The 143013-nt window shown below is 40.5% G+C and overlaps 10 protein-coding genes across 17 annotated transcripts in view; 5 read left to right on the top strand and 5 right to left on the bottom strand.

Annotated features, from left to right (window-relative positions):
* Window positions 1-15426, top strand: part of lamb1b (laminin, beta 1b) — a 25031-nt gene extending 9605 nt beyond the window's left edge. The window contains exons 14-33 of the mRNA XM_079653400.1: window positions 46-204; window positions 861-994; window positions 1074-1194; window positions 1356-1542; window positions 1698-1841; window positions 1922-2153; window positions 2292-2455; window positions 2707-2931; window positions 3468-3685; window positions 4347-4443; window positions 7479-7848; window positions 8681-8865; window positions 9464-9705; window positions 10530-10733; window positions 10808-10952; window positions 11607-11814; window positions 11908-12049; window positions 12242-12418; window positions 14397-14556; window positions 14811-15426. Coding sequence (XP_079509526.1) covers window positions 46-204; window positions 861-994; window positions 1074-1194; window positions 1356-1542; window positions 1698-1841; window positions 1922-2153; window positions 2292-2455; window positions 2707-2931; window positions 3468-3685; window positions 4347-4443; window positions 7479-7848; window positions 8681-8865; window positions 9464-9705; window positions 10530-10733; window positions 10808-10952; window positions 11607-11814; window positions 11908-12049; window positions 12242-12418; window positions 14397-14556; window positions 14811-14947 — 3651 coding nt within the window. The 3' untranslated portion in view covers window positions 14948-15426. The remainder of the gene's footprint in view (window positions 1-45; window positions 205-860; window positions 995-1073; window positions 1195-1355; window positions 1543-1697; window positions 1842-1921; window positions 2154-2291; window positions 2456-2706; window positions 2932-3467; window positions 3686-4346; window positions 4444-7478; window positions 7849-8680; window positions 8866-9463; window positions 9706-10529; window positions 10734-10807; window positions 10953-11606; window positions 11815-11907; window positions 12050-12241; window positions 12419-14396; window positions 14557-14810) is intronic.
* A 544-nt stretch (window positions 15427-15970) lies between these two features.
* eri1 (exoribonuclease 1) lies at window positions 15971-21840 on the bottom strand. The gene is made up of 7 exons (XM_079653401.1): window positions 21437-21840; window positions 20539-20720; window positions 19532-19748; window positions 19266-19349; window positions 19079-19188; window positions 18879-18993; window positions 15971-17315 (listed from the first exon to the last, which is right to left on the bottom strand). The coding sequence occupies exons 1-7, from the start codon at window positions 21509-21511 to the stop codon at window positions 17073-17075; spliced, it is 1026 nt and encodes a 341-aa protein (XP_079509527.1). The 5' UTR covers window positions 21512-21840; the 3' UTR covers window positions 15971-17072.
* A 2680-nt stretch (window positions 21841-24520) lies between these two features.
* LOC307021087 (transmembrane and coiled-coil domain protein 3-like) lies at window positions 24521-67633 on the bottom strand. 4 transcript variants are annotated; one of them, XM_079652882.1, is made up of 6 exons: window positions 49077-49350; window positions 48716-48828; window positions 30557-30727; window positions 29119-29900; window positions 28008-28143; window positions 24521-27112 (listed from the first exon to the last, which is right to left on the bottom strand). In XM_079652882.1, the coding sequence occupies exons 1-6, from the start codon at window positions 49150-49152 to the stop codon at window positions 26810-26812; spliced, it is 1581 nt and encodes a 526-aa protein (XP_079509008.1). In that variant the 5' UTR covers window positions 49153-49350; the 3' UTR covers window positions 24521-26809. The 4 variants fall into 4 exon arrangements, with proteins under 4 accessions (XP_079509008.1, XP_079509009.1, XP_079509010.1 ...); XM_079652883.1 differs by lacking the exons at window positions 48716-48828; window positions 49077-49350 and adding an exon at window positions 67288-67633; XM_079652884.1 differs by lacking the exons at window positions 48716-48828; window positions 49077-49350 and adding an exon at window positions 64683-64887.
* A 965-nt stretch (window positions 67634-68598) lies between these two features.
* On the bottom strand, window positions 68599-70844 carry ndufa12 (NADH:ubiquinone oxidoreductase subunit A12). The gene is made up of 4 exons (XM_079652886.1): window positions 70687-70844; window positions 69726-69811; window positions 69434-69521; window positions 68599-68833 (listed from the first exon to the last, which is right to left on the bottom strand). Exons 1-4 carry the CDS (start codon window positions 70773-70775, stop codon window positions 68659-68661), a joined length of 438 nt encoding a protein of 145 aa, XP_079509012.1. The 5' UTR covers window positions 70776-70844; the 3' UTR covers window positions 68599-68658.
* A 253-nt stretch (window positions 70845-71097) lies between these two features.
* On the top strand, window positions 71098-72972 carry LOC307020985 (uncharacterized protein). The gene is made up of 3 exons (XM_079652678.1): window positions 71098-71764; window positions 71892-72024; window positions 72202-72972. Exons 1-3 carry the CDS (start codon window positions 71175-71177, stop codon window positions 72919-72921), a joined length of 1443 nt encoding a protein of 480 aa, XP_079508804.1. The 5' UTR covers window positions 71098-71174; the 3' UTR covers window positions 72922-72972.
* Window positions 72973-76779: 3807 nt separating this feature from the next.
* Window positions 76780-97407, bottom strand: fgd6 (FYVE, RhoGEF and PH domain containing 6). Of its 2 annotated transcripts, none has more exons than XM_079653664.1 (21): window positions 97179-97407; window positions 93475-95515; window positions 89688-89802; window positions 88376-88443; window positions 88108-88138; window positions 85560-85711; window positions 84479-84635; window positions 83886-83973; window positions 83306-83356; window positions 83148-83206; window positions 82992-83063; window positions 82623-82691; window positions 82417-82500; window positions 81872-81951; window positions 81651-81753; window positions 80771-80914; window positions 80579-80681; window positions 80081-80175; window positions 79835-79963; window positions 79603-79751; window positions 76780-78958 (listed from the first exon to the last, which is right to left on the bottom strand). In XM_079653664.1, the coding sequence occupies exons 1-21, from the start codon at window positions 97186-97188 to the stop codon at window positions 78916-78918; spliced, it is 3843 nt and encodes a 1280-aa protein (XP_079509790.1). In that variant the 5' UTR covers window positions 97189-97407; the 3' UTR covers window positions 76780-78915. The 2 variants fall into 2 exon arrangements, with proteins under 2 accessions (XP_079509790.1, XP_079509791.1); XM_079653665.1 differs by having other exon boundaries at window positions 89688-89799.
* A 326-nt stretch (window positions 97408-97733) lies between these two features.
* On the top strand, window positions 97734-109527 carry vezt (vezatin, adherens junctions transmembrane protein). 4 transcript variants are annotated; one of them, XM_079653395.1, is made up of 12 exons: window positions 97734-97931; window positions 98996-99124; window positions 101670-101756; window positions 101867-102051; window positions 102611-102895; window positions 103788-103946; window positions 104063-104210; window positions 104826-105205; window positions 105913-106106; window positions 106756-106862; window positions 107000-107207; window positions 107453-109527. In XM_079653395.1, exons 1-12 carry the CDS (start codon window positions 97896-97898, stop codon window positions 108016-108018), a joined length of 2484 nt encoding a protein of 827 aa, XP_079509521.1. In that variant the 5' UTR covers window positions 97734-97895; the 3' UTR covers window positions 108019-109527. The 4 variants fall into 4 exon arrangements, with proteins under 4 accessions (XP_079509521.1, XP_079509522.1, XP_079509523.1 ...); XM_079653396.1 differs by having other exon boundaries at window positions 97735-97931; window positions 103800-103946; XM_079653397.1 differs by lacking the exon at window positions 97734-97931 and adding an exon at window positions 98034-98375.
* Window positions 109528-110640: 1113 nt separating this feature from the next.
* LOC307021361 (methionine aminopeptidase 2-like) lies at window positions 110641-119650 on the top strand. The gene is made up of 11 exons (XM_079653399.1): window positions 110641-110820; window positions 113421-113516; window positions 113637-113699; window positions 113848-113950; window positions 114927-115088; window positions 115359-115540; window positions 117268-117362; window positions 117445-117541; window positions 117936-118039; window positions 118218-118333; window positions 118649-119650. The coding sequence occupies exons 1-11, from the start codon at window positions 110664-110666 to the stop codon at window positions 118899-118901; spliced, it is 1428 nt and encodes a 475-aa protein (XP_079509525.1). The 5' UTR covers window positions 110641-110663; the 3' UTR covers window positions 118902-119650.
* Window positions 119651-121436: 1786 nt separating this feature from the next.
* Window positions 121437-125250, top strand: LOC307022612 (uncharacterized protein). Its single transcript, XM_079655457.1, has 2 exons — window positions 121437-122005; window positions 123800-125250. Exons 1-2 carry the CDS (start codon window positions 121597-121599, stop codon window positions 124819-124821), a joined length of 1431 nt encoding a protein of 476 aa, XP_079511583.1. The 5' UTR covers window positions 121437-121596; the 3' UTR covers window positions 124822-125250.
* A 2409-nt stretch (window positions 125251-127659) lies between these two features.
* On the bottom strand, window positions 127660-137234 carry usp44 (ubiquitin specific peptidase 44). The gene is made up of 6 exons (XM_079655622.1): window positions 137130-137234; window positions 133116-134816; window positions 132218-132413; window positions 131337-131445; window positions 130904-131172; window positions 127660-130171 (listed from the first exon to the last, which is right to left on the bottom strand). Exons 2-6 carry the CDS (start codon window positions 134655-134657, stop codon window positions 130047-130049), a joined length of 2241 nt encoding a protein of 746 aa, XP_079511748.1. The 5' UTR covers window positions 134658-134816; window positions 137130-137234; the 3' UTR covers window positions 127660-130046.
* Between the last annotated feature and the right edge of the window lie 5779 nt (window positions 137235-143013).

Below are 143013 nucleotides of genomic sequence, written 5' to 3'. Positions count from 1 at the left end.
TAGCATACATGTATGTAAATTAACATCCGTGTTGTGGTGTCACAGGGTGTGACGGTGGTACCGAGGCCGTACCCTCTGGACCGCAGTCCCACCTGGACCGGTATGGGCTTTGTTAATGTTCCAGAAGGAGCTTACCTGGAGTTCACCATCAACAACGTCCCAGAGTCCATGGACTATGACATCCTTATTCGCTATGAGCCGCAGGTAACACACACACACACACACACACACACACACACACACACACACACACACACACACACACACACACACACACACACACACACACACACACACACACACACACACACACACACACACACACACACACACACACACACACACGCATACACACACACACACACACACACACACACACACACACACACACACACACACACACACACACACACACATAGATAGATTGTTTGCTCTAATGTGTTTTTAACTTAAGCTTCACTATGTTGGTCTTATGTTGGGCTCCTAATTTTTTTTATGGGAAATGATCCTGACAAAACATTCTTTACCGCCCTTTTCAGAGATAATTTTCTTATATTTTCTAAAAGGCATTTGCCAGTTTTGGACTTTAAAACTACAAATTATAACAAACATATATTTCACCTGGAGAAAAAAAATTCACAGAAGAAAATCATTTTTTTTTCAATTGTTGTTAAGTCATAGGAGAGAAACAATGTAAATCAGACCTAACATGGATCCCCATATTTTTGGTTCTCACTTATCTCTCAGGCTTCCATAATAACCCTACATACACAGAATATTTGTGGTTCTAATTTAAGCCAGGTAATGGTTGTTATCTTGTCGTAGACTTTAAAAGGACACATGTGTCTGTATGTTTGAAGCTGCCAGAGCAGTGGGAGCAGGGGAAAATCCGAGTGCAGCGTCCCGTCTTCAACCCTCCGAACTACGACGCTCACTGCAGTAACTCCATCCAGAGTGGAGACGAGCAGACCATCTCTCTACCACCTGGATCCAGGTAACAAACATTACTCATATTCTGGGTTTCTTTGTAGCAACACCTTCACCACACACACTGACTCTCCGCTGTGTTTCAGGCACGTGCTGCTGGTGAGGCCGGTGTGCTTCGAGAGAGGACTGAACTACACCATCCGCCTCACGCTGCCTCTTTACTCGTCAGTCGCTGACATCCAGAGCCCGTACACACTCATCGACTCCGTACGTTTAGTTTCATACAATACATACTTAAAGGATTCCTTTTTATATAACTTGCTCACCCTGTCTTACCTTAGAGAAAACGTTGCTTTTATGCCTCAGCAAAGTGTTTTAGGGTTGTCTTAAACCATTTATCATGGTTCCCATCCCCCCTCTCTTTGAAGCTGGTGTTGATTCCCCGGGTCCGAGAGATGGATATGTTCGTTGGGGTTGACGGTGATGGAGCGTGGGATACGTTCCAGCGCTACCGGTGTCTGGAGGGCAGCCAGAGCGTGGTGAAGAGCCCGCTGACCGACATCTGCAACGACTACATCTTCAGCGTCTCTGCCCTGCTGCACAAAGGAGCCATGGGTACGTGGTTTAATGTGTGTGTCTATAATGTGTGTTTGTACCAAAGCAGTAAATAGCAGGAAAATAATATGAAATGTAATCTAATTGAAACAGGCTACATATAAAACAACAGTCTCATGAATTCCCACTTTCCTCTCCCTTGTCTTATCTCCCAGCATGCCAGTGTGACCCTCAGGGTTCCCTCAGCGCTGTGTGTGAGCCCAGTGGTGGCCAGTGTCGTTGTCGACACAACGTGGTTGGCAGGAACTGCGACCACTGCGCCCCGGCAACGTTTCAGTTCAGCCCCGCCGGCTGCAGACGTAAGTGACAGGCATGGGTATACATTTCAATGTTTATTAGACGGATAATACAAGATAATAAAAAATAAATCTCCCCTCAGCTTGTGATTGTGACCCTCGGGGTTCGATCACTGCATTCTGCCACGAGGCCACGGGCCAGTGCGATTGTGTCCCCGGGGCCACGGGGCGCCAGTGCTCCCACTGCCTGCCGGGCTTCTGGGGCTTCCCTCAGTGCAGACCCTGCCACTGTAATGGCCACAGCGAGTTCTGCCACCCTCAGACCGGAGAGTGCCAGGGCTGCAGAGACTTCACCAGCGGACACCACTGTGAGAGGTACAGCCATGGGACCCATTAATGAAGTCATACATTTTACACTGGAAGCTTAAAGTATGAAGACAAAAGACATTTGGGAACCATCTGGCGAAATGAGCATTCACTTTCTTTTTGCTTCACCTTTACCTGTATTTTCAGGTGTCTGGAGGGTTACCATGGAGACCCAGAGCTGGGTTCAGGGGGTCACTGTCGAGCCTGCATGTGTCCCGATGGTCCTCGCAGCGGACGCCAGTTTTCTGACAGCTGTTACCTTCTGGCTCATACTAACCAACTGGTGTGTGTGTGCAGCCCTGGCTACAAAGGTATATAAACACACACACACACACACACACACACACACACACACACACACACACACACACACACACACACACACATTATTAATAACTAATAGCAGTTTTGTTTTTATGTAAGCTGTTTGAAGTGCTCAAAGCCTCACATATCAACTTGTCTTCACATGTAACAAACCTAAACAACACTTGAGCTGCCCTCTAATTATTCCACTCGACTTAAAAAGGAGCCACTTCACTTCCTGTTTCCTGTCCTCCGCCAGGTGCCAGGTGTGATGAGTGTTCTCCGGGTTATTTCGGGAACCCTCTGGTTCCCGGTGGCCGCTGCCTGCCCTGCCAGTGTAACAGCAACATCGACATGCACGACCCGGCTTCCTGCGACGCTCGCACCGGGGCCTGTCTGAAGTGCCGGCACCACAGCGAGGGCTACAGCTGCCAGCACTGTAAACTGGGTTACTACGGCAACGCTGCCTCCCAGAGCTGCAGGAGTGAGTACTGCTGTTACTGTGACAACAACACTAGCTTACTGTATGTACGGGTATGTCAAAGAGTTTTATTGTCATATGTAAAAGGCAAAGTGTTGCCAATGAAAATCTTAAATACCATGTCCTCCAACAATGCCACATCCCATATACTGAAAAGAACAAACACAAAGCTAAAATGTGCAAATGACATGCATAAAATATACATGTGCGAAGTTAACCATGTGTCAATCTAATCGAAGGTACCGAATGGAACCCATGAAAAATAAATGTCTTGTCCTTTTAAATGTTAAAAGATAACAAACTATGCTTATTTCCCATTTAAAGAAACAAAGGACAGACGAACACTCGCTAAAATCAGTATCAGTAGCACTTAATAATAATAATAATAATAATAATAGATTACATTCTTATCTTACAGTGGACATGGGGGCCTTTTAAATTCAATGAATACTCACTCAACCACAGCAACTTTAACCCGTGCACATGAGTATAACATTTCAAAATCCAACACTGGGTCCCCCTCTCTCCTCTCTGTGCAGAGTGCATGTGTTTCTCTGTGGGGACCTCACCCCGGTCCTGCTCCTCCCCCGGCGAGTGTCAGTGCGATCAGGTCAGCGGTCACTGCGCCTGCAAGCCCAACGTGGTCGGGCAGAACTGCGACCGCTGCGCCGCCGATACCTGGGACATCGCCAGCGGGACGGGGTGCAAACGCTGTGACTGCGACCCCGAACACTCCTCCGGATCCTCCTGCAATGAGGTGAGTCACACACTGCCATGGAAACACCAACATCTGTTTGCAGCTGCTCTAATCTCCTCTCCCATGTTATGATGTATATCACAATCTGATGATTTCATTATCTTGGCGGAAAATAGGGTTTCCTTACAGTTGCTACATAGTTTTCCGTACACAATGTGAAAACTGCTTAGAATGTTTTCCCAACAATTCCCATTGAGGGTAAAGCTGCAGAGCGGCTGAAAGCAAGACTGTGACTAACCCATCTAATCACTGAGGCTGTGTTTGTGTAATTCTTTGATATATGGACTCCAGCTGTTTGGGAACTGCCTCCCTCTGCGGCTCCCCTTTACTCAAACTCACAAATCTGTATGTGTGTATACACAGAAAGATACCCTCAAAGAACAGAATACTGTGCACACACTCACACACAAACATTTGTGTTTATTGGCTGCTCTCCATCAGAGGAAGGAAGTCTCAGAATCCACTGAGGAATAACTGAGGACACATTTCTGTTAGAAGAGCAAGTTGGATGAAACTACAAACCTCCATTGTTTCTGCATGTCAAAGAAAGACTTAAAACAAACTGCATTAGTTCATAAGTTCAATTAAAATAAACACAAACATATTTTTTACAAATTATTGTCTGATGATATTTTGTATTTGTGTGTTTTTGTTCCCGCAGGTCACAGGACAGTGCTCGTGTAAACCAGGTTTTGGTGGCAATACGTGTCGGGAGTGCAGAGAGCTCTTCTGGGGGGATCCAGAGGACGAATGTCACGGTAGGTCACACACTTTTATGACCACACGTTAAAAAATATATAGAGCGGCTCCACCATGGGACCTTATTAGGGAACAAATATGTTCTGTAGTCGACAGCGAGAGATAAATCACTTGATCCCTTTTGAATTGTGCCTTGAATTACATACATGTCAATTTAATAGATCATTTCACTAAAGTTGTAGATTGTCGTGGAACCATTTTAGTTTCTGGCACAATAAACGCCCCCAACACTAGCATGCTTAAATATGTTCAGTGCTCAAATGTAACTTTTTGATTTGTTTTATTCAGCAACTCCTGGTTTTTATTTCTGCCAGAAAGCCATATTACTCAGTCATGTGATCCCCAATCGAAACACACCGTTTCTTTCTAATCATGTATGCTAACTGTCTTAAACCTTAATAGTTTTACTACAAACGTCAACTTTCCAAAAACTTGTTTTAAATGTTATATTTAGTTACCCATTCTGTTTATGTTCCTAAGTAATGCTCTGCTAGGCCTGGACGGCAGCCACATTCACTTCCTGTTTTAAAAAAAAATACTCCTCTCGTCCTTAGCATGTGAAACACATTAACAGTTTAACTGAGGTCAAGTTAAGACTTGACAAACCAAGAACAAGCAATAAAACAACTCTGCAGTTTGTAGTTTTGAGTCATACTACGTTCACCATATAAGGATGTGAGCACTGTCAAACAGCCTTAAATCTCATCGTCGCTGTTTCATTTCAAATCCAAAGTACTGGAGCCAAAACAATGGGAAACATAACTGTCCCAAAATATCCTGACTGAACCGTACTCTTCTGTTTATATTGCCTTCTACATTACACATTGTTTTTCTTCCTGCAAGTACTTTTCATAACATATCTTTCTCCTGAGTCACCGTTTTGGTGGCCTTATTGTTTTTCCATGTTCTGCTCTTATTTTGTGTGTTTTCCTCAGAGTGTGTGCGCTGCTCATTATGTACGAGGAAACCTAGTTTTGTTGTGGTTGACAAAAGCACACATTTAAACAATTACAGCAGATCTAAGTGATGGCTAATACATTTTTAGAGGAGCATTGTCTAGACCTTTCTTGATGAGTTTTCTATGTAGACAGCAGGGAATAAGCAGGCTGGTGCTCAGTTAATGGACTCTTATTCATAAACATGTTTTATTGTCTGCTGAACAAACTGCTGGAGAGTCTATCTAGCGCCTCACGGTAGCTGGCTCACCCTCGGAGAAAGAGAGAGGGAGTGGGAAAGAGAAAGAGGAGAGGGAGGGGATCTGGGAATGACCTCTTGTTCTCCTGCTCACGAGAACCAGATGTTTTCCAGAACTCCCAGGCAACCCATTTTCGTCATGCACCAACGCCCTGAATCCTGAATTATTCCCGCTGTATTCCCTGTAGTCTCTGAAGCTGTTACACCAGCTGGACCTCGCTGCCCATCTGCAACCATGATACACTCATGTGCCAAATCATGGGAAGTCTCTCTGGCCACCTCTCTGAGAAATGTGTGGGAGTAATGTGAAGTTATGTGAGGAAGTGTTGATAAAAAAGTATGATTCAGCCACAGCTGGGAGGATGTTTCGTAGTCTGGATTTAGATGTCAGGGGTTCAAATGTTTGTCAGTGTGGGGTGATCTAAGGCGACTGTTAAAGCAGTGGTGGAACAAGTACCAAGGTCCTTTACTTAAATACTAGAGTCTTCAAATACAACACTACAAGTAAAAGTTCAGAATTCAAATGTTACTTAAAGTATCAAACATAAAAGTACTTTTCTTCTCACAGTATTATAAAATATTATCCGATCACTAACAAATACATGTAAGGCATTTTAACGTTAACGTTTTTCAATGTGGAGCCAATTTTAGATACTTTGGAAAATACTGGGTTGTTCAGTAGCTAGTAACTATGAGTGTTCAATACGTATAGTAGTAAAGAAAGTATGATTTTGAATGCTGAAATGTAGTGAAGTAGAAATACTACTTGAGTCAATGTACTTTGTGACATTCCATCCCTGGTTACAGGTATGTGGCCTTTGTTTGACATGTAATGTTTTAACCCTAAATGGGCTTTTAACAACAGGATTAAAATTTCATTTTGACACAAACAAAACTTCCGCCCCAACCCTCACCTTCATGCTCCATAAATCATGAAAATAATGCAGCAACACTGCTGTTGGGAACCTTCAAATGCTGCATTCCTGCTTTCTGGATTTTCTCTTCTCCCTCCTTTTATTTTCTGAGGAGGGAGGGCAGCCCTCAACAGTCGGGGGGTCAGTACGACCTTCAAGGTCACGTTCATGTCTGAGTTTATTTACTGGAGCGGGTGGAGGTTGAATAAGCTAGGTTTTCAAATAGCTCATTCCCCTGGAGAGACTTCAAAAACATGAGAACCATAACGTGTCTCATATAACAGTTAATGGTCCTCTAATGTCCTTCAGGCCTGACATTAGCTTTGAAATCATATCATGCAAATATATTGATATTTACTGAGATGGGTCATTTTTGATGCTAAGAAAAATCTACAAATAAATAAATGAATACATTTAATGATTTAAAAACATTTCCCACCAGAATTTATTTAGTGAAAAGGAAGGAAAACGTCCTTTTACACCTTTACTTAAATAAACCTACAAATTAAATATATAATAATTTATTTTGGGTTAGGGGTTAGGGTTTATGTAAATATAAATACAAATACAATTAAGAGAACATTACATTCATGCCGAAACGTCAAATTCTAAATAAACAAAATAACATTTCTAATTTCTGAAAGGAGGAGTAGGAAGAAGTCAACACTATTTAAATCTTACCCCTTTTTTTATATTAAATCAATAATGTTGATGATTAACTTTAACATTGCAGCTTGATGCCTACATCAAAAAAATAAAATAAACAATTAAACATGAAATAGTATTAAAATGACAATTTTACAGTATTTTGTGGGTCTTTTTAAAGCCATCTGGGTGAGGGGGGGGCTACTTAAACTCTTAAACTCTCTTCGTCTATTCCAGGATGTATTCAGTGTTCCCTGACTCTCCTCTCTGTGTGTTTGCAGCTTGTAACTGCGACCCTCGGGGGATCTCCAGTGATCAGTGCCACCGTGCGACAGGTCAGTGCACCTGTGTGGAGGGGGTCTCCGGCCCCCGCTGTGATCAGTGCGCTCGGGGCTACCAGGGGGAGTTTCCCACCTGCGCACCCTGCCACCAGTGCTTTGCCATCTGGGACAAGGTGGTGGGCGAACTGACCAATCAGACGCAGCGTCTGGAGGCCCAGGTGACAGAGATGAAGGACAGCGGCGTGACGGCACAGTACAAGGACGTGATCAAGAAACTGAACAGAAACGTCTGGGCTGTGAGAGAAATCCTGGAAACCAATCCTGCAGGGCTGAAGCTGGGGGAGATCGAGGATCTGATGCACCGGATTACGTACGTACAAACACACACGGAGAGGGCTGGTCTATATGAATAAGCAAAAAGGGTCACAATATAATTAATGAAATACCTGGATATTGTGATTATATTGTAGGGTCGTCCCTTGATGCATTTAAAACAATTATTTCACAATGCAAATGTTACCAATAATGGTGTAATGACAACTACATGTACTGCAGTCTAGTCTTAAAGGTCACCTATAATGCAAAATTCACTTTTTCATGTCTTTCATACATGTGTCCCTTCTGTGTAAAGAGATTCTGAAAGTTTCAGGAAAATAAATCCGTTCTCTTTCTGTCCTGATCCATTTATAAAAAAACCTGTCTGAAAATGAACTGATCAGATTGTGGCCACTTTATTATGTCGTAACGATTTTTTGGCTGCAGTAACCATTAGCCAATCACCAACCAAGGTAACCCACTTTATCACCTGAATCCCCTCCTAGAGCACCATAGTGTTCTTTTTAACCAAATACCTCTCAGAGGGGTGTGGGGAGGGGCTCCTTATTTTCATCTAAAGTAACAGACAGAGAATCAGCACTTTTTAAACAGGGCTGAAACAGAGGGGATTATGGGATACTGCAATGATATGTTTGGTGTTTGGAGCCAAACACTTCAGAGACATGTTTTGTATATATCTGAGATCATTTATTGATGAAAAACAGTATAATAGGGGCCTATAATACTAGAACAGGTCGAACAATTTGGTCAATTTCAGACTCACAACATCGATATTATCTCAATATATCACCAAGTCCTAAAATGTACAAAGAGATGTAGAAGGCGTCTTTTTGTTTGAGTTCATCGGTGTGTTGTTGTTTCTTCAGCGGTGTCATGTCCTACCTGAACGGAGAGCTGAACACAACGGAGGACGAGGTGATCCTGCTCCACAAAGACGCCAACGCCACCCACACAAAGCTGGACGCACTGACTGAGGAGGCCAACCAGATGGAGCAGAGCATCCAGGAGCTGAGGCAGCAGGTGTACAACGCCAAGAACGCCAACATCCAGGGTGAGGAACCAGTGGAAGAAACAGGAGACAGGGAAACCAGTGTGTCAGCTCATTGCTTTACATTCCTATTGTTATACATGTTCTCACAGAAAAATCGTATCTATGTTTTCAAAACATTTCTATATGATCCTAACATCTTATAGACGTTTTAAATGATATATAACAGATTGTAGAGCCTTACTATGGGTATGCATGGTTGTCAGCGTTTTGGTTTATTTTGACAGCAATGTCATCATAGGGTTCCTAACTTGCCCAGGAAGGGAAATAAACACACAAATGGAAAATACACTACTGTCTAATATGATATAATGATTGACTTGTGATGGAAATTGGAACAACATGGACGTAAACTTCAACTTTACTGGTTGGCAAAGAACAACAACTGCTAGGCGCTTACTCCTAATTGACCGGATCTTTGCTGAAAACCGCCAATAATTGACTAGAATGTGAAGAAACTTAACCGAGTTTCACACACTGTGCTCAAGCTCACATTCCTGCTTAAATAAATTATCCAAATCCATAGCTAAAATGGAATTGCAGTCCCATGATGACCAAGACTGACAGAAACCCTTTGATGGGGGCGTGTGTGTGTTTTCAGGTGCCATGGATACCATTACATCTGCACACATGAAGTCTATACAAGCAGAGCTCCAGGCCAACAGCTCCACCAGCGATCCCGGCAACACGCTGGACCAGTCGGCCATAATGCGAAATAACACTGAGAACATCCTCGTCGCGTCTCAGAAAGGGTTTGACCGCGCACACAAAAGAAACTCGCAGAAAGTCGACAAAATGACCGACGAGCTACATAAACTCGACCTTTCTGAACTGAGCGAGAAGGTGAGAAAGACTCCTGAAAATCTGTATTATTATTATTACATGCCCAGGGACTGCAGATTAACATTATACAAATATTTAAAAAGCCAAGAGAATACAAAATTAAAAAAGCTAAAATACAATAAGACTTAATGACAAAAAGATAAAATATGAACCGAGTGTGATATGAATAGATATTTGATTTAATAAAAGACAATCTTGAATTAAAGGTCCCCTATAATATTATTTTTCAACAATATATTATAGCTCTAAGTTATATACAAAACATGTCTCTGAAGTGTTTGGCTGAAATACCAAACAGATTTGCAGCATCCCATAATCCCCTCTGTTTCAGCCCTGTTTCAAAAGTGCTGATTCGCTGTCTGTATCTTTAAATGCGAATGAGCTGCTGCTGGCCACGCCCCTCTGAGGAGTGATTGGTTTAAAAAAAAAAAACACAATGGTGCTCTAGGAGGAGATTCAGGTGATAAGAGGGGCGGTTGTTACATTGGTTGGTGATTGGCTAATGGTTGCACCACCCAAAAAAAGTTATGACATCATAAAGTGGCCAAAATCTAATCAGCTGATTTTCAGACAGGTTTTTATATAGATGGATCAGGACAGAAAGAGAGGGAATCTTTTTACTTAGATGGTACACATGTTGATGTAGAAAATACATGAAAAAGTGGATTTTGAACAATAGGTGGCCTTTAATAGAGGTGAGAGTTTTCTGGTAGTTTGTTGCAGATATATAAAACCTAATATCTAAACGCTCCCACATCAAACCCCTCAAATTATTTATTTACATCTTATGTTGATCATTTCCGTTTTGTATTCTCTCTCTGCAGATTTGTGGTGGGGCAGCTGATGTTGAAGGATGCTCCAGCTCCCCCTGTGGTGGTCTTGGGTGTGTTGGGGGGGACGGAGCGCCTCAGTGCGGCGAAGGATGCAAAGGCCTCCGCTCGACATCCCACTCTGCTCTAAAATCCTCTGAAGATTTGGACGAGAAGCTCCTGGAGGCGATGCAGGAGGTGGACAAGCTCTCCAGGATGGTGAGTGCACGCGGCCATTTTGAATCTAGAATAACTTGAGGTGGAGACGAGTCATTCATTTTGTTTTTGACCAGGTATGGGAAGCCAACAACCGCGCTAAGGACGCAAAGGTGAACGCTCTGGAAGTGCTGGGGAAGTCAAACCGGAGCAAAGAGCGGGTGGAGCAGAGCAACGAGCAGCTGCGCACCCTCATCAAAGAGATACGAGACCTGCTCACCAGTGAGTGCACACACACACACACACACACACACACACACACACACACACACACACACACACACACACACACACACACACACACACACACACACACACACACACACACACACACACACACACACACACACACACACACACACACTGCTTAGTATCTTTAAATGCATAATCATGTATGTTTGAGATATTTTGAGCTTGAACTATTACACTCACACATTTTTTGTTACAGTGATTTATTAATTAAGACATTTTTGAATATGGATTTAGCTGCCTATTGCAATATATGTTTTAACAAAAGACAACTTAAATGCTAATGTCAATAAATCCCATTTTATTGAGGAATGGACCTTAATGTTAAGGATACAATTTGATGTGAACACTAGGAAAACATTGACTACGTATTTGTGCATAATTGCATTGTACCAAGTGTGTTAAACCTTTCATGATAACTCATATTTTGAATCTTGAAATATGAAACATTTCCTCAAAATGTAAATATAGCAAAATGGGAGTTTGGTAAAAAAATATATATATTTTAGGAGTTGTCAAATATCGTTCTGTTTTTTTATCCATTCATCACTTTACAGTTGTTCATGCGTTGGTCATTTCCATATCATTTTCTTACTGATCACCTGTGTTTCGTTCATGATTTTGCAGATGAGAAGGCAGATGTGTCGGTGATCGAGGCGGTGTCCAACGAGGTGTTGGCTCTGGAGATGCCGGCGTCGACGGGAAAGCTGAAGGAACTGACGGAGGAGATCAGGGAGAAGGTGGGCTCTCTGAGTAACGTGGAGACCATCCTGGGGCAGAGCGCTAGAGACATCCAGGTTGCAGAGGAGCTGCTCAAACAGGCCCAGGCTGCCAGGTAACATTAAAACATCTTCAAAACAAATATAAATATATGTTGTGTCAGATATTGTCTATATAGAAGATTCTAAAAGTATTAATGTGTCAACAGTGAGGAGGCTTCTCAAATGAAGGAGGCAACGGACATAGTGAAGGCGGCGCTGGATGAGACTGAGCGTGCTCAGAACATCGCCATGGACGCCATCCAGCTCGCCCAGAACAACACGAAGGGAACCCTGGAACTGCTGGTCTCCGTGAGTTTGACATCTTTGACCTCTGTCACTAAGCTACTGTTGTAGGGAGGATACAAATGACTATCCGCAGGCTGTCAGTGTTGGATAATTTGTGTGTGTGTGTGTGTGTGTGTGTGTGTGTGTGTGTGTGTGTGTGTGTGTGTGTGTGTGTGTGTGTGTGTGTGTGTGTGTGTGTGTGTGTGTGTGTGTCAGGTGGAGTCGGAGACGGCCATGTCGGAGCTGAAGCTCAGTAACACCACGGGGCGCCTGCTGCAGATGGAGAGGGAGGTCGGCCTCCTGAGGCAGAACAACCTGGAGGTGACCCGCCTGGCAGAGGGCGCCGACCGGACCACCGAGCAGGCCCAGCTGAACGCAGAGGAGGCCCAGCAGGTCAGAAGCACACACACACACACACACACACACACCTATAGTTGGAAATGCGTATGGATAACCTATACCAGCGGTTTTCAAAGTGAGGCGCGCCTCCCCTGGGGGGCGCCAGAGAGCTTCAGGGGAGGCGCAGCGTGAGACACAAAAGAACGAGAAAAAGACGAGTAAAGTGACACTTGCACACTTGTGGCTGTCTGTGGAGACCGAGTTCTCCCACCTCGCCAAAAAGGCTGTAAAAGTGCTCATTCCCTTCACCTCCACCTACCTGTGTGAGTGCAGGTTTTCCGCATTGACTTTGATCAAAAGCAAGTACCTGTAAAGGCTGCAGCCAGAGTATGATCTGCGTTTATTCCTGTGTGATTCAAAGACGCAGACTCATTGTTCCCACTAAAGTAGGGGTGAGTGTAATAAGGAGGCAAAGTTGACGTTTAGTGTGTTGCCGGGAGCATATAAGGATTTATCCACCATGTTGAAAATGTTAAAAAAAATATGTCTTGAGAACACGGCGTGCGGAAATATACGGGTCGTGCTGCAGCTAGATGTGCCTGTCCTCTGTAAGAAGGTGTCGGCGACTGACATGCAAGGAAGAACAGCTGTCCACAGGCTGTTCCAACTTTAACAACTGTATTAATTTCCAGGGTAGTGAATTGAACATGCAATTGTAATTGGGTGTGTGGTATATTTTCATGCACGGACACGCATGTTCCACAACACACAAACTGAACAACACTCAATTTTCCGATCGCTACCAGTGTCCTTGCGATCTTGTTATAATAACAAGTGCACGTTACTGATGCAATATGGTTGAGACCATTCGGGCTTATTCTAGAGGGGTGCAAGGAATAGTCCAAGTAGTGGGGGAGTTTTATACAATATGTTTAAAACATAAAAATAAAAAGGTTTAAAAAAGTTATTGTTTAATGTTTAAAGGAGGTGACGCTACTCAGCCAATCAAATCGGTGCAGTCAGCAAGATAGATTCAAACACACACACACAGAGACAAGACAAGAGGAGAGAAACAGTCGGAGTAATTTCAAATGGCGGAAGGTAGACAGCGAAAACAGAGCATTTAATTACATTTTCTCTTACTGGACCTCTTTGAAATGCAATTGAATACCCCTGCATTATAGCAACAACAACAATAATAATAATAATAATAATAATAATAATAACAGCAATAATAATTGGGAGGGGGGGCGCGGCTGTTCTTATGTTCTCTGAGGGGAGGCTCACCTACCCACACTTTGAAAACCCCTGACCTACTGTATACTATATTAATCCATTTCACATTGTTATAGTCGATTGTGCATAAAACTTGCAGCATTGTATCACTTTTACTATTTTATTGCAATACTTTGTTTCTCTTCATGTCTTAGTTATACTGTATGTTGCATTGTTGGAGGAGCTTGGCACTAAAGATTTCTTTGTTACACTGGAACTATTGCCTAGAGAATATAGAACCATTTATAAGATACAACAATCCCTGTTTTTAAAAATATGAATGCACATGTTTGATAGATACATTGTATTCATACCTAGTAAACCCAAAGATATGAAACATTATGTAGACCAAAGAACATGAACTACAATCTAATAACAAATTCTGATTTGAAATTGAAGCATACCTATACTTGGAAATGCGTATGGATAACCTATACTATATTTAAAAAAAATTATAACATACTATTATACTTTATTATAACTTTTATTTATTTTTTATAGGCACAATAGTTACAGTGTAATAAAGAAATCCTTAGTCCCAAGCTCCTCCAACATACAGTATAACTAGGACATGAAGAGAAACAAAGTATTGCAATGAAATAGAGAAAGTGATACAATGGTGCAAGTTTTATGCACAACCGACTATAACCATGTGACATGGATTTAGATAAGACAGGATGTACAATTTAAATAAACAAAGTAAAACATGTTGTTCTGTTCTCCAATCAATGCTTCTTTGTGCGTATGCACTATGCAGGAGTTCGACGTGGAGGTGAAGGATAAAATGGTGGAGGTGCAGGACCTGGTGGAGGACAAAGGGGAGACGGTGCTGCAGGCCAAGAGGAGAGCAGACACGTTACAGAGGGAGGCCAAACAGCTGCTGGATCAGAGCAGCATGCAGCTGAAGAGACTGGAGGGTGAGCCATTTACAGATGTTTTGACCTTTTTCAGTATTTCTCATTTAGATTCTTTGAAACATCATGATTTTGAACACACTATACTCTGTTGTTATTTTGACAATTTGACATACTACAATCTTTTTTCAGCATACCATACATTTTTTTCTTTGATATTTTCGACATACTATACCATGTCTTAAAAGTATTTATGTGACCACTCTCCAACAACAAGCCACAAACTGCTCCCCACATTGACGTCACTATGTTTCCAGAGGTGGAGAGTTCCTACGAGTCCAACCAGCGGATCCTGGAGGAGAAAGCTGCAGAGGTGGTGGAGCTGGAGAGAAGGGTTCGGCAGGTCCTGGAGGAGATCAGCTACAAAGTCACGCTGTACAGCACCTGCAATTAACTCCTCCACCTGCAGCAACCTCTCGTCCTCATGAGCACTGCTGGGATTTATTGGTGCCAAATGTTTTTAAAGCATTCCCAAGTACTGCTCTCAAAGTATTTTACAGCTATTAGGAGCAAACACTGTCATATAATTGACTGCTCCACACTCCAGTATATTGTCCAGCTGTACCGAAAAGGATTTGAAAAGTTGCCAAAGACCATCGAAGTATTTAAGTATCGAGTCCAAAAGAAAACCACTAAAAGCCAATGTGACCTCAGCGCTCGAAACCAAGAATGTGTAGAGAATATAGAACCATTTAGCTTCATGAGATATCACAATCCCTGTTTTTAAATATATGAATGCACACGTTTGATAGATACATTTTATACAAACTTAATAAGCCCAAAGATATGAAACATTATGTAGACCAAAGAACATTTGTGAATGGTTTTGCGACTACAAACTACTAATAAATTCTGATTTGAAAATGAAGTTAACGAAGCATTCCAGTTGGTCTTTTATTTTTGGTTTATTGTGGATTGTCTACTTTAGAAAATCACTTTTTTTCATCTATAATTTTCTATTCACGAGGGTTTGATCAGTGACACCTGAGTTAATCAATATTTTTGATCTTACTATAAAACACCCCATAATTGTTTCGTTCTTTTTAAATCTGTTTAGGTTCTTATTTGTGATTTCAAAGCACATGTCGATGGCCCCAAGAAGTGTGCTTACAAGATCTCTGTTCAATATATTGACTGTATGAGGCTGAACAACACTGCCCCCTAAAGGCAAAGAACAGGAACTACAGAGATGGTCAAATCCAATAATCAAGGTTTGAAGCTTTGAAGCTTTCCACGGGTATTTCACTTAGGGAGCATAGTTAAAATACCTTTCTTTCCCCAATAACTCCATGCTCGCTTGAAAAATAGTATGTCGAAGTATCATGACAATTACATTAAGTACTTTAAAGGGTCTTAAACTCAAGACCAAAACTTTTAGAGACTAGAGAAATGACCTGTTAAACTTAAACAAACGATATTTACAATAACAGAGAAACATTTTATTTGCATTATTTGGCATTCAGAACAGTTTTTCCTAAAATAAAGCATCTTCTGTGAAGTTAATTCCATATAACAAAAGATTAGTCCTAAAACACAGGCTCAACTCATACAGTACTGGCAACAGAGAACACTTACACTTCTGTAGTCAAACTAACACCTGTTCTGTATGTTAAAGAAAATATTGTAATTACTTAACAGTGTGATCTTATGGCTCTGTTATCATGTAGCACAGCAATAGCAGCAGCAATATTCATGTGGGTTTTTAGGTTTATCATATTTGCACAATGGTTTTACCTATGCGGTTTAAAGGCCAAAGTCGAAATTGATATTTATTGGTTTTACTGCCCAAAGAATGATAATCATTCAATGTATTTTAAGAGTTGAATACAGTGATGCAGGAGTCCTAAAACCCAGAAATGAGTTAGCATTTCAGATTCCCTCGTCTCAACTGCTTTAGAAGCATGAAATAAGCTCTACACCATAAAGCATGTCGGTAAATAACCACTGGTGAACATATGAAGCGTATATGCGTCTAAAAAAACAGCAGTTGCTAACAAGTGGCTACATGAGACGACTGACCTGATGAACGTGATTACGCAAGAAATTAGCTGGCGTTAGCGACAGAGCTAATTTACTGCAATAATCCGAGATCCAATGGAAAAAACCCTATGACTTTTGTTGAGGGAGCGATGCTAACTTGTGGTTTGTTCTACGAAAATAAGTCATCCCTGCACCACTCTATTGTTGAGGCAAAATCTAACATCAAAAAATGCACAACAAGGTGAAACGTAGCTTTTTTTGTTCAAATTATCTGATGAATTTTAGCAGCTTAACAAGGCAGGGTGACAAATCCTCCCACAACACGTTGGAATGATCTCTGTTTTTAAACATCTGGTGTAAAAATATACGGAGTTGTGGTTGAGAGGGACCCTCACATCTGAATCTTTAATCAAAACCCCCTCTATACCTTTTACCGACTACAGCTATGACGCTCCAGAACATGAACAACTTCACATAGGGGCTGTAAAAGTGCTTTGGATCTATTTTCCTTTAGCTTTTAGGGGTAAAAACGTGGGGGTCTAGTCCCTGCTGCGGGGGCTGTGTGGAGCCGGGGCCCCCTCCACCGGGGCCGAGCTGGGGACGGAGAGCAGCTGCCCGGCGTGGATGCGCTCGTTGACGCGCAGCTCGCAGCCATCCTGCAGCATGCGCAGGGCGATCCGGGCGATGTTCTTGGAGTCGTCCAGCCCGGAGTGAGGGCGGCCCTCGTACTTCAGACCCAGCTTCTCCAGCATGGTGCTGAGCTTCGTCTGCGTGCGCGGGACCTGAGCCGGGGGGGGGGGGGGGGCGGATTAAATTAGCTCAAATGTAAGACTTAAATAGTGTACGCATCTCACATTTTTTATACTACATTCTCACATTTGATTCTTTTTGAAAGCATCTCTAAGGACTAGGGTTGGGTACCGAGAACCGGTTCCAACATTTTGATTCCAACGGCATCATTTAGACATGTGAATTTCGGTTCCGCTTTTCGATGCCTGAGGAAATGTTTCTCGCCTACTGTATGACTGCGGCGGGGCGGGAAATGTAGCGTTGTACCTACACTTCCTACAGCGTAACCTGAGACCAGGGCGAGCGAGGGAGAAAGGGAGGGCGCTGTTCTTATTAGCATCTGGTGCTAGCTACTCTAACGGATATTAGAAGAAGATGTTTCTACAATGGACTCTTGAGTGTTTAGATAGTTCACTTTAGTCTAAGTTATCTCAGTGGGTCTCAAACGTTTTGATCACAATTTATGTAAACACATATCTCCAAGGCACTCCTTTATAATTATCGGGATAAAACAGGTTTGAAATAATTCCAATGTATACTATAGGACAGTAAACCAGACATATCGTTTTAAACTGGAGAGATAACAAAATATGCATAAATAAAATAGTAAAATAAGATATGAATGAACAACAAATAAAATAAGCTACATGTATTTGTTATTGGCTATGGTAGGTTATTGGTTATGTTCACATACTTATTTAATTATTCAAATGTAAGCTGATCTTTTTCATATGGGTGTTTTAGAGTTGTACCCCCTAGATCTAGTCTCTCGTAATTCTGCTTAAAGTGCACCAGATTGAAGCATTTTAATTTAAAATGTTCAAACATGTCTTCCCGGTATGCCTGAAGGCAGATATGCTTGTTTTTCTCAACAAGAACTGTTTTTAAATGGGGGGGGGGGTTTCCTTTAAAAGTTGGACTGTTGTAGCTTCAGTGGTTTCTCAGGTTACAGTTACATAGCAGTGAATATAAACAGACTGATTAATGTGAATATTGCTCTAAACTAACCTGTGTAAAAGTTTCTTGAATACATGTAATTTTTTTGGTGGAAGAAGCATGTATCATTTTTTTACCCTGCCCCTCAAAGAATCGGAATTGAGAACCATTAAGAACCGGAATCGAAAAGTAGAATCGGAATCAGAAACGTGGAAATTCAAACGATACCCAACCCTACTAAGGACACCCTATAACTATATTATGACATGGCATTTTTAATGACATACTATATTACAATTCTGTTTTTATGATTAACTATGATGTGACGAAAAGCAGTATTTCAGATTCTGAGATACTCTAATGATAAACTATACAATGACATAAATGCTATTTTTAATGACATACAATTACATATTTATTTTGCCTTTTATTGACATACAATGACTCTTTCGAGGTTTAAAATGCCTTTCTCACGACTACTCAGTTGTATATAAGAGTACAACTTTGCTTTGGGTCTGCAATAGTGCGGCGAAATAACTAATATTAACATAACATGTATTAACACTATGCAATAAAATACTATATAATATTTTTGCGTATATATAAAGTACAATAAAGACCTTGTAGAAGTTCCCGTATGATTTCCTGATGTTTATCCACTTCTTTGCAAACTGAGGATATCGGATCTTGCTGAGCCGACACTGGATGTTGAGGAACTTGCTCATGTCCCAGGCCCTGAAAATTAAGTGTGTAAGTAGCGTAAATGGAAGAGGCACAAATTACGTTTCAAATTCTGCAGCGTTACTGAACTCAAACGTACCCGTCGGTCAGGATGGCGTACTTGTACTTTGTCCCGAGCTCCCTCTCCTGAAGCCAGTCGACGACCCGCTGAAGAACGGCAGGAAACACGTCTGCTTCTTCCACCATTTTCTGCTCAACAAAACAACAACTTACACAAAAATTCCTGATCACAGTAATGACACTGACTACAAAAGTACCCAACCTACCTGTGTGATTCCTGTTAGCTTCACACAAAAGTCTGAAAGCTGTAGGTTCAACTCTGGCTTCACATATTCCTGAAAGGAGTCCACCTGTAAATAATAATAAAAAATACTGTTGTTGGAATTTGGATCATAGCGTTTGTGTTAATGTTGACCATTTCAAATGAATTGGAAATGAAAAATTGGCAGTCAAAAAAAGGTATAGCATAAAGCGTGTACACTGTGACATTACAAACACCACTTCTACGATTAACAAATCAAGCTCCACTCACGATTTCCAAGGTGTGCGTGTTGATAAGAACCATGGGGAACTCAATGATTTCATGATGGAAATCTGAGGGATTATCCTCTTCACACGTTGCTTCAAAGTCCACCACGCAGATGTAGTCGTAGTAGGTGTCGGTGGGGCTGCTCTCGGTGGAAGACTGCATCAGCTTCTGCTTCTTATAGTGGCTCTTCAACCTCTTCTTCATCACGTCCTTCACCCCTCTGTAGACACAGGGGAAAGGAGGTTTGGTTACAGTTCTGTTGTGACGCTCAGCGGCAGTCAGTACAGGCTGAGTGTATGAACTGAGAATGCTGCATAGAAATCAAATTCATTGATTTCTCTCACTGGTGTAGGGTAAGAAAGATAGTGTGTGTTTTGAAGCGTTGAAGAATCTGGCGTGAGTGTTTTATCTTCAAAGATTCAACAAAGGAAGATCCTTTATAACTGTACCGTTGGACTATATAACTAAGTAAAGTCTTAACTTCTGTTTATACTCTTTACATTAACACACATTTATATTTTTCTAAATCGCATGATCTTTTAATGTTCATTAGCACGAATGTTTACACATACCTCATCATATTTTTGCATATTCCCGCTTAGCAGTTACAATGTGCATATTATTAAAAGGCATTTTTTTATATTTAAGTGTAATATTTCCTCTTGTCTATATTTTGGTCTTTGAAAACGCGAAAGGAAATGTCTTGTATGTGAAAGCATTCTTGGCAAAAACTACTATCCTAACTATATTATGTTGGTATATCATACTAACATCAGTATTATGAAATGTCTATATAAATACTGAAAAACACTGGTGTTTGCTAGGGTTGGGAACACTAACATCCTAAATACAAAACGCCTGGGTAATAAAGAATAATAATATTACCCCTTTTAATATGAATTTAAAGTACTTTCTCCATCTGTATGTTTTATATCTTTGCGCTGCTGCAAAAATGATGTCCCCAATCAGGATAAATAAAGTCTTATCTTATCTTTACTGTTTATCTTTACCTTGTGTCCAGCTGCAGCGCTTCTAACTTTATCCGCAGCTCGTCCTTGGTCATGCGGTTGATGTGTCCGTTAGCCAGAGAGATCTCTTTGTACACCGGGTGGCTGAAGTCGCTGCTGGACTGAGACGGGGACACCTGAGGAGCAGACTCTCCCTCGGGACAGATCCTACTGCAGGGCTCTGTCTGAGGAGGAATATATCAGTGGGTCCAAGAATCAGAACTCAGAGCAAACATATCAAATGACTCTCTCGATATTTTGATGATGGTGGTACCGTTGTTTCCTTTACTCATCACCAAATTGTGTTTTAAACCAGAAATTAAAGAACAAAAATAAATTCCGTTTTTGAAAGATTTAGCAGCTGGTTTAAGGAGTCAGATACATACAAACTATTCTCAACATTAACCCAGCAATATATAAAGGAAAAATAGTCCCTTATTCACCAGCTGCAACAGTAAAGTGATCTAATTTCTCATTGGGGATTAATAAAGTAGTATTCTTTCTTCAATAGATCCTCAAAAAACGAAATCACACCATAAACATTTAATACATTTGTTCACTGATATATTGAATATTGAGTGAGTATTAGGATAAAAAAAGTATCAAACCCTCCAATTTCATGAATATAGACATATCAGTTAAACAATAATGGCAGTTATTATATTCCAAATGGTGCATCACTGTAATTTAGATTTTGAATGCAATACTTTCTATTTTGCACTGAGCTATTACAAATGTTACTTGTTTTGGTGCAAGATCAAGGACTTTGATACCACTTTTCATTAGATTTATGTATCTTCAATGTAATGTAGTAAACTAAAAACGTGTTGTAGTTTCATATAACAATATCTTTATATTACAGTATTTCCACATGAAGCTAATTTTCGCTGCTAGCACCAACCTTTTCATCCTCTTTTGTGTTAGACATCTTCCCGTTTACGTCCTTGGTATGAATGTTCTCCTTGTGCTCATCCATTTATAGTGGACGTTAATCCAGAAACGAGTATTAAAAAAACAACTTTAGTTAATTTACCAGTATGAAGATAACGTTACCATCTAACAGTATGGCTTCACAGGCTAACACATGCTAACATGATAGCATACATCTCTCTTCTTCTTCGCTGCTCTGCACTTTAAGACTCTACTTACGATACTAATGTGTTGAGTTGTAATTATTAGTTAGGTGAATAATAATTAATAATAACGCGTTTAATTGATAATATTAATATTTCAGCGCCAGTCAAACCACAGCATGAGCAACTTTTTTTTAAGGTGGACAGTTGTGACGACTTCCGGTTTGCGCCAAAACAAACGGAAGCTCACTATCGCCATCTATTGTAGTGGATGAAACAAGAAATGTCTAAAGAAATATTTGGCATATTTTATCTTTTTTAAAACATAATATTAATAATATAAATTCAGGTGGACTATTATAATATCAGGTTTATTGATATTAATACTTCAGTGGCTACAGGTATTGTTAACTGAATAAATAATACAAGATATAATGCCCAAGATATCGAGATGTATTTAATATAAACTGTTGTAATCCCACTTGTTTTTATTTTTGTTTGTGTACTTATATCTCTGATTCGGTAAGTAAATGCCATTAAAACATCACAAATCAATATCTATAATTCATATTTATATAAAGTTGTAATAGATATTGGCGTGTAATTGGAGACAATGCTCATATATGACAGCTAGATGGCAGTCTATTCCTGACTAGATAATAATATAGTGTACTGTATACCAGAGGTGGGAGTGAAGTCCAATAACCCCAGTTACCGCATTTAAATCAGGTAAAAATATTGTGGTTACGAAAAGTTTAGTTTTATCTTCAACATAAACTGCAATGGAGAGTGGGGCGCTGAAATGATAACCCTATAAGCTCTAAAAGGGCTCTAAAGTGATAACAGGAGTACAACACAAATATTTTACATCAACATGTTAAGCCTCCTGTCCTGGCTCCCCTTCAGAAGGGTCACAGCCTGTCTCATGTCTAAGGTGCTCCCATATGACACTCTCTCTTTGCTTTCCTAACTTTGTGTGCACAAAGAAATATTGCATCAAAGTCATTACAACGGAATAATGTATGTACCAGTGCGCATGATATGTGTGTGTGTGTGTGTGTGTGTGTGTGTGTGTGTGTGTGTGTGTGTGTGTGTGTGTGTGTGTGTGTGTGTGTGTGTGTGTGTGTTTGTGTGCAGACAGTGCGACTTTAGATTAAACACATTTCTTTCATTTGGGAACACCCACATGTACATGGATTTGGCCAAATGTGTGTAAATTACTGTTCATGGTAATTTCAAAACAAATGCCATTGTCGGACACACACAAACACACCACACACACACACACACACACACACACACACACACACACACACACACACGCACGCACACACACACACACACACACTGAGCAGAGCACAAACACACACAAATATCATGCGCCTTAACGACCGGACATCTCCTTCATACAACGAATAATAGGGGGATTAATCGGGCAGCTCGATGTGTGTAGAGGTGTGTGTGGTTAAAACGTAGCAGCCTGCGGTCGCTCTTTAGCTGTTTTGATGAAAGTAAACACAGTGAAGGCGTTGCGTAAAAGCAACAGCCCTTTGCGCGCTGATGCTGCACTTCAGAGGCGGAGTTACACGTCCCACTGCCTCCTGGTCCTGTAGCGATTTCTAAAATAATGTATGCATTGCCATTTCCCAACATAAACATAAAAGTATGCAAGGAAACGTCTCCTGTGTGCTCCACTTCCTACTTGGTAACTTTCTCGTGCGAACGATACAATATCTTTCTTTTTTTTCATTGCCCTTTAGGGGCTCCGTACAATACAAAAACAAATGCAAATATTTAATTTTAAAGAGTAAAGTCCTTTTGAGTCATCTGTCTCAAGTCAAGTCTCAAGTCATGAATACCAAGTCAAAGTCAAGTCAAGTCTTTTATCAATGTTAGTCAAGCAAGTCTCAAGTCCAAAAATATGCGACTCGACTCAAGTCATGTGACTTGAGTCCCCCACCTCTGGTGTATACATACCTTAGTAAAAAGCGCTCAGAACAGGTGTTTTAAACTGAGTGTGGAGCATACAAAATCAGAATAGAAACTTAACATATGTATAATCCACAAAAAAGCTGGAACATAGACATTCTACTATTCATTGTACACATGTCAGCAATTGATCTGCTTTACCAGTTTTTAGAGATAAGCGATTAAAATCCTGAGCATTTAAGGATCCATGGATTAACTTCAGTAAATTCCTCATTATTCATAAGACATGATTTTAAAATGACACTAAATCCATCAAATTCATCAGATTGACCTGCTGATTTCCCTCTTCAGTCCAAAAAGCTGATAAAAGGAGCCTTTAGAAATGTATTGCATCTCCCTGCCTGGTATATGTTCAGACCCTGCACAGCTCAAATTCAACTTTTCACTTCCACTTTAAGTACACCCGACAGCACTCTGTGCTTGTAAACATCCATCATTAAGCAATTATGTTAATGACACTCGAAATCTCAATCTGTCGTTTCCTCTATGTAATCAGGCCTGCACTCAACAGAAGTGGGACATTTTGAGGAAATATTAATTTTCTTCCCAATAATTAAATGAGAAGTTTGAGCACTCTCGTTTGTATTGTATCAATCTTCTCATCTAACTCTTTGCAAACAAATAAAGGGAATGTATTACATTATTCTAAATAATTGTTCGATCTCCGTAATAAAAACTATGAACTATGTCAGAAAAATGTTGTTGCTTAGTTTATTATGATTGATCAAAAAAGTAGGTTGACTGTACCTATACTGTGCAGCTGATTACTGAAGAGTAATCTAAAGCACATTTTATTAATGAATTCCTTATGAAGCCTGCCGGGTGTCCTTACATCATAAGCTGGAAGATGGATCATCAATAATAGATGAGATATTAGCATTAAAATAAAAAGGACCAATATAAAACAGAAAAATCTACAACAATCATAGAAAAAAGAATTTATTTTCTCATTTGAAAAAAAACGTTATGGAAACCCATAACCAGAAACTAATGCACAGCGAAGAGACAGACGTGTGAAAATACGTTATGGACATACAGCTTTGGATAGCAGGAGCATTTCTTGTGTTTTTACGCCAATTCATGAGAGCAAAAAAACATCAAAGAAAAAGGAATTTCAATGTTACTGAGAAAGGCTTATGTGCCTTCTTCTTGAAGAGAAGCAAACACACTACAAAGAGAAAGAAAATAAGCTGCAATAAAAAAGGCATCAATCCCAAATCATCCCCCTCATCATCACAGTGAAACAGCGTTAGAGAGCACGGAGATACAGTGTTCAGGTTCCACTGTCTAGTCTGTGATGCTGCATTCAGGTCTCATGGGAAAAACAGTCGCTGACAGTATTGATAATGCCATCATGTTTTGAATGGTAAATGCTGCTTAGGAGGTTACTGATACTTCAGTATTTTAGTGCAAGAACAGACATACTTCTATCAATTAGGGCTGTTAATAATGATTATTTTCATAATCTTTGAATTAGTTGCTAGATAAAATGTCAGAAAATAGTTACAAAATATCTCAAGTCTCTCAAAGTCCAAGCTGATGTCTTTTAATGTCTTGAGTTGTCAAAACAAACCCAAATATATCCACTTGTATATGAAATTAAATAGATAAAAGCAGGTCATCTACATGTGTAGGAGAAAACAGCAATCTTTGCATAAAAAACGACTTTTATGATTCATAAAATATCAAAATACGAATTAGTAAGTAGTAGTTGGTTGAATTATTGATAAGTCGACTAAGCAACCTTTTTCTACGAGTCATAGTTATTCATCAATCTTAGATATCATGGCACGCAGGACGTTCTGTGCTTTTTTCATCTCTGCTATATCATTTCCAAGCTGAGCGAACGAGTCATGTGTGAAAAAGCTGGAAGCAATTCATGTGAGTAATTCAAATGTGCTAGTAGTAATCACAAAAGTTTCAACAGGGGTGAGTCTTTCAAGTCAGGACTTTGAACTGTCGGGATGTTGCAGTTGTATTTCCCATGGGACTTGAACACAGCACAGCATCAAAGGCTTCACACAAAGGTTAATTTGTTCCGTTCACCAAAAAAAAAGGCAATTTAAAAAAGGTCAAACATTTGGAGTTTTTCTTTTTTTCTGGGCCTTCCTCACAGTTTACATACTAGCTGGTGGACGCTAAAGCTGCAGTCTTTGGAGCGGAGTAAAGCAGGTCAACATAAAACAGACTTCTACATGAAGGAAACCCCAAAGCATTACATCAACAAGACAGGAGGCAGTTTAAAAGCTTTCTTTTAAAAAGGAACAGTTTGACATTTAAGAACATGTTCTTATTAGCTTTCTTGCTGAGAGCTACATGAGAGGATCGCAACCACTCCAAATGTCTCTAAGAATTAAGCTTCAACCAGCAGACGCTTAGCTTAGCAGACTGGAAACAGGTGGAAACAGCTAGCATAGCTCTGTCCAAAGGTAACCAAATGTTCCTATAAGCGTCTTTTTTAATTAATATTTCATGTTCAATATTTATAAAGCACAATACATTGCCCTGTGCGTCTGAAGAGTGCTGTATAAATACACTTTTCTTCAATGCTAAGCTTATCTTTTCCAGCTTCATATTTAGACATGAATGGTTTTAATATTCTCACCAAACCCTCACCAAGAAAGCAAATATTCCATACAATTTGACACACAGTGTAGACACACAAAAGCACTGAAAGTACAGGAACGCACACTCAGAGACAGACGCAAAGACAGTTTGAAACACAAGGTTAAAAATGTCCTTTTGACTCGACATAAATACAGAAAACAGGAGAGCAAACAGTACACATCAACCTTCAGGTGGATTCACAGCTGGCTGGTGTGCAGGTTCGAGACAGCCATTGTTTGTTAAGAGGAGACATGAGGTGCTGCGGTAACAGAAACACTTCCTTTTAAGTACGGGAGCTGTATCACTGTATTTCCATGCACCAATGAAATCCTCTATATTTAGATTTTAGTGTCTGTTCTTTCCACGATCCAGAATCTTCTGATGGCCAGAGAGCGAGATCAATTCCAGCCGATCCGTCTCTCAGTGGAGTGTAGTGGTGCACTTATATGTCAACAAAATGGAGGTGTACTCTGGGAAAGGCTCTTTTGGACCGCATTTAGACATGCAAAGCACAGCAGCCATTAATCAAGTCACCGTGGAGCCCAACATCTCTGAGGAACTGCTGTGAGGCTACATGTTATCTCCTCCCTGGTGAGTTCTCGGTCTCAGTGTGGGAGGAGCAATCGTTCCAAAGCGCACTGTAAATGTTCCCAGTTCTTCCACAGCAGCGCCAGCAGCGACACGCCCACGCAGGTGAACACCAGGTGGAGGCGGCTCCGCAGCAGAGGGGCGGTGAACTTGGCCGCCGTGGAGACGCACACCAGGATGACGGTGACGATAGCCAGCATGATGTTGATGCATTTCCCCAGCAGCACCTTGGCGTCCGTGTTCTCCACCTGAACCGTCTGCTGCTGCTGCTGCTGCAGCTCCAGCTTGGAAACACGAGTCTGGCACGACTCCAGCACCTCCTGCACACGCACACACACACACACACGCAAAATACGATTAGGATCTGGGAAATACTGGAGAGCAATGACTCATAAAGGGAAGGGCAGTGAAACTGGATAAGATATGAATTGAACTGCATAGAAACTACAAAGGCACTTCCATTGCTAGTGAAAGTGAGAAAAGGATTCCTTCTCCGTTATGATAAGCTCCAAAATGTAATGATTTCTTCCTTGAGCCATTTAACAAGTTAATGACATTTATAATCGCAATTCTGTTGACAAACATATACACCAAACTAACAACGTAAACTCTTTGGCGGAGCTGATGGAAACATCGTGTGGCTCTTACCTGACTTATTCTTATATAATTATTTTAAATGATTATAAAGAAAACAAAATCATTGTACACCCAATCAGAAGAGAACACAATGTACCTTTTACTGATAGCATTAATGTCATTTTACATAGAAGTACAGGAAGTTCCTAAATAATCTAAGAAGGTTTACATTCTGACCTTTAGGATTAGTTTTTTTACTTTGTTACTGAGAGATTATGTTATGCACTACAATATCCATGATATACTTTTGCTGCTTTAAGGACTGTCACTGTTAAATAATAATAATAATAATAATAATAATAATAATAATAATAATAATAATAATAGGCCGTTGCAATACAATAGTATATAAGAAAAAAAAGAAATTGGGAGGCGAGTAGAATATACAATTTAAATTGTGTTGGGGTGAACTATTGCTTTAAAAAACCTATGACTTTCTGTACATTGTTAAATCAAATCATTTCAGTACTGCAGTTCAATGTCTGTATGTCTGTTACTCCAGCGCTGTGCTTCAGTGTTCAATGTTAGATGTGTTTGTGGTGTATTATATAACATATATTACAAAACACAACACATTACCTGAATGTCCCTCGCCCTCTCGTAGGCCTGGTAAGCAACCTTCTCCTCGATACTGGCCAACTCCTGCTTCAGATTAATCGTCTCATGTTGGTGCAGCTCCGTCAGGTCGTTTAACTGATCCTCCAACCGCTCATACCTGACACAAACACACACAGATGTATAGAAGATGGACGCAAGAAGACACAGAGAGAGAGGGAGAGAACGATGCATAATTGAATGTGTGTGTGGGCGAGTAAGCAGTGCACAGCAGTTTATCTACAACTGCAGCCAAGCTGCTGACAAACTGTACCCTTGGTGACTTAGCAACAGTCCTGAGGTTTGAGTTTAAGCTCAGTTCTCTATTTTTAGGTTCCAAAAGCTCATAATAACTGTCAGAAGCTCAACAGTTGAACAAACACAATGTGTCACGTCCAGTCAGGAGGTTATTATGGGATGAGGATTATTAATACAACAGCAGCAGAACTATGGCTATTCGATGTGGGAATATTCAGTTTGGCTTGTGCGCACTTCAAATGAAGTATGTGCGACTTTTAAATCTACAAGTTATGGCTTCAGTGTGGTCATGCATTACGAGCTGCTCAATTAAAGAGTAATACATCCCACAGAGATGTTTGAAGGACTTTTACAGGAATGTGGAGGTCAACATTCCTGTAACTCATTAAGGGTGTTGCATTATTGCATATGAGTACTGTTTTCTTTAAAGCTTCTGAGACATAGTTGGTGTGTAAAAGTGAGATGAACATGTCTTCTTTTTAAAGTAAATCTCACATAAATTCCTTTTCTACTTACTGTGGGGGAGGATTGCGATGGCCCTAATTGGTTCAGTGCTCATAACATAACACTATAAATGTAAGTTATTTTATAGTGAATGTCTTATTATGAACCTTCAATTGAATTTCAATCTGCCACGAAGCAAAGTATACAAATGTTCGTATGGGCTGTCAATTATAGTTCTTGGAATGAAAGAAAAAGCGAAATCAGATTAGGAATTGGCCAAGAAAATTACAATCAGTGCATCTCTGATTTGTGGCTTTGTGTTTCCGGTCGGGGTTCGATATGTCCCGGATAATGCCGGGCGGTAACATCCCTGGATGTTCTAAGCCGTACCCACCTGTATCTCTCCTCCTGCATGGTCTGTGAGAAGTAGCTGTAATCTCGTTTGAACTGTGTGTTCAGAGTCTCCATGTCCTCTGCCAGCTGTGTCTGCGCCTCCCTGATCTCCCTCACCATGTCCAGCACCTCCCCTAGCCTCCCGTTAGAGTCGGACCTCCCCGGCCCCCCGGACCCCGCTCCAGAGCCCCCAGCAAGGTTTCCGTTAGAGTCAGCTGAGCCAGACGTTCCCGTGGAGCACTCGTCGTCGCTCTGGTACTTGCTGGTCTTGGCTACGGTGGTGGCGCTGCCGCTCAGCCCTCTTGATGCCATGTCCACCTGAAGGCCCCCCCCCGCCTCCATGGAGCTCTTGAGGTGGGCGATGTTGTCAGCACTGCCAAACTTGTTCCTGATCAGATTGGCGATCTCCCGGGACTTGTTGAAGAAGAACGGTGGCGAGAGCGACACCCCGGGCCCGATGGTCTTCACTTTATCGAGCGTGGGGTGGCGTCCCGTGGCGCTGACGTCCCGCAGGCTGCCCTCCTTGCTGTGCGTCCCGGACTCCTTGCTGCTGCCGTCCTTGTGGCTGTGCTTCCCGTTGGTCTCGCTGTCCTTCACGCGGCGGTGGTACTGCTCCAGCTTCCTCTGCAGTCGGGCGATGGTGTGCGCAGACTTCTGGTTCTTCTTCTCAAAGACCTGGCGGATACGGCCCACCTGCTGCTTGTCGGCGTTGTTCACCAGTTTCAGGTACTCTGCCACGTTCTGGTCCCGAGCCGTCTGCTCCACCTTAATCTGCTCCGTCACCTTAAGGCAGAATGAAAGGAGAACATTTTATTATAGCAATGCTGAATTTAGTTGGTCCTATTGACAATTTCACAAAGCAATTAACAATGTATTGTATTTATTCACACAATACGTTCAAAATGTTATATTTAAATTGTGGTTTTTTTATTTCTCGGGGGTATACATTTGTATATGTCTTTTGCTGGAAAAACTAAATGCCACTTAATATATTTGTCAAAAATTTTAAAAAAAAATCTGGATTTAAAAGTTTCAAAATCTGCTTTGAAATGACTTGAGAAAAGAAATGCATTCGACGTGTTCATTTGACCACAATGTTTTATACAATGCGTTTTCAGATGGTGGAAGTCTTTCCACTTTTGATTATTCCAATGAAAGGGAAACAAAAGGGACTATAATGAACATTATTCAGAAGATGTGGTGGAGAACAATGTCTTGCTAATTAAACCAATAGATCCTTTGATTGCAATCTGTAGTCGTAGAACTGAATTGGCTCCTAATTGGATGAAGACATTCTGCTGCTCCACAAAGCAACACCATAGAGAGATAAGTGGTATTCTATTATTTGTTTTTGTCATGTTTGTTCAGAGCGTGCTTTACTCTGCTCTACAAGTTAAACACAGTAAATCCACACAGGAGGTAAATACTGTTTCTCTGACCTTGAGGATCTTCTGCTGCAGGCTGTCGATCCCCAGCGCTCCCTTTGTGAAGTCCAGGCCCACCCCGTCGTCCCCCACACTGTCCACCACGTCCAGGTTGGACTCCGAGCCGCCGCGGCGCATCGGCACCGGGATGCTGAGGATGTTGGCATCGCAAGCACTGCGCTCTGCCTGGAAACACACACAGAGGATGGGAAGGGTTCATATTGAACTGCATTGAACTGTAAAACATGTATTATAGATTTTTCTCCGATTGCATTCACAGATATATTTTTGGGAATTTATTTATGGACAGATTTCTTTGTAAGCACATTTGTGGAAATTTTCTTTTTTTTGTCTATATAAATGTCGCATTTAAAAAGAAAGCATTTTGCTTTAAACAATGCATTTGCTCCTTGTCATTACTTTATGAATGCAATGATAGTGATCTGTGTGTTTAAGAGCCTTGCAGCCTTTCTTCTCACAGTTGTTTCCTAATGAAGACTGAAACTAAGTATGTTTCTGTGAATGTACTCAGGAAGTCAACTTAGTGAGAAAAACAAGTCTCCAGGGTGTCAACTGGAGTGAACCTGATATCCCAAAAGCTTACAAATCAAACATCGAGACAACATCTTAAAGTGTCATTATTAGAATGTCCTTGGAGATGCATAGCCTTTAACACTAACTGTACTTCTGTTAATAACTGCTGTTAGGCTACCATCTTAGAGGCACAACGTTAAAAGCCTCATTAAACATCTTCACACTGAAATTAAAGCTCATAACAATTGGTGCACCGAATATGAAAAGAAAAGATATGTTGCATCAAAAACACACGACACAGACTGAAAGATTTTAGAGTAAACTATCTGCCATAAACCCTCAGCATTATCTAGTGCCATGGATATAAAAGAGCAGGTGTGTTTATGCGGCTTCATCTCCTCACTGTTCTCTTTCCGTCTCTAGCTTCACTCTCTGTCTAATCTCTTGGCAAGAATAAAGTAAAGATAAGAGCAGAGCCAGAAAAGAAAAATCAAGAGGATCAAAGGAGTATTGAGTCCACAAGTCTCCAGAGGATGTTCTGTTAGACTGGAGGGAAACGGCAGCTAAAGACCCAGTCAATGCGTCTGAAGGCTGCACAATGGTCAGTTAGTGGAGCTCCAAATAAACAGCCTCCAGAGCCTCGTCTCCTGAACATCCATTCTCTCTGTATTGACAAAAGCAGACAATTACGTAAGGCAACCTAAAATATTAGTATGTGGTAACTCTTGTTGCCACGGCAGCAAAGCACATACAGGCAGACTAAGCTCTAAAACACACACTCGCTCACACACATATGACCAAACAGCTGACAAACCCTGCAGGCGCTGTTTTTTTGTTGGCTTTATACTTGATGTGCTCTTATCCACAGACGAGCAGAAAAGGTTACACTGTAATCGTGTCCCGTGGCTTTCTGTGATGTATCCTGGAGCCAGCAGCCATCATCTCCAGCAGTGGATAATAGTCTTACAATACCAGAGAGCTACTGACTTTTTATTAACATAAGAAGTCATTCATGTAAATGCTCTGGTCTGAATGATAGTGTCCCGAGTACAGATGGCCAACACCCTCAGAACATCGCACACAACATTCAGAAGGACAGAAATGCAGCCAGATCAAAATCTCTGTGAGTAAACCAACACGAAGTAAACATATAAACAGATTTGTTGTTTGCAGCTTCAAAAGTGAAGATTTGCTTGTTTTCCTGTTTGTGATCAAATACATATTTTGGGGACTTGTTTAAGGCTGAAAGAATGAGCTCATTCAGACGCTATATTTATAAGCTTTTATATGATCTCTTCCATGCAATGCCCTTGGATTATTTTTTACAATGTTTTTGTTTACCACAAAAGAGCTTTGGCAAGGATTACCAACCTCGGGAAGTAAAACACTTGCCACCAATAAAAGCCTTCAAAATGGTCAGATGGTTTATATCCATCTATCATCTCTATTTAGATAGATGGATAGACATACTTTATTGTCATTTCAACAAGACACAGAATGTACTATTAAAACGACTTTTCGTTGTACTGGCTTACAGGAACAGGACAATATAAAAACTTGCTAAAAATGTACATATAAATAAATAATAGTGACGTGGTGCTGATAAAATTCAAGATAAATTGTGCGTTTAAAATATAAAGACTTACAATACATATAAATAAAATAGACATACTATAGAAAATATGTGCGCTTTACACAGCGTACTGTAATCTCTATGTTACTGGTCTACTTGCTGTTCAGCAGTCTGATGGCATGGGGGGAAAAGCTATTACAGAATCTGACTGTTTTGCTGTTAATGCTGCGGAACCTCTTGCCGGAGGGCAGCACGGAGAACAGAGCATGGTGAGGATGAGTGGGGTCTTTAAAAATGTTCTGGGCTTTTGTCAGGGAGCGTTTGTGAGCGGTGTCTCTGATGGGAGGGAGAGAAACTCCGATGATCTTCTCTGCTGTCCTGACCACTCTCTGCAGGGACTTCCAGTCTTTGGCGTTGCAGTCTCTCGACCAGATGGAGATGCCGCTGGTCAGCACGCTCTCTATGGTTCCTCTGTAGAACGTGGGGAGGATGGGAGGGGGGAGCTGTGCTCTTCTCCACCTGCGCAGGAAGTGTAGGCACTGCTGTGCCTTCTTAAATAGTGATGTAGTGTGAGTGGACCGGGTCAGACTGCTTGTGATATGCACCCCCAGGAACTTGGTGCTGTCTGTAGTCTTCACTGCTGTGCCGTTGATGTGGCGTGGTGGGTGACAGTGCTTTTTGTTCCTGAAGTCGACAATGATCTCTTTTATTATATCACCATTCAGGATCAGGTTGTTGGTGTTACACCAGTCTGTCAGATGTTTCACCTCCTCCCTGTAGGCCTGTTCGTTGTTGTCCCTGATGAGTCCCACCACTGTCGTATCGTCCGCGTACTTTATGATGTGGTTGGTACTGAACCTGAAGCAGCAGTCGTGGGTCATCAGGGTGAAAAGCAGTGGACTCAGAACACAGCCCTGCGGGGATCCGGTGTTTATTTATCTACTTAAATTCCCCAAAATAATAACATTATCACCGGAAATGCATTGACTTAATGGCAATTGATTACTTAACACATACTACTACTTTTTTTTAAAACAATTACTCATCCCCAGTCATTTAAACCATCAAAGTTAACTTTTTTTCTTCTTGTATGCGTGTATGACAACATTTATTTAGAAACTCAGTATAAACACAACACATTTTGGCTAAAACCTTCAATCTAAAACGCTCAAATCATCAAGACGTTCATCAAAGGGTTTGAACAACAAAAGTGTTTGAAGAAATCCTTTCATTTCAATGTGACTTTTCTTAGTGCTAACTTTAAACGCTTTTGAATCCTGTGGCTGGAACAGTATGTGGTAAAAGTTCAATCAGAAAAATAATGAACAACTGATTAAATCATTAAAATGACCGAAGCCAGATGCAGCCTGATGAAGCACCTTCACACCGAGTCTACGGCATTGAACAAAACTGTGAATAAATAAACCTCCTGCTTTGGACTAAAGTGTTTACATTAGTGACCAGACTTTTAAACCTCCCTCCTTTGCTGCCTCTCCCGTACAAACAGATGATAAATCAGCTGCTTGCAGGAGATGCAAGTGTAAACATGCGGCTGACACTCGGCAGCCCAGGCACGTATTGGATATCCATTGGGAAGTGGGTCCGAGGGTAAGAGCGAGGGGAATTATTTACATGTGAACACACAGAGGCAGCATATGTCTCTGAGGGCACAGGTCGCAACTCTTCCTATGACCCCGGTCTGCACTTATGCCATTTAGATGATTATACAGATGGGTGGACACACACAGCCAAAACACAAACAACACAGCTGGGCTATTGACCGCTGGGAAATACGAAGGAGATTTTGAGATATATGGCTCTGAAACTGGGTGATTCAACTTGTCTCCTAGAAATAAAAAATGTATGAAACATGGGCTACAAACGCTGCCCTTGGAGAGAACTACTGGCTATAAAACAGGCTGCAGAAAATGTTCTAAATTTGGTTTTCACAGCACACGATGTACAAGTGGAAAAGGTGACACAAAAAGTACTTTCCTGTTGGCTTAGGTTGTTCATTTACATAACATCTGCAGCTTCCTTTAAAGCTTTGATGCATATAAAACACATCTATTTATATTGCAAAAAAAATCTCACATAGTCTATTGCTGTTCTAGTGGAACTTAAATGAATGATCGATTTTTGAATGAATAGAAAAACAACACAAGTTTAGAGCAAAGCAAAACGCTCTGAAAATGCATTTCAGCACCTTGTAGCTTTGAACTAAATGATAACATCAGCATGCCAACAAGCCAAACATGGCATTGAAAACACTAACATGTTGATGTTTAGCAGCCAATTTTCACAATTTTCCCCGTGTTAGCTAAGCATCATAGCATGATTGCTAATTAGCACTAAAAACTTAAACCCATATATCCAATAATTGTCGAGACATTTCACATCCAAACCAGAGATGTAAGAAGAATTGATGGATTGTTGATACAGTTTCATCAACAATAGATTCAACAGTATTACCAAACATATATTCACGAAACTCCGGAGTATTGGTATCTCATTACACCCTTAAATATCCAAACAACCTATTTTCCCCATCTCAATGCTGGATCATGACATAATTCCTTCCGACCAAAGTGACCGCACTCGTTTCTCGAGCGATGCTGCCAGCGTGGCTAAAAATAATCTACAGATGAACTGATAATGAAAACAATGAGCACTTGAATTCAATACCCAACAAGTGAACCATGCATAATAAAGTAGTTTCTCTGTGGCATTTTCATTGGCTTTGTATATTCAAAATCTAAGATTAGAGCTTGGAGAGGAAGCTTGTGGTGTGAACAGTATGTGGAAAGGAGAGAGTGGGCCACTAAGTGCTACTCCAACTCCCACTAAGCCTCCTCAGTGATGGAGCTGGGACCAGGGACCTTGCCATGGGGAGACAATGGCCCGGCACAAACACAGGAAACAACTGAGGGAAACCTTTCTTTTGTTGCTCCAAGCGCGCAGGGAGAAGCTCATTACTCCTGCCTCCAATCCACCAACTTATATTCCACTAACATGAGCCAGAGGTAAACTACACGTCGTCCCCCATGAGCATCGAAATCCTCCCCTTCAGCTCTAATCAGTGTGTTCTTTGTTTGTCAAAACCCAGAGGTGACTCAACTAGTTTATCAAAAACTAATCAGCAGCTGTCCGCCGGTGAGAAATGAACAAGTAAACATCCCAAACTAATCCATCAAGTCAAGGACGTTCACAGGATACAGTGAGGCTCAGTGTGTCTCCAGATGCAGATAGCTCAATGTATGGTGGTTACATGCAAAGTCAAGTTATGGGTTATATTCTGGAAAGATTTGAAACAATTAGTCATATTTTAAATATATTTAAAAAAGGGAAATTGCCAAATAATTGCTTGTTCCAGCTGATCAAATGTGATGCTTATTTGTACATAATTGTAAAATGATTTTTTTTTAATGTTGGGCCGCTACGGGGGTTTATATATTTTAATATTTCATTTACAAAACAAGAACGTTATCTTCAGGGTAATTAAAAATGAAATGAATCGTTGTCAGCGGGAAACTCTTTTTTGATGGATGATATGATTAATCACTTAATTACTCAGTAATCATTTATAAAGCGCCAAACATTTTCTAGTTTAATCTTTCAACAAACGGGTAAATACAGATTAATTTCAAGAATTAGCAAAGCTAAATATGTGAAAGCAAAAGCCAATAATGATTTATGGCGTACAGGATTCTTAACGGTCTCTCCCGAGATAAATGAGCTATTATAGCACAGTAGTTAAACTTGTGGAGCCACACACAGTTTAACCAGCACTCAGATTAGCAGCAGCTGAAATAAACCGGTGTGTGTTTGAGTGTTGAGGGGGAAATAATGGGATTGAGAGATTAGGAGATTTAGTGGAGGAGACGTTTTAAACCAGACTCGTATAGCCAACAACAGAGAGAGATATACCATGTACAGTGTAGAATGCGATACATAATTTATTGTGTGTATGGAAATTTGTTCTGGACTCCGTCCTGCAGTTCCACATACATGTACTTATACAAACATAGTAAACATTACAAATACATGAACATATTACCACTCATACACCGTTTTTACAAACAAAGACGCACCTACTGACAATGGCGCCCTATTGCACAACCTTCATGGCCCATATTTAAATCTATATGACATTACATTTCTAGCGTCTTTGAGCATTAGGAAAAGCGTCATACAAATCCCATGTATTATTATTATTATTACATGCGAGCGTTAAGAAGCTTAATGGACACAGGCAGGAAGGACTGCTGACAGCCGTTCAGCCTGCCACTAGGAACCCTGCATCTTCAACCAGTAGCTGCATGGATGGAGGTTGCAGGCCTGCGTTAGTAAATATATTTATGACTTTTAAATATATGTAGCTGCAGACAACTGTAGCAGCAATCCTCACGCATTATGGTACGTAAGGGAAGCAGTGCAATGAACAACGAAACATCCGTTTTTTTTTTACCTGCTAATGGTTCTTGAGTTTGCAGGTATTTGGTCAAAAACAAAAGTAGGTCCGTCTAGATATTTGTGCGCTTTGTCTTTTTTACAACTACATTAAATTCAAAAATATGAGTGTAGGGAGGTGGATAAAGAGTCCATAACCAAAACTGTACATTTGGGAGGCAGTGATTTAATTACTCGACATAATGTGCTTTCATTTACTGTAGATAATCATGTCTCCTCCACCATTATCTCTTTCTTAATATTGCAGAATAAACAGCAGCTTATTAGCCAAATATGGAGATGTACTCAGATGTCCATTTAGATATTAAAGTTCTGAAAGGCTTATTAATCCATAAAGAAAATTAGCTATGGTTGCCAAGGCCACAGTGTCCCAAGAGACTTGAGAATAACACAGACGAAGATCCCTGAGAATGTATGACAGCTCGAACACCAAGCCGAATGAAAAATGTTGTCACATAATACTCGCCAGTTGCACAGAATTCAAACCCATTCAACCTGTGAGGCACATATCTACTCTGAAAGGAGAGACTGGGTTTCTTACCGAGCTACTCATCATTAAGTGTGCACTCTGTGGGCTACTACACTCTGTGCCGTATAATGTTCACATTATCTTAATGCTGTTAACCATTTGTGTAATTACAAGGCTCAGCTTTTCTTATCTCCTCAGTAGAAGTGCAACAATTAGACTTTATTAGAAAAGATTATTGCTAACTATTTAGATTATTTAATAATTATTACATTCATTGCAAAAAATGTCAGGAAACGCAGCTTTGAGCCTCTCAAAGATAGAAATGTCCTGCTTTCCCCTGTTTTATTTTATATTACATACATCTTTTGGGGGTTTTGGACATTTAAAGACTTCTTCTTAGACTGAGGCTTTTCTTTTTGTATTTTATAACAATCTAGAAAGAATTGGCAGATTTGTTGAAATGTCAAACTATTGATGGTTGCAGACCTTGTCCTAAATGTAATTTAATTAAATTGTCTTCAACAATAAAGCAAAGGAAGTCCCTAAATTCAAGTCTGCAATAAAAGGAAAAGAGTTACACTTAAAGGTGGGGTAGATAATTTTGGAGAAACCAGCTGGAGTGCGCTAGAATTTGAAAATACACAGCCGGAAAAAATCTGCCACTTCCTTACAGAGCCCCTCCTCCAACACACACGAACGCGCACATGACCAATGAGGGCACGAGATAAGTTTGTGCACAGATGGAAGGCTGACAGGCAGGTAGGACATCCAGTTATTTTAGCTGGGCCTGCTCAAATGATTGGTCGTGCTTTTTACAGTAATATGGCTTCCACAGATTTTATGGATTTGTTATCAAAGCACTTCAGATATTCATTGCTATCGGGATGTTAAGATCATTCCAAGTGTATCTCGAGCCGGTTTCTCAAACTTACCTACCCCACCTTCAATGAATATTTGACCTGCTAGTTAAAGGTAAGGGAATCATTTGTGTCAAGAACGATGCAACAAAGAACAGGTGACATGATGATATCCTTTGGTTGCGTTCATTCTTTTTAAATTGAATTCAAATCACGTGCAAGCTTTTAAGTTCATTCCTCTATGATTAAAAGGACATTTTAAGGACAATGAGACATTTGTTTGATGTAAATTGGATCCTGCCTGCAGGGGACCAGCCATGACTCTGGGGCCCCAGAAGAAGAGGAGCTGACAGGAAGGCACTCCACCCCCCCACCAGGCTCCAGATTTAACCCAGGAGAATAAATCGAAAGAAAAACAGACTCAGAATAGACGCAAACCTGGGAAATGGGTAAGAATCCTCTGAAAGGAAAAAACAACCACACCTGCAGTCATGCACACACACTGATGAAACACCAGATCAAGTCTGACTCCTATGGTCACACACACACACACACACACACACACACACACACACACACACACACACACACACACACACACACACACACACACACACACACACACACACACACACACACACACACACACACACACACACACACACACACACACACACACACACACACACACACACACACACACACACACACGAAAAAGAAGTGTCACCATCCTCCAGAGGCATAGAACATATCAGACTGCGCTGCACCCTGCGACGAGCTGCCATATTGAATCAACTCTTCATCCCTTTGCTTTTGATTGACTCATTACATACAAATCCCTTTCACACTGTGTTCAGTGGCCTAGTTGTTCACCAACATTTCAAATCTAATCAGCAGAGCACTTCAAATCATAACTGCTTTCACTGTTAAACCCTGCCACTTCTAAAGCCTCTGCATTTGGTTTAATAGCAATTTAATAATGTTCCAAATTGTCAAAACTACTTTTGTACTTTATACACTAGATTCTCTATTCATCAGAGATGCAAAGAAAGGCATCTGAAAATGAGCAATGTACAGTATATACAGTATAACCTTTAAAAAATAGTGTCACAATCTTTTTGAGGTGGTGCATGTATAAAGGTGTAAAGCAGAAATGTTTAAAAGGATGTGTGCATAAACAAAAGTCTTGAGGATCAATATGAAATGATTATTTAAAAATATATTAAAATGGTGCCTTGTGTTGATGGCTATACAATCGGTCTAGTTTATAAACTTCTACAGCGTCTCCCTAGTCATGTATAGAAATCTACAGCGCCACAGCTGTGTGAAATGCATGTACACCTCACTATAGAGAGTGTGACTCTTTACAGGCCAGACGAATGAGGATTAAAAGTCAACTTCGGCAAGATTTGAACTAAAAACAGAAAGTGAGCTTCAAATTGAAACATCAGAACACGTTTTCAGTGCTTTCAAAGATATGTTGATGTGTGTCTGAATTTCCAACCTGTGTAGTTTTTCAAACCGTGATGCCCATTAGGTATCAAAGTGTAATATTGTTGACGTGGCCCAAGAAAACCCCCCAGCCTCATTAACAAACCACAGATGGAGGGATGAAAGACTGCGATACTCTGATCCCACCCTTATTTACTCCGCTTTACACTCTGCAGCTCATACTGTAGCTTCTTGTTTACCAGCTTTAAAACTCACTGTTAAAACCTATGAACTATTTCCTAGGACATTTTTTAATTGTTGTATTTCATTATTATTTACTCCCAATATGTGTATATTTCTTTATCCATTTCTAAGGGAAACATTATGATCTTAAAAGTGTCTGAAAGTTGGAAACAAATGTTATTATAGACTTGTTAGAAGAGGTTGAAGTTTGGAAATACAAGACAAAACAAAACATCACCCTTGATGTAAATGTATGCCATGTTATATACAGCTAAACTATCAAAACAATGCCAATATAGGTTCCTGGTGAGGCACAAGGTTTGACATCAGTACTGTAGATAGACTTTTTCTAAATCGCTTTTATATATATTTCCAGTTAAAGAAAGAGCTTCACTTTTTGTTATGAACATTGTGAAGTTAATTAGTTACTTCCCTGTTCATTTAACCAGACAGGAACTAGGGAATATATCGAATCAACCAATGCACTGCAGCGAGAAGAAGAGAGGTCTGGATGGATATCGAGTTGAACATCAATGAACTCCAAACCATTAACAACACATACATTCATCTTTCAATCTGACTACATGTACCGCGAAAAGATTATCAACGGAAGAATATCTCTACACAATCTAAACCACGTGCAGCTAACACAACCACATGCAAACAAGACAAGAGTTATAATCCCGTCTCTTCTCTTTTCTCCTCTAATCTGAGGTTTTAATCGGCTGATGCTCAGAACAAAGATTACCCAGCAGCCCTTGCTCCTATTCTAAAATGCTCGGGGAGGAAAGATGGAGAGAAAGCGACGTGGTGAGAATACAGATGAGTGAGGGTGTAAACTTGAGGGAAATGAGACAGAAATAGTGAAAGAGATTTAAAAGAGCGTAGAAGAGGAAGTGATGGAAATATAGACTGACAGACCGAGAAGAGAGTAAAGAAAAAAAGATGAGTGGAGGTCAGCGTTTGAACTCCGCAGGTTGAGCAGAATGGAATAAGGGTTTTAAAAAACAAAGGGTTCAAACCAGTCAAGGTCAGAGTTTAGAGTGAAGCCTTTAAGGCTAAGATGCTCTCGAGGTGCATGCGGCTCTTTAAGCCCTCTGCTCTGGCTCCCTTGAGCTTAGACAAAAATAAGAAGGAAATAAAATAAAAATATTTGTAGGACTATTTATATTTTGTTGCACGGTTGAACGTTTTCCGTATTTTGAGGTGATACTGTGACAACATTTAAAAAAAAAAAAACGGTTTTAATTAGGTCAACTAAAATATCCCTCACGTCCTGCTACGGTCCCGTACCAGCGCCTTTTCTTGCAGGTGAATAACCTGACCCCCGGTTCGATGAGCGAACTGTGGATACATCAAAGAAAAGAAAAGTATCGGAGGAACACAGAGGGTGGACAGAGTTATCTGCTTTCACAGCAAACGATGCTGGCTTACCGGTATGTTTGATATGTGGAGAGAAGTTGTCAAAGGTGCTGCAGCCTTTACGTATCGGAGGAAAAACACGGAAGAGGAAGACAGCTGACAATCTTCAGTCATAATTCAATCAGTTAACTCTTTTTAGGGTGCAGCTAATTGTTTGATTTATTTCAAAGTGGGCCCATTTGAATTATCTTCATTTTCTTCAAATGCGCAGAGGACAGGTGCTGTGTTGATTTATTTTAAAAGTAGGCCTGTGTATTTTTTTTTTATTCTCCTTATAAAAGTTCTTTGTTTATTATTAGAGGCAAACAGTTTTATATAATGTAATAAATAATAAATGCAAAAAAACTGTAGTTTTTGTCTATGATGTAACAATATATACAACTTTATAAACATCAAATATGTTTTGCGGCTCCAAACAAAAACAAAAATGGTGGAAAAGGGGGCAAAATGGCTCTTTTGGTCAAAAAGGTTGCAGACCCCTGGTTTAAGGGAACATTTGTCCATTTGATGGTAAAGGATTTGTTTATTTATTTCAGGCACAAAGGCAATTCAAAGTGCTTTACGTATGCATTACCACACAAACCAATTCTATGGAAAGCAACACAACTTATACAATTGCAAATAGAGTAGAATCTGCAAGAGATGCAGAAGCATAATGATGCAATGTTTTCATATGACCTTGGGGACAGTAGCTTACCAAACCATTGACCCCACTGATACATGTCGATGTTTACATTTCAAAATCCATCTAGGGGATGTACAATGAAGTAAATCAAATATAGATATTAACAGACATTTTATTTTGCGAAATAGCAAGAAACTAGATCTGCAACAAATGAGATTACTCAAATATTCGTCTAATCGGACGAACTCGATGAGAAAACATAACCTGAAGGAAACATAAATCTTCATTTATTTACACATTCATATCAATTAACAGTGTGTGCATGCATATAAATAACATTGAGATTATATTCAACAGCAAGTAAGAGGGTTTTATATAAAAGCTATTTTTATTATCCTATTCTAAGGTTCGAGAACGTAGCTTTGAATAGATCTCAATAATAAGGACTATAAGTAATCATGCAGACACACACACTCATACATTCTGTAAATTTAGACGCCAACAGATGTAACACAGGAAAGAGGTGGATCTACATTCAGTCACTCCATTTTTAGAAGCCTGATTCCTAACAACCCACTCCTCTGCACTTGCAACAAACACACACACACTCTTACACACACTAGAGCACTTACTAGAGTTGAGTACAGCGAAATGTTGGCATGAGTGAAAGCCAGACTTTGTAATGTGTCCACACAGTCTGAATGACCCCGCATCCTTCAGTCAACACACATGCAAACACGTCTCCCTGGATTACATAACAGTCACTGGCAGGTGTGTGTTGAGCACAAATCTTTAAATATCTATTCATGGTGCAGATTTTATTTACATAAGTGCTAAAACACATCGATTACAGACAAAATATTAACTGTTTTGAGGATTCACAATTCCCCCAAAAGTCCTACAAAGAGTAATACATGTCGGTTCTCGTTCTTTTATGATATTAAATACAATTTGAAGGGGTTAGGACTGTATGTGTGACAAAACAGACGTCCATTTTAGTATTTTGGATACTGTGATGAATATTTGTACTCTCTGTTCTGCCACTCTTAAGACAAAATAATGATTCATCCTTTAGCCCAATTCATAATGACAAACTGTATAGTTGCAGCCCAAATGTTCATACAGTACATTTATTGAAGTATGTTATTTACAAGGGCTGCAACTTACTATTTTTGTATTATTAATAGGTCAATCCTAAAAAGGTCAGATAGTAACGAACGAGCCTAAGAAAATATGCATTGCTTTATAATTGCTTGCTTGGTTTAAACAAAAACTAAAAATGTCTAGTGATATAAAAAAGAAAATCCTACTGTTTAAGAAGTTGGAAGTGTAAATGATGTATTTTTGACTTAACTAATGAAACAATTTACCAAGAATGAAAATATTCCAATGTAATAATAGCTCCTATGAAGGCATGTGCCAGAGGCCAACCAAATGTTTCCGACCCGCCATTTGCATTTTCTATACGTTTGTCCCTATTGCAGGGTATAACTACTGTTGAGTTGAGAATTAAATGCCAAAAAGGGGCTGAACCACATTTTTCCACAAGCTTAATGTGTCTAAAGTGACTCTAATAACTGGCAGTGATTCAGCGTAATATGATATGACTAGGGGGAAAAACAGCTGTGTGTGTGTGATAGCCAAACACAGGATCTCTTTGATGGGCAGAGTATGTGTGTGTTGGTTAATCCTCACCCTGTTACTCGCTGCTGGTGTGTGTGGATTCTCTGTCAGTTTATCCCATTTAATCCCTAATCCAAAAGCATCAAGAGAAAGAGAGAAACCTGTGTACGTAGATGAAAATCATCTAATAATTTACATTCCAGAGATTATACCCTGTCCTGCTCTCATCATTTTGCTAAATTTTGTTGGGTCAAGATGGCAGTACGCATGCTCCCAGGTTAAAGAAGCAGACAGAAGAACCAGCACAGACAAGATATACTGGCACCTGATGAAATAGTCCCACTCAAAACAATCAATATGTATATTTGTATTTACCGATGAGATATATCTTTCTCTCCTCAAAGCCACCAGACTCTGTTGACCAAAACAGTCATTTTACTTCCCAAAACATGGTTGTTGTTGTTGTTGGTCTACTACATCTGCCTCTATTGATATTATTGTGTTATTGTGTGACTTTAATTGAATCAACACCAAAGTCCCAGAATAACACAAACTAACACACCGTTAAAGGCGGTAGTAGACCAGTAACTCCTGTGTCCTGTGAAGTAAAATGACAGTTTGTGTCAGTTTGATATCTTTGAAGAGAGCAAAGTTAATGGCTTCAGTTGCAGATTTTTGCTTCAATTAATACACAGACTATGAATAAGACGTTCATACAACCCTGCTTCAAATATTCCAAACGATCCCTTTAAAAGCATAATTTATTCTGGGAAACGACACAGATTCCACCAGTTGCCCTTGACAACAGACGCCATTGAGTAGAGCCGAGCTCACACCTCGCCGTGATGTCCAATGAAGCGAGTCAAAGGAGAATAACAACAAATCAGCTCCCATTCATCGACATTCACTCCTCCCATTCTGTTCACTCTCAATGGCCAAACAAAGGCCACGGCTCAGCTCATCAGTGTGATTTGTGGCGCTGATTGGGGACTATTGGGGACGTGTGTGTGTGTGTGTGTGTGTGTGTGTGTGTGTGTGTGTGTGTGTGTGTGTGTGTGTGTGTGTGTGTGTGTGTGTGTGTGTGTGTGTGTGTGTGTGTGTGTGTGTGTGTATGTGTGTGTGTGTGTGTACTGGGATAGGCATACAGCAAAAACTGGTTTCCTGTATGTTACAGGAAGAGAGCAAAACAACAAGCTCTGACTTGTTGAGTGTAAATGAATGTTGTGCTGGGAAACAATTAACACCCAGCCAGGAAATCAATATGATTAAAAATAATAATAATAAAAAAAACATTTTCTCGATTCGTATAATGAGCCCAAACTTTTATATTATGCTAATGAGGTGAAACAAAAAGGAAGGCAGGGCTATAACCATCGATCCACCAATCCTCATCTCATAACAACACACTAGCCTAAAGGTAGATAACAGGGGAAATGTATCATGCCCATTCAGACTATTTGCTTTTCCCGACTGTCTAATTATCCAACACTGAGGCCTGAAGATGATGTTTCCCCCTGGGGGCCTTACCGAAGCTAAAAAACATGACTAATGGCAGACAGATGCTCTTTTTAAGGAACTGTTATCTCTTTGCCAAGAAAGTGGAATGAGACCTTGGGCAAAAATAGCCTCCTCTTATTGACATTAATCTAAAGAAGAGGTACAAGAGTGAAGAGTCTCAGAAAAACACTCTGCTGCCCAGAGGGGATATTGACACACACACACACACACACACACACACACACACACACACACACACACACACACACACACACACACACACACACACACACACACACACACACACACACACACACACACACACACACACACACACACACACACACACACACACACACACACACACACACACACACACACACACACACACACACACACACACACACACACACACACGAGGGGAGATCTTCCTCTTTGAAAGTGATCTAATGATAGCAAGAGATGAGGCTTCTCGGTGGTTAATTACACACCTCCAATTATGTAAACACATACGAGACCTTTTAGCATCATCCATATTGATCTTTAAATAAATCAAGTCAACTACCGTCCTTCCACTGCGTAAAGAAATCTATTTCCTCCCTGATAAATCCCCTTCCCTTTTCATCGGAGCAGATTCAAGCTTGGCAAGTCCGTTTGACAGTGAACACACACACATGCCAGGTTGGGAACCCTCTGAACCGAGGAGATGACGAGGAAATGCCAAATGTTTCAGTGGGCATTATGTGTGATGCTACAGCGACGAGGCTGTGAAATACAATTTCGAAAAGGGCCAAAATTAAGGTTTAAAAGTAGCCTATACTCAGCCTAAACAACACTACTAGCCATAATATAGGATGAGATTTTTTTCTTAAATTACACACTTATAGGTTTAAAATAATAATTACAAAAAAGTAAACATTTTATTTATACATTAATATTTTTTGCAATACTGCTCAATTAGGCTCTGACTCCCAAATCCATATTTGCAACAATCAAATTAAACATTTGTGAACCACTTGTACAATTGACAAGAGTTGTATGAATACAAGTAATTTGAATACCTTAACTTGGGCTTACATAACTAAAACTAACAATTACACTCTTAGAAGAAATATAAATTAAGAAAGTAACCAGCAGATTGAATGAGAATGAAAATACTCGTTATTAAAAGAAATGATATCCCAATTGGAAACCAGCTGAGAATCGCTGGTTGAAAAAATATAATAACCCGTTAAGAGAAAGAAGGAGATGTTACAGTGGAAACTGAACTTCTGTCTGCAGATTGAACTCCCCCCCCCCCCCCACACACACACTTCACAGAGACTAGACTTTCCAACTTCTGTCTGGAAAAAGTGCTGGAGGAAAATGACTAATGCTTTATCCTTCCACAACAACGACCACTAAGGTGCCCATGGGCAAGGTTCTCGATCCTGCACCAATATAGCTCCTGCTCCGCTAAAAGGATCCCCCCGAGTGTAGTCGGATAAAGGTTAACAACTGAGGATGGGATAAACTGCCTCCTCCTCTCCCTGAACCGCTCATAAAGCTCTCCTGTTGAGAAATGCCTCTGTGTTAGAGCGCACCTGGGTGCACAAGACAGCAGGGCTATGAACCACAGAGACATTCAACTGTGGGAATGGAAAACAAGTGGTAGCATTTATAGAAACGACAATAGGGCAAGTTGGGAGAAACTGGGAATATAATGAAGTATTAGTCAACACAGAATGCCCTGGAAGTGCAGTAATGTTTCGTTTTTTTACCTCTACGTGCGAGTTCTGAAGGGTAAAATCACAATTTTTTTTCTTGACTAATAAAACCTATATGAAAAAAAAATGCTTTCACATTCACAATCCTTTAGAAATGTTATCTTATTTAATCCATTAACCTGTGTGATGCTGTACGTTTTGTCCAGAGAAATAAAAGTATGGAAACATGAACAACCTGTATACACTCTTTTTTCCACACATCATTATAGATGGAATCGATATTGATTGTTAAGAGTAACTAATAATGCCACCAACGACACCAATATAATCATATACATTTCAGTCCCTAGTCAATATGTGGGTGTCGGCGGGCAAAATACACATTTATAAAATGATTTGGCAATGAGAGTTGCACTCAAACAGTTGTAATCAAATATGGTCAAATTGTAGAAGAAAATCGTGACTGTAACGCAATTTCATTGGATGTATAAATTGATGGTCACAAGACTTGTGAATTGCAGTGCAACACAAAAGAAAGTGCACCCTACATTTAAACCTCCCCCTCTTTGGAAGCTGTCATATAACTCTTAGCCTAGAAGTATGTTCTGTACAGGGCTTCACAAAGAAGCAGCTCTTTGTATTGAGCCGGAGCCACTGTAACTGGGTCAGAGGAGAATCTGTTTCTCTGTCATAACATGTCATGTTATTCAACATTTAGGAGGAATATAGTGACAGGAGCAAGTCAGCAGCATGTGTTGCATCCATGTAACACATAGCAGGAAGGCACAAACTACAGCTCTATAACAGGAACAGCAACCCCTTGCCCCTTTATTTATATAATTAGATATAATAACAGGGAAATATTAGAATCACCTGAGAAGAATGCAACACTTTCAGACAGGCTGGATAGACCAACCACTTGGCGATACATGTGTTTCTATGTGATGTCTGGATGATTAGAAAAAAGTCTAAGCACTATAAAAGGTCGCCTGAGCGAGCAAAGTGTCAAATTGCCTTAAAACGTTTTCACAAGTACACGGTCTGGTCTGCAGAGGGTCCATACCCAACACACTCGTTAATAAAACCTGTCAATTTAATGATGCCTCATACACAAAGAAAAACCGTTATAGTAATATAAATTATTAATCTGGATTTGTTATGCTTTTCTCTTGTCTTTGCTACAATTCTCAATGAAATATCCTGTTCTGGTCTCAGCAAGATGCTTGGTTCGCCTTCATCCAACTCCATTACAAATTCAGTATTTAATGCTGCCTCACTCACAAAGAAAACTATTCAGCAACTACTGTAAGTACCAATTAATTACCAAAGTCATTTTCTTATGGTGGTACATACAATATCTTGGACTGGAGAGGATATGCAAAAAAGCTCTGTTCAATTCCACCAAGCTCCATTACACAATTTGTACATTTATTTGTTGCCTCAATATAAATACATACAGTACAATAACACAATTTAAGAGCTTGAATTAGTGGCTAACACATTTCCATATCAGGCTTACTGTATTGTTTGTGTAGCTTAAGATTTCTGGAATAAGAAGGTAAAGGGACCATTCATGAGAATGGAAATGTTAAAGGGAAAGCAGTGAATGGAGCATCGGATCTGTGCCAAGAAATGCAGAACGGCCCCAACAGATTCATGAGTGGTGTGTAAATATTGCCATATGAGGATTATTAGACCAGCAATGAATTATGTGTTTGAATTACTTGTTGGGTTCCTTCCAGAGGAATATAAAACGTGTCGGGACTGGTCGACGGTGTGTCAGCTGTTAGGAGTGCACACAACACTGCCTGGAAAATAGGAGGATTTCCAACTTGTTCTGTGATGACAGAAACTCGACGGTTAGCTTTTATAACAGACATTATAATAACTTGTCAACTCTTTGTGTGTCTGTTAAACATGACATTATACACAAAGTTAACACAATTTTGTTTTTTGTATCGACGTGTCTATAAATGACACGCCGTAATGTATGGATAAGTTGTCCTTAACAATAAATGAACCCTCTCACTTATGTTATAGACGCTAGGTGGCTAACGTTAGCTAATAGTATAAACGCATATTTACCATGTTGACGTTGGTGTAAGAGTATTCCTACTCCCGGTAAAGTTTTCTCGACAACAGCACAGAAAGCTCCGGACATATCTCGGGACTCAAGCTGGGTCTCCCGGTTTCGTTGTCCTCACGTTCAGAGTTTACGGTGGTCCGTTAACGTCGTCGGTGCTTCACATGCCATCACGGCTCCCACTCGCTGCCACCGCTGCTGGAACAACCGACCGACGGCGGCAACGGTGTAACTCGTACCCCCACCAGCCCGCCGCGGTAATCCTTCTAAAGCCAGCGGCACGGAGTAGAGACCGTGTGTGATTAAGCCCCGCCCACCGTGGTATACAGAGGGAGGGGCTGCGGTAGATATCAAATACACCCACATGAATTAATTCATAACCAGAGTTTGGAGAGCTCCAAATTGACTGAAAAATAAAATGTAATGTATCTGTTTATGGTTGCCCATTTTGAATATACTTAAGAATCAAATAAGGTCAAATTAGTACTTAATTAAGTATGGCCGACTGTTTTACATTTCTATAACTACACATAATATAACTATATAATAAATAAATGCATAAAGTCTTTGTGCAAGTCAAAGACACATTTTTTGTTGTGCTGGAAGAAGTGTTGTGCAGAATGGGCTCTTTCAGTGTGTACAATTAACATATAATGTAATGATTATGATGAATGTAATGATTATATAAACTAACTGATTAGATTACTAGTCACATAGACTGATAGCTGATTGACTAATTTGAGATGACACCAGCCAGATCTCAAGTTAAACGATAAATTAATTATAACTCACAAAGTCATGAATGATTTAAAGACACAGCCGGTCAGGGCAGGTGTTCTCTGGCCCCAATGATAAAGAAACCAATTAGTTTTGCCCTGTCATGTGATATGAGTCTGCTAATAGTTTACTGTCTGGGGTCACAGTCACATTAAGTATTTATGCACCAAATTTAAGGGGAGATGCTACATGTGAAAATGTTGAACTGGTAAATATCCCCATAAAACGTCTCTCGGTTGATTATACATTAAGATAAGTATGTTATGTATTACTAGTTTTGGGGAAATTTTTATGTTTAGACATTCATGATGCTTTGGCTCACGCAAATATAAATGTACTCCTAAATGTCTATTTTGGAGGGGTTTATTTCCACAAGTCTGAAAGACGACATGTTATGAAAGCAAAATACATGAAAACAAAAGCATGTCAATTTTTGGTGTTGTCTGGATTTGTCTCCTGTTCCTGACATATTAGAAAACATGACATAGTGACAGGTGCATTAGCCCTGTGTCATTGACCTGTCATTCTTTATTACTTTCTCCCCTCTTGTGCACAAATTGATCTGATGCCGACTTCATGAGGACAGGGAGTGCGTCAGCCATCTTTTAATCATTGTGACAAGTGTGTGTGCTGACAGGTTGGACAGTCCGAGGCCGTGTGATTCAGCCTGCAGGGCAGATAACAGCACCGGCACTGAGGATGGCTGCAGGGCAACACTCTGATATTGAAAGTTGAATCTGATCCAGGTTAATTCAATCGTATCATTTCACTGAACGGGTGCGTGTGTGTATATATTTAGAAAGATCATATAGCTCCGGAATGGATCCACAATTCATCCTTCTGCTGTGATCAATCCTAATAACCTGATACAATTCCAGTCCATTTCCCCTGGGTGTGTATCCTATCCATGCCTATGCATGTGGTAAAGAGAGGTAGACAAAGGGTTAAATGTGACATTTAATTAAGTCTCTATCTTGTCACTTTTGCATTGATTTGATTCGGAAAGTGCATTGGCTTTGGGCTCACAGTAAAACAACTTTAACCTAATGTGTTGTAATGCCATTAGGAGCAGATCTCTAATGGGTATTTTAGCACTGCATGATACTTGCACGGCTGTTAATCAGCAAACAAAACATTGCATTTTAACACTCTCTCTCCTGCTTTGATACAAAAGAAAGAGGACACACATTGACACTACCCACAAACACAATCTCTGCTATACATGCAGTTGCAGTTCTTTATCTAAATATCACCATATTTCACTTTTAATTAGTGCAATGGAGGTCAACATCCAATTATCTGACTAAAACAGAGTTGCAAAACAGCATGTATTGAATACCTGAGTGTATTGATCTCCGAATTCATGGTTACAAATAGGGGTGGGCGATATGACGATGTATCTTGTCGTGACGATATTAGGTCTCCATGATATGCTTTTTCAGAGATATCGTATCTATCGTGATTAAAAAAAAATTGGAAAAAAAAAAACTATAAAATAAATAAACTGTTGTGAAAGACATGCTTCTAAAGCTGTCTAGTCAAGATTCAGACAGTATTGCACTTTATTTATTGTCTTGTTTGATTCTGTTGGCTTATATTTTATTTTAACAATAAGGTATTTATATAGTTTTTCCCTTCAGTTATGCTAAAGTCTTTTATTGCACTTCAAGTCTAAAGTTTACATTTTAATTGTTTGGCACTGACTTTTCCTCATTGATGTTTTATGTTTTACTTAGTTATGTTTTACCCTCCTTTTCATGTTTATTGATGTTCACTGCTAGTGCTACCTCAGAAAGTTACTTTTTATACTGAGAAACTGTGCCTTGAAGCCATATCAAAATGTTGAATTGTTCATTCAGGGATTCATTTCAGAAATAAAACCAGCTTGAAATGCTATTTTGGTCTGTTACTCCTTTTTGTTTTAGTTTCTGTTACCTTGTAGGTGGTTGTACTGTTAAGTAACTTGAAAAATAACCATAATAACCGACATGAAAAAATAACGTGATATATATTGTCTATCGTGATACTGCTTGAAAAATATCGTGATAATATATATCGCCCAACCCTAGTTACAAATGATGTAAAATCCATGTGTGTCAAGGATTTAGGCATTTACGTGCATCCATAAAACATACTCTGCTAATCACAAGATTCTATTGTTCCTTTTCCTCATGGAATGTTTGTGTACTTTACACACTTCCTGCCTCACTTTCCTGTCTCCATCTCAGCTGTGACATCACTCTGACCTCAGCAACACCGGAGACTTCCAGAACGCTGATACTTTCCAGGAGCTTTTAGCTGGGGGCTAAGGATTGTTTGGGGGAGGACCAAGGTCAGGAGACTTTTGGTGAGGCCCTGGAATTTCTTTTGGGAGATTGGAACATTATGGAGGGAATGTTTTAGGTGAGGGAATCGGAGTGTTCCCGTGAGATATGGGAATGTTGGGAGGGGATATCGGAACATCCTGCAGGGGTTCTGGAATGTTTGAGTTAGGGGCAGTTCAGGATGTTCTGGTGGGTTAGGAGCATCAGATATTCTGTAGGGATTTCTGAATGTTTAAGATTAAGCAGGTCAGACCTTGGGACTCTAAAAATGTCAACACGTTTTCACTCACAACTCCTCAGATACAGCAGCTTGGTCAGTGACACTACACATACACTATGATGCTCTATGTACCCCTCTAGAATCAGTTTCCACTTGTTACAAGCACGCCATTTTTTGTATAAACTGGCTTTTACACAGAAAACAACTCTGTTAGGTTAAGGCAACAAAAATACTTGGTTATGTAAAGTAAACAATTTGGTCTGAACTGCTTATCGCGACAGGCCTATGCACACAATAAAACAGTGGAAACAAACATGTATTTGACTTTCATTAGTGAATGAAACTTTGTGCCCTTTATAGTCTGTGTCCAATATTGTATATATATATATATATATATATATATATATATATATATATATATATATATATATGCTAAGGTCCGGCTACTGACACGATAGCAGTAATTTAGTGTGCATATGTGTAATTAAACCCATGATATCAAAATCTCACTCCAGCCAGGTACCCAAAGTTGGCAACCCTGCTATCTTTATCTATAGTCTGCATTCTTTCTTTTTATTTGATGCATATTTGACTAATCACTCCCCTTTCAAACTGTATTTTTTATGTTTGTACTGACCTATAGTACACATTGGAAGGGTTTCTTAACTTATTTTATATACAACTAATATTAGATGGATATATTTGTTTACATAGATGACCAAACCGTTTGAGACCCAGTGAGATAACTTAGACTAAAGTTTAAAATCTAATCACTCAGAGTCCTGTACCTCCCTGAGCTGACGTTATTTCTCTCAGTCCGACAGGAGAGGACTCTCCCTCTCCTTATTGTTGAAACAGCTCCTAATCTCCGTTAGCTCCGAGCTAGCACCAAATGCTAACAACAACCCCTGTAACTCTCTCTCTCTCTCTCTCTCTCTCGCTCTCTCTCTCTCTCTCGCTCTCTCTCTCTCTCTCAAAGTCCGACAGGAAAGAGCTCTCCCTCTCTTTATTGTTAAAACAGCTACTAATCTCCGTTAGCTCCAAGCTAGCACCAAATGCTAAGGCAAGGCAAGGCAATTTATTTGTATAGCACAATTCATACAGTGATGCAATTCAAAGTGCTTTACAGGATCAAACAGAGAAAACACAATACATTTAGAAGAAATACAAAACACACAAAATAATTAATTAAAAGAAAGAAAACCATGTTTAACAGTTCGAAAATTAGAACATTTAAATTTGAAAAGCCATATTAAAAAGAAATGTTTTTAGACCTGTTTTAAATGATTCTAAAGTGCTAGCCATTCTCAGATGTTCTGGGAGTTTGTTCCATGCATTAGGAGCATTGATGCAGAAGGCTGCTTTCCCACGCTTTGATCTCACAAATGGAACAGTGAGCTGGCCTGTGCCTGAAGACCTAAGGGGTCTGCTGGGTTCGTACCACTGAAGGAAGTCCTTGATATATTTGGGTCCTAGCCCGTTTAGTGCTTTATATGTGAACACTAAAATCTTAAAGTCAATTATCTCACTAACTGGAAGCCAATGCAGCGATCTCAGCACTGGAGTGATGTGATCTGTTTTCTTTGTCCGGGTTAAGACTCTGGCAGCAGCATTTCTAATTAGTTGGAGTTTACGGAGTGATGTTTTTGTGAGGCCTGTGAAGATGCTGTTGCAGTAGTCAAGCTTGCTAAAAACAAATGCATGGACAAGTTTTTTAAGGTCTTGCTTGGACATAAGGTCTTTAATACGCAAGCTATTTTTTTAGATGGTAGTAGGCTGATCTGTTGATTGCCCTGATGTGGCTGTTAAAATTGAGGTCAGAGTCAAAAATTATACCTAAGTTTCTTGCTTGACTTTTCGGTTAGAGTAATAGTGATTCCAGGTGTGCAGAGACTTTAATTCTTTCTTCTTTGGTTCCAAAAACAATTACTTCGTTTTTTTTTGTGTTGAGCTGTAAGAAATTACGGCACATCCAGTCATGTATTTGTTTTAGACATGTGATCAATAAATCAGTAGGACCGTATTCATCTATGGAAAGTGATATGTAGATTTGGGTGTCATCCGCGTAATTATGATAAGAAATGTTGTTATTTCTAATTATTTGAGCAAGTGGCAGCATGTACAGATTGAATAGAAGGGGCCCGAGGATCGACCCCTGGGGAACTCCACGTCATTTTGGTTCTGTCCGATGTACAGCTACCAATTGAAACAAAATCATCTCGGTTTTCAACATAGAATGTAAACCATTTTAGGACATTGCCAGACAAACCCACCCATTTCTCTAGTCTTTCTATTCAAATGTTGTGATCTACGGTGTCAAACGCCGCACTGAGGTCAAATAGAACTAAAACTGTGGATTTCCCACGGTCGGTATTACAATGAATGTCATTTAAAATCTTTAATAAAACCGTCTCTGTGCTATGACGAGACCTAAAACCAGATTGGAAGGTGTCTAAAATGTTATTGGAGGTCAAAAAACTGTTAAGTTGAAGGTAGACAACCTTTTCAATTATTTTGCTTAAAAATGGTACATTTGAAATTGGCCTGTAATTACTGATTGTCAGTGTATCGAGGGTGTTCTTTTTTAGCAGTGGCTAACAACAACCCCCGTAACTCTCTCTCTCTCTCTCTCTCTAATAAACACATTTAAAAAGTGGGGGGGGACACAAATGGGATTTTGAAAAGGGGGGGCGACATGTCCCCCCTGTCCCCAGTGGAAATTACGCCCATGGTTAAATGCATGAACTAAGTTAAGTGTACATGTAGCGTCACAAGGCATGATTTCCGTAAGTCACTCAAGATAAGTCAATGTTTAGTTTTGTTTCACAAAGGACACACACTCCGGTCCGAAAGTCTGCATAGAGAGGTGATTGGGGGGATATATAAAAAACAAAGAATTTTCATAAACTGTTTGACCCATCTATCCACCCCAATCCATTGCCACAAGAAAATACTTTCTTGTTGCTCTTTAAAATACAGTATGTCACCTGACTCCTTTACAACCACACCACTAAAATCTCTATGGATGATTTTACAAGCGTTAACTTTATTGTTTTGCTTTTAGAGCCCACAAATTCACTGTTTTTAATTGACTCTAACCTCTCTCATCAGCAAGTATCTGTAAACTCAGCACAAAACAGCATACAGATACATTAACTGGCCGCTCAGCATAGCATTCAGCATCTTAAAGTCCTCACTGTTCCCTCAGGAAGTGGTGGAGAACTAACCAGAGCTATAACATGATAATAGCTGATAAAGGGCTGTATAATCAGTGTTTTGTTTACAGCATGTACAGTGACTGGTATTCCAACTCATTTTACTATTACTTCTCTGCCCGTACAGTATAACTGGCTTTAGTGCAACTGCAGTATAAACACCTTCATGATGAAATGCTTTGCAATATCCTTGCATAATTTAAGATATTCTCTTTTTTAAACATTTTTGTAGTCGTCTTTGTGTTGGCTCAGTTCATTCTATGGTACACTTCGAGACTATGGTTTGGTTGTTGGAATAGCCTGCTTAATGCTATATAAAAACGGTGTTGGAAGATGAATTCCAGGAAACCTGACGTCAATGCTAATTTCAGTTCCTGTGTCACCCAATATGTGTGAGAAAGGAAACTGACAGATGGAAAAGAAAGTAGGACAAGAAATGGAGAGCTAATTGATGAACAGCTGTCCTAATCCCGCCTGGTTATGTGTCAGACAGGAAGGGAAAGCAGACTGCGTGTTAGACGTCTCTCTTGCTTTTAAAGAAACGTCCCTTTGCTTCCTCATTTCCTTTGTGCTTTGTCAGATAGCACGACTATGACAGCGGCAAACTTTTAATAGCTTTAAAATAAATTAACTGTGAAATGACTGTAAAATCAGCTCATTTTATGAACCTAATGGAGGCTATGTTAAATGAATCCTGCATTAATTTATATCCATAACATAGACAAGAGAATACATTTGTGTTGATTATATAATACGTCTATATAATATAAGATGTTGGAGCGCCGGGAAATAAAGACATTATGTAGAGAGAATTACATTAAGAACTTGAATATTTCACGGCTATGACTCTGCCTAATGTCTGGCTGATACTTCTGTCGCATAGAAGCTCTAATGTGTTTATAATTTGCTAATCTAAATTTGGAACATGACTGCAGTCAGATTAGCACAGAGGTAAAAAGCTGCGACCCACTGCTGTGTGTGCTTCCTTTGATAAAACTAATCTTTCATGCAGGGTAAAGAGAGAATCAATGGAACAGGGAGACGCTTGCACATACACACGTCCTCTGGGCTCAATAACTGACGCAGTTGGGTTATGATGTATATTTGGATTATATAACAGAAAGGAAACTGTCAACCTCCAGCTCCACTTTTTAATGTATATGTCAATGCTTCAGTGCCAGCAATTACATTTTCTTTAACAGCATCTCCTACCCTGCTTGTCTCTCTCGCATCATGGCTTTTATCTCTAGTACAATCTTCCCTTCTTTTCTCTCATTTATTGCTTGTACCTTATTAGCTTTACGTTGCAGTGTGACATCATCTCTGTCATGCTGAAAAAACGTACAAATGATGTCAATCCCCCCCAAAAAAGATGGATTTATCAGCAGGGCTATTTTCAACTAGCGTATTTTTCACGTTGTGCTATTGATGCCGATAAGCCCCATTGGGCTCAGTAGTGGCAGAGTAATGATTCTGACTTGCACACAAACGTGTTGCATCAGGGGAGGGGGGTTGGGGATCAGTCAGAGAGCACAAGAGACTGCTGCTTCTGGGCCTAAAGTTTGGCATGAGCACAGTGACTAATCTGCCTGAACATCCACATAAATCACCCTGCAGACGGGACTGTGAAACGGTGATATCAAACACACTCCACCAGGGTCAGGCCATATAAAATGTAGACAATTCGACGAAGGCCGAAATGCAGCTTTCTGTACATCCATCACAAAATGTGTCAATTTCTTAACAAGTTTACCATTAAAGCTAAAAATTGCAATTATTGGCCACCTTCAGTGGAAACAAGCTGAGAACACAATAATGGCATTATTATCAGCTTTTTATTTGAACTTGTTAGCAAAAAATTCACACATCACGCAAATGAACACATTATGTGACAAGGAGCCCCCACCCTAAAACAGTAGGAAGAGCCAAGATTCAATATGAAATACCTTTTTTTGTGTCCCTTTTTGGCTGTTTTGTGTCAATTTTTAAATGTTTTGTTTCTCTTTTTGGTTGTTGTGCATCTCCTTGAAACTCTTTAGCTGCTAAATGGCAATTTTCTTAGCTTTGGTGCTGGGCTTTAACTTCCATGTTCATATGCATATAGTAAGTGCCAGGCATTGAACAAATAACAATATTACTTCTTTTGATTCTGACTAGCAAGCTAACATCATATTTGTTATTTAGCTCAAATACCTATGCAGCATTTACACCTGTGTGTTTGAATTAGGTAACATCTAAAAAAGTCAGAACTCCTTTATTTGGGAAACCTTATTTAGTTTAATGATTAGTAAATCTCCACAGGATACTTTTCTTATACTAAAGGGCCAGGTTAAACCTATGAAGAACCCCTGTGAGCTCCATTATTCTCTTTTCCACCAGCTCTCCTCTCTTTGCCCTGCCTCCAAATCAACTCTGTTTTAAACAAATGAACAGAAGGAGCTTGTCTCTTCCTCCCAGGCTCTTTCAGACTTTATATTAACATTTCTTCAGGGGGAGCTAAGGTTTCTAGCAGAATATTTTGTCTGAACAAAGCAGGAAGTAAATCAATGGGGCACTTCAATGGGCATGCTGGGAGTGAGAAAGGTCTGTGGTGGTTTTTAAAGGACTCTGGCGGTACATTCAAGCCGAGTCTGCAGCAGATAGACGCAGCGCTGTCAAGTTAATCCCACGGTCAATATTTCAAATGCCCTGATGCAGTTTTATTGCATACAGTAGATGTGCACAATAAAGCATCAAGTAATGAAACAGATGGTCTTCTGAAAGGGATGAAGGGGGATTTTGGTGAAGAGGTGAAAGGACCCTGGGTTATAAATCCCCCATGGTTAAACCTCCAGTCAAAACTACAGAAAACATTTACTTTACCTGCAAAATAAAGGAAACATTCAAGCAGTGTTTATTACTTTAGCTAAATGATCGAATGTGTCAAGTAACACACGATAGGAACCAGGGCCTGCTGTTATGTTTGTGGGATTGTAGGGGCTTGAACAACTCGCTAAAAATGTACACATGGTGGGCATTTTACAAAATCTTTTGCAGTGTTTTTAGTCTCAATGTGATTTAATTTGTCTAATTTTAGGTCAGGAAAAAATCATTAATAAAAAGCTACAGCTGCACATGAAATCATACTGCCATTACAACTTCATACCTTGAATAAAAGGGCACCAAAAGAGAAAATAGAGACAATATTAAATATAGGCTGTTGGCAAATATTGGCGGATCCAGATGAATAATACCAGTTATACATAACATTTTATGTTATTATAAATACCAAGTAGTTCAAATTAGCCTCAACGTTTGCATTAAAGTGATATTACACCTGTGCAAATATTAATGAATATAAAATGACTGCTAAGCAAAAGTATTTTAATTTCTTTACCTATGGTGTATTTTTCTACTAACACTTTTGTAGTTTTACTCAAGGGAAAGGACTTTTACACTTAAAGCTGTTTAGAAACCTCCTACTGTATATCACTGTATGTTGCCTGTTGCATATTTTAACACCTCTTTTCTCTTGATGTAATCCAAACCCTGCAACCTCTCTGTCATTTGAGCTGAAATACTACCAGAATGTGTGATTGCTTCATAATAGACATTCTGCATTTCAGAGCAGAGACGGGCACCAGAGGCCGTTTGAAATGAATATCTAAGGGGTCACACTTTCAAAGCCTGTGTGTGTGTGGGTGAGTGGAGGGCTTTCATGTGTCATCCCGGCTTCCCGCCCACGTGTCCGCACCACCAGCTTGTGACATTTCATTTCTCTTTGTCTTCCTCTGAGGGGTCTGAGACCTCTTTGGAGAATATATTCATTTTTCTAGGGTAAATCACAGCTGCAGTGATATGGAGGCCTCAAAGCAAGAGGAAGAACAAACTGACATGATGACAACATCTGCAACAATAATCTGCAATAATATCAAATAACTCAGCAGATAAACATTAATGTTTGTACACTGTAAGGTGGTCAATGGCTAAAACGTATAAAGCTTAAATAATTGGTGCATTTACCTCCAACTGTGTTAATGCACTTTTTTACACAAATAAGAAAACACCTGAGTGGAAAATTCACTAAAACACAAATACTTTTGGCTGAGGTGGAAAAGTTACCGTTTCATTAAAAAAGCTAATATTAATAGAAGCTGTCAAAAACTTGAAAGATACTTTTTACACTTAAAAATGGAGAATTGATAAAAGCTTAATGTGACGAATTGCAATGGAAACAGATTTAGTTTAAAAAGGATGATATACATGTGACTTTACAGTTTCTACTCTGAATAGAGAAAAATTATCTCCTTATCACTTCGCAAAGGACTCCTTCCTCACATACATGAAACAAACAGAAATATTGTATTTCGTCCTTTGTTCTACATTGTTTCCCATCAGTCCACTGTTTGAGAGTCTATTATGCTTTCTGTGTCCCTATTACTGCACACAAACCCATTGTTTTTCTTTTATGTGGCAGCATTGATATCGAAGACCAATTTCTGTAAGGGCAATAAAGCATTCTCTGAGCTTAAATGAACCAGCCACTGGGTGTAGCTTCATATTTAGTCTGCAGACATGAGCCCATTTCACAAGAACATCGCTTTTATCGCCATTTACAGTTGACGGAAAATGTGTTTCGTTATGATAGTTTGGAGGAAGAAAGATATTAGACGCATGCTGCTGTATCTGAGTCAATAAACTGTATTGCACATCAAGTGAAGACAGTAAATTAAAGAAATAGAGAATCTGACTTATGGGTTTTTTTCTGCTGACTTTACACAGAAAACAGATGACGACAGAGAAAAAACAAACCCTCTGTTTACACTACAGAGAGTTTTCCTCAAGGTAGACTCAGACAAGGTTATATGTTAATGAGGAACACACACACACACACACACACACACACACACACACACACACACACACACACACACACACACACACACACACACACACACACACACACACACACACACACACACACACACACACACACACACACACACACACACACACACACACACACACACACACACACACTCTCTGTCTGTGTATACATGCATGCACTGTTCAATGGGTAGAAACAGTGCATGCATGTATAATTTATTTAGATATTGCATGTGTGTATGTGTGTCAGCAGTTTAGAGTGAAAGAAAGTGGCTGCCAGCATCCTCTCTTGTTGCCATGGTGTTTAATTGAGTGGCGCATCTGTAGGAAACATTATTATTATATAATTGTATGGCCACTTATGGGTGTGTGTGTGTGTGTGTGTGTGTGTGTGTGTGTGTGTGTGTGTGTGTGTGTGTATGTGTGTGTGTGTGTGTGTGTGTGTGTTGTAAACACTTCTCTACTGCTGTAGAGGTGTTGTTTGCTCTCCGTCTTTAAATATTAATCAACATTTACCTTTTTTAAGTATCTTACAAAACAAACATGCTCTGGTGGAGTCTAGGAATTAGCAAATCTTAATGATATTGAAGGAAATTGAAACTATTAATATTAGTTATCGCTGCAATTGTATTTTTCTTCTCGATTATCTTTGATTGTAATTTGTTTTGTATGTTTAAACTGAACAAATTCATTCAAAAAAGCAAGCAACCTTTTTAGAAATATATCATGATTTTTATCTTGCATTGCAGAAACCCGGAATAGATTGCAAAAAGCAAGAGGTGGCAGAAGAATAATAGGAAATAATTGGACTGCACTTAACCCTGAAAGGCGAGTAATAAATGAGGGCCAACCATTACAAATCTAATGTAGCTCCCCAAAGGAGACATATTGTAAGTGTTGGATGGAATATTCTAATTAAACCCCAATGGAGACGAGTGAATCATTTTTTGAATAGATTATTACTGTGTATGTTGGTTCAGATTTCACTTCACAATTAATGACTACTAACCAGTGTGGGTGGAACATGTTCAGTAAAGCCCCACAATGCATCAGGGTCAACAGACTTATATCACATATAATAAACACGACATTTCCACGTGTGCAGAGAAAAGTGCAGAGGCTCAATGCAGAGATGGAGGAATTGTGCTTGGGAATGATCAAATTCTACATCATGGTTGCTTAATTCACAAATAATAACCTCCTTTCTGGTTTTTGTCTGGGATTTTTGCTGAAATGAAATCTAACTTTGTGTCGCCAATACAAAAGGGGAAGGAAGTTCATAGGAAATTAAGGCTATTTAAAAGCATTAGGGAAGTATAAATTTGATCGCTAAAATCCCTTTTACCCTTAATGTTGTCACAATCTGTCTGTGTTTTATTTTTGTCCTGTGTAGATCTGTCTTTTTCGTTTCCTGTTTTAGTTTGAAAAGTGTTCAACCCCTGTCTTGTCTGTTGCTTCCTGTCTCTGTGTTCCCTCCTGCCTGATTACCTGATTGTGTTCACCTTGTGCCCCTGTGTTTTCTCCTCCCTCCTCACCTGTGTCTTGTTTGTTTCATTAGTCCTGTGTGCATTTAGGTTCTGCTTTTTCTGTCTGTCTTTGTGAGATCCTTGTTTGTTGTTGACTGTGTTCACGGGGGAGAGAGTTCTGCTCTGTACATCTTGTAGCCTTGAAATAAAGGTATTTTCTGTTAAATCTGCATTTGGGTCCTGCCTGCTTCGCTCAACCCTGACAAATGTAACCTAAACTAAACACTAATACAAATGTTGTTTTATAATAGGGATGAACCCATGTTCATGTGTATATGTCATGTTGCAACAGCATTATATATTGTTTTCTGAAAAGAGAATCCAAAGAGAAATATGACTGGATAAAGGAGCCGGATGTTTTTTATTTATAGTAAAGTTAAAAAGAGTTTCATCTTGTTGATGTAGAAGTCATTTAACAGCTTTTTTTGCAGCTCTGTCATCTTGCACTGAGACACAGCAGTGCACCTACTTTATATTAGCGAGGGGATTGTGTTGTTTACACGTTACACAGCGCTGTCCTCATAGATATTACCTCTGTTCTGGTATAAACACTCACAGTAAACGAAAGAGAGGCGGGGGGGAAAAGTTTGGAGTGGGTTTGCGTGCTGAGTTTCTGAGAGACTGTGATGGTTTCCATGGTAAACGGATAGAAGTGACCACGGTTAACAGGGCCTTTCTAAGGCTGTGGAGATGTACTGTACACAGAGGATTTTACAACATATCAGGGGCTCAGAAGCTGGGTAAACACTGTGGCTGTACACAACAAACATTTCCTAACCACTTCCCTTTGACCTTGATGTAAAAAGTAATGCAGTGAGTCCAGTGAAGATGTGAAGCATCTACTCTGATACGACATCATGATGCATTGTAGCTGTAGCTACAATGGTCCTCAGATGAACTGCTAAAACATAAAGTATTATCGGCTACCAGTGATGTTACAGTGTTATTTATTACAGGCCACATACAAGTGGAGTTTTTACTTTATTACCAAGATATTGATTAGTACTGTAAGAGCCTACAGGGTACAGGCAGCACAATGTTTCTTAATGAGACATGTACCAACTGGGAAGAGAATCAAAATGGACAAAAAGAGACCAAGATACCAATACAAATACAAACAGATGCATAGAGACAGATTTAGTCTAGTTATGAGCAAATCTTATTGATATTGAATGAAATTAAAACTATTAATATTAACAATGTTTCCAATTGTGGTCTTCTTCTCGACTACATCTTTGATTGTAATTGACTTTGTGAGTTTAAACTGAACAAATGGATTAATAAAAGCAAGTTGTTACTTATGAAGCCAACCTTTTCATTGAACATTTCCAATGTATCAACTAGACTCTCAGAAACTGGGAAAAACATTTAGTATTTTGTACATTGTACACATGTTGTTTATTGTACAAATTGTAAAATAAAAAATAATTAAAAAAAAATAATCTAGAAGACAATCACTAGCAGATCTATGTAAGAAAATGATTTTTATGGTTTCTTTATAATATTGCTTTGTTTGCTTTTTACAACTTCTATTACTATTCTGCACCATAATATGTTTTAGTAATATCTCTCTTCAGCATAATAGACACATTGACTGCAGCTTTCTTGCAAGACTTTTCTGCAGCGCTGAAACCTTGAGGAAGTTTAGAAACAAACTGGTGAGCAATAAAAAAACAACGTCCTGGGACTGTTCCTTCTACTGTTTCCTTCTACTGTTTCCTTCTATTGTTTCCTTGTTTGTGGACTTGCAAAGGCTTCTAGCTTGACAGGAAGAGGCCCATTAAACTGAACAGGGTTACATAACATCGTTTTTTTGCATTTTGTTCTGCATAAAGTGGCAGGCTGAGGCACCTAATGCATGCACACAGAAACACAGCCTCAGCACAAAAAGGGCAGCCCAAAGCACAGCGAGCACTGGCTCGGGGAAACACACTCTGTGAGAGAGAGGCTGAGATTCTGATGGACAGATAAAGACAGGGGGAACACAAACATAGCTTCCTGCACAAAAACACAAATCAGAGAAACCTTAGGCGCAAGAAACAAAGACAAATAAAATGAAAACAAGCTTGTAATTTATGAGGTGTGCATGGGGATCAATGGCTGAACATTCCTTGGATCTTACTTCAGGAAGCAAAGACCAATCACAAGCTGCACACAGACACAGACGTGGTGAAACTTGTCCGACTGACTCAACCTCAAACTGTAAAGAAACAACTTCCATAATCCCTGCTCTTTCAAAACGAAAAATAAGTCATCTATTAACACCGCTGTAATGAGCCGAGACATATTAGGACTTCTTTCTTTACAGTGCTGCCTTTAAAACCTTGAAAATAATATAGACCTCATGTTTACTGTGGTATAAAACTGAACAAATAAAGCAACATCTATTATCCATTAGAGTAACGTCTACCAGTAAGCCTGAAAAGCTCTCAAACTGCACAATCTTGACACAGAAAACTATTCAGTGGATGTTTCTTTATCTAACATATAGAGGTTTCTCATGTGACTCACGTACATGTCGAGTTCATGAGGGCAATAATGAACTGCTGATCCCATATGACTGACTTCATCTGACCTTAATAAACAGCAAGAAGCAAATCCCTTGTCTACACATCAAACAAACAAACGACTCAAACACAAGGCAGAAGGTAGGATAGGATAACAAGTGCAGTAACGCTACCTCTGTCACAAAGATGAGCGGGTTAGCGCTGTAGTTCTTCCTCATGCCTCCTCTTCCTCACAGCCTGAGGTCAAAGTGCATGCCCCAGCAGCTTCAGCAGCCTCCTGCACATCAGAGAGAAATGTCTGCCTCTTAGGACTACCCTCTGAGGGAGGAGTGTGTGTGTAACGCTCTTATTGCGAAATAAGTTTGCTTCCTGTGTGCAGATCCCTCAAACCAGCAGATCCCTGTGCACCTAAGATCTCACCCTGTGTCACGTGCCCTGGTCCCGGGCTGCGTTCTCACACACTTTGGTGGGGGGGAAGACCACCTTAAAAGGCACGAGGAAGCCAGAGCCCGGAACTGTTTTTCATCCATATCAGCCACCCTCCACTGGCCGGGGCACAAAACAAGCTCAGCTGCCAATCAGGAGGGGGAAGAGAGAGGATGGAGAGCAATGGAGGAGGAAAGGGGGAGAGAGAAATGGGGGGGGGGGCGGGGGAGATTTAGGGGAATGGACGTGTGCAGGAATCTCACTCTCCCCGAGGGGTGAACGGACTCTGCATGAGACCACTTCTTATCTTAGCCAGATAAGTGTGTGTGTGTGTGTGTGTGTGTGTGTGTGTGTGTGTGTGTGTGTGTGTGTGTGTGTGTGTGTGTGTGTGTGTGTGTGTGTGTGTGTGTGTGTGTGTGTGTGTGTGTGTGTGTGTGTGTGTGTGTGTTGGACTCTGCTAACACTCATAATGCTCAAAGCCATATACTTTACAAGTGGGTGTGAGAGCAGGGTCAATTTAGTTTCTTGTCAATCTGCCAAATGTTTAATGTTCTTTATCAACTTCACTGAATTGTAAAGCCCAAAACTAACAAGAGCCAACATTCACATTACATCCCATAAATGTGTCCTGCTGAAACCGGCTGAGACGTCTGTGCAGCCCCAGCCTGACACACTGCAACAACTCAAGAACTTGGTTCTGTCATCACGGTTATCTTTATCTGGGGACAAACAATTCAACGGTTTAGACCTTTCACCTTATCATTTTGTTCAACCTGTCACATTCCATTTCTTGCACTATTCATGTCTTTGTTCTTCTTATATCTTAAATTATACTGTATGTTGCACTGTTGGAGTAGCCCAGATTTGTATCGCAAACAACTACGCTTTAGCTACTGATACAAAAAGCTTTGATTTAAATTGAATTGATAACAAGGAATGTGAATTTGGTCAAATACACTTAGAAATATAATCTAAAAGATGCATAACTGTCATAGCTCACTGGCAACGTTAATATTATTAATTTTAACAGTAATGTATGAGCTTTGCTATAATGGTCAACGTTTCTGCTCTAAATAAATGATACTGATTGATACAGGGGAATATATCAGTGTTGGTGATATTGGTATTTTTCATCTAATTTGTTGACAATCATTTAAAAAAAGTCAGTATCTTTTCTCTAAACTAATTATTCAAAGGACATGCACATATCATTTCAGACCACTTTACCTGTATTCTCAGCAGGACTTTTTGCAGAAAAAGCACAGGTGTTACTGATTACATGAATTAAGCAGAACTGCAACACCTACATGTCATCTGTCCGTGATTACAATAATGAGTTACACCTGCTCTCTTCATCCCGGGACATTACCAAATGGAAAAAAAGTATGATTTTTCAAATAATAATAAATGATGTGTTGAGTAGGTAGGTGCTCCACCTACTGTTCAGACAAAGTAAGGAATAAGACATCAGTGACAGGTGAACTCTGGGAATTAAAAAACAAAGGATAAAGATGACTAGAACATTTAAAAAAATCGCAAGGGCTTTAGCTAGATTTGTCCTCACATTTAGCTTAATTTATGAGCAGAAACTCACACAGGAAAAGGGACACATTTGGGACGAAATGAAAAAGAAAATGCTAATAAGGCATCAAGTAGCCACCAATGAAATAACATTTGGATAGTTACAGACGAAGAGTGGCAGCCTGGAGATACTCCTCAAGGATCCCACACTGAAGCCCATGTATTAGGAGGAACTCGGGCATGAAACATGCAAGATGAGAGGACTGGGGGGGAGAGACATTGATGTTAAAGAGAGGAGATGGGGGATGGACCATGAATACAGATAAGAGATACGAAAGTTGGCAGGAGGGGAGACGGGAGAGGAAAGAGGGCCAGACATGAAGTGAGCGAGGACGTCAAGAGGAGTCACGCGACCCTCTTGAGCCTCTTCCTGGTGCCAAGCTGGCATTAGCTTCAGAACGCTGCTGAATCAGCACTTCTACAGGCCAGAGAGAGATCATCTGCTCCATTTTGCAGAGCATGAATCAGACCAAAAGCAATCTGCTGCAGCGAGAAGAGGAGAGAACCAAACCAATGGTTCATGAAGCACTCATTTAACAGCCAATTATCATCTGTCAAAGCATGTCTCCTAATTAATTTCAATTATTTTTGAATGAGGTGCTGCCTCCAAGCAAAGTCCTCTGGTTTCTAAATAGAGACGCTAGAGGATGCCAAAGGACTTTCTCGTTCTCTCTCACTGACTTGATATTGTTGCAGTGACATCAATCTAGGAACAATGCCCCCTCTTGGATATTAAACACTATTACAGACACGGTGTGTGCAGGAGCTTACATTGAGGTGACTTTCTTCGTCTTCTTCCTCCTCCAAAATATCCCCTCGAAGTAAAAGTGATGACACAGTGAGTCTCATCTTTAAACAGCTCCAGATCTCTGAAACACAAATGTAAAAAATCTCTGTATTTCTGGATGCATTTATTTTAATGTATCATTACAGTTAATATTGCATTATTTTGACTGCCAAGGTGGAGCTTATTTAAATGACTTTATATTTCTCATATACTTCCGAATATCAAGCATCAATTATAACCTTCATGAAAGCATACAAGTCAGTTGTTATTTTTAACTTCAGGAAGTTTTCAGAGGTGTTTTCCATTATTTACTCAACCTCCAAACAGAATCATCGTCCAACATGACCCTAAAGCTAAATCAGAATCTCCCTTTAACAGGTCAAAATTAATCAAGAAAAACTTAAATATATAACAAGAAACCGTGATTAATTGCTGGACATTAGTTTAAGCTTATCTTATTTAATATAAACAAGGAAAAATGCCCTGACACATCCATCGATAACATTGAAAAAGTGTAAATAATAAGCAAACACAAACCTCTTGTTCTGCTGCTCCTCAGGAGTTTCACAGGGACTCTGAGTCACACTGAGTGTGTTGCACGCCGCGTCATTTCACACAGAGCGTCCAGCAGCTTGGACAATCTGCACACCTCTCTGTGAAATGCTGCATGCTTCAACTTTTCCCCCTCTCAGCATAATCTGCAGTGATTAACACTCAGTGCTGGAAAGTCCCTGCCTCAGTCTCTGCTGCTCGCTCTGACCCCAGGCTGTTCTCATGGTTAGAAAAACCCTTTATAATAGTAATTAAAAAACACAGTTTGACATGAAAAGCTTGATTTTGTGTTTATAAAGTCCCATGAATAATAGATTTTGATTTAAAATGTCTTCAGTGATTGAAAACACCCATGTGAATGCTGTTGAAGCCTAAGTGGATTGGTAAATCTGAGTACGAGGAAAACCTGTGTAAAAATCAATAACTTATAAAGGCGGTAAACAAGATTATATTAATATTGGAAATATTGGATCTTGCATTGAAGATAAATTAAAATTACTGTTTTGTTATGGCTGCACAATTCACTGAAATGGAAAAAAGTTCCGATGCATCATTTTGGAAAAAACAAGACCTGATATATTTGGTGTTTATGGAAACTCTGGCAGACCCTTTAGAATTTAGAACCAAATGTGTATAAACAATGCATGGAACTGAAATGTCAGATATTTGAGCTTAAACCAAAAGTCCAGTCTTCTCCACCTGTGGGGAAGTTCAATGTAAGCAATGCCACTCGGATCATAAAGGTCTGTATAGAGATTTTATTTAGGACATGATACCATAATTTACAAATAAGCAGTGAGGGTTCACTGAGCTTTGGGGGGAACCCACTCGTGGATCTTCTTGGAGGTGGTGGGGAAGGGCACGTACTGCTTCGAGCTGCCGCTCACGTTGAACTGGTGGACCTGAGCCAGGAACTTCTTAGGCTCTGGAGGGTGAGTGGTGGGGGGGTTGTCTGTCATAGAGTGCAGCCAGCGGTGCCTGAAGAGTGCAGGGAACAAGAAGATGGTTGAATAACTCATTATTTCTCTTAATTCTTGATTTGTATTTTCTGTCTGTATGACACTATTAAAGTTACATATAAGCTACATTAAGTAAACTATTCAAAACGTTTTATCTACTTGCAAAGACTGTACAGCAGAATCCATTTTATTTACTAAACATCTTAGGTATCATGAGGAGTAGTTGTGTTTTTTAGGACAACTAGGATCTAAAAAGAAATGTGTTTATGGTGAATAGCGGACTTGCCAAATAGTGTTCTCAAAACATCAATATAATTTTTCCAGTGGGTCGTTGCTATATAATTGTAGAGCAACAATTATAAGTGTTTATTCATTAATTAATCAATGGATTTCTTTTTTTTTTTTTTTTTAAATCAGAAATAGTCAAACAATTCCTATGAACATTGTTATTGACCTTTGCACTTCTGCTCGTACAAAACAAGACATTAGAATATGTCAAATTTGGCTTGACAAATATTATTTTCAAGTTTGATACACAATCATTGATTTATTGAAAATAATGTTGTTTGATGAATAGACAATAATAATGTGTTATTATTTCCCAATGTGTAAGTCGTACCACTCAGCTGGAACCATGCTGCCGTCCACCTCCCACATGGTGTTCTTTCCGTTCATCTCTGTGGTGTAGAGCACCCAGCGGTGGCGTCCTAGACACATTTTTGACACAGAAAACTATTTATTTACCGATTCAAACATGTGTCAATCTCAAGCATCATTTGCTTGTTAAACCATTCGTATAACAGAGTGATACAACCGCAAAAATCCTCCATGAAAACAACATTATTTTGGTGCAAGACAAGTATACTGCTCATACGTTTAAAATAATGCACATTTAGAGAACCTGGACTCACCAAAGAAGTAGTTTTTGCTGTCCTCAAAGTATTTGTTTCCATATTTGTCCACACCAATCAGGGCTCCTGTCTTCACATCATTCGCCCTGTCGATGCATCAACAACACACACGCTCAGTGAGGCAGATCTGTGCTAACACTTCCCTTAGCAAAAACGAATATCGTGAATTGTAAAGGTGACATTTTGTTCAAATAAACATCTATTTGCGAAGCAAATCTGTGCTATAAGGGAATATGTTCCATCATTTTCCTTTGCAAAGACAATTGACACTGTTCAGAGACTAACATTTGAGCCTAAATCATCAGTGGCATCATAACAGCCATGACTTACAGTAGGTTCAAAGCGAAAGATTTGTGCTAAAAAGCTACATTTTCAAACATCTTTCTTTGCAAAAACAAGTACAGGGAAACAATTAAAAGATGCCATGTTACTCATGCATGTTGAGTAACTTACGAGCCGAATTCATCAGTGTTTAGATACATACATATCAAGCATTCCACGAGTAAAACATATTTAAAAGATAGAATAAGATACACATATAATACAAAATAAAAAAGTAACATTAGCGGCAAGTATGTATATATATATATATATACACACACACACACACACACACACACACACACACACAATACACAATAGAAAGGACATATATCACTAGACTAGATTATCTTAATAATACACAATATAACGAAGATATAGAATAATACTTCAGTCATGATTTAAATAGACGTAAAGCGACATAACGCGGCCGCTGTTAATTCTCTTAAATTATGATATTTATCAATGGAGTGTCTTTCCACTCACTTGATGTACTCACTTAACGTAATGTAACATTAGCTAGCTGTCAACATGCTAACGGCTCTGGACAGAAAGAGCCAGGTCACACATCTTTATAAAGCTCTTAAGAGTCCCCACCAGTGTTTCATTAAAACATATACAACTGCTTCTATAAACTGACCTGAAAAACTGAACCAGCAACCCTTTGACTCCTCCATGACCTCCTAGTTGTCCCAAAGCCCTTCGGACGACATGAAGATACCCCGCCATCTTTAGACGGAACAATTACCGGACGGACCGATGTGCGGTAAGAAAAAAACAGGTCCGGGTACAACAACACTTTGAGAGACTTCAGTTCCACATATAAATACTTGTATTTATGTAGTATGCTATTCATATATTATGTGCTGAATAATACTAACTATTATTAAAGAAAAGTAAGTATTTAAAGACTGCTAAATATCACTAGTATTTTTTTCTATCTACACCTTCATTCATTCATTTAAAGAGAATTAGACTCAGGTTATGAAAGAAACAGAAATATACAATAGGCTCAATGGCGTCTATCAACTTCCGGCGGGTGGGGGTGAGGGCGAGTACTTCCGTGAATGTTTTTATTATACATCATGGTTTGAATACAGAGTTTTGACATAGACACCAAGAGCAAGAATGAGCGGATTTGGAAAGGTTAAAGAAAGGCGATTGGCCTTCCAGCGGGTAAGAAAGTCGGCACTACATTGCTGTGTGCCCCTTTGTACAAATTCGTCCCGTTATAATCGGGAGATAAGTTTTCATTCATTTCCTATTGATGCTGAGGTAAAGGCTCAGTGGCTGATCAAGGTCCGTAGGGACAATTTCAGCCCCACAAAAAATACCCGTGTGTGTAATAGGCATTTTCGACCAGGAGACTTATTGGTCACAGCTGGAGGACTGAACAGAGTACAGAAAGGAGCTACACCTGTTCTCTTTGCATGGAATAACTACGAGCTACCTACACCAAGACGTAATGTTTGGGAGGGTCGGCCGAGGGCAGAGAGTCCCACCCCGGACTTGACAGCTGAGTACGAGGTGGAAACAGTTGCGCTGCCGGATCATGACTACTCTTTAAATCCAGCGACGGTAGTGATGGCCGACGAGAACGAAGCCTTGAAAATGCATGTTAGCGAGCTCCAACTCCAGCTGGAAGTGTTACAACTCCGATCTCGTTTCGGGATACAACGCCTGGCAGGGTCGGACGAGGACATTCGTTTCTACACCAGGTTGGTTTATAAATTATAAGGCTATCAGGATGTTGTTATGGCTACTAGTTTGAAAAACATGTTTAATTTGGGGAAGCTAATTTAAGAAAAAAAACAATGTCTAACATGAACATTATTACATTCTTAGATTTGCTACATACAAGCATTTCCTTGCCTTTTGGAAATTGGTGGAGCCAGCAGCCAACACCAAGATGGTGCGGATCACCAACGCCAAGGCATCCTCTGCCAACAGCTCGGATTCCTCTCAACCAACAACAACGGTATGCAGCATACAAGCATGGATGTATATTAATAATTATGCACGCTGCGCACAGCTATACCACCGTTTAACAAGTGCATCATCACACACATACACACCAGGAAAAAGTTTTACAACTGTACCCGGTCTCCCCTATAACAGCATCTACAGTATGCCTAACACATATTTGTTTTCACAGACACTTCCACCCATAGATGAGCTGCTGCTGTTCCTCATGCATCTGTCAGTGGGCCTACATCTGAGGGATCTAGCAGAACGGTTTGGCATTCACCGCACCACAGTCAGCAGAATTATTTCCACCTGGACACACTTCCTTTACCAACTGCTTGGAAGCAAACGTCTGTGGATCCCACGCAAAGTTGTCAGAGCTCACCTCCCACCAGAGTTTTCAGCTTTCCCTGACACACAAGTGTTGCTGGACTGCACTGAAATATTCTGCCAGACTCCATCATCTCTCCTGCTGCAGAGTGAGGTGTTTTCAACGTACAAGTCACATGCTACATTCAAGGCAATGATCGGCATGGCACCACATGGTGCCATTACATTTGTGTCTGGCCTGTATGCAGGATCTATGAGTGACCGGGAGATCTTCAAGCTGTCTGGCATCGTGAGCCTGCTCACACCAGACATGGCAATAATGGTCGACGAAGGGTTCCTTGTGGAAAATCTGGTTGAGTGCAAAGTTTACCGGCCTGCCTTTCTGTCAAAAAAAACCCAAATGAGCAGGGAGGATGTCAGGGAGACTCAATCCATTGCACGTCTGAGGGTCCATGTGGAGAGGTGCATCAGAAGGGTAAAAGAGAACAAACTCTTTGACAAAGCCATACCACTGTCTGTGTGTGGAAGCATTGAGGAGCTTTTCAATGTGGCTTGCTTCCTGGTCAACTACCAGAATTGACCACTGGTAAAAGCATGGGCAAGCCTGGGCAACAACGATTAAAAAATGTCTTGCTCCCAAACCAATTGTGTATTTCATTGTGGTCATTACAAAAAGCAGTTATACCATACTATGTTTAGGTACTAATGAATTATATCCTCAAAACAAACGCACACATAAATAACATAGGAAAATACATAATTTAATAAATCCACAATATGATAACATTTTACAGATTAATTTAATAAACTTTTACAAAACATAGGTTGATGTTATATCGGAGGGGAGAAATACATATTTAAACATTTCAATGAGTCTCTGCATATTTCAGTAATGCTAGTTTATATAACAGATGAACAGATGTACAATATCCAGAAAGTAGATGCAAAATATATATAATGTGTGCATTTCCAACATTTCCTCTGAAAGAGTCAATGCAAGATAAGTTAGTTGGCATCCACAACTTTTGTTAATGGATAAGTATTGAGTAAGTTGAGTAGTGAGCCATTCGTTTTAGGTGATTATACACTAATGATCATACTCCATATGACATTAAATGTCTGCCAATAAACACCCCTTTCTTCCTCACATTGGTCCTTTGAGTAAAGGACCTTTTTGACTTATAGAACACACTTGGCTCTGGTTTTAGCAATTGAAAGAACTATATACAGGAAAATATTCATGTTAGATCAGTAATGTGTAGTGTGGTACACTAATGTAGTGTAGTGCATATCAGTCTATGTAAAAATAAAAATAATCTCCCTTCTCCCTAATGGTTGTAGCCACCTCGCAGTCTCTGTGGATACGCTGTATAAGGATATCCTCCTCCGCAAAAACTACGAAATCGCACCACTCCATCCCTGTGAGTAGGAGCTGGCCTTGCACCTGCCAATAGTAGCTATGAGACTGCTTCAGTTTTAATGTCTTACTTTGCATTTTTAAGTAGCTACAGTCCACATAACTTTTCGCATTTGGGCATTTTATTTCCGCAAGTCCAAAAGATGGGCTCTCAGTTGGGTCAAACACCAGACCGTCAGGAGATGACCCTAACCAGGGGGCATCTGGGTGAATGACAAACCCACACGGCCAGTAATTGGTGTTTTTAATCCGGCAGTATTCCTGGATGGCAACCGATTCCAGTGCCAGTCCCCTCTTCATTGACGCCGTTTGTGCCACTCCCTTCCGAATCCGTTGTGCCAAGTTTTCAGCCGAACTCTGACCTCGAACATGGCATACTTCCCTGAAACGGGAAGAAGTTATTCTTGGCCTCCTAACACGGTGCCATTCCACACTGTCGCTCTGCTCCCTTGTGGCCACCTCGATTTTCCTTGCCATGAGCAATGTTGTCGCAAGTGACAGTAGATGGAGGTGCTGTTGGTGACTGCACACTAACTCACAGGTGGTAGGCTCCAGCCTATAGCCATCCACAGGTAGAGGTGGTGGTGGAGGGGCATCTGGGTGACGCACTATAACCCGGCTAAGAGGTAGTGGATGCTGGTATGAGATAGGGCTACCTTCCTGAACTTTTCCAAAGGTGGACTTAACCAGTGGCACGTCCACACTTATAGCCATGGTGGAGATCAGTGGTGCGATGTCTGCTGAGAAGTCCTTGTATGCCTCGCTGACTTTGAGGACATCTTGGTCTGGCAGCTCCCCCCGCACGGCCGTGTAACGTGTACTCCTTTGAACATGTTTATATGATAATTAGGACTTTAAGAACAATTTTACACTCAGACAACAATCACAAAGTTGTAGCAGGCTACATACAATTACTTAGGACAATAGATATTACCTTACACCGTCAGCAACTGTAAACTGCTTTGGCTTAGCGGAAATGAACACCATGTCACTCACTCCGCCTGGTTTCACACCCTATTAATTACACAAAAGAATTGTCAAATTAATTGAAATGGTTTTTCCGAAATAAGGTCCCATGGGTCGGAAGTAGATGGGCGGGACTTCGCCTCTCTATACATCCACGAGCAGAGCCGACAGGCAGGAAGACTCGAGCACACAGCTCGCGCTTCATTATAATATATAAAAAAAGAAAACCATGCGTGTCATGATGGCACATAACAGCTCGCGGCCGCAGATTACTCCGGGTCCCAGACACCCCAAAAATATTTTTATTGCAAATCTACATGAATCACCTATTTTGGATTCAAAATGGCGAATTTCACCGAAAGGTGACAAGTTTGCATCCCTGAACACTAATAAAGGACTGGCTTATCTAAAGCTACACTGAACAAAAATATAAACGCAACACTTTTGTTTTTGCTCCCATTTTTCATGAGATGAACTCAAAGATCTAAAACATTTTCTACATACACAAAATAACCATTTCTCTCAAATATTGTTCACAAATCTGAAAAAATCTGTGATAGTGAGCACTTCTCCTTTGCCGAGATAATCCATCCCACTTCACAGGTGTGGCATATCAAGATGCTGATTAGACAGCATGATTATTGCACAGGTGTGCCTTAGGCTGGCCACAATAAAAGGCCACTCTGAAACGTGCAGTTTTGCTTTATTGGGGGGGTCCGAAAACCAGTCAGTATCTGGTGTGAGGGTTACGATTAGGATTAGGGGTAGGGTAATGTTGTGAATCGAGATGCCCATGGTGGTGGTGGGGTTATGGTATGGGCAGGCGTATGTTATGGACGACGAACACAGGCCACTCGATTAACAACATTACCCTAACCCTAACCCTAACCCTAACCCTAATCCTAACCCTCACACCAGATACTGACTGGTTTTCAGTCACATGAGAGTAACACATGCGTCACTTCCGGGCAAAAATGATATGCTATATTGCTATATCTCTCGCTATCGCTCTTCCCTCTACCGCTCTACCGTAGACCGGAAGTTTACAACCACACGCTCAATGAGCCGGAAATGGAAATACGTCATCCCGTGCAACTAGCCTATAGCAAAAATACATATAAAGTACTATTTGTATATGCACAATGTAAATGTTTAAAAAGAGTGCAAATTATATTCTGGGGAATGTGCAAATATGATTTCATACTGTATATGACAGACAATTTTATTTTTGAGGAAGAGCTTAATTTAAAAATACAGCTAAAATCAGATTTGAGTTGATTTAAATGTGATTGTTTATAACACATACAAAACATCAGACACCTCATAAGACTTACCATCTTGTTTGTGTCTACCTATTCATATTTATTGATACATAGTTTATATGTTTTTGTTTGTAGTTGTTTTGCACCCCCTATATTCATTCTTTTGTTTTGCACCCAGACCAGGAAAACTGTTCTGTTCATCTATGAACTGTACACTGTTTAAATGAGAATAGCAATTTAGTCCCTCTTATGTAACCATCCATCTTCTCCCGCTTATCCATGGTCGGGTCGCGGGGATAGCAGTTCCAACAGAGAGCCCCAAACTTTCCTTTCCCTGGCCACATCAACCAGCTCTGACTGGGGGATCCCAAGGCGCTCCCAGGCCAGCAAAGATTTAAAATCCTTCAGACTAACTCACACATCAAACATGTTAACAATGAAGAGACAAATGCCTGTGTCTCCTGACACTGACTTGAACTCTGTTTAAATAAACAATAGTTTGTTATTGGGCTTTACCTCTCTACTGCTCAAGAGGGAGGATCAAAGGGAGTCCAGAGTCACAGTTTAGAGAGAGATGAGGGGGGAAAGCATGAAGTCAAATCCAGAGCTTTGGCATCATGAGTCGTAAAAAATCCCCTATCTTTCAAACCATGGCCTTCTCAGACAGATGGAGACGACACAAAGATATAAACTCTGCCTTCCACACATTCTGGTGATTAAGTAGAGAAAAGGGTTTTGCAGATCACTTTAAAGCAAAAAACAGGAAATTATACAGAAGGACAAGATCTTTTTTATATATATACTTTATTTAAAACTGTTGCCTGACAGTTTAAAATCCTTGTTTATAGGAGACTCTAACTCTGATAGAGCAGACCTTTACAAATGGTCACTGTTAATGTACAATCATGAGGAAATGCATCCTGGGAAACTGTTTACTGATTCATTTCCACTACATACACATCTGAATGAGACACAATAGCAGTCAGAGCTACAAAGACAGAATTCAACGTTTTATTCCTTCACTAAAAGAAAGCAGGATTTGGATTCCTCCCACTGTGAAATAATGGGGTAGTGCAACATATGGCAACCTAACCAAGAAGAAACCGACCTGATAAATGATCGTTTGTAAAGCTACAAACCTCGAGTACCCTGGTTAGAAAGTGAGTAGTCATGCAAACTGGGTGCCTAAATGTGTCCTGATTTAGTGAAGACTGTCAAACAGAGCACCTATATTATTGCAATTATTCTCAAAGCAGGAGATAAAAAAAAGGCACAAATGTCTACAACAATTCAAAATGTCTTCTTCCTTTGGAGCATTTCCTTGGAAATATAGTTAATGCATACTTTCCACAGTATTTAAAAAAATCTTTTTCTAAAAAGTTACCTTTTAAGTTTTAAAAGAATAACTGATGGAAACATATTTCCTACAAAACCCTGACTCCCAAAACAAGTCGCAGCCTGCGCTTTTAAAACAATAAATCTTCCTATTTTATAAATATTAGCTCTCGGCTTTGATATAAAAAAGGTCAATGTTGCTCTTTCATGTCCATATACACTGTTTTACCAATTAACCATTTCTAATGTGGCTAAACAGGCAAAAATACATTTTAAAATGTATGAAACATATCTACATTATTCGTGACATTTCCAGTTTTCTCCAGGATGTCGTTTTTAAAACCATAATTTGAATGTTTTGTATGTTAACTTTAAAAATATAGGAGTTCAATCTCTTAACCAGAGAGATCAAACTAAAGAGCAGAACAGCTCCTGATTCTTTAAAGAGCGGATTTTCACAGTAAAATCCCACCTTGTTAAATCCTGAAACTCTTAAACAGACATCCGCAATACTGTTCAACCATGATTTAGATGACATGTTACAATGTGGAATATTTTGAGATGTGTATTTGAAAATTGTATCCTGAGATTTTGCATTAAAGTCATAGTTCTGATCTTTTGCAGTGGGCTTTTATAGGGTACTCATTCATGGGGTGCGTTTCACTTCTCTTATTTTTCATTTCCTCGCTCCTTTGTCTCTGTATCACCGGAAGTTGATTTGTCTGCGCCACTTTGAGTAGCTTCCAAGTGGCCTTATTTGTGCCGGAGGACCGAGGATTGAGGAGCGATAATCGAGAAACTACCAGACCATCCTCCAGTGAAATCCTCATACACTCGCCCCGCCCCCTTACTGTGTATCGCTCACTGATTGGACGATGCAGCGCATGCACTGATCTGGCTGCTGTCAGACGATCGGCTGTGCGGCGTCATCACAAACAGATGTCCGTCCCATTGCTTTTAAAACTCATTTCCCTGCTTCTCGTGGTTTCCTTGCGTCTCTCCATGCTTCCCTGGTGGGAGGGACTAGTCGCAGGGAAACAACGCAAGTGAGGGACGCAAGGAATCCATTTAACCGAAGTGAAACGCACACATAGTCACTTCATAAAATCCGAACTATCCCTTTAAGAAAAATCACACAGTAGGATTTAAAATACTTATTGTAGCCAATGTCAACATGCTTGAAGGAATGCGCAGTTTTGTATATTTTGTTTCAAACAAAAAGTAGTTCCTTCATCCGTTTGCAGTTAAATATAATTCCCAGACTTCCTAACCCTGACCTGTCTCACTTCCACAGACGTGCTTCTTGACTTGACCTTTGACCCGCAGCTGCAACATCTATTAACTCTGACCTCAGCTGCTGTTGTTGGTAGAAAATAATGTGTAGGAAAACAGATTCCAGTCCTTAGAGTCAGGTTCCCCCCCCACCCCACCCACATACAGTAATGTTCTGCAGTGTATTTCTGTTTTAAAGTGATCAGTCCGACCGGAGTCCTTCCTGAGCGGGGACCCCTGACCTGAAATCAGCCGGGGGTCATACGTTTTCGATCCACTGGCTCCGGGGCTGTGATGTGACTTCAAGGCTGCCAAAACACAATTACTGTTCGAGGATCATTGCCTCTTGGAAGGCTTCGATCCATCTGAAGAGAAAAATAGAAAACAGAAAATTAGCTAACATCGGGACCAACACATTCTAATATAAATAATGTATATTTGGGGAAGAAATATCTATATTTTGTCTTTAAATTTGATTGTGCAAAAGGCATTTACATACAACATAAAACAATCTGTAGTAAGTTTCGCTATATGGTAGTTTTAACTTTTTAGTAGCAAGTACGCCATTCCTGTTTTGGATATACATTTAATTGCACTTAGGATCAATAGGAAATGATGCAGCTCATCATCGTTCTGTTTTTTTTCTTTCTTGTTAACCGCTATGAAAGGCTAACATTTACTACTACTGCTGCTTCACAATAACAGCATCTAACTGGTGAAACATGGTGAAGCAGTAAATGTGTATTCGACCACATTGAAAGTGCGCCCCTCCCATTTTTTTATTATTTACCTTTACTCAAACTAGTGGACATTACACATTTTTTATGTAATTCAAAAATAATGCAGGTATTACAGTAAATACATTTAACTTTTTTTAATTACTTCTTTATTAGACCAATGTCAGTGTTTATCTGCTATGTAAACACATAGACCAACTGCTCTTCTGCTGTATTTCTAACAAATAGGACTGTAATCTTCAGGCGCTGTCTGCCATTTTCAGTGCAGATACCTCTGTGCGGTAGGGATGTCGTCAGCTTTGAAGATGTAGAACAGCGTGTTTTTGTGATACAGCTTAAACTGCAGCTTCTGAGCCGGCCCGTTCTTCTCCTCTCTCAGGAAGAACCCGAGCAAGGGCTGACTCTCCAACGCAGCAACATCCTGGAGGGAGAAACAATTACTCAATCAAAAAGATACAAAAAGCTGCTCAGTTTAGTAAAATGAGAAAAACACTGTGTCAGTACCTCGCTGGCAGCGTAGGTGTACAGGACTTTGTTCTTGATGACAAACCACAGCCTCTTCCACTGCTTCTTGTATCCTTTCGACCGGTTTAAGTAGCCGCTCATCGAGGAATTCTCAGTGTTTGCGGATACCTGCAAAAAAAACAGCAAGAGAAAAATGAATCGGGTTACATTTACTCGCTAAATATAAGATTACACCAAATCTTAGTCATAAAGAGTATCCCAGCTGTGTAGATCTTTGTTTCTCACCTCTTTTAGTGCAGCAGGGATCTTCTTCTGTTTCCTGGTGAAGGAGAAAGCTCCAGGTTTAATTGGAGAAACTGATGTTGAAGCACAGCGGTCACCTACAAAAAAAAAGAAATCAATGAAAATAAACAAAAAAGACTTAAATGACTAAGATTTTACTAAAAGGAAATAATCAATTTAATATTAAAGGTTACGTTTTTAAAGATGGTATTTACATATTTTTGTTTTTGTCAGTAGTCACAAATCCAATGAAAAGACAAAAATCTAAAAAGACTTATTCAGTCCCTGAATAAGTCTTTTAAATCCTAGCTTACAGATGTAAGAAGAAATATAAAGTTGCATACAATTGAAATACTCAATTACAGGTACCTAAAATGTGTAGTCAAGTACAGTATTTAGTAACATTTCCAAACTGCGTTATTGGTTTTGAAATATGCAATTTGGTAAGAATTGTAATCAGATATTTTGCAGCTGAATTCAGAAAACCCCCTCTTTACTCACTATTCTCCTGCAGTTTGACGAAGCAGTGATCACACACACGTGCCGGCTGGTTCTTCAGGTACTCCAGGTAGTACTTATTGGCCGAGCACGCCTGACACACCACCTGCAGACACACATGTAGCTAACATGAGAATGAGGGGGGGGGTTAATTATTTAAGGGATGTGCTGCAGGAGGAGCGGAGTGGTACTGACCCGTCCACAGGCGCGGCAGTGATGCCTCCTCCAGGTGAGCGTGAACTCGCAGGTGCAGATCATGCACATGGTGGCCCTCAGGTCTGGGATCCAGATCGGAGCCTTCGAACCCAGCGGGGCCCCGGTGTCGACCACACACTCCGCCTGCGAGAACACAGATGATTATTGTTATTACAGCTAGCTGTCAATCGAGGGTTAATATAGTATAGCTCCCTTTTACTCGATAACACATTTTTAAATGCTTTTCTCAAGGTAAAGGACTTAGTCAAGTTTAGCCTAATTTTGTTTAATATGGACATCATAACAGATTTAGAATTGCTAGATTATTTTTTTGTTGAATTTAAAAGGAAAATGATCAGCATATTTATGGTAAAAAGAAGATTTAAAGTTGTGTTTTTGCAGAAAAAAGGTAAATATTTGGATAATCGATTAATCTTGTCCGTCCTTTTTCAAGCAGGGTTAACAAATCAATTCCAGCCTGTTTAATGGCAGGATGTTCTACCTTTCTTTGTTATTTAAGATAAGATGGAGCTATATTCATCCTCTTGGGGAAATTCAGGCGTTTATAGCAGCAACAGGGTCAGAGTGAAACACAGGATTCAAACAAGGTAAAAATAAAGATAAAATAGAATAAACATTTCAATAATAATACAGAAAAATTCAAAATAAAGTGATGAAGTAACTTTTGATACAACATATCAAAGTAAAACATTAAGCATTTGAATGAACATGTTAAATATATTTACATAAGTGAGCAGATGTGTAAAAAGAGTGCAGGTTTTCTGTAAGTACAGTCCTGCATGCTAAATAATATGTAACTGCAGCCTGACATGTTTTTCAGATACACTCTACAAACACCCGCAGAGATTTGCAGCTTTACCTCCTCCTGACTTCGACTGGATATGAAGGTGATTTTCTTCTTGGTGTAGTCGTCTATGGCCTTAGCGATGGCCTCTAGCCACTCGTCTCTCTCTGTAGCCGAGCTGCAAGCATAAACCCACATCAGCTACTCTCAGCTACAGCAAACACAAGTAATACATTTATAAATATTTATAGCTACTTATGTGCAGACTGTGATGATTGCGGAGGCTGCATGCTGACCTGGCAGACAGGATGAAAGAACGTTCAACGCTTTCGATGTTCAGCTCGTTCTGATAGGCCTCCTGGCTCGGTTTACTCACCTGGAGAATTACAAACACAGAAATCCATAAATAACAATCAATCAATGTTTATTTATATATATTTATTTATATATCATGTTTATTATATAAATAACAGAGATTGTGCACCTTTAAAATGTATGAGCACTGTAGCGTAAATAATTCATGTTTCAATGCAGATACACACATGAAGAAATGTCAGTATAAATAAATCTTAACATATTAAATAAATATTGGAAGTAAAAACTGATGACAGGTGTATTTATTCATACTGAAATATAAATGAAAAGTTAAGTACAAGATTCTTTCACAAGCGAATGTGAATGCCCCCCCATAAAGGCATTTGATTGTGCAGTGATGTAGGATCAAAACAGGCAAGTATCTGTAGCTCTATTTGTGTAAATCCTCTGGCTAGCAATAAAAGAACATACAGAAATAAATGGATGAACTATGTTTGGGCCACCGTCACAGTGTGATGTCTCTCACCTTCATCCCGGCCAGAGAGAGGACGCTGTTGAGTTTATACTGGCCGGACTGGACGGGAGTGGTGTACATGAGTGCATCATTGAACTGAAGCAAACACAAACAATTAGGAAGAAAACACGGATTCACAGAATTCATTAAATTAAATGAACTTAATTTTGAGAGGAAAAAGGGGATAGCTTACAGATACTTAAAACTAAATTACTCACCAGGAAGAATACGCGAGGCTGCATGACTTTCCTGGAAAGCTTCATTAGAGTACCCTCCTTCAGAAACACCTGCAAATATAGACATGTTTGTTTTAAATGGGCTGCATAAAACAGATAGAGTCAGTGGCTGAATAAAAACATCAGTCTATAAAAAGAATTAAACAACCAATGATCAAATGATGAAAAGTGATTTTTGGCACCGAGAACATGCCCCATTATTCATGACACTGTTGTATCTGTTACAAATGGGCCAATTAAATGAGTAAAACTGGTATTTGGCAGCCATCTGAGAGAATTGACAGCCGTGTGAAAAGTTTCCCGGCCTCAGTAGGAACTGAAAATCCTTAAAAAAATATTTCTGATACTCACCCTGCCTGGCTGAACGATCTCATGGTGGCCGTTGAGGCTGTACTGAATCTGCATCAGCTTCTGAAAGTTATCCTGAGAAAGACAATCAGAGAAGTGAGGAGAAACACACGGCTGGAGAAGACAGAACCTAAAGCTTTATGTGGAATAAGGTCTTACCCCTTGTTTCATGATGTCATTAGCGTGGTTGGCCACTTCTTTCACTATGCCGAGGGCCGCTGCACAGATAGCAAAGATCACACATTAGTGTTGTGCATACATTTTCTCTTAGCACATATGATTGTCCTGGTAAACGTTAATAATGAGTATTTTCAAACCTTGGGTGTCTTTATAATCCTCAGAGTCCTCTGGAAGGTTCTTTAGATAATCTGGAAAATAAGTTTCAAGTTATTATAAAGCAAAAAAAACGAATCAACAGCCTTGGGGAAACATAAAAACATATACGACAAAAAGGTAACTTATTTGATTACATCCGTTATTATATGATAATAGTTTTATTTCACATTCCTACGTTTCAGTGTGCAGTCACAGCCTGTACTGTTCTTTTACAAATATGTTCTATATTTAAGATTTTTCTGCAGGATTTGTCTTGAGTCGAACTCCTCAGGTTTACAGTACCCCAACTCTCCACTGGGTGCCAGTATGGAACCAAAACAAAGACTTGAGTCCAGAGTTCCATTCACTGGCAGTCAATCAAGGCGGCCATGATTCAATAAACCCTTTGACCTTCAGTGTGCAGAGGATCGTAGAACATAAACAAGGATTCTCTCTCTCTGTGTCTGTCTGTGTGTGTGTGTGTGTGTGTGTGTGTGTGTGTGTGTGTGTGTGTGTGTGTGTGTGTGTGTGTGTGTGTGTGTGTGTGTGTGTGTGTGTGTGTGTGTGTGTGTGTGTGTGTACCTGTGAGCAGCAGCTGGTACTGAGGGATCCTCTGCACCGGCTTCAGCAGGTAGTGCTTCAGAGCCAGGCTCGCACATCTTGGACTCATCTGAGACAAAACGAACACAGACGCTTCAAGTTAACCGTTGGAGATAGAAGTAAATTAATGGCTGCTACCAATACAAATTCTTGATTGAAGCACCAGACATCGTCAGTATATTTAAAAGCCTGTAGTAACTGTGCAGGTGTGGATGCATCTAAAACAGTATTTTTCACATAAAGCAACATAAACAATCTCCATTAAAGTCCTGCCTTAAAAACAATGCTGATGTACTGAGTTTCCTAAGTGATTAGTTGTTGAAGTGACACAACAGGAATTCAAATTGTAGCCTAGTCCAATTGAATGTATAGACCAGAAAAAGCCTTGTATTACAGCTGTAAAAAATAAAAAATTAAGAAAAGACTTCTAACTTCTGTTAGAAAACACACTGAATAAAAACAGTGTAAAAAAGGTTTAGAATAAAAAACTCCCACACACACGTACCAGACACAGTACATATTTATTGTCTTTGTCTCACTCATCCTTGTATTAAGAGCAGTATTTGCAGTTTTACCTCGAACTCTTTGACAACAGCGGCGAAGGCGGTGTTTTTCCTGCACTGCTCGTCCAACAGAGCCACGTTGTTGTCAAACTGTCTGATGTAGGTGGAGTACATCTTCAGGTAAGGACCCTTCTGAACAAAGATGTCCGACAGCCTCTGGTGATCGCTCCTGTGAACAAACCGTTTCGTGAATAAAGCAATACGATACGATACCATATTACGATACGATATTACTTTATTCGTCAGATCAAGTCTGAAATTTGACTTGTGTCACAGCAGCTCCATGTCCAACATCAACAGACAAAGTATCCAGACACAATACATGAAACACAAACAACAAGCATTTAACATAACAGCACAATCAGTGAGAGAAAACATGCTCAAAGAGCCTTCAGCGTGCATTTGACCTGGGATTTAGCTCTGTATTTACTGTGAGGATTGACTGATGCATGAAGGAGTGCTTCAGTCTGACTTTATTGAATGGTGGGACCCTGTATCTCCGATTCGATGGTAGCAGTTCATATTCACTGTTCAGAACATGGTTTGGGTCAGAGATGATGTTGTTGGACAGCCTCACTAGGTTGTCTCTGACAGGGTTGACCAACAATCTTTGAGCAGATTTTTAACAGGTGGAGCAGTTTTGATTTTAAAGCTGCTGACAAACATTTGTACCAGGTCGTATTGCAGTACTGCAGAATAGACATGATCACAGATGTAAAGAACAACAGAAGAATTTCTCTGCTCGCCCCAAAAGACCTAAGACGGCATTTCGAATGCACCAATCAATCCATACTCAAATCCTAAATCAAAACTCACCTTCTCAATTCTGCTTTTAATATGTGATTGATATTTTGTGTTGTCCTTTTAAAGTGTGTGTATTTTTAGGAATGTTTTAAGAATTTACACCTGTACATGTTATCGTTTCTTTGGGTACCTTCTAAAGTACTTCAAGTAAAATGCATTACAATACATTATTATAAAGTGTAGTCTAAAAAATACACAGCTTTAGTTGCAGCCCACATCATCCATCACTGAATCCACTGCAACATCCCCCAGACCATTATGGGAGCTGAAGTGTTATGTGTGTGTTTACCAGTGTGCCACTCGGTCCTCCAGCTCCCTCTGTAGGTCTCTGTTCAGCTGGTACAGCTGAGGCAGGTAGTACAGGATCTGGCTGAGGATCCGCTCGTCCACCACCGGCTTCCCATTCTGACGGGTTGCCTTGGCAACAGCGTCCCGAAAGTCCTGTAGGCACAGAGTGGGAATGCCATCATTATTTATAACACACACACAGCTGTACAGGGTGGGGTGACAACATGCAGCTGAACAGGAACACCTGGTTATCACCTTGTAAAGTGCCCCCTGACACACACACACACACACACACACACACACACACACACACACACACACACACACACACACACACACACACACACACACACACACACACACACACACACACACACACACACACACACACACACACACACACACACACACACACACACACACACACACACACACACACACACACACACACACACACACACACACACACACACACACACACACACACACACACAGCTGACTCAGCAGTCTGTCCTTTTTCCAGTGTGCCAACACACACATCCACCTGGAAGGAAGAAGGGAGGCGCTGGATCCCAACATCCTGGTTTATGCTCACACACACATTTTCTGCCATCCCCCACTTTAATTTACTGCATCATTAACTTTCAGGTGACAGGCAGTCCATTCAGCAATACAAATAAAGTAATGAAGACATCAGTCACACTCAATATTATACATTATATTTATATGCAGTAAATGACCCAAACAATACATTTCTGCCAAATGTATTTATCATATCATACTGACACCTCATTATCTGATCAGGTTTTTGATATTAACATAAAGAAAGCCTCAAAAACAAGATAGTAAAAACTAATCCAGTTAGCTCCACTGGTGCAGAATTAGATACAGAACTAACAGAAACAAATTACAAACACGGAGAAAAGAAACCAACGTCCGTTCTAATATTCACAAAACAGAAATGGACGCTTAAAATAAACCCACTTGAAAAAGATTCCCGAAGAAATGCAAACAAATCAGATGGACGACCTGCCACAAATAAGCACAAGCAAAGTCCCCAAACCACGCACACACCTGCACACACAACACACACACACACTCATACTGGAGGATTATCTGAGGTATGTGTGTGTCTGGAGGTCGTCTCTATGGCCTGAGGAGGCAGCTGTCAGGCCGGCAGAGCGGAGAGAAGAATTTGATCTGACCTCTTTTCTTGGTCAGAGCACACAGAGCACCCCCCCTCGTCAGCCACAGGACGACGTTAAAACTAATCCTGCAGGGTGGGCTTCACTAAAGCTGCATCTGAGGCGGATAGAACAAATACATATAAAGGCAGAGCTCTCCTGTCAAATGTAACAACTAGCATACTTAAAAAGTACTCTAATGTATAGATGCCATGTTAACTTCACACATACTGACATTAGAAATCACAACCTGATTTTTCTCCCCAACATTTTTTTCAGGCACTTCCCCTAAATAAAAACCTGACTTCCTCCAGTCACATGGTTCCTTTCCATTCAAAAAGCTACGAGCATTCAACATGGGGACCGAGACAAAACATCATTTAAGTGGATTTATTTTTAAACTAAATCGGCCAAGAGAGCCTATACTGAACAGAGGAACAACCAGAAGTCTGTTTTTAAATGAAGAATCAATCGTGATTAGGATTTTCATACACATTGGACATACTAACAGAAAACCTACAAAAAAGTCCCTTTTTAAAGTACTTCTGGGTAATTGATAACCATTTTCAGATCGTATCATATTGACAACAGAAAGATAAAGAAAAACGTTATTTCGTTACATTATACATGGAGGCATTTCTTTATCTCTAGGCATACAAACTAGTGTCTCGTTAAAATGCAAAGGGATATCACATAAAACTTTCTTTATGGGGAAAAAATCTTTTTCGCTGCATTGCTTCAGGAAATTACATTTGCTTGAAGCAAGGAAGCACGTGAGAACAACATTTTAACAAAACAAACTGCAGGGAGAACAACTCAAACATATACTTTATGTAAAATACTAGCATAAATGGCCTGTATGTACTTGAAATTAGGATGTTGCCTTATGTTATTGAAAGCAACCCTCACCTAACTGATTTGACATGAAACCATCAATATTGAAGCTCCGCAGACCAACTACACAGCTCACCTTAACAGAGCTGGACGAGCCTTAACTGAAGAACCATGCGTGCTTTCTTTTTCTTGCACAAAAATAGATAATGTTTCCCTGCAATAGGACTGATCAAAGCCTTTCTACTTATGCCCTGCGTTTACCGCTTTCCACTGCCGACCTAAAAACTAAAACAAAAATTTTTTTTAAAATCCTCCTACACAGCAACTTTAAAAAACTAAATGATTCAGCTCTGTACGGGCACTGTGGCAAAGACAACACCCGCCGAGACCTCATTAATTCAGGTCCATCCCTCGGAAAAAGCTTTGAACCTAATTCAAAACAATCACAGTGTAGGCACGGTACTTTTTATTATGTAAAAAGCACTCTTTACGGTTCCTTTAATGCAACTCTTTAATAAACAAGACACTTACTATGTGAAGAAGCTTCAGGACATCCACAAACCTGAGAGTAACAGAAATACATCAGTTCAATACATCACTTTGTGTTATCATGTGCTGCTGGTTATGTAAGAATGTGAAGTACTATAATCTGTTTAAGTATAATTTTGAGTTATATATACTTTTTCTTGTCCATTTTATGCAACTGTACACACTTATTAGTAAATAAGAAAGTCTTTAACTGCTTTTTTATCTTATTTGAAAGTTAAAAAGGGCTCCGGTTCATTAAAAAAACACTCACACTTTCTCGGAGCTCATGATCTCCTGGGCGATGTGCACCAATTTCTTCCTCTTCGTCTCATCCTCCTGCTGAAGAGGAGAAACACAAACAGTTTCACAAAGCTACACAAAGGCTAACAGCAACCGATCTCACCTAAAACTGATCGCTGTACACTCACTGACTCGCTGCAAATCACCATGATCCTGGTTTTTCTCTGTCAAACCATCAGGATTGAGTTTACAGACTTCCAAAAACTCAATCCCGAGAGGACAGCGACAACATTCCCCTTTCCCTTCCTCTCTTTCCCCTCTGTGGCTCTCTGATGGTGTGTGTTGTTGAATGGTAATGGGGGCGGTCTTTCAATGACTTAATTTGGACAGTGGCCATGCCCCCCCACCTCCCCTCTGTATTAGTGATACCCTGGAAGTTTGAGGGGCATCAGACACAGGTGCTGACAATATCATGGAGAGGGTCACACAGGACGGAGAAAGAAAAAAAAAAACAGCTCATTGGAGGGCTATTCCTGAACCTGTAACCCTTCTGTGTTTGCTCACCATCCCCCCTTCCAAACACACACGTACACACACACTTCTAAAGCGCTGTAACGGACACACTATCTCCAGTGGCTGCAGTGACAGCTTAGTCACAGGCAGTGATATGAGACGTCCATTGTAAACTGTGAATGCCAGGCCTATCTGACATGTTCGTGCCTGAAAGCAGAGTCATTTTCCATAAAAGTAGCAACGTCTATTTTTCCTTATTGTGTAAAACAGTCACATTAAAGCAGTGTTTGCTTCAAACATTGAGATCAGGAAACCCTTAATGGATGTCAAGGTATTTATGTTTTTTAAGGTTTTAAAATGGGCTTTTACAGTCACTTTTTTTAATAAGAAATAAGTAATGTATCAGGGTTTTCGACTGTTGGTCAGACAAAACCAATTAAAAAAAAATTCTGTCATTTTTGATATGATAATTCTAATGATTTTATATGAATCATTTGTGAAATATAGGGGCTAAAGTGTGTTTTTATTTTAGCCATAATAGAGTATTTTTGTTGAAGTGACTGGCCATTTTGAAAAGAATAAATACTGTGTTTATATAAAAAAAACATTTGTCTCTGTCTTCAATGAACAGCTTTTGAAAAAATATACCAGATGTGTATGAGAAGTACATTTCAATGGTTGAAATTAAAAGGCATGTTGGCATAGAAACCACCGGAAATTATCCGTCATCATGTGCTGGCTTATGTTTCAGTTTCATACTTAATTAGTTTAGGAATGTATAATCATTGCTTTATAAAGACAGCGTTCTCCTCTCAGGTCAACTAGTTTACCTGTCGGTCGGCCTCGTCCATGTGCTCCTTGCTGGAGGAGGAGCTGTTGTCCTCTTCATCTGAACTGTGGATCTCTTCCTCCTCAGAGTGGACGTCCTGCCCCAGCCAACCGCTGCTAACATTCAACACCCACAGCATAACACACACAGAATTGAGCTTGGCTTCAGAGAGAATGTTTAAATGTGTGAATGAGACGCAGGGCAGGGCTGCAGAGGAGTGTGAGTTCAGAAACACACTCCCTGGTTAAATAAAGATTAGACTTTTGTGCAAGGTCATTAATTAACTTAATCTTTGCTCAGAAGAAACATATGAGTCAGTAAAAGAGCAAAACGCATTCAGAGGTGTTGTACAACGATGGAAAATATTGAAATCAAGCTGACAACATCTATAATGAAAAGGAAAATGTCCCTTAAGGACATTTAAAGAAAATGTTAACACTGGTTGATTAGAATTTTAAATCCATGGCCTGAAATAAGACAAAGAAAATACTTTTGTGCAGTTATAAAGGGCTGAAAACACATATTTTGTGTTGCAAGCAAAACCAGTGAGATATGATAGTGAATAGGATGTGATGCTGGTTTTTTTTACATTTTAGAGACTTCATCATTATTCAAACAAATATCCTGATCAAAATTGAGATTATTTTATTATTATGTTTCTTCCAGCCATATTGCCCAGTTCTAATTATTTGTATTCTTGTAAGGTATGCCTGTACCCGATATATCTTTTTTATTATTCTGTATACAGCCTGCTGCCGGCAGCGATATGATGGCTCTGTCTGCCAGGTTAGCGCAAGCAGCAACATGCGTTAGTGTGTCACTGATGTTTTGATCGCTCCCGTACAATTAAGTGGTCTGACTGATGAAATGAGGGGGAGGTATGATTGGATTTGCCTCCTCGGTCTAGTCCTGGTTAGGGTTGTGAAAGATCGGAAATATCCCAGCGAAGTCACACAATTTCAATATTTCAGATATTGTATACAACACTTCAGCATCGTCAAGGCCAAAAGACTATGCTTTCCAACTTGATTATCTTATTGACGGAAACATATTTTATACTTTAATATAGGGCTGCTCGATTATGGCAAAAATCATAATCTCGATTATTTGGGTCAATAATTGATATCATGATTATTAAAAACGGTTATCCATTTACTTTGAAAATATCAAGTTATTGGATAAAAAAAATGTGAACAGTATGTTTTTAACAGTTGATTGCCCTGAACTTTAAGTATAACTCAACTAAAAATCCAATAAAAAAAACATTATTAAAAAAAAAAAAAAAGTAATAATAATAACAAAATAATCGTTTTATTTCGATTACGTTGTTTTCGTAATCGTTGCAAGCCATAATCGTAATTGCGATTAAAATACGATGAATTGAGCAGCCCTACTTTAATAATATTGCAGCTGACCTGCAGGTAGTAGCAAAAGAAAGGTACCCAGTTTATAACTCGTTTTTGACAACTTGCCATGTGTGATGTAGCTTTTTGGGAAAATAATGGATTTATTTGACAAATTAATGGAAAAAGTTTGCTTATAATATGGTAACAGGTTAGTATAAATCTGCATATGACATGTTAAACAGCGGAGTAGATTCCCACCATATTTTCATAAATTGCTGTTAATTCCAATTTAAATTTTACACATTGTATATTTCCTGAATTGTGGACCCTAGTCCTGCTGTTTCCCTTTTCCTAATGATGCTTTGTAAAGAGGATTGTTGATGTTTTATCTTGGCAAAAAGAGTGAAAGCTCTGAGTAAATGTTGGATAGGAAAGACTGTGGGACTCCAAACCCCTCACATTTCCTTTCACTCTCATCAGCAATAGCCCAATCTCTCCACTTCCCTGTTTTTCTTACATGGCTCCCGACAGTTTCTTTTACCTCAATCCCCCCCCCCCCCCTTATGCTTTCTCTATAGTGGAGCATTCCAACACACTGGATCAGGCACAGAGCACCACTTGTTTACAGCCCGAGGCTACTTACATAAACTTAATAGGCTCAGATGCCTGGGAAAAACGACAGATTAACTCTCTCCCTCTTTCTCCTCTCTAACACAGAAACACCCTGCCAACGACAGAGTGAGGGTTCATCTTAATCCATTTAATGGCTGTGTTATTATCACCTAAGGTGGCATCGACTTCATCACTTGTTGTGCCACTGTCAGTCAGAGGAAACAGGAATCAAGGGAACAGAACATCTCCTAATCACAGCAGTCCGGGACATAAAGGGCTCAACGGGATGTTAATGGCATAAATGGTTTTCAGGACATTTGCTTGCAGTGTCGCATGACTGTTAATTCACTTATTTGTTTGTTATTTATCGAGCGAAATGCAAAAGAGCTCCAATTTACAACTAATCATTGTTCTGTAAAATACAGTGACTAAATTGGACAATTATCTGGCTCTCATTTCATATTATGTGAACTTAATAGCTTATGTTTTGGTCAAACAAATAAGCTTTCTGAGGAAGTTACCTTTTATTAAACTAACCAATAAACAATAATCATTGAGAAATAAGTAACAAAGTGTATTGATTTTGAAGATAATTAATGGGTTAAGCTCAATTTAAAATGTTATATATAACATTTTGTTATGATTTGAGATATATGTTATGATTTTTTGTTGGTATTCCCACAGTCAATAATCTTCAAATCCTATGTGTCCCTATCCCCTAACTGCCACTCTTCCAGAGGTCTAAGGATTTAAAAGACAATTTACTTGTTTGAAAGAACTCACTTCAGTGGCACAGCGGAGAAAAAAGGAGTGATGAGGTTATGAAGAGGCTAAACGCAGAGCGAAGGCGTGCAGTCCGAGGAGGAGGAGGAGGCTAGTGGTTGCTGGAGGTTTATTTTCCTGTTCTAGAGAGCTGTGTGGCGTTTCTGCGATTCTCAGACATTTCCTGCCCAGGCCACTGAAAATAACCCACAGGAAAACAGGCCGACCTGCACCAACGCTCTATTCAAATTCAATGCCACTGGCTCAAAGGCCACTTTCTCACTGTTGTAAATTCAAACCACTAACGTCACCTGTGCAACCTGTCGTACACTCAAGCTACGGTCACTTGAAATTACAAACTGGCAGCAAGTGCTCTGGACTTCAGCCTAAATAAATTCTCTCACACAAACACATATTGCCTTTGTTTGGAAATAAGGGTTGTTTGTTCTTAAACTTAGCAGGAAAATTGAATTGATAACAACTGTCAAAAAGTATAGAGTATTTACTCAGTTGATAACTCCTCTACAACATCTGTTACTGCTAGATAACCTTTCAAAAACAAATTAAAAGATTAGCGCTGAAATGAGAGGTCGGTTAATCTATTAGAAGGGGGTTAAAAATATAACTCTGCAATTTGATTAACAATTCATTTAAAAAATAATGCCAAACATTCGCTGTTCCCAGCTTATTAAAGGAGACAAGTTGCTACTTTTCCTTATTATCTCACTGTTGATTGAGACATCTGATGTTGTTTATTGCAGTACATTTTTGGAAAAGTGTCTAATAGAAGTAGCTGGCAAGCATACAGAGACTTAACAATCAAATAATAAATCATAAAAATAAATGGGCACCCTGGGGTTAGGGCAATGTGTCAGATTAAAATCCAGTTTAGCAACCTGTGTTGCATTTTGTTCCCATTGATTTATTTTCTAAACTTTTGTCATTGCTCTAATAACTAACAAATGCATACACTGCTACAAGATAAGACCACTTAATCAACAAAATAAATAATCATTAGTTACACCCTTAAACAACATTTTACACATTTTAAATATGCATTATACATACCCCTCGTACTCGTGGTCGTTGCTCCTGTGATAGGGATCCTGCACTTCATAGATGTCTGAATCTGCTCCGTCGGGGTCGTGAGGCCAGCCCAGCCTCGCACCGTGGAAAGGCAGGTTCATGTACTCTGGGATTTCCTCATACAGAGGGACGTTCTCATACTCCACTGACCCATCTCCATCTTCTCCACAGATATCAGACTCGACTATGCAGCTGGTGGGTCGCTCCAGCCTCCTCTCCCCCCGGGTGGACTCCACGCTGGTACAGTCCAGAGACTGCCCTCCCTTGGCCAGCAGCTTTGGGAGCATCTTGACAGACAGCCGGAGCTCCAGCAGCTTCCGGAAAGAGAGGCTCCTCTTATGAGAGTCTGCCCGGGTTGCCAGGTCTGCTGCAGAGAAAGACTGCGCCCTCTGTTTGCCCCCCAGTGCTGGAGCCCGGCTCTTTGGAGGCATGCTGCTCCTGGAGGGAATCTGCCGGCTGAAGAAGGTCACGCAGGGTCGGGTGAAGCGCCAGGCCGTTTTCTCCTGAGGAGGCGCAGGCAGCTCCCTCATGGGGGTGTTAGCGTGTGGAGGTGCAGGGGGGCAGAAGGAGGGTGGGCAGTGTGCTGCTGGCAGGCTGTGTCTCTGGGGTTTCCTGGGGGGCGCACATGGCTGATCCTCGGCAGAGAAAGCTCTCCTGGCGCTACCCAGAGGGGGATTACAGCCGAGTTTGATCTGTTTGGGGAGGCTGTGAGTGATGGGGTAGCGCTCAAAGTCGCCATACCCGTCCTCTTCGTCCTCCTCCACCCGGTGGTCCGCTCCTCCTTTTTGGTGGCTCATTGAGTCAGCGTGTGAGAGCAGGACTAAGGAGTGGGAGGTGTTTTTGTTAAGAGAGGGTGACATGTGGACTGTCCTGTGAAGGCGAGGCGAGAGGGAGGTCTGTCGAGGAGGGGGGACGGGCGCGTCGGCTTCATCATCTCCCAAACACGAGTCTTTTTGGGGTAAAGGTTCCTCGCACGAGTCCTGTCTGAGCTCCTCTCCCTCCTGACTGAGAGACAGACCCGGTTGACTCCCCTCATCCTCTCGCATCTCAAGTGTTTGTTCTTCCGTCACCTGATCCTGGGCACTGCCCTCCACGCCATCCTGCCTCACCAGGGCAGGCTTTTTAAGTTTGCGTGGGTGAGGCACCGGGAGAGGCTTACTGGGGGCAGCAGGGACCTGCAGATCAGGGAGTAACCTGGTGGGAGAGGCTGTGATTATATGTTCCGCCTGAAAGGATTCTGGGGAAGACTCATGAGGAGTGATAGAGGGGGAGATAATGATGCTGCCTGCAACATCCAAGACTGAGTCTGTTAAATCTGTGTGATGGGCCTCAGTCTCTACATCTGCTATTGAAAAATCAGGCTCAGCAACAGCGCTTTCCTCATGTTTCACAGCCTCCTCCTGCTCCTCAGTCCTCTGAGCTTCTTTGTTAGACAAATCCCTCTCCAGGTGTCTCTGTCTTTGAGGTTTATCCCTGGGCTTTTTGCCAATCCCTCCACCTTCAACCTTATCCACAGCTACTCCCTCCTCCGGGCGTTTTTCTTTCACTTGTGGCCTCGTCTCTGTGAATCCTTCTGTAGAAATCCCATTCTGCAACGGCCCTTTGTGAAAATCGCTCTCAGTTGTACTTCCATTTTCCAGATGCTGGCACTGGGAACAGTCCTGGAGCCCACAAGAGCAAGTGGGAATGATGTAATCCGAGTCACGTTTGTTAGTCTCCGATAAAATCCCATTTCTGGAGTTGAGAAGGGAGAGGTTATCACCTAAAGCTGTCTGCTGTTCCTGACATAGGAGGGGGGGTTCACTGGGTTTAGGTGACGGGGTTGAAACAGGGGAAGCTACGGATTTAGGAATGCATGGTTTGGGGGCGACAGCCGGTTTTGTCCTCTTTAGAGTAGACGGGGAAGGTTGGGAGACGATGGGAGGCTGGGAGAGGAGACCTGGTTTGGGGGCGATGGGCGGGGGGGAGGGTTTGGTGGTACCAGGGAGTTTAGGTTTGGGCGCTAATGGTGGCTTCTTCACACCTGCATGAAAAGAAGAGGGACGAAAGTTACAAAACAGTTTGAGACTATTAACTCTTTTTAAATGAATGACACCCCACCAGAACAGCACCGATAAACCATGCTTCATCCACACTTCCTCCAATATAAGCATAGACAGCTGCAAACTGTGGATTAAGCTCCGGTCAAAAAGGTTAATCTTAGGGTCAGAGGGGAAGGACTGAGGACTGGAGTAATGTGTGAAATAAATTCAGGCATGTATTATTATTAAGTAATTATCTCATGAAGGGCTGGTGTAAGCCCTTCATGAGATAATTACACTTGTGGAAGTAAATAGTAAAGTAAAACTGTCTTAACTTATTCTCTGAATCTAATTTTATAAACTACCATTAAAGCTTTCTATTGTTCTCTGAACTGAGTTAGACTTAAGTGTATTTTTTGTTCTCTCAAACTACATGGAACTACTAAATATCTTCCAGAAATAAGTGCCTCTATTATAATATGCTAAGTTGATGAGACAACCAGAATCTCAATGATTACAATAGTTAAATAAAATTAGAATTAAAAAAAAAACGGTCTCTACACGAATAAAAAAAGCTGCCAATTGAGATTGTAGGAGATATTTTCCGCTTTCCTGGCTGAATCTCCCGGCTGGCCGTCACCACGAGAAGTAGAGTCATCGAGCGGTTGTTTCCGAGAGGCCACGATCAGAAACGCTCTGCACGCGAAACATGGTGCCCTGTCTTTGCTTCTTTGCACATACACTCTTATAAAAGAAACAATACATATAGAGTCAATGGGCTTAAAAACTAAACTGCCAGCGTCATGGGACAGTAATTAACATCCCTATTAATCATTTCGAATGTTCAATTCGGCCTACACATTTTAATAGAAAAGTTCCGTTTTTATTAATGATTCACCCAAATGCATATCAGAATGTATCATTGAAGGCTGTGATGTGCAATGAGAATCAATCTCAAACTTAGTCAAACATGTTACTTGGTCTCTTTATATAAAAGCCGAATTGGCCAGTACATGCCATTAACGCTATCACGGCTTTAAAAAGTATGTCTTATGATATTTGAGCCTGTTAAAAAAAGGTTTCATTAAAAATGTTAGATTTTTAAGTGGAGTCTGGCCTAGTGCTTTCGCAGTAAAAGTCAACACTAGGGCTTAAACAGCTCCTGTCGTGGAATAACAAGAACTCCTTAAATCTCTTGCACATCTCCAATTTCACTGGGGATATCCCTCTTTATCCTGGCAAATGTTAACTGTTTTTTGTATATGAGATGTTAACACTGCCGCTTGTTATCGAGTCCGGTTTGTTACACCAACAGCAGGACAGATGTTTTAGACAAAGGATTTAACCCCCTTCAGCTGCAACGGTAAAGCGTAATATCAAACAGAAAAGAACATTTTTGATTACCAGTTATGATTGCGTTTTAGAAAGCACTCACATGTATGTTTTTACTTTCGAAAGGTGTTATTATAAAAAAAAGTGTAATTAACTGTGGCTGAGTAAAAATAGAGCGGATGCGTCCGTTATGACATTAAAATTGTAGTGATTTACACTTTCTGCGAATACACAGAAGAACTGACGTTATTTGTATTGAGTTGTAGATAACTACAATATATGCTTGCACAGCAAGATTTTGCTAAGTAAAGTTAGCTCTCCCACGAAACAAACCTGTGCTCATGACTCCCGACTTGCTCCTTTCTCCATTTGTAAACTTTCAATGGAATTGCGAGAAAAACAGAGTTTTTTCCTCCTTCGACACTATTGTCAGTTAGAAAACCACTTCAGGGAGAAAACATGCAGATCCATCGCTGTCGGTCCTTATCTTGCAAGCGGATGCACCGATACAGTTTTTACGCCTGTTACTTTTTCCATTTTTCCCGAAGTTTTCAGCCACGGTGCTTTTCCCAAGCAAGTCAAGTAGGACACATAAAAACAACTCAGTTCCGTTCATACATTTCAAAATAAATGTGTTGTTTCAAAAGACTAGCTGCAGTCGTTATAATATGACGTTAAACACATAAGTAAGCCTAATATTAGTTGAAAACTATATTTTCACAAAGTATGACCATAATGTACTGGTATTTGCTGTGTTTCTGGCTAACTACTAAGTATTAAAGATGTGTAGTGTTTTATTTTGAAATCATTTCCGGTCAATTCATTTTGGTTTTCCCAACAGTCGGTCCAATGCCTTTCGCGCCCGCTTGAGGCGCACTGATACGAGCGCTTGTCGTTGCAAGCTGCCGTTGAGAAACGAGCATTATGGGAATAGTAGTCTTATGCTAAGTTTAGCAACCGGCTAACTACCAACTTCTCAGCGGCATTCTTGACAACTGTCGCCTACAACTTCAGTATGCAACACGGGCTGTGTATAGATGGCGGAGAGCAATGACTGAGGAGTTTGATGAAGATGTGGTATTTGAGGTTGGTATTATAGCCGCTGTTTTTTAAAATTGAAACTTACGGATGCTTTGTCATACCTCCCGAGTTCTGAGGTAACAGACGTTGGGGTTCATTAACGTCAGCTAGCTTACACGGATAGCTTAGCAACCTAGCAAGCATGCTAGCTTCACATTAGCAGCCGTTTGCCCTGTTGCCATGTATTGGCAACCCCAAACAAATCAACATATTTGGCCGGCTGCTAACTGTGTTTCTGCCAAGGAGCTTTGGTGGTCATGAGAGGGGGCTGAGCTGTGCCAGTGCGCGCATTGTTGTTGGTGTTTCATCATTGCTGGTCTGATAGTTAGAGGTGGGGTGGGGAGGACCAGACCCAATGCGTCGGTTCTGGAGGAAAAAAAACATTGACACACAGGCGCAGCTACGTCTTGGTGGTGACAACATGAGCTGCTGCTTCGTGTGACAATGCATGTGAGTAGCTTTCATTGTTCGACTGGCATTTAGCATGTTATGATTGGTTAATTATAGCTGAGATGCAGCTGTGCACCAAAACACAGCAGCAGAGATGCTTCCAGCAGCTGGGGGAGAAATGGGTCAGACATCTTTGGACAAATTCTAGCATGGGATGTTTTCCTCCTCTGCTTATTTCGTGGCTGATTTCATTCTGAGCATTCTTTGTTTGGATAAGAACCATCTTTGCCTTTATGTATTCCTCTATAAGGAGATAGGATTATGATCTGAAGATTTAAAAGACAGTCCTCTCATCTGTATGAGGAATTTACAGATTCACATATGAAGGCACTTTACAGCATTCCTCGCAGAGCAGAAAGCTGCATCGATGAAAGATGGTAGGCTTGGGAATATATTGGTGCCTCCACTGTATCTGAGCCTGAGGGAAAGTAGACCGGTTTGACGAATCAGTTTCCTCACTTAGAAGAGTCATGACACCTTTGGATTCACACTGGGGGGAAATCAGCTAAACCTGCTTCAGCCTTGTGACCGTTTTCATGTCCTGTACTCCAGTCCGGCAAAGTCTCTTGCTTCCCCAATTTCTCGAGTACTTCTCAATCTGGCTCTCTTTCTCTCTGCAGAACTCCCCTCTTTTCCAGTACCTGCATGATCTAGGGCACACAGACTTTGAGGCATGTCCAACGGCATCACAGGAGGACGAATATGGCGGAGACCTCACCCCTTCCGACGAAGATCCGCACAAAACTTCAGTGAGTTTCTCTAATTCTCAACACAGACATCACACAAGCCTGTCCTCAACCCTAAGACTGTCCACTTTTAAATTAATCGACTATATTTATAACATGGATCATCAATCTAACTTCATCTGTGGTGTCCCAAATTATAAATAAAAAAACAATGACAATACTTAAAAAAAAATAGTAGGCTTAATTTTGATATGGAGAAACACGGCAGTGATTCTGGGAAATGGGAATGGCATTTTCTGACTTTTTATAAACAAATACATCTAGAAAAATTCCCATCACTATTCAAATCCTGTCCCTGACCGGGGGCAATGTGTGTGTCCGCACTGTTTGATTTGTGCCATCACAGAGAAAGTAATTAATTTGACTATTGACTCCAAACGGCAACACATATTGACACAATCTCTGACAGACTGTTGTGTGTACTGGATTACCATATGCTTCACTATAATCTGACAAGACATGGCATCAAGGGCACTCCACTCACTGAAGCAGGTATTTTGCGTTGCATGTTCTTTACACAGCAGATGTTCTGATTTTAGAAGAGATAGTGTAATGCCATTACAGCGACTCTGCTCTCTGTGTGACGTTATTCCTGCCTCTGTGAGCATCCTCCTACTTTGTATCGTGTCTTTAACCGTCAATCGAGTCGACTTGTGATTCATACAGACGATTATTATGTCCTGGGAAGCTCAGGAACATGACTCTCCCCCCCCCCCCCTTACGACGGGAAACAGTTTTGTGTTTGTTTGGCTCAGGAACTTTCCGTCCGTGTCATGCTTCCTCTCTGGCACGCTGTTGTTCTAAGGAGTAAAGGAGGAAGAGGATTCAGATGGGACAGGAAAGCCTTCGGGTCGTCCCTGTGTGACCAGCTTCCTGCAGCTCAGATAAAGTCGGAGCCGAAGCAAAACACCTTTTCCACGTAGACAGGCCATAGCTTATCTCTCTTTTACATTACTGTTAAATGGTCTTACTGAATAGGGCTCACATGCAACATTTGTGGCACAGTATGTGTGCATGTCCTTGACTGTTGGCCTGTTATATATAACTGACATGTATAGAGGTCATTTGAATGATTTTACATGTGAAAGCTGGTGATATTTGAGGAACATGAAGTGGCAGGATAAGCCAAAAACGTATGCAAGTTGGACAGTAATCACTAGGCGGCAGGGGAAAATCTCCAAACAGCAAATATAAAAAAAAATGAGGAGAACGATTATTTTTGAAAGGATGGAGCACTTCAATTTGGGCATGCCTGCCTGGGAAAAACACTAAGTTAGTTTGAATTGTTTGCAGTCATTGTGCTATGCTAAACATATCCCTCTCTAGCTTTGGGCAAATATGAAAATCGTATCAATTCAACAGCTGTCCGTGCAGAGTCTGTCCGTTCTCTCAGCACAGTGTCTGCAAGCTGGAGTGCGTCTGTGTGTGACAGCAGGAGAATACTGATAAGCAAGAACCGACGGTGACTGGATATAATACAGTAGTGAGAGTGCAGACATCTGTGAGTTAATCTGTACGGCGCTTACATCATCTCTGTGGTGGTATTGGCGGGATGAGCTGCTTTGATGTTACAGAGAATGTTAGGAGCAGGGGTTTGTGACCTACTTCAAAGCTGATGAGCGAGAATGCCCAGTCCTGAAACTCTGTCTCAAATCACTCATCAATATTAGAGCCACTAATAACAGTTTTGCTTTAACCTCCTAGAAAAGAGGTCAGCTAGCCCAGTCTGGATCAATAACCCCTGGAGCAAACTACAGGATGTTGTGTTGATGGTTTCTCAACAGAATCCTTCAAAATTAATCCCATTTTCAAACAAAGACTTTCCCACATGCCATAAAGCACTCTAAGCAGATTAGAGATTTTTCTTCCTGATTACAAATGACATGGTTTGGAATTTCTATTAGGCTGTTAAGCACCTGCAAGAAAAACCTGCAACAAACAATTCAAACAGCCTGAGCTTTGTCACGGTATGCATCGAAATGTCAAAACACTTAAAAAGTGAAAGTCCACGTTAGAAACTAAACTCTAAAGAAGCAAGAAATAAAACTGAAGTGTGTTTGTGTGTGCTTCTTTGTCTCCAAAGAAAGACATTCTAAAACTAAAATAATCCTCTGTCAACAAGTTGTATGGATGTTGAAAGGAAAAACGTTTAGTTATAACGCAGAATTGAACAAATTGATGTGGTCATGTGGTTTTCGTGCTGCTGCAGAGCTAAAAAAGACCTGGATACATGTTTTTACGCACACACATTTCCCTTATTGTTGCTGCCTGAATGAGATGGTCTCCTGGGATACTCCTTTTCACTGTGAGTGTGTGCTTGTTTGTTATTTAATGGGTGTGTGATTCCTGGAAAATAAACCCAAGCTAAAAGAAGCACAACAGAATGACTGAGATCTTCAGGTGAATCATTTCGTTCTTCAATGGAATATATTTCGTTGATTTACTGGGGCTTTCCCTGGGCATACAATAATAGAAAGCCCTGCAAAACTGTTATGTCACGTTACCTAATTGACAGCAAATTAACCTGTCCACTTTGTGTGATTTGCAGGGCGGTCGCCTATGGAGACTGGCTGAAGCGTTGTGGAGATGGAGTCCGAATCAGCAGGCTGCATCTCGTAAGATGGGCCAGCAGCTGGTAGGTAGCATTTGAAATGGAAAGGAATGCTGGCACTAAAACCAGCACTACACTTAGTTTTATATTTAAATGCGCTTTCTTTTTTTCATGCGTTTCTATTTCTCTTGTAGGATGGTGTATTCGGCCAGTACTCGGTGAAGTGCATTCTGGACCAGGATGTGCTGCTGCAGGAGGACGTGGAGCTCATCGAGCTGTTGGACCCCAGTCTGCTGACCCTCAGCTCGTCTGCCTCCGGATCATCAAGCCGAGCGAGCACTCTGCCCCGACCCAGCCTCATCGCCAAGCCCTCCCTACGGTACTGAGTTAGCTAACAGACCAGAGAATATCATGCATTCTAATACAATGAAAGCACCAACTGAAACTATGGCCTCTAAAACAATACTAAAAGTAAACATGTGAACAATTCTACTTTTTGGAATGAAACATTTCTCATTCCAAAATCAAGATTTAGATTTACAATATCCCAACTGGGGATCACTTAATTGAATCTAATCAAATGCATCCTTTACTACATCCGTCTGGAAGCTTGTTCCATAGTATGATAGTTTATAATATCCTTTCAAACCTATTGTCTTTTTGGATTTTATTTCTGCAAATATGTAAGTGGAACAAGATCTTAAGCTAAATCATGATCCATATCCTGATATCCAATTGTGTTAATGTGTACATTTTCCAGGATCTATTTATGGTAACCAACGATCATGCAAATGACCCATACTACAGTGATCTGTTCAGTTTAAAGATAGGCTTAAATGAACGAGTAATGGCGTCATTATAGCAAATGATTCCCTGTGTCTTGCTAATTACCTTTGACATGTAAAACTGATACGTTTTCCTTTGCTCTCCTCCCTCAGGGACATGGCGGGGCTGGTGGGCCTGGCTGTGGTGCTGCTGGGGCTCTGCTCCGTGTCTGGGGGCTTGTGGTCGCTGGCTGCGGCCCCGTGGGGCCTGGCTCTGCTGGGCTGGGGGGGGCTGAGGGGGGTCACGCTGTGGAGACAGGGCCGCATGGAGAGAGCCGTCCACACGCGGGCCGCGCAGCTTCAGACTCTCGTCCACAACAGTAAGACTCTGACCGGGCTGTCCCGCAAAGCCCTGCGCCTGGTGCAGGAGACGGAGGTCATCTCCAGAGGGTTCACCCTGTAAGTTGGCTCCTTTAATTCTATATTACACCCAATCACATAATGTTCTTGTCATGTCTCTAACTGTCACTGCTTCATCCTAGCTCAGTTAATTAGTTTACATCAGGTGATGTGTCTGTAGGTGTTTTTTTATTCATGTCAACACTTGTTAGGGACCTATTTGTCTCTCTGTATTTAAAGATGAGGCTGTATCTATAACAACACACTACTGCAACTTCAGTTTTTGTACAAATGACTAATATCCCATGTTTATAAGTTAGCTTTAAATGTGCTGCTCGGTGGATTTTGCTACATTTGGACACAGCCTGGCTAGCTGTTGATCCTGGAAAAGGATCTAACAGCTTAGCTAAGATTAGATAACCAGCAGCAGTTGTATTTCCATATTTACCACACCACCATGAGTGCTGGTGTGGTGTCACTCCTGGACAAAGGCAATTAAGCGTATATTTGATTAAATTATAATCAATTTCATTTGTAAAGCACTTCTAAAGTGCCTTATTGAAAAAGATACAATTGTATACATTAAAAAGCAAATAAAAACAGAGAACATAAGACATGAATAATAACCTATATTAAAATAGGAGAACAAAAAGGGATTACAAACTAGAAAAACTGGAAGAACAACCCTTAACCCTTAAAATGCCTTCCTAAAAAAGTTAGCTTTGAGTTATTGGAACAAAGGTGCTGTGTTTGCTAAGCTAAGTAAGTACATACTTCCTTTACTGGCATGTCATATTGTCTTGTGCCCTGTGTCGTGCTCGTTGTCTCAGTTTGTTGGTTTTGTCATGCATGTGTTTTGTCATGCATCTTCAGTGATGTGTTGTTCAGTGTTGTGTGTGCCCCTCGCCTCTTTGGGACGTCTCCACAGTTGTATCACATTTCACTTGTCAAGTTTGCTCGACAGGGTGAGTGCAGCCGGCTCCTTTAGCAGGGCGGGACCGGGGGTGGTGCCACGAGGCCAGCAGCTGATCGGACTGAGGAAGGCTCTGTACCGGGCCCTCCGCACCGCCTTCAGAGCCTCACGTAGAGCCACCTGTCACATGCTCAAGGCATATCCTTATAGCTGAAAGGAAAGACTCGATAACTGGTATAAGTTCAACTTCATGACGCAAATAGGTGCTCACATTGTTTTCCTGAAAGTGCAATGAGTCCTTAACTCCTCCTAACGTTCCCTCTGAACTCTGAGATTGATAATGTGACCAACTACGTGTCTGCGGTGCCTCTGAAGGAGCTGGGGCTCGGCCTGGGGATCGAGCACCTGGGGGACGAGCAGGCCCAGGAGCTGACGGACGACTACAGCCTGCCGGCCCTGAAGGTAAGGCTGGCTAGCAGGGCCAGATGTTTCCCATCTATTTAAGCTTAGAGGTTGCTCGTAGCGTCAGCCATGAGTGGACTATGAGACAATTGTGGACAAACATGCAAAAGACCCCTTTGACTATCCGACATCAAATGGACTAAATTGATGTTTAGCCTCTTTTTGTAATTGTTTTATGCATATTCTTCTCTTCATTTAGTGTGGTCTGATTGTATCTTCTTTTAGTCTTTTTGAAGTTGTTTTCTGTTTATTTTTAGACGCCTTATGTTTTTTTTAGTTATAATGAATCTCTCTTCCTGGTTGGTAAGCATCTACTTGAGTGACTTTTGGTTGGTTATGCACGTAGGACCATGAAACCTTAGACCCCTGGACCTTTACCCTGTAGGCCCGTTCAGTAATCCCTCCACGGCCTCGGCTTACAGACATTAGAGCGGTAATGAACTTCTCGTCTAGCTTTCAACAAGGAAGAGAAAAAGCGTGATGTTAATCCTTTTCATCCACGTATCTATCCTGTCAGCTCAATGTCTTGCAGAAACGTAGTTTTCTCACAGTAAAAAACGGACAGTTAGAGAAGCCAAAAAGGTCTAAGAGTGATGTGTTATTGTTCTCCTGTAGATGCTGTTCCAGCTGTGGGTGGGACAGAGCTCTGAATGTTTCCGTCGCATGGCTCTTCTCCTGTCACCCCGAAGAATCGAGGATCCAGAAGAGGGTACGCCCAACGGAGACACATCACCTTCTCCTCCTCCCCCTCCTCCTCCTGCCCCCCCGCTGCACCGCTCCATTGTTGCGGTGACGGAGCCCCTGCATCACGCTCTGGCCAGCTGCCTCTGCGAAGTGCAGCGCAGCTTTGACTTCCATCGACACTTTGAGACACAGCTGAGGACACCGACGGGCTCCGACAAGACGGGGACAGTCAGGGAGAAATGCAGAGAGCTCAACACCCTGCACACCTCCATCAGAAGCCTACAGCTGCACCTCAAGGCCCTGCTCAGCGAGTGAGACACACACACACACACACACACACACACACACACACACACACACACACACACACACACACACACACACACACACACACACACACACACACACACACACACACACACACAGTCCTGACTGCCCTCATTGTACACTTGGATAACTGGAGATGAGAGTTTAATGATCTGTGAGGGAAGCAGTAATGACATGTAGTTATGCTAGAGTGATGGCAGAGACATACTCGTATCTGAAAGTAAGTCATGGGGATTGCAACATTTCTATCATTTGCAAGGATTACAACATTGCAAAAATGTAATTTACACAGAGAAAACCAGAAAAAGCTTTAAGTGGACAAGATCGTTCTTGTCAAATACAGTATATATAATACATCAATTGATTCCCAGACTGAAGTCGGGAAAGTGCCCCAACATCCGAGTTTCACATTGAAGCCATAACAAGTAAGTGTAGTGGAGATTTTAAGATCAGCACGTAAACTTCTTTTCTGTTTGTTAATGACAACTTTACCTCCATTTCTGTCTGGATTTCATTTTGTATCAAACGGATTAACATTAAGTTAGAAACAATGACACTAAACCAGTCATGTCCAGCTTCAGTGTCTTTTTCTGTTTCATTTTGCACCATAACATAATGCAGTCAAAGTCATTTCTCACAGGAGTCAGCTGCTTTCAGTCTGTATTGTCAACGCTCCTCGTCCTGTCCTCAGAATGATCATCCTGGAGGACGACCTGGAGAAGCTGATGGTGTCCAAGGAACCGACAGAGTTGACAGTCGAGGGCTACCAGGACCTCAGCCACCGGCTGCACCACCTGCAGCCTCACATGCAGGCCAGCAGTGGCTGCTGGGAGGACACCGTCTGCCAGGTGGAGCGCATGCTCCGACGGGTCAACGCCTGTCCAGGTGAGCTGGCTCTGCACTGTGATGGCTTTCTGTTTTAATATGAAGCTCTACACAAAGGGAAAACTCCTGGAGCGTAAATTAGTTTCTGTGGAGGAAATTCTTAAGAGAAACTGATAAATGATTCGTGCACAAAGTTTGCCTTTTGTTATATTTATTAAAGAAAGCCAATATACAATCAAAATCGATCTCACATGCAGAAACTGAGCAACTTCATTTTCAAGAAGTTCTGCACCCCGAACACAGCTTACAGTCCCACTATATATTCATGAAAGGAAACAGCCAACTGGTCCAACATCCCACCATCAAACCATAAAACCCCCTTGTCCTTAACCATTTGCACCTTTTACTTCCTTTTGCCCTCCTGAAATGTAAATCCTAAACATATGTCTCTGTTAAACACATACAAGACTAACAATACAATTTAACAGAGCAAAAGGCAATCAGAGTATAAGACTATATGTTTTAAAGGATTATATGATCATTTGACACAAGAGTTTCCATTTGTACACAGGGTCTATCATTAATATCTTCTTCCTTTACCATGACTATTGAGACTCGTGGAGGAAGTAGCTGCTTTGCAATGCAGCGCGAATACACGCTCTAAGACCAAATCGTTGAGCTCATCTGTTTTTTGGTGCCTTCCCTGCAGGTAATGCTGAGGGTCCGGAGCAGTGTGGCCCCCCTGTAGCTGAGATTCCTGCTCCTCCTCCATCCTACCCGCTCATCCTGGACAGAGACCCTGTGCCAGAAGAGCTGGTAGGGTCAATTGTTCCCATGACATCTTGCATTGTGTGCCTCTATTTACACCAAGGTTCCCTCACAACCACCCAGACGAATGTCCCTAGTTCGGCCTTTAGAACTCACATGTCTTCTTCATCCTCGTTTTTGACTAGGAGTGGGAGGCCTACGTCACCGACTCAGACTCCGACGGTGAAGGCAGAAGCTCTTGGGCGGACATCTTGTCACCGGAGGAGAAGGAGCGGCAGCGTCGGGAGAGGGAGGAGTCCCGCCGCGTCCTGTCGGAGCTCAAATCTGTGCTGGGCTTCCGTGCTTCAGAGGGGGAGAGGATGAAGAGGAAGCAGATGCTCTTCAACGACCAAGGTCTGCACTGACCTGTGTCACCTCATGTTTAAAGATGAGGACATGAGAGTTTGGCTTGTGGTGATTTAGCTTGTATTGTTTTGGGGATTCTTTTTATATGTGTTGTCAAACTAATCACACAAAACAAATCCTCAATGTAAAATAATCAATATTTTCCACTGGTTCCACAATGTCACAAATTCTCGAAAAACGACTAAAAGTTGAATCAGGGGCCTAACTTCTTTTTTTCTTCGTCTTACTTGCAGCTGCTCTAACGCCTTCAGGTCGCACTGAGAGTTCAGAACCTGTCACAGAGCCGGCAGATGCTCTGGGATCTGTAGAAAGTGGCGATGAAGAAGAAGAAGAAGAAAACCACTTTTCAGAGTGCTCTGCAGGAAGCGAAGGAGAGGAAAGGGAGGAAGGAGAAGTTGGCAGGGTGGGGCCTGACCCGCCCGCAGAGCCACTGACGGAGTTCAGCTGTGGTCCGGAGAAGGAAGGGGATTTGGGAGGGGCTTCAGTGTGCACGAGAGGAGGGGGAGGAGCGTCCGAGCTGCACCAATACGACGGCCTGCTGGAGGGAGGGGAGGGCCACAACGGGCTGGACTGCTTCCTGGAGACCAAAGTCCCCGCTGTGTCCGTCATGGACAGGCTGACGGAGCTCCATGGCTCAGAGGCTCTGAGCTTCAGCTCCGCCCTCGCCGCTCAGGTGGCGGCGCGCTCACAGACGCTCATCGCCATGAAGGAGCAGACATTCGGAGACGACGATGACGAGGATGAAGAGGAGGATGAAGAGGAGAGCGACAGGCGAACCCCTGACAAGGACTTAAATTAAAAAATGCTGCTTTATCCAAACACTGAGCAGAGACTGTATTTATGTCGGATTGTCTTCTATCGTGTTACATTACTGTTTCTGGTGTGGAGGCATTTCAAATACTCCCCCATCCGTCCATTTTCCTGTTCATTACCCGCTGTTAAAACTCAGGTACAAGAACTACTAATACGAAATAAGATCATCCAGTGTCAGAAGACCAGATTGTCTAGATGGCTTGGTGCCTTCTTCGGTAGGTGTTGAAACAAAGATGTAGGAACAAGATTTTCTCCATACCCGAAAAAAGGGTGTAATATTAGCCTCTTTGAGAGGAGAAATGGTTTGATTTGCTGGTTCAAAAGCTGTCCAATCTGAGTTTCTGTCTGGACGTTGTTGGCAGGAGGCTTTGAAAGTCTGAGATACAGTGGTACTTCTTGTGTTCACAAAGTTTGATGAAAATCTACAATGTAAAACTACTTTGTTACTTGAAAAGATCTTTAACTCCGAATTTAACTTAATCTAAATGTTGCCAACAAAATGTAGTTACAGTCTCAAAAGTACTCATAAACCCATTTCAAACAAACTTTAAAACAATGTTTTTTCAGGATTGCAATACTTGATTTAATGAACTTTCTACTCCTGCAGTTTGTACACTGAATGTTTTTGCGTGAAGAAACGTGCAGTCCAGAATTCAAGTTCATGAAAACGACACAAGGAAGCAGCAGGAAGTTGAAGTTGGGCTGCACAATATGAGGAAAATATGCAATCATTTAGTTGAATATTGCAATAATTATATTAATTCCTATAAATAATAATAAATGACTTAACTGCTAATACGCAACAAATTACTTGTTGAATTAAAAAAGACAAGTATGCATTTTTGAATAAATTGAAGTCAAAGGAAAAGACACCAGTACAAAAATAATAGTGTTTGTATTTTAAGGACAGGTTTTCCCTGACACTCTCTTTAAACTATGCACAGAAATCCCTGGGGGAATTTCGCATATCGTCTTTACGGTGTGTTCATCTCCCAAATTGTCAGTAACAATAACAAAAAAAACGATATATTGTGCAGCCCTACTCTGCTGAACTTAATTCTTAGTCAAATTGGAAACAATGCTTTCCATGTATTCGCACTCCTTTTTTTAACACACCACTATTGTAGTGAACTATTAATGAAGACAAAAAGTGTTCAGTGTTTACAGGGGCAAGCTCGGAGGATAGACTTGTTTTGACTTGAGACTTTATGGACTGAACGCTCTGCTGCTGTGAGGCTTAAATTCAAAGACCTGTGGGTATAGTAATAAAAAAGGAGGTTGATTTTCTCATGTGAGGGCAATCTTAAACTTTGTTTCATATGAAGAGCCTGACAGCCCTGATGTTTCCCTCCCCACTCCTCACCCTTCCTTGTCTTTCTTGTCACCAAGTCTGCCTTGTCCTGACCCTTCCCTCACCCTCTCCTCCTCTCTCTGGGTGAGGTCGACCCCCTCCTGCATTTTCCGAAATGAAATAAAATACCATTCTGGAAGTGTTCGATGTATCCCGAAGTCTTTTCTGACGCTCATGTTTCCGAGGCTCTCACGCTTTGTGAAAGAGAAACAGGTTAGCTGAGTTACTTGATCTGTTTTGTGGGATTTTGCATTTGTCTCACCCACAGCAGCTGCTGCTCCACTTTAAAGCAGTTCCTGCCTTTGGAGACCCAAACAAAGACCTCATGGACTAAAGACTTAACATGTAAGTGCCCCAGTTATGGGATTGCATTCACCTAAGAAGGGAAACAACATATTTCAGTAACTCTACCCTTTGAGATTTAAGTTGGGCAATCAACACATAAGACTAAAGCCGTCCACACTGAAAATGTCCTCTGTACAAATGTGCATCCTCTGGCATAAATGCTTCTAAATATAAATAATTACACACCTATATTAAAGAAATCATTTTATTCGATTATTTACTGTTATAGCTTTGCCACCTAGTGGTCAGTGGTGGGACTGACAGATGCTTCTAGCAATATTGAAGGATGTTTTTTAGGAGATGTTTTTGTGTAAAAATTACTTTGTATAACATATATATAATGTTAGACACGGTTTTTGAGTTGATAATTATTTTTGCTCAAAGGTCAGGTCTTTTTTTAATTTATTTTTGCTTGGTAAATGTTGCACTTAAATATTTAAAATGTACATAAGCGGTATTATTTTGTGATTAGTGCATTTAATCGGTTTATTTATATTCGTCATAGGTTATTCCCTCACTAGGATCACTATTCAGTGCACAGGCTCCCATTCAGCTGATTCAGCATGTTTTACTTTGTGCTGCCTTCAGGTTCTCACATCAAGCTCCGATTTCAGGACTAATATATTTAGAAGTCAAGTAATAAAGTGGGATTTAAAAATACAATTGGTAAGTAAAAAGCACGTTTTGATTGTTATACGTATGTAACAATACATTCACACGTAATTGTTACAGTATATATCGTTCTTACGTGATTAATGTTCTTAAATGTCTGACAAAAAAAGCTAAACCGTTATTTTCCTTATTTGAAAATGTAACCCTAAGCAGAAGAGACCATGTATTTTAAAAACATTTATAACCGAGTGTCCCTGAAGGCAGCTCGATACAATGCACTCCCACAGTGCCTTGCGCTTCCTTTTCCAGCAGCGCCTGTGATCATGGCGGACGTGGTGGCGGAGCAGGTAGCGGAGGAGAAACCCGTCCCTGAACGGGAGCTGAACGGGGAGGCGGAGGAAATTGAGGAGGCCGAGCCCGTGGGGGAAGCAGCGAAAAAGAAGAAGAAAAAGAAGAAGAAGAACAAGTCTGCAACGACAGGTGAGGCGGGCTCAGTTAGGAGCTAACAGACTAGCAGAGCTAATGTTACTTATTAGCAAGTAGTCGAGCTAAGTTAGCCGCAGTTACCCGCCCAGAACACGGAAGTGACGGAAAGGTGCCTTCAAATTAAAGGCTGACAAAAGTCCTATAGAAAACGTTTGTCTTGTTATTTTTAATGGATTGAATGGTGAAAGGTTATTGACTTGAATACAAAATGTAAGACGCTTTTTAAAAAAAAGTTATTTGGGGAAATGTGAATTTTTGTGGAAGGCACATTTCATTGGGTACGATGAGTCATAACAGATAGACAAAAAACATGATGTTATCTCTTTCTTCACTACAGTTAGAGAAATGTAGCGAATATCAGAGAACCTGAATATATTTTTCTTGTCCATGGAGACACTAATTAATGGCATATATGTTTTTGTATTACTTCAACTTTAATATCAAATTTTAGACAACAAAAAAAATCAGTAAGAAACAATCTCTAATAAACGCCAGATCAAAGATACAATAGTTTTAAAAAAACGACGAGCACTGACTACTATTCATTTTTGTTTAAATAATAATACAACAGTATTTAAAAAAATAAGGTAAATCCAAATAATAGTAGTGACCACATAATAATCCTTGTACGAGAGTTCTAACTATAACTAAATTAAAAATGATGTTAAGATTTTCAATCTCTAAGTATTGCTAGTCATACCTTGCATGCCATTTATTGTATTTGTAATAATTTCGTATAGATCCCTCTCCAAAATGTAACGTTTATTTTGAAAGTCACGCCGGAAGTGCAGTCTTGGAACATGTGTGACTTGACGGTGCTTCTCATTAGCCATGCGGGTTGAGGGCAGTGTGGGTGGTGTGTTGCTGTCAGGCCTTATAAAACACGCCGGGCTTCTGCCAGGAACCGTGACTTTTAACACTGCTGATACTCAAAGTACTTGACAGCTTGTTTTGATGATAACACAATCATCTGCTTATCTAACTGACCCTTTTTAGTTACTGTTTTCCTCGCCGACCGCAATGAGCCTCAGCCAAGTTTTTCTGTTTCGTAATTCCTCGTTTGCCAGAGTTGTTATGTCATACTTCACCCGATGAATCTCTAAATAAATCAACCACATCAAAATTTACACACCTTTGATAACAACACACTTACAGAGCAAACTCAATTAAAGGACCTGCTATATCGAGATATATTACAAAATGTTTAATGTGCAGAGCTTACAGAAAAAAAAATAGGAACATTTAAAACAATTTTTATAATATTTTGTAAATGCTTTTGTTATATAACAAAATATTTAGAAATAATAATTACCAAAAAACCTATTTGTCGTCGGAAAAATAATTGCTTGATCGACAAAAAAATCTATCGCCTATGACATATATGGATAACTTAGGCTTTTCTTTGTTTTTATATCACATTCAACTCTTTATCTTTGGGTGTAGGAATGACAAAACAAGAAATTTTTTAAGAAATTACCTTGGAATTTGATTAAAGGTCCCATGTCATGCTTTTCCGGTTATTACCCGTCCCCTTGTGTGTTATATAGCTTTTATGCATGTAAACCGTGTGCAGAGTAACAAACCCTCAAAGCACAACCTGTAGCGAGTAAAACTCTAACACAGAAAATACCTGTCCATGCTGCCCCAGAATGTCTCGTTGGAGATTTCTCTTTTTCTTCCTGGGTACACTGACGTGCCCATATCCAAATGGACCCATTGGTCCCAATGGAACAATCCGTGGAGCCGTTACGTCCGCGGAGCCGTTACGTTAACGCTCACACACACACACACTCAATCTTTTCTCAGCTGCAGCTCCGCCGATTTCTCCTCCCTGAGATGGCGGGACGCGGCGAGGCTGCGGGTGTGTGTGTGTTCGAGCTGGGTTTCGCTGTGTCTCGCAGACGGCCACTGGGCTCACAGGGAGGGGGGGGGGGCAGGAGCTGCAACAAGCCGTTTAGGACAGAGAGTGAATACACATACTATACAGAGATGCTGTATGAGAAACCAATGTGAGTTTGGAAAATTGCTCAGTATAAATCTATTCTAGTAGACCTCAACAATGGAATTATGATCAGTAGAAATGGCCATGACATGGGACCTTAAACTAAATTAAAGTGAAATGTCACTGTTTTATGACATTCTTTAAACTTAAAGATTATTTGTTAATCTATAAAATACTTCACTGCTAAAAACAATATTGGGATGCTGTCTTAGTTCTTATCTTACTTTTGCAGGGAGTACTACATCCTTTAAAAAACCTGAGAGATGCATTGCATTTTGGGCTGAATAGACATGTTGTGTGTAGTGTCATCTAATAATATGTAAGCTCACCTTTTTGCAGCTGAATCAGCCATGTTTTTCTGAGTTTGACTTCTTTTAAGTTACATGTTAAATCCATAATGGTTAGTTAAAGAAGCTGCCACTTTGACAAAGCGGTAATTCATGCACAAAAGATTCTCCACAATACATTCAATATTTTCTATTTTTATTCCGAGGTTTTATTACTGTTTCAACTTTGATTTACACAAGCTTTTTGACTGCTGTGACTTGATTTTCATTTGTACTCGTTGTTGATGATCTTTTTGCTGCTGCAGTTGCTGAGGCGGAGGTTGATGGAGTCGTCGATGTGAGCAAACAGCTGGAGAAGCAGGCGATAGAAGACAAAGAGAAAGAGGAGGATGGCGAGGAAGGTGAGTGTCTAATTCACCTGATAACACATGCATCATCTTCCTACTAAAACAATATATTCATGCATCACGTGAGCTTCACACTTAGTGGTTCGTGTAACTGACATATCTTCAATCAAACAGATGGAGAGGATGGAGAAAACTCAGTAGGGAAAAAGAAGAAGAAGAAAAAGAAGAAGAAAGGACGTAAGTTGACCACATTGAAATTAGTCAATGCTGCAGAAAAATATGTTTAGAGTTAAGCTTTATTTAATGCTGCTGTGCTGTGAAGAAAATCCCTCTCTCAAAACGAAGAACTACTTTCCCAAGATAAAGTTTTGTCTTTTCTTTCCAGCCAAAACTCAGACTGATCCTCCATCTGTTCCCATCTGTGAGTTGTTTCCAAGCGGAGTATTCCCCATTGGACAGGAGTGTGAATACCCCACCTTACATGATGGGTAAGAATAACACACACACACACACACACACACACACACACACACACACACACACACACACACACACACACACACACACACACACACACACACGTATTTACACACAGGACTCCTTGTGTAGTGACCCCTTTCAAATGCTCATAAATTCTCACGCAGATATGTAAACACACACTCTTACCAAACACAACAGCACACGTGTTTCGACTTAACATGGAACTGGGTTGGTGCTGTAATGTCGATTAGTTATTGACGTGCTCACTGCTGCTTACTAAACAATAGTCCAGATTAGAGCCTGATGTGCACACACACACACACACACACACACACACACACACACACACACACACACACACACACACACACACACACACACACACACACACACACACACGTACACACCTCTGTAAGTATTGGGGCCAATTTCCTTATTTTTCTTCATTTTATACATTTCACTTGCAGTTTTGACTCTTGTACACAATTGTGCTTTCTCCATTCATATTGTTTATCTCTCTTTTCCCCCTTTTATCTTCCTTTAAAGCATTTTTCACGTACATTGTGCTCCTTCATAACAAAATCAGAGGCTAGACATTGCAAGTCATCTAAAAAAACTAAAAAAGTTCTTCAAAAATCATCACTACAATTTTTAATATACAGTCGTTTATGAATCTGTTGATGCAGGTCACTTCTATTTTTTGATCAATTATCAAATGTAAATGTATAACTGGTTGTGATATAGTTGGAACTGTGTACAAAGCTACAGTGTGCTTCTGTGCAGATGAACTCTGTGACCCTGGTCATATGATATGGGCCGGAGGTGTCGGGAGTTGTTTTTTTATTATGTTGTAAAATAATTTCCTCCCTGCTGTGTTATTATGTTGACTTTCCCCTCTGACTGTCCAGCAATGGTCCACTTCTAATAAAGCCATCTTCTTCTCTTGAGGCCTAAAACTAATGAGTTGTTGTGTTCTCCTCTCAGTCGCAGTGCAGCGTGGCGTACGACCAGTGAGGAGAAGAGGGTTATGGACAAAGCCAACGAGGAGGTGTGGAACGACTTCAGGCAGGCGGCCGAGGCCCACAGACAGGTCCGGCAGCACGTCCGCGGCTTCATGAAGCCTGGCATGACCATGATTGAAATCTGGTGAGACTTGGCTCGTCAACTTCATCGTTTACGCCAATATTCTTTAATATTTTGAATTTTTGTATTGCCAGCACTGCTACAAGTTAAAACTGCAGCTGTGGCATTTAAGCTATTTGGTTCAGTTTGATCTAAAGAGACGTCACCTTGTATTTAGCCAAAGCCTTTTGTATGTTCAACATTGGGAGAACCAAGCTGCTGCATCTTTCGCTAATTTCCCCAATGAATATTTCTTTATTTCTGCTTCTAATTGATCTCCCCTCCCTCCCCCAGTGAGCGGTTGGAGGACTGTTCCCGTAAGACGATCAAAGAGGACCGTCTGAACGCCGGCCTGGCCTTCCCCACCGGCTGCTCCCTGAACCATTGTGCTGCCCACTACACCCCCAACGCCGGAGACACCACCGTGCTGCAGTACGACGACGTCTGCAAGATCGACTTCGGCACACACATCAACGGTACCGCGGGAACTAAGAGCTGCTTGAGTTACACTTTGTGCTGATGATGATAATGATAAGGGATGCACTCTGAATCCATTATGGAAAGACATTTCAGCTGTGGCTCAAGGTTTACACTTACTTGTAGCTAATGGTTTTTCATTCATTACGGTACAGAATGGAAATCAATTGTCAGACTCTTGGTACTAATGGGTAGTTCACCACGATGGTTTGAGCTGGTAATCATTTTCAAGTTTTATCGTTGTTGTAAGTGCACAATGATTTGAATGTACCCAGTTCAATCTTGCAAGAAACAGTGTCTGAGGGCCTCTTAACATTTAACAAACTATGAATGTGTCATATGCACTTAACGGGAAGAAACTCAGCTATCAGACAATATTAACCATTTTTAGATAAACGAAAAAAAAGGGTAATAACAAAGACTCTGAATTAGCCCTGAGCGAAAAAAATGCTAACGCACTTTGCACAGAACTCATGGTAAAACACCCTTATTACTTATCGGATCTGCACAAACAAGATATCGATTAGCGAGCTGATTCCAGATTCCAGACATATAAGTATCATCACTGAGCGATCAGAACTCGCGGCGAAACGATAACAAACAACATTTGCTTTACCGAGCCAAAACAGCTAAAAACGTCTTACCTTTGTTGTTTTCTGATCAAAAGTTGTGTTCAATGGCATTAAAACGATAAAAACGCTGCTGAAAGTTAATCCATAAATTAATCCAATGTGTCTGAAATGATTACTGATAATCCATCTTCATATTTATGTCAATAACGGAAATTTCGTATTAGCTGCTACGAGAGTGTATGATAGCTTCTGGTTTTGGGCATTCTGTCTATGCATCACTCATTCACCAATGGGTAATGTTTAGATGGATTTTAGGGACGTCCCCTCGATTCTATTGGCTCTAACGGTGAAAAAGAGGTGTCAATCATCAAAATCGACGCGGGGGGCCAGAGATATGGAAAATGCACCCAAATGACCCCAGAAGTGTTTTTTTTGTTGCTAAACCTCTCTAAAAACAGAGTGTCACTTGTTTTGCATCAATCTTGATACAGGGTACTTATTATATGTTATAGTTTGGATTCCTACTATCCCATCATTCAAGGGTGGTTTTCACTACAAGTAATGTTTAACTTTTGGATGGACACTATAATTTACATTTTTTTTACTATGTTCAATCTGAATTTACTTTAAAATAAAAAACATCTATATTGATTCGGACTCTTCTACATCCAACTCACAGGTTTATCATTGCTTTGAGAAAAAAGATTATTAATTGAACCCTTTTAGACGTGAAGATATAGTCAATTGTTCTGGGAATGTCATTTTCGAGCCTGAGGCCGGAAAAACAGGCTCGGTGCTCAACTGGTTAAGTACCAGTGATGCAACTTCAGACAAGATGTATATCCTTTTGGTCAAATACAAATTACAACTTCAGTCACTCTTAAGGTTATCTAGCTGTGATCTCATGTCCATATAAGTCATGTTATGCTGTTACAAACTGTAGGCTGCTTACTTCGATATATTGAGATAAAAAATATCATTTTGTATCATTACATTTTTCTTCAGACAAAATTTCGCTTTTTCTTTTGAACACAAGAGGCCAACACGACATCTTCCATCTGCTCTGCTGAGATTCTGCTGATGTTTGAATACTAAAACTAAACTTAGAAAAGGTCAACTAAAATATGTTTTCTTTCTTCTTTGTGTACTTTCAGGGCGGATCATTGACTGTGCCTTCACTGTCACATTTAATCCAAAGTATGACAAGCTGCTGGAGGCAGTGAAAGATGCTACCAATACTGGAATTAAAGTATGACGAACACAAACGCACCTCACTGATGTTTTCATCTGTTTTGACCAGGAGCTCATCATTTCATGTTTGTTTGTTGCAGAACGCTGGTATTGATGTGCGTCTGTGTGATGTTGGAGAGGCCATTCAGGAGGTGATGGAGTCATATGAGGTGGAGCTTGATGGCAAAACATACCAAGGTGCCTTCTTATTACACACTCAATTACTGTGAGCACACTTTGGTCAGTATTCCAAACAATCCTGTTAATGTTATGTATCTGATGATAAAGTCTCACACTTCTACATCGTGTCTACAAACCGAAAAAACATTTTAATTTGAAATAACCATCCCAACGTTAGGTTTCTTTGTTTTTCCAAAAGAAATTCTCCTGTTTCAGCATTTAAAGATGGCAGCATCTTAATAATATATATAATCAAAGTCATTATGAACAGCTGGTGAAATAAGAAAAGTCTAAATTACTTTCAGTAAATAGTGAAACCCCCTGATCTTAATTCATGCACGCAGCAATATATATATATTATTTACCACATTTCTTGTTTATTAATTTAAGAACCTTTTTTTTTTTTTTTCAGTTAAGCCGATCCGAAACCTGAACGGTCACTCAATCGGTCAGTACAGAATACACGCTGGAAAGACTGTGCCCATCGTTAAAGGAGGAGAAGCAACTAGGATGGAGGCGAGTTTTATATTGTCTTCATCACTTGCATGTTTGGATGTAATGGCTCAGATCTTTGCCTTTTTTTTAGGAATGTTTATTATTTCTGTATCTGAGAGTAAAGCCTTAAATGTTCAAATGAAGCATTATAAAATAAATGCAGTCTTCCTGTTGTTAATAGTTTGTTTGCACCATGTAGGAAGGAGAAGTCTATGCCATTGAGACATTTGGCAGCACAGGTAAAGGAATGGTGCACGACGACATGGAGTGCTCTCACTACATGAAGAACTTTGACGTCGGACACGTTCCCATCAGGTAAGAATCTGCAGTCATGGTGCATTCCTGAACAAAAACATGTGGCTGTTATTTAATGTTAGTATACTGTTGACCGTCTGATACAACCCCTCAAGATTAATAAATGCCTTTTTCGAATATCTATTAACCCTTAACTAATGAAAAAAGCACACTTTCCTCAAATTTCAGAATATTCACACCAAATGCAAATAAAAAAACACGGGTCGCATTATCTAATTCAAATAGGTCACTAGGACCATCATCTAAAACAATGTAACCGAGTCCCGTGACCTTTAAGTCCTGTTCTAAAATAAGAGATGTGTTCTCCCTCTCTAGGCTCCCCAGAGCAAAGCACCTTCTGAACGTCATCAACGAGAACTTCGGCACGTTGGCGTTCTGCCGGCGCTGGCTGGACCGCCACGGAGAGAGCAAGTACCTGATGGCCCTGAAGAATCTGTGCGACCTGGGCATCGTGGACCCTTACCCCCCTCTCTGCGACACCAAGGGCTGCTACACCGCTCAGTTCGAGCACACCATCCTGCTCAGGCCCACCTGCAAGGAGGTGGTGAGCCGGGGAGACGACTACTGATGAGCCCACCCTGCAACAGCACCGCACACACCCCATGTCCCTTCCCCGTTAGCAGCTCCTCCTCCAGAGAAACAAAAGAAAACTTGTAGATCAGGATGTGGTCGTCTCGGAGCAGCTCTTGAGGGATGCCAAATGTTCAATGCACTACTTCGCAGCTTGCAAGGAAGAAAGAAAGACTGGCTTTCTGAGTTTTCTATCATCACCCACAGCTAAAGAAATCGTAAACAAGCCAACACGTTCTGCAGGGGAAGTATTCTTTCCTGCAGATGTCATTTTACAAAATAACTGTCAAACTTTTATTTAAGCTGCTGCTCAGTGCACCCCCAGTATTAAAGAGACGGTATACCTCCCTTTTTATTTTCAACATTTTCTATGGCTCCACTCTTAGCCTCCAGTACTTTAGTGCTCGAGTTAAATTAAGCACACATGCTACTGATGGGTTAAAGAAGTGGTTAGGCCAATGCATGGCCAGGAAACCTCTGCAAACAGACAACTCCTAACATTTAAAGCCCTGGTGCTGTTTAATAAATGTTCACCCTGCATCTGCAGCTTTATGTTTTGCTTCTGTCACACCGGGAGGGAACTCTGCACTCTGGCCCGTTTAATCTTCGTTTCTTTGATATTTTTAAAATATCTTTGAAATGTTTGCTGCCACAGTTTGTTCCTCAATTATAAAATGCTTCAGTTTGAACTCCCTGAAAATGTTTTTGTATGAAAAAAAAATATATTAAAATGATTTTGCTCAGTGAGGTTCTGTCTTCTTTTTCTAATGTCTCTCCTCATAAGAAATCTCCTCTAATCTTTTCCTTTGTTGAGTGAGATGAGAAAGCTCAATACTAATCATCTTTCTATTAATCGTAAATTGTTACGTAGTTTTAATTTGTTATGAGTATTTAGACTAACAAAATAGTGATAAATTCCCATCTGGTTAAAAGTGCAGAAATGATGTATTTGAACTCATTGTCTGAAAACACAGAACTACAGGATTATTTGCTGTGTTGATCGATTTTGTATCAATCGATGCCAAATGAAGTCATCAGCAACGAAGTCTATAAAAAAGCTAGGAGGTTAAATGTATTATATACTGCAACCAGTAGCGTGGCGTGGGGAAAAAATTAGGGGAAGCCAATAATACGTCCTTTCTTTTGGGGTAGGGGGGGTGTGGTGGTCATTGTAATAACGTAACCAGATGAGTGATTACAGCGCCCGGTATCATTTTACACACATTTGTATCATACAGATGCAGGACTTACACAAGCATGTTATCTGACCGACAGGTCCGCACGCACTCTCCAGCCGAAACTCTAATAAGCATTCATTCACAAACTAAATCAGGAGACCTTTAACGTTTTACGTCCGGTTCGCTCCTTTGTTCCTCGCTGTACACAGCTCCAGTTTGGGCATTGGCCTGTCATCAGATTGTATTTGTTGTTGCTGCTGCTGCAGCGGAAGTTTAGTACAATTATTTTTGATTAAATACTCCAAATCTCCACCCTCCATAATTGCACTTGCTTCAGTTGCTTGCTACTTTCTAACGGCAGTGAGAGTGGTGCAGTGACGCTATCTATCTTCTATCGATTAGATTTATGATTCGAAAATTATAAAAGTAGGGTAGACATGTGGATATTATCCGACTGAACAAAACGTGCATTTACCTAACAGGTTCGTTTTCCACTGACCTTTTTTCGAGCTATTTTCCAAAATCCTATGGAGAAATCCCATTGCTATTTTATCGAGGGAAACCGAGCGCAGCTTACTTCCGCTTTTTGGGACGCGTCACTGCACCACTAAATTGATGCGATTTGATTGGATTGTGAGGCAAGGGAAGCCAGCCGCCTCTGGCTTCCCTTGGCATGGCCCTGACCAATCACAGGTTGGCAGGGGCATGACGTGAGCCTCATCTGATTGGTCAATCCGTCCATTTTTTTTCTCCAAGGGAAGCAAATTTCGGCTGGCCTCCTCTCGCAACAGAGAGTGCAATCTACTGTTTCACCGTAACATCTAGAGGGGCGCTGTTTCACTCTTTGTAAAATACTCAATGGGGGAGAGACGGGCCGGCAGCAACACACAACAAAGAATTTCCGAAACTAAACGAAGTGCTTTCATTTATTTATTAAAATTATAACTACAATCCGAAAAAACAGGGGAAGCCTGGCTTCCCTTGGCCTCCAGGAGAAAACGCCACTGACTGCAACTAGAAATTAGTCTTTCATCTCTGGTTTGAATCAACATTTCTACAGAGGAAACGCATTCAGAACTTGGTTAAAGTAAAGGGTTTTGCTTGCAATATAATTATACAGTATATGATTCATTTCTATGTTCTAAGGTGGCTGCACAGCCTCTGTTAACATGGCTAGAAAACATGCTACAGGCTAATTAGATAAGTCCAAATAATGCGCAGACATAAATACAAATTACATGTAACAACTCATTTTCTACATGTTCTGGATTTACATGGACAATAATCAAAAGTATTTATGTTAAGCATCTGGGTATTTTGCACCACTCTCCGTTCCGAGGTGAAGTGGCAGCATGCACCTTGAGCGCTGCGTTGTAGTCTTCCAGTAAATTAACCATAGAAGAAGAAGCCGCCTGTTATCTGCATCCGGTAACGAGCCAGCAAGCAGCGAGCAGAAAAACAACAAACCGAGATGAATTTAAAACAACTTTAAACTAACTAATACGTTTTTTGAAAATGAGCTCAGGGTCAACATGTTCCGTGCATGGTTGCCGCAACAATTCACAGAAACTGAAGGAATTTGAAGGAACGTTTTGTTTAGGTCATAAAAAACTTAGGCACCAATGTCCGTGCCCCGCGCGCTACTTCATGCACACAATGCCGCGGAAGGAGGAAAGAGAGGCGGCGTGGCTCGCGGCTCTGAATCTCAAACGACGCCCGAAGAGAGTGTACGTTTGCTCCTTCCACTTCGTCGATAAGAGACCCACAGTGCTGCACCCGGACCCAGAGCTCTTCCTGGGGAATGACCTGCCTCCACCACCGAAGAGGAGGATAGTAGTCCGGGGAGTCCGAAAGAAAAAGTCTCGACCTGCTGATTCCTTCATGAATGTTAATCAAGACGGTGAAAATGGTCGGAAAAGAAACGGTAATACAGTAAAGTATATTAGTTTTTTAAGGTGAAAAACTGTATTTTACAATGAATTTATTTTTAATTTAATTATCCACTATATTAATAACAGCTAAAAAAAGTCGTAGAATCAATCATTTTGTATCGGAACTTGTCAACAACAGTTAAATCATTCTTAATGCAACCATAATATCCACCTCATAATGTCAAAACTGCAATATGCTACTTTTTTCTGTCCTTTACATTTGATACCTTACGAACATTTTGACGATTATACTTTTGTATTTTTTTACCTAAGAGAGATTTTGAATGTAGGACTTTCTCTATTTATTAGGTTTTATGATACTTTGCTATTCAGTGATGCAAATTATTCGCTTTTCGGCGCCTCCCGCTTTTTTAACGCTGCTTTGGGTGACTTGTGTAATTCGTGGAGAACCGAAGAGTTTTCGTTTTGGGGGGGGTGGGGGTCCGTCAGTTCGTCCGTTAGTCCGTCCGACTGACGGACAACTTCTCACTTCAAAAAAGAAGAAGAAATCTAGATCGCAAAATAATTAAACAAGCGAGTGCCTGTTTTTCCTGGTCAAGGACAGGTTCCTTGAACACAACACGAGCGTAACGTGCCTTCACGTGGTTATGTCTCGTCTGAAAGGAGTGTAGACTAGACTTGAGTGCTTACGGAAGGCACCGGAACGCCGCTCCAGCTCTTCAAATATTGCAGTACCCATAAGGAGCCGTACACATGCCGCAGTGTTTGCGTGGCTGTGTCTTTAGTTGTAAGCACAGTGGCGATCTGTTGTTATTAGCATCTGGTTAGCTAGCTATGCTAACGAATTAAAGAGCTTTTCTACAACCAGGTGGAAGAGAGCTCTCTCCTGAGAGGCTCAGATAACCTCAGCTCAGTGAGGTTAAGGCACACCTTGATATGATCATTATAATTATTAATGAGACATTAGAGACTAAATGAAAAACAGGTATAAAATACTATATGACAGTAACAAAAAAGTTGTTAAAAATAACAAGAATAGAGTTTAAAAGGGGAGTGATTTGTAAAATATCCAAAAAGAAAAATCTGCTTACAGTTCTGTTTCAAATGGGTGTTGAAAGATGTACCCATAGATCTCCTCATGTTGTTCTCAAAGTGCACCAGATTGATGCTTTTAACTTCAATATTTAAAAAAAAATCTTCAGTCATGGTAAGATATCTGGATTAAGAGGTTGCGTTTTCTTTGCACAGCATGAAAGAAAGGCCAAATGAATTGTCTGTGATTTTAGTTTTTTTAAGCAGAGGTTGAGTTCAATAATTTGTAGGGACCTCGGAGGATGTTGTAAAAATTGAAAGGAAAAAGGTTCCCCACCCCTGCTGTAAATAATAATAAAAACCCTTGATTTATAACTTAAAATATCTGTCTCCTATTGATCTGAGTATATTATAAATAATAGCCAGTTAATTGAAGCATTATAGCACAGGCCTTTGTCAGATGGTATATTACGCTGTTTCTTTCTGCTTCGGATAGTTCTCTCTTTTTTCACCATACTTGTGTTTGCATCACTGTTATTTATATATACTATAAATGTACAAACTGGTATGCTGTACGGGCTGATATTGAATGCGATCATATCTATTAATTAATGTAATTTATTTTCTGTTGATGATTTTTCTGTCGATCCACAATTCCATTCACTTCTAATTATTTAAAGCTATTCTGTTATTTACTTTTTTCACCTATCTAGCCTAAGAGCTCTTGAATAGTCCTACCTTTGGGAAACTTATTGTATTCAGGTGGTGTCATCTCTTTACATTGTGTTTGTCAGGCTGCTCAGTGGACTTCGCTATGACCATCTCAGATGCTGCTGGCATCTTAAGTTCTGAAGATCCCCCTGACCCACAGCGTTGCTCAGCTCACACACAGTGGGAGGACCCTTCACAACTGGATCATGATTATACCAAGAGTGTCGGCGTTAAGAATATGCATGATCAGACGACTCAGTGTGACGAGATTGGGTACTTCATGCTACAAAACGACTCGGATGCTTTGCTCAACACTGGTGTATCTCTTAAGACATTTAACATCCTCGTGTCAACACTGGAAGGACATGCCTCCAATCCATTTACACTGTCTGTGCAAGATCAAGTTCTTCTGACCTTAATGAAACTAAGGACCAACCGTGGGATGGCTGATCTTAGCAAACAGTTTCATATATCCCAAAGCATGGCTCGTGAAATAATCCCCTATTGGATTGACAAACTGGATGAGGTTTTGCGACCTCTGATTCCGTGGCTTCCAAAAGAAACTATTGAAGAAAACCTGCCCGAAGAATTCATTGAGGATTTCCCTGACTTAACTTGTATTTTAGACTGCAATCAGATCCTTTTACAAAAACCCCGTAACCTTGATTCACTCAACACAATGAAATACCAGGTAGCTTATGCCCCGTGTGGACTAATCATGTTCATCTCTGCGGCTTATGGAGGGCAATGCAGTGACACATTCATAACAAAGAACTCAGGAATATTAAACTACCTGATGCCTGGAGATGAGGTCATGGCAGTTCGAGGGTTTCTTATTGAAGATGTGCTGTTAAAGCATGATGTTGACTTGGCCAAGCCGTTCTACACCAAACAATGTGGGCAGCCAACTGAGACATGGTTGATATGCACTAGACAAATGGCATCTGTAAGAGTTCATGCTGAAAGAGCGATCAGACGACTGAAAGTTTACAGAATATTATCGCAGGTTGTCCCGCGTACCGTGGCTGCTAAAATAGACAAAGTTCTGAGAATATGTGCCGCTCTTGTCAATTTAAGAGAGGGTCGCATTCGTGACTCGGTCTAACTATCAAGTGGACTAAATACGAATGGTTTTCAGGAACATTACACAGCACCAGGAAGAATGCAGTAATGTCCTGAAAATCTATGAATATAAATTGTTCCATCACTTATAGGGCTGCATACTATATTGTTTTTTTTCAACGTCATCATGATGTCAACTTTCGCGATGTTGAACTCAGATATTTTTTGGAGCTATATGAAAGGATATCTTTAGAAGGCTGCACTTTATAATACATAACTTTTTTGTATTTGTGCCTTTTGTGTTCAGATTAATTTGTAGGTATGTTGGGTTTTAAATGTGATCATGTCTGCCTTTCTTTTCCTGGTGCTGGATAATGTTTGAATATATGTTTATTTATTTCAAGTACTATTGTTTTATTCAAAATGATCATATTGTGCAGCCCATGTCACGTTATTAAACAATTAAATCCTATTCACCATGTTGCATATCTTTTCATTCTTAGAACAGAATATTAACAACTATGACTGATTGACACTGAAAGAAAATTGATTCACAGAGCTCAAATGTGTCAGAAAGGTCCAATGTTCTGAGGTAATCAAAAAGAAAGATGCCATTTATTAATGACTTTATTTATTTTTTAAAGAAAAGTAGATTTCAGTTATATTAGGAAAAAATTGTCACAGGGCTAGTTTTTTCATTTTTGTTTTCAGGGGTTTAAATAAACAAATGTAATAATTGAATTACCATTAATAGTTTATCTTTTATTTGGAGTAATGATTGTTTTGTTTATTCATGTTTTCCTTGTTTGTGTTTTCTATACTATTTTCCTATACAGTTTGTGCTTATGCAAATGTTATAAGAGTTAGGAGGAGAAAAGTCGATTTATTTTTTAATTACATTAGTGTTACAAACCAAAAATGTAACGACCAAAAACAAGATATATGTTGTTGCTGGCACCCGGTGATGACGTCAGTCATTAGTACCAGCTGTGCATCTTGAGGAGGTCAAAGGAGCGGGAATATTTTCAACTGGTTTTAAAATAAGTTACTTATTAATAAGGAAAGATAAAAGTTGTTGTGTGTATTTCACCCGTATTTTAATTGTTACAGCGTAACGTTTCTTCCTTTTTCTCCCTGTGAGCCCAGTGTGCTCCGCCACTCTATTCTGATTAGTCAACCACCAGAGAGGCTCCGCCCATGTCTAACACAGTGGCCGTTTCTCAATCGCGAGGAAACTGGCTTCCAAGCCAATATTTCAAGGATACTACGTCATCGAGTGCCGCCGAAGGACTGTTCCAATCTCCAGCATACTTGGAATTCCACCGAGGCCACGTCCTTGGTTTGGGGTTAATTTCGAGGCTGCACATGGGTAGACTTCGCGTCCTTCAAATCCCCACAATGCTTTGCGCACGGTCCAATTTCAAAAACCCTTGCGGAGAATGGCTGAACCGACGCAGCAGAGCACACATTTAAATGTAAGTATGTAGTGGCGACGTAGAACATGGCCGTTTCTCAATCGCGAGGATACTGGCTGGGTAGTCGCATACTTCCAAGTCACTTCCTTCAGAAACGAAGCAAGTATGCTTCCAAGCCACGGCTTCGGAAAACAAAGAAGAATGGAACAGGCTAACAAGTGTGCCACTCTCTCTAACGGTTTCAACATAAACTGTACCGAAAATAAATACCTCACGATGTCTATCTAATTATGAACTTGCTTTACTTTAACGGAACACATTTTTGGTGATAACAAATGCAACAAAGTAACATATTTATCAACACATGTTCTACGCCACTACATACTTACATTTAAATGTGTGCTGTGCTGCGTCGGTTCAGCCATTCTCCGCAAGGGTTTTTGACATTGGTACGTGCGCAAAGCATTGTGGGGATTTGAAGGACGCGAAGTCTACCCATGTGCAGCCTCGAAATTACCCCCAAACCAAGGACGTGGCCTCGGTGGAATTCCAAGTATGCTGGAGATTATTTGGAACAGTCCTTCGGCGGCACTCGATGACGTAGTATCCTTGAAATAATGGCTTGGAAGCCAGTTTCCTCGCGATTGAGAAACGGCTCCTTTGTTATGTTACTTTGTTGCATTTGTTATCACCAAAAATGTGTTGCGTGAAAGTAAAGCAAGTTCATAATTAGATAGACATTGTGAGGTATTTATTTTCGGTACAGTTTATGTTGAAACCGTTAAGAGAGAGTGGCACACTTTGTAGCTGGCATGAAAACAATGTTTTCGCCTAGCATGTCTACCTCTCGGTTGCGTCGTTGTTTATCTCGGTAGCATACACGCTATGAACGGTAGCTCGGTTAGGAACGCCAACTATAATGTACTGACCGTAGGGTGAATGCAGACATTCTCGTGCTATGAGAAACATGTAAGGCTGACATTGTAGTTGATATATGTAAACGCTAGCAACTTTGTTAGCACTGTTTTGAACTGAACCTGAGATTCCAACAGATTCAACTACTATGCTTGGCTGGCAGAGGGTGCGTCATAGCTCTGGGCGTGGGTATCCAGACGTCACGATGCCCAAGGAAGAACATGAGAAATCTCCAACGAGGCGTTTTAGGGAGGTCTTTTCTGTGTTAGAGTTTTACTCCCTACAGGGTGTACTTTGAGGGTTTTTGACTCTGCAGACCGTTTACATGCATAAAAACCTTCATAAAACACAAGGGGGACGGGTAATAACCGGAAAAGCATGACATGGGACCTTTAATGCTTTGGAAAACGTTCATGCCAATAAAGCTCATTTTAATGAAATTAGGAAAAAGGCAAAATACTTTAAAATATGAATTTGAGATTTTGGGCTTACAAATAAACTTCCCTTGGCTCTCTTCCTATACAAACTGAGAACAAGACCAAACCAGCATCTTTTGTAGAAAAATGAAAAAATATTCTCATTTATTGAGGTAATTTTCTAGAACAAAATTGAGGTAACAATTTGCATAGTATAACTTCCATAAATGTACACACACCCATTCACACATTCATGAAGTAGTAGCAAAAACATTTTCCAACAACATGTCACAAAAATAAAACAATACAAAGTGTGCTTTGAATAAATGGTTCAGGTGGAGAATACCTTTTTTTGTACAATTCTCTCCATTATGGAGATAAATGTCAAAATCCGGTTAAATCCTGATATTTTACTGAACAGATGGTAAAAGAAAATCAGTATGAACATGCAACTACTCAATGGTGATGGAACAGTCATAGCTGGTGGTGTTGAAGAATCAGGTGATATAAAACTCTCAAAAACAGTCAATGGCCTCTTCTAAAATAAAAACTCTGAGAAGGATTGTATAAAAATACATTCATTATCGAAATGCTGGTCTGGGTGGGACTGTAGGTGTTCAGACTACACTTTGCTGGATTTATTGGAAGTATAAAAATATATTCACTAACGAAAGGGCACTTATAGCACACCAGTTCATGGATGGATCACGCTCTGAAGATAATTACATTCTGGAGCAGAAAGGTGGCAGCATTTAGCCAAATAAAACAATCCCTTTGGAAAGTTAAAATAAGGAGGGGGGGGGGGGAGAGACCCAGCAAATGTTGAACCATTTTGGAAATGCTGAGGTTTTTCCACACACTTCCCCAAAGGCTTTGGCTTGAGGTCTGCCAGTTTTCCCTGACAGACACAGGTAGACCCTCCAGAAAAACGCGATTCTGCGATCGCAGAATTTACCGCATAATCAGCCAAATGGCGCATATTTATCAAAAGGCCGCATAATCCCCGCATTTTTCCACACAAAGTTGAGAAACATTTTTTTTAACTCGTCTTGACGTCATCAGCTCGCGCATCACAGAATGTAAACAACACTTTATAGAGTGAACGTGTGGAGCTCACACGATAGAGAAAACACCAAGATGAAAAAATCTAATCCATCTCATTTACCGACGAACATTTCTACTAAAGACCGGGCAAAAAGTGGGGGGAAACTATTCTGCACCCCGTGCAACTGTGTGTTGGAGCATAAGAGAAAATCGACGGTGACGACCCACTTTGATTCATTCAAACATTCGCTGCTTTCTGCTGCTGCGGACAAGAAAGCCAAATAACTCACATTCACCGAGGGCATCAACCTCAAAAACCCTTTCGAGGGCTACAAGAAACGAAGTGAGTAGCCTACAAGATTGAAGCTGGTCAGATAATGAACGAGTAAAGGAAAACAGAATGAGGCGGAGAAGTGTGTGTGTGTGTGTGTGTGTGTGTGTGTGTGTGTGTGTGTGTGAGAGGGGGGGGGGGGTGTGAGATTAAAATAGCCCAATTGCTTTTACAATAAATAAACATTGAATGTGTTTAATTGAATAGTAAAGGGGGTTAACGTTAGTGGCAGGTTGTGTGTGAGAGAGAATAAATAATACAGCCCAATATTTAAAAAAATTGTTATTCTTTTCCCCCGCATATTTAGCATATTTCGCAACTTTCCGCATATTTCGCAACTTCCCGCAATTTCACCGCATAAAATCACATAAAACCCCCGCATATTTAATCGCATAATCAAGGATTTTAGCCCGCATAATCCAGGATTTTAGCCCGCGTTTTTCTGGAGGGTCTACACAGGAATACTTCAGAGAGAAAAATAAACCCTGCCCTTCTTGTGTACAGATCTTTGACGATGAACAGAGTAAAACACAATGCGGACAGCGTATTCTGTAGACATTTCTGGCAGGAAATACAGCCGGCTTTGCTGCTGCTAGCTACAGTACAGTACAGGTTGATTGAACGGTTCGCTCGTGCGTTGCACCGGCTGCACCATCGATAGTTACGCCACTGCGTCTTTGCTAACACTCATCATTTAGCTGTCAAACACAGGGAGGCCATTTCTAGTAAGCGAACAACTTACATCCAGTAATGTAACGACTATCTAAAGTGACATTTCAACAGCATTTACAATCAACAAGTCACCGAACGCAGACAGGCAGACACGTGAATACACCTGTATGTGCGACCTGTGGAGGACACTTTGAGTCTGGTTGCTGCTACTGAGACATCTTGGCTGATACTCTTCTTTATAAAATACAACTGTACACAAATCAAAAACATAATCTTTTCAAAAAAATACCTAAATATTAACACCATATACAAGAAGTTCACAAAGCAGAACTGTGATTTTAAGAAATGTTTTTGTCTTATTTAAAACTAGACTTAAAAGACCAATCCTCAAGGATATAAAATGCCCAAAGAGAGAGAGGAACAAGAACCACAACTGGAGCTGTGCTGATATCGCTGAGGAGGGCGGATTGTGATCCTATAGCGGCCGGTCTTTGTCCTGAGTTACTCGCTGTGTGTAAAAGAGGATGTAGGCCTGAGCACGACAGACCTCCTCCACTGAACACACATTCAGCTTGGAGTCATTACAGTGAACCCAGAAGCCTGCAGGAGAAAACAAGGAAAACAATTTAATGGCTGCAATGTAATCTTTAAAGCAGAAGTACACTTTTCATTTATTTTTGTGCTGACAGGCTGAGGTTGTTATTATAAGTATCTGACATTATAATCCCCTACAGAGAAATGTAATGTTTTTCTTTAAATCTTCTTTTTTAGTCTATTTGTAATGGTGACATGTCAGGCAGAAGGCATTGGTCAAAACATTAGTGAGAGTGGGAAAAAGGATTGCCGGTGTTTTCAGTGTGTTGCTTTATAGAACAAAATGTGAAGCCTTTTAAAAATCTAAATGATGTTCAATGTCATGGATTAATTTCTTGCTTTTGATTTGGATTTCAGAAAAATAATCTTCCATAAGTCAGTCTTAGTTTCCTCGTTAAATGTGGGGTTTTCTCTCGGACTTTTTTTTTTTTCTTCCTAGGGTCTGAGGGTGTGTAGTACACATGTGTAGTCTTTTGATATTGGGCTAAATAAGGATTGATTGGTTAGGCAGTAGCACATTAAAAAACATACTAAGATTTTTTAAGTTTTGAAAGAACAGCAAGCGCATTTTATGGGGCATTGCAGGTAAACAAAATAAAACATTACGAGAAATAGGAGAAGGGTAAACAAATTAAGAGCATAAACTAAGAATTTCCAAGTTTGAAGCTGAAGGTCTATGAGAAAAAACATGGAAATTCTCCAAGACTAAAGTCCTACGTTCCAGAGAGAAGATCTCACCTCCTTCTGTGTTGTAGCAGTAGGATGTGTAATGACCAGAGCCAAAGCCCTTCCCATGATGCATCACCACAGCGGAGAGGTCGTAAACGAAGTGCTTGGGGCTTGGCGAGCCTGTGGAGCTGGGGCTGCTGGGACTGCTGGGGCTACTGGGACTGGAGCAGGAAACCCCTTTGGGCGATGGCTCTCTGCAGCAGTAGAGCTCCATGTTTAGAAGCTGGTCGAAGCGGACGTGGACTCCGATCTTCTCCCGGTGGTTACGGCCAGACCACCTGAGGACCAATCACAAGACAGCAAGCACATCAGCTAATGAACCATTAGTCTGCTTCAAACAGTAGTCTAAAAGGATGAACTACAGCTGGGTTATATGGAGAAAAATACTATTGATTAATACATATTTGGCTACAGAGGTTGACTGACTCTTTAAAAATCCTACCTGAAGCGTTTGAGGTGAAGCCGCAGGACCTGAGGCAGTTTGTGGACCATCAGCTGTTTTTTTGCTTCAGTCAGGAGCAGTGGTTTGGTGGAGGACCGCCGCCTAACAGCTGAAAACAAGAGGAATGATTGACATGCAATGCAAACTCTACTCCGTTTCACATCAGCTTGTCATCGTTCATGTGACGTACAACTATGCATGCTATAGGACAAACTCAGGACATTCATTCAGTCTTGCACAGCTGGAAATTCTATGGCAGCAAGTATCCATCATACAGTTTTTTTTTAATTCTCATACCTCTCTTTTGGCCATTGGTATGTTTTTCTAGTAAATATTTTTGTAGTTGTAAACAAAGACTATCTTTAGATATGGAAAAACACTGCAACACTACTTCCAATTGGTGTTAAGTCTTATGTGGTAAAAACATATAGATGGCTTCCATAGAAAATATTTGAAGACTGTTTTGATATTCAACTAATAATAAGGTAATAGGAAACAAACACCATATCATATCATATATTTAGTATTTGGGCATATGGGATTTCCCCCTAAATATTAAGGATTAAGGAAAAACAGTCATCCATGTATCCAAAGTGTGGTAGTTTTCTATAATGAGGCTCATCTTACCTCTTTCTTGTCTATAAATGAAGGCTAAACAAACAGTTTAAATAAAGATTTTAGGTTCATAGCGTGATTAGCCATGTCACACAGACTTTAAGGACATGTTTGGACTAACATAATACAACAACTGGATTGGGTAGGTAGGTAACAAAAAAGTCAGACCTAACCACAGTCTAGCTCTGAGATTCATATTAACGTCAGATGTAAAAGTCTATGTGTTAAAAGATAGTGTGTGTATGTTGACATTATTTTTAACTCACAGTTACACTGCTCACAGGCGTAGATGTTTCCCTCCAGCGCTTCAGTTTCTGTGAACTTGGCCAGCATTTCAGTTAAATGGCACGAAGCCTGAGCAGACTCCCTGCTATTCCTGTGATAGCGCTCAGGGAACTCCAGAGACAGATCCCAAAAAGGCTCCACAGTGTTTGAGCGGTGGTCGCAGGCCAGGCAAGTCACCTACATTTGAGAGAGAGGCAAATAAAGATGTTATACATATTATTCTAACCCTAATTGTTCCAACTGTCCTGCTTATCCCATCTGCTGCTTCCTGTCCCTTTTTTATATTGTATGAAAAACAAAAAATACAGAAGTGGTGATTAGCCACATTGCCAAGAAACCCGAAACCTTACACAGCCCTCTATTCAGCAAGAGCAGGTGTCAGAGTATGTGCTTAGCCTCCAAAAGTACTCAGTATTCTAATTTCCTCGCACCGACTCCCTCCATTTCTCACCTATCAGTAAAGTGATGTTGAACTTTTTAGATTATTATGTATACATACAAATATTGTCATCAGCTCGAGCACCTGTAAATGCTAAACTATTACAATTACACTCAGCCCATAAAAAACAACATAGTAGAATTTGACTGCAGTGAGAGATCTGAAGTGATGAATCCACCAAGGCTGAATTATGCGTTTCAGTGAGCGCTGATGAAGGCTGTTGAATTATCAATGGAGTGTGTGGGTAGATCTGAGTAGGTTCATTGGTGCGGCAGGGAAATCATAGCTTGGAATATTAATTTACTTTTATTTTTATTTAGCTTTAAGAGTGCTTTTTCTCATTTAAGTTTATTTTCAGCTTTACAGAAAGATTAAGTTCTGTTTTTAACATATTTATTTGATCCTGTGATTCTGTGTTTTAGTGCATGCATGTGTCGTACCTGGCTGAGGAGCTGACCATGAAAGATGGTGTTGACCACACTAAGCACCTGCTTAATGAGTCGTTTCTGTGGGACCCCAGCAGTGGTCGTGTGCTTGCCAGTGCTCTCCAGCTCGTGCTGCACCTTGTCCAGCAGCTCACACAGGAACTCCTGAGCGTCCTGCTGGGCGTAGCCCCTGAACGCCGGGATCAGCTGCCACACTGAGTGGAGCATGGCAAAAGGCGATACCAGCGCCCACTTGCCAGACCACATAACCTGGAACAAGGTGTGCAGCTCGTGGCAGAGAGAGATGTGCTTCGAGCTGGGCTCTTTGGGTTGGATCAGCTCCATGCTGCGGGTCCGTGAGGCCCCGCCGCTCAGCCCTGCCCCAGATCCTGAGCTGGCCTGGAATCCCCTCCTTTGGATCAGCGTGGACTGGGACGAGGCTTTCTCCGTCAGTTGGCCGTGGACGGCGGATGCGAGCAGCTCCAGTGCCTGCGTCAGATCAAGGCGCAGAAAGCACTCCCTGAAGAAATGGAGGTGGCTCAGCACCTGTAGGATGGAGTTCATATAACAGGTGTTGCCTAAATTCCTCAGGCCCGTCACTCCAGGAGTGACTGTGGGGCGTCGCTTAAAAGGTGAGCCACCTTGTTTGGTACTCGGCCTGCGGCGAACAGGTGTTTGGTCAGAAAGGGGGGTTGCTGATTTGGGCTTAGATCTGTTGGCAGAAGAACGGCTCCTAGTTTTGGGAGGTGGTTGGACCTTTTTTGTCCGCCCACCTTTCTTAGGTGTAGCCATGGCAGGGCTCTGAGTCCTTGGCCTGCGGGGGACAGACGTGGGCACTGGGGTTTTTGACTCTCTGCGTGCACTCCGAGTGGTTGGTGCAGCAACTGGAGCTTGTGTTACACGCTGGCTCTTCCGATGTAACCGCCGACTCTTCCTGAGAGGAGCATTCTCCAGCTCCACCAGTAGCTTTCTCTTTGTAGCCTTCCTCCTCTCCCTTGCCTCCCTTTTCTGCTCTTCATCCTCATCCCTCTTTCGCTCTTCTTCTTCTCTTTTCTTCCCACATTCAGTCATTGCAAACCAGAAGCGAAAAACACGTCCCATAAGCGCCCTGCGACGATGCCAGAGCGCAGTAAACATCCTGTCCTCGTCCCTCAGTTGCAGCTCCCGGGCACCTGATGGCATGAGGGCATCGGCGCTAGCAGAGCGGAGTGTGCGCCCACTACGTGTGGTTACCTCATAGCGCTGGCTCTGGATGGCGCTGAGCGTACTACGAAGCAGCTTCAGGTCTCCAGTGGTGTTGTCATTCAGGACATAGTCGTCACACAAGTAACAAAAAACGTAAAGTTCATTAATTTCCATAGCCAGCGGGTGGTGGTGCTGCTGAAAGTGCTGCAGAGCGTGTTCCTCGATGTAGCGCCCGCACGCCACATGAGCGCAGCCCAGGCAGGCCCATATAGACTCGCTGGTGTTGCAGTCTACGCAGTGCCACTTCTGGGGGTTGAGGATGGAGTGATCCGGGGCTAGTCGCAGCCGCCCCACATGCTTACACCTGTCCATTACACACGCCGGCCTGCCCAGCTGGATGGCGGGCCTTGTCAGTCAGAACCTGGCCGTCTGTGTGTGAGTCTGTGTTTTTCAACGTTTCACTGTGGTTTCATATCACCATGGTGATCATGGTGAGCTGAGAAAAGGGACCCTCCTAGGGCATGGTGGCCTCTAAAGGGGATAGAGAACAGTTAGTCAAGATGAATAGAAGAAAATAGATACATGGAACTGTGCTTCAAATCGGATTTTCTTTAGCAGTGTAAGTTCCTCCTAATTATCTTTTTGTACTCTTTTGAACACCTACCCTTGCAGCAAGATTTTTGTCCCAAAATAATATTCCATGGGAATTTTTGCTGTCCCAATAACAAAATGACAGTTTTGGTTGATAAAGGTGTTTCCATCCCCGGGAAGGATTGGCCCTATTAAGTTTGAGGAAACCCATAGGATTTTAAAAAGGTGTATTTATACATGATAATGACATCTGATAATTTTGGCGGAAACACAAAAGTATCTAAATGTTGATATGTCTAACCTCCAATGATTCTTTTTTATGAGGCAATAGCGACACTCAGCAAACTGCGGCAAACTGCCAGGTGGCACGCAGACTTTAACACGGGCCAACAGTTAAATAACTGGTTGATAAACATGACTGCAGTGAGTTGCCAGGCGCATCCACTGAAAACAGAAAGGTGTGCTAGTTAACATGGGCTATTGAACCTGGATGTGACACTATAAACAACACAACCCTTTGAGCTTTTCCAGAGATAGTCACTCATATAAAAATAAAGAAATAAAAACTCAGCAGGCACGGTGATATTTGCCAAGGTGACATCACAGGGGTATAAACATATTTTCCTCCATCAAATTGTTTTACAGTAATCTACTGCTTATAAACGGCAAATAAGATACAGCTAAAACCCCAGTCTTTTTTGATCTTCTGACTGTGGGAGAGTTGCCCCAAAACACAGTTTGAACAAGGGGTTTTACTTTGGTTTTGAGGCAACCCAACAATCCGTCTTCTCTCAAGCTCTTATGGCTTCTTTTCACATCTCCGGGCGTTGGTGTACCTCAGTTGAACAAGTTGGGATCCTTGAGTGGGCTGAGCCCTATCAATCCCCCCCACTGAGGTCAAAGAAGTAAGATTATCCAACAAAAGGGTGATTGAGTTTGCAAAAGGGTGCATTCTTTTGTCTGGGTACAGAGCTACCTTTGCTGGGGAAATGAATGAGTGAAAACCAGGGAAAGCAATGTGCTGCTAGAAAATGGCACATTTTAGAAAATAGAGAAAGTAATGGTGATGGGAGGACAAGGAAACATGAGGTTTCTTAATTGAGAAATATATTGTCCTTCTACTTTATTGTTCCAATTGCTTCAATTCATTTAGCATTTAAAACGCCAAACAAGGGGTTCAGATCGACTTAGGTGTTATTTTAGTGCGAGTGGGCGTATTGAGTCGGTAAATGTTCAACCGTTTGGGATGTCTTGAGTGTTTCCAGCTACTGCAGACAGACCCCGTTGAGTTGATAACTAACTAACATAAACAATGCTAAATCACAGAGCATAAAATAGTGTCAGGCTGATCCGTTAGGTGGTATCCGGATAAGCAACCAAGGTACAGAATAACGTGGCACTACTTTTATTAGTAACTTCAATGTCCACATCATAACATCGCCAAGGTTTACCCTCAGTGTAAGTTACAGTTATCACAACAGAGCTTTACAAATAAAGTAATCCACTTCATAAAAAGTGAACGTGTTATATTGCAAACAGTGCGAAGACTTTTGGGAGTTTCCAGAGTTTCTAATGTCACCGAAGTTTTACCAGCCAGTTAGCGCGCTTAGCCTGGTTGTCCTTGTGACTGCATGGTCTTAAGTGCCTGATCACCCCAGACTCACGTTACTACAGTTGCACTAAGTCTCAACAAAACATGGTGCGCTTGTTGAGCATTTCAACAATGTGCACGACAAAACGGATAAACGAGACGCGTAATAAGGACAGTCATCACAGCCCAACTTTTAGGTAACGTTGCCTCTCCAGCTAAGGTAAGCTAGCTACTGCTAGCATGTAATTAATACAGCTAAGAGGAGTTGCTATGACAAAACATTCAAATCATACATAAATGCCACCCAAAGCACTTACAACCCTCACAGGACGATAATACAAAATGTAAAAACACATACGTGACGTTTTACAACACAAGAGCCACGCATGTAAAATCTACCGTTGTTCTTGTATTTATAAAAGAGGTTAGTCAGCCCTAGCTGCCCTGCTAACATTAGTCTAGCATGCTAGTTAGCATTAGCCTGCCAGGCTAACTGAGATAATCCTAACAAGTTCATGCGTTAACCGGAGGTCAGCTCCCAGCAGCCGGCTAGGCTTTAAAACCAGCCGACCGGACGTGTGTAAAGGGCAACTAACATATCATCACATACACTTCTAGCATGTTGAATATGAATGACTGTGAGAGAAAAGAAAGCTGCATACCGAGCCTCTCCTTCACGGCAGTAACTCCTCTGTTTCTAAAATGATCGCCATCTTGTCAGTCCATGTAGCGTGGTGTAGGCTCTAGCGCGTCCTCGAGACGTGACGTTGTTGTTGTTGTTGTTATGTTGTTGTGATTGTTGATGAGGATGGAGATGTGGAAGATGATGGTGATCACAATGTGTATTTAGAGTTGAATTATACTGTCATTTTAATTGTTGTAGTCCTGTTTGGCGTTAACTATTAGGTGACATACTGTAAATTGCTACTTTTATTGTTATTTAATTTTTTTTATCATAGTGTTCAGTTTCAGTCTTACTTATAAGTCATTTGCAGGATGAAGAGCATTACAGCTTCAACAGTACAATGAATGTATTGCACTCTTCATACAACTTTTAAATTACAATAAGATGGTAAATAAAATGGTATGACATAAATAAAATATAGCTTTATTTACTTATATATAAATGAAATATAAACACAATAGGATTGAAGTATTTGACAAGTTTATCCAACAGTATTAAACAAATGTATTAAGAGAATATAATGAAATAAATAGATAAACATTTAGCACTATATAACAATACAAAGCACTAAGCAAATCAAAACCTAAAAACAAAGTAGGGAACATGGATAAATAAAAAGAACAAGCAAACACTACTTAATGACACTATAGTCACTTTTTCATTAAAGGATTAAATCACTGCTTTTCCCTGAAGAAGTAGTGCCATTTTATACCACCAGAGGGAACTGTTAAATCATTTTCTATCAAATGTAAGTACAATGGATGGACCTCCTTACAGTCAAGAATAACCATCTCATATTAATCATTTATAAAGTAAACTTCCTCACATCTCTTCTCTCATTTCAATCTAGTAATTACAGTACACAATATATGTTATAGATTAAATTACTTCTCAAAACTAGCTGTATAATTCTAACATATTAATGCATTATTAGTGTAGTGATATAAAATATAGAATATTAAAACAGCGTCAAATGTGTCATTATGCGTAACACAAGTAAAGTATTTTGCTACTTTAAGTATTTGATTACTTTAGGATTTTTTCTTATAAAATAATATTTTAAGGGGTGGTACTATTTCTCAAGTAACATTTCTGAATACTTTTTGCTTTAACCCTGAGAAGCCCCTTCTTTCATGGAGAAGTGTGTGTGTATTATCCTCCTGCCCTAAGGCTATTTGGTTGTACCTTTAGATGGTATTTTAAGTCCTGTGTGCTGGTGTAGGATGCAGGTGTAGCACTTCATGCTGGTGAATGGGGGCTGGTGGCACTCTGTGTAGATCCTATCTGACTAAGCCAGAGTTTTTACAAGACAAAAACACCTTAATGTCTATTGTTTGGAATTAAGTCGTAACTACGAAAAAACATAACAGGGGAAATATAATTACAATGTCATATATTGTTCAAGAATATTCCATCGTCATGGAGAAAAAAACGTGTTTGTTGTTATTATATCACATTGTGAATCCACATACAAATGATAGCAACTTAACATAGACCTTTATGAGAGAATAAAGAGAGGAGTGTTTTTTTATTCAGGAAATTGCGCCTGAAGGAGGACTTTTACTGTAATCTCAACACACGCAATCCGACTGCATGTGAAGAATCCCTCTCATGTACTAATTAGTGGGGAACTGATCCATACAAGCCTTCTTAACCCCCTGCTGAACAGCGGGAGTGGGGTAATATGTGTGTGCTTTTATGTGTATGTGAGTTTCAATAGACCAGAGGTGTGTGTGTGAGAGAGATTAGTGGGCGTTTGTGAGTGATTTAGAGAAAGAGGTATGTGTTGATGTGCCATGCGATGCCTGTGAATCACCTCTAATGTTTTTCTCCCTCTGTGTCCCCGGGCCTTCAACGCCGTCGTGTCCACACTTGCTAACTCACCCTCCCTCTCTCCCTCCTTGTCCTCTTTTCATCTCATAAATACACATTTTTCTGTTACAATACCTCTTAGGACCTAATGTTGATTCACCTGCGTTAAAAAATATGTTTTTGTTTACCATCAAATAAAATCTAGAAATAAAAAATTCTAGATACAAAGTCTAAGAGAAATATTACTCAATGTTTCCCCTTCGGCCTTGCTCAATGTTGCTATTCTCATGAAACCTTGTTTTCAGCAAACAAACCGATAAAAACTGGGGTAAGCTACCCTCCCAGCACCAAACAGTAAACAGTGAGCAGGAGTCTAGGGGAAAGATATTTTCCCATGAGTTTGTGAGGACGTAATTATGATACAGTACTAGGGAATTCATTAGTCAGATACCCAGTCATATTTTTGATAAGGGATGTTGTTATGTATATCTTTTACCTAATTCCGGTAAAAGAAAAATATATCACTTCTATTTGCTCCTACAAAGCACCTTTAAACTCTTTTATGCTTTACCTCAATACTAAGAGATACAGCTTAAAGCTATGAAGGTGTAAGTTATAGTTGGACATTTTGAGAACTATGCTAACTTTGTTTTTCTCCCAGCAATTCAGACTCCAGGAAGTCACTTATCTATTTTATTTTATTTGTGCAATAACAAACATCACATGTTATATGCAGCAACTATTTTTAACATAATATTGAACATGTTTCCATTATACATTTACCTAACAAGTGTTGACCCCTTAATAATCTTATCTCTTGGTTAATTGAGGCTCCGATTAGTGAACTTTAGAAGTGGTAATAGGCAGGCTTTGGCCAAGACAGGTGTGCTGTTTCTACCGCAAGTCATTGTGCTAAACTAAGCTAAGCTAACCTGCTGCTGGTAAAAACGTCATTGTTTTATTGTCATCTCTGCAAGAAAAGGAATAATTATACTTCCCAATAACAAACGTAATCTTTTACATTTGCTGATGTCAGGTGGCTCTTTCTCCTGGCAACCATGGTTATGTTCAGGGTAGTGACAGCAATGTTTGAATCGAGAAAAACAATACAAATAAATCCATCATCATTCTCATGTGATTAGAAAGATAGTAGTGTTTGCTTGAGAGGTAAAGTTAGAGAAAGAGAACCTAACACATACATTGTAAATAAACCCTCCTCTAAACCCTAAACTTGAGCCTTAATGCAAAGGGTTTGTCACCTGGACCTCTTAAGAATAGAAATCCATAAACACACACGAAGAAACCTACACCACTGCAACCTGTTTGCATTGGACGTTGGTTTGATAATGTCAGTGAAAGGAAGCCATTCCGGTGGTTTCATGGTGTAAAAGCAGCTGGATACGCTGTTGGCTTTGTGGCGGGTGAAAACACAGGTGCTAGTGAATGGAGCCAGGGGAAAATGCTTTATTTAGCCTGTCAACAAACTTATCTCATGTAATTCCTGCTCTCAGATTTGCAGCCTGTGAGGCTGAATGTATGCTTTGGCTACTCGACAGCTCCTGATGTTTAATCTGTTTTTAAAAGAGTGTCCCGGCTTGTCATGAGGTCCTGTTTTCCCTACCCAACCGTCTGTCTGTTGTCACGTTGATGCATACGTTGGTTCATAATGCCTCGATGACATCAGGTCCTTGTTTTCATGGCTGTATAATAATCAGCAGTAGCGTCTCAATCACTCTGCTATGTCAACACCACCCTCCCTGTTCTGGCTTGCTCTGATGATTCTCAGGTACAGAAACATTCCTGATGCGTGTGTGCATGCATGTGTGTTTTTGCGAGCAATTAAAGGGTGACTTTGGTATTTTTCAACCTGGATACTATTTTCAAATGTTTTTGTATCTAAGTGACTAATGGGCACAACCATTTTGGAAATGGGTCCAGTATTGAGGGAGAGTGCTGCAGCATAGAAACGGAATGCGATGCAATGCAATGGGGAATTCAGAACTGGTAATGTACGTCCAATAAAAGTACTGACAACATTAAAGAAAAGTCTTTACTGAGAAATCAAACCCTTTTATACTTTTCACTTGACCTGTTTGTGACATTGGACCTGTTGCCAGAAGATACATGTGGAAACGTGAGTGATAGTTGGAGAGAGGATTGCCTGTTGTCAGAGTTTGTTGCTTTGGGCCTATAGAAAGTGTAGCTTGTTGTTATCTGAAATATTTTCAATGTCATGGCTCAATATTAAGTGAAAAGAGAATGCTGAACTAGATATCAGATCTGAGCCTGTCAGTGGCAAAGATAACAACTTTTAGTGGATGTCATTTGACAATTTGGAATTGTCTTGAAAGTTGCAGCGCTATTGCCCAATCAATTTAAAGAAAGGTGTTCCTATAAGCCACTTTGACATACAAACATGGGAAGAGAACAGGAGGAAAGATTACAAAGTAACCCTTTAAAAACCAAAGAGCTTCAATAGTAGAGGACTGAGCTGGATATTTGTAGGTGAAGGACCTCAGTGAAGGACTTTCAGTCTGGTTTCCTATACACCATAATCTCCTCATTTCCTCAGTAAGTGAATCACAGCTGATGGGATAACACTGACCACATGACTCACTTATCCAGCACACACTTCCTCTTAGCAAACTCCTGAAAAGAAATTCCCATTTTTGTCCCATTTATTTTTTGCCTTTGTATTTTCCTCCCTTTGCCTGCCTTGGGATCTTTGGGTGCTGGGAGCTGTGTGACACCCATAGCTGGCCAGTTTGGGGGCGTCTGTCTCAGGGTAATGGGTGCTGCCGAAGAGCGCATTGTGACGAGAGGAGGGGAAGGTGGGGAGGGGTTATTGTCCCCAAGCCTGCGGGAGCTGCCATGCACTCCATGGCCAATAGCAACACAAGAATGCTGACAGGACAAAGGCCATAACTCCATTCTATAGCAACACAAGCGGGGCATTGTGTTCATACAGGCACACACACTCGTATAAACACACATGCATTTATGACTACAATAACACACATACACACACACATAAGCTATACTGGAGCAAACTATGCATCATTGCAAGCATGCCAAACACTCATTCATCAAGTAGTTTCCCACACCATGCAACCCCCCACAGGACATCTCCATCACAGGCTGAGAATGGCCAGTCAATCTGGGGACAATGAGAATGGGCGAGCGAGCTAGAGAGACAGAGAGAGTGAGGGAGAGAGAGGGAGAGGGAGTGGGGAGGTCCAGGGTTCAGCTGCAGCAGTTCATGTGTTTGATAGAACTCCCTGTTGCGTCTACGCTTCAAGGCCAGTTCCTGCGACTAACCTGAAGGACTGCACTGAGCAGTTAGTAGAAAGCGTACTTGAGCACTTTACTTAAGTCAAAATACAACAATGTAACATTCTACTTTAGTAAACGTACATAAGTATTAGCAGCTAAATGTAGTAAAATTGTTTGGCCCTCTGATTGATATACACAGGATGTTACTGTTTAAGCTGCTGAAGATGAATCTAGTTCAAACTACTTAATATACAGTTCTATATATTCTATTTTGGGATATATAAGATGATTGGACCTTTACTATTCAACCACATTGGAAATCTCACTTTGTTGGAACTGCTAATAACTCATGCAGTATATTTTATATCTTATTTACTCTTTTTGTTATTGTTTAATGGCACTGGACTAGTTTAATGGCACTGGACTAGAGAATTGTTGCTACCAATCATTTATCTTCATTCTCCAACTTAAATTTTTTTTGTTGCAGTACAGTAGTGAAGTGAATGTTCAATAAATTGCAATTTCTTTACCAAGTTTCCGGTTACAGACATTTGAACTTCGACAGGAGGCCCGAAATCAAAACTCTAAAGGAGCGTTCATGTACATGTTGTCCTTTGAATTTCTTGAATATTTTGAAACCCTTTCATTGAAGCATTGATGCCTTATCTTTTAATGTTAATCAAAGTTGGATTTATATTTCATTTGGTTCTTCCTTGGCTAATGCACCCATCAACACAATTTCAAGTTAGTTGGGCATGAATTGAAAGACTAAAGAC

The sequence above is a fragment of the Notothenia rossii genome (assembly GCF_949606895.1).
Source record: "Notothenia rossii genome assembly, chromosome: 10".
NCBI classification, from domain to species: domain Eukaryota; kingdom Metazoa; phylum Chordata; class Actinopteri; order Perciformes; family Nototheniidae; genus Notothenia; species Notothenia rossii.
The sequence above is the reverse complement of the archived record's forward strand: the minus strand, read 5'-3'. Positions and strand labels throughout refer to the sequence as shown.

Bases quoted from the DNA above. Each gene is read 5' to 3' on its own strand.
- eri1 (XM_079653401.1), bottom strand. From the start codon at position 21,511: ATGGATGAGCACAAGGAGAACATTCATACCAAGGACGTAAACGGGAAG. The intron at 19,189-19,265 runs GTAGGTTGGGTA...TTTGTTGAGCAG, and splicing joins AGCTAACAGGAATCACACAG to AAAATGGTGGAAGAAGCAGA. The intron at 17,316-18,878 runs GTCTTTATTGTA...CCCCCGGCTCAG, and splicing joins CATACGGGAACTTCTACAAG to GTCCCGCGCACGCAGACGAA.
- LOC307021087 (XM_079652882.1), bottom strand. From the start codon at position 49,152: ATGTCCGGAGCTTTCTGTGCTGTTGTCGAGAAAACTTTACCGGGAGTA. The intron at 30,728-48,715 runs GTAATTCAAACA...GTGTGTTTCCAG, and splicing joins CTCTGGAAGGAACCCAACAA to GCAGAGCGCAGTGCTTGCGA. The intron at 29,901-30,556 runs GTCAGAGAAACA...TTCTGCCTTAAG, and splicing joins TGCAGCAGAAGATCCTCAAG to GTGACGGAGCAGATTAAGGT.
- ndufa12 (XM_079652886.1), bottom strand. From the start codon at position 70,775: ATGGCGGGGTATCTTCATGTCGTCCGAAGGGCTTTGGGACAACTAGGA. The intron at 69,812-70,686 runs GTCAGTTTATAG...ATGCATCGACAG, and splicing joins TTGCTGGTTCAGTTTTTCAG to GGCGAATGATGTGAAGACAG. The intron at 68,834-69,433 runs GTACGACTTACA...TGCACTCTTCAG, and splicing joins AGCATGGTTCCAGCTGAGTG to GCACCGCTGGCTGCACTCTA.
- LOC307020985 (XM_079652678.1), top strand. From the start codon at position 71,175: ATGAGCGGATTTGGAAAGGTTAAAGAAAGGCGATTGGCCTTCCAGCGG. The intron at 71,765-71,891 runs GTTGGTTTATAA...TTACATTCTTAG, and splicing joins GACATTCGTTTCTACACCAG to ATTTGCTACATACAAGCATT. The intron at 72,025-72,201 runs GTATGCAGCATA...TTGTTTTCACAG, and splicing joins CCTCTCAACCAACAACAACG to ACACTTCCACCCATAGATGA.
- fgd6 (XM_079653664.1), bottom strand. The intron at 89,803-93,474 runs GTATGTATAATG...GTTGAATGTTAG, and splicing joins AACGACCACGAGTACGAGGG to CAGCGGTTGGCTGGGGCAGG. The intron at 80,682-80,770 runs GTCAGTACCACT...GTGTGTCTGCAG, and splicing joins ACTGCCGCGCCTGTGGACGG to GTGGTGTGTCAGGCGTGCTC.
- vezt (XM_079653395.1), top strand. From the start codon at position 97,896: ATGACTGAGGAGTTTGATGAAGATGTGGTATTTGAG. The intron at 97,932-98,995 runs GTTGGTATTATA...TTCTCTCTGCAG, and splicing joins ATGAAGATGTGGTATTTGAG to AACTCCCCTCTTTTCCAGTA. The intron at 104,211-104,825 runs GTAAGGCTGGCT...GTTCTCCTGTAG, and splicing joins ACAGCCTGCCGGCCCTGAAG to ATGCTGTTCCAGCTGTGGGT.
- LOC307021361 (XM_079653399.1), top strand. From the start codon at position 110,664: ATGGCGGACGTGGTGGCGGAGCAGGTAGCGGAGGAGAAACCCGTCCCT. The intron at 113,517-113,636 runs GTGAGTGTCTAA...TCAATCAAACAG, and splicing joins AGAGGAGGATGGCGAGGAAG to ATGGAGAGGATGGAGAAAAC. The intron at 115,541-117,267 runs GTACCGCGGGAA...GTGTACTTTCAG, and splicing joins CTTCGGCACACACATCAACG to GGCGGATCATTGACTGTGCC.
- LOC307022612 (XM_079655457.1), top strand. From the start codon at position 121,597: ATGAGCTCAGGGTCAACATGTTCCGTGCATGGTTGCCGCAACAATTCA. The intron at 122,006-123,799 runs GTAATACAGTAA...TGTGTTTGTCAG, and splicing joins AAATGGTCGGAAAAGAAACG to GCTGCTCAGTGGACTTCGCT.
- usp44 (XM_079655622.1), bottom strand. From the start codon at position 134,657: ATGGACAGGTGTAAGCATGTGGGGCGGCTGCGACTAGCCCCGGATCAC. The intron at 131,446-132,217 runs GTGAGTTAAAAA...TCTTGTTTTCAG, and splicing joins CGCCTGTGAGCAGTGTAACT to CTGTTAGGCGGCGGTCCTCC. The intron at 131,173-131,336 runs GTAGGATTTTTA...ATTGGTCCTCAG, and splicing joins CTTCACCTCAAACGCTTCAG to GTGGTCTGGCCGTAACCACC.